At 32.5% G+C, this 134589-nt stretch overlaps 4 protein-coding genes across 5 annotated transcripts; 2 read left to right on the top strand and 2 right to left on the bottom strand.

The window, feature by feature from the left end:
* Positions 1-27589: 27589 nt before the first annotated feature.
* LOC143065338 (4-trimethylaminobutyraldehyde dehydrogenase-like) lies at positions 27590-46296 on the bottom strand. 2 transcript variants are annotated; one of them, XM_076238864.1, is made up of 10 exons: positions 46231-46296; positions 37636-37915; positions 36528-36673; positions 36172-36301; positions 33222-33466; positions 32459-32566; positions 31154-31273; positions 30032-30220; positions 29146-29372; positions 27590-27818 (listed from the first exon to the last, which is right to left on the bottom strand). In XM_076238864.1, exons 2-10 carry the CDS (start codon positions 37907-37909, stop codon positions 27611-27613), a joined length of 1647 nt encoding a protein of 548 aa, XP_076094979.1. In that variant the 5' UTR covers positions 37910-37915; positions 46231-46296; the 3' UTR covers positions 27590-27610. The 2 variants fall into 2 exon arrangements, with proteins under 2 accessions (XP_076094979.1, XP_076094980.1); XM_076238865.1 differs by having other exon boundaries at positions 37636-37804; positions 46231-46284.
* Positions 46297-46512: 216 nt separating this feature from the next.
* LOC143065337 (ATP-binding cassette sub-family F member 2-like) lies at positions 46513-71489 on the top strand. The gene is made up of 14 exons (XM_076238863.1): positions 46513-46634; positions 48375-48551; positions 48898-49104; positions 49473-49661; positions 52155-52422; positions 64507-64609; positions 65932-66027; positions 66345-66464; positions 67002-67091; positions 68071-68181; positions 68674-68736; positions 68970-69098; positions 69392-69595; positions 70530-71489. Exons 2-14 carry the CDS (start codon positions 48392-48394, stop codon positions 70656-70658), a joined length of 1869 nt encoding a protein of 622 aa, XP_076094978.1. The 5' UTR covers positions 46513-46634; positions 48375-48391; the 3' UTR covers positions 70659-71489.
* An 8153-nt stretch (positions 71490-79642) lies between these two features.
* Positions 79643-127238, top strand: LOC143065336 (deleted in lung and esophageal cancer protein 1-like). Its single transcript, XM_076238862.1, has 38 exons — positions 79643-79733; positions 82611-82842; positions 83139-83292; positions 84202-84312; positions 85979-86169; positions 86558-86775; positions 87419-87500; positions 89329-89416; positions 90051-90224; positions 92084-92217; positions 93466-93649; positions 94295-94457; positions 94812-94995; positions 96572-96728; positions 96985-97124; positions 97340-97433; positions 98396-98526; positions 98893-99051; positions 100068-100210; positions 100593-100746; positions 100994-101104; positions 101485-101615; positions 102055-102216; positions 107122-107198; positions 107638-107789; positions 109999-110105; positions 112243-112313; positions 115630-115761; positions 116180-116194; positions 118401-118663; positions 119220-119339; positions 119766-119857; positions 120321-120402; positions 122471-122659; positions 122942-123088; positions 123356-123509; positions 124223-124346; positions 125706-127238. Exons 2-38 carry the CDS (start codon positions 82612-82614, stop codon positions 125827-125829), a joined length of 5145 nt encoding a protein of 1714 aa, XP_076094977.1. The 5' UTR covers positions 79643-79733; position 82611; the 3' UTR covers positions 125830-127238.
* A 3316-nt stretch (positions 127239-130554) lies between these two features.
* On the bottom strand, positions 130555-132433 carry LOC143065335 (uncharacterized). Its single transcript, XM_076238861.1, has 3 exons — positions 132252-132433; positions 131879-132046; positions 130555-131032 (listed from the first exon to the last, which is right to left on the bottom strand). The coding sequence occupies exons 1-3, from the start codon at positions 132343-132345 to the stop codon at positions 130866-130868; spliced, it is 429 nt and encodes a 142-aa protein (XP_076094976.1). The 5' UTR covers positions 132346-132433; the 3' UTR covers positions 130555-130865.
* Between the last annotated feature and the right edge of the window lie 2156 nt (positions 132434-134589).

Raw genomic sequence — 134589 nt, 5'->3', positions numbered from 1 at the left:
CAAGCATAACAAAAAAAAAGTGCGGAAAACTGATTATTTAAGTGAATTGTGTAAGTCCAAGGACCATAACTCTGCACAAAATCATCAGACCGGAACATAATTCAAATCTGATCTGTAACTTGTCATGATAAAACTGTATACCAAATTTTAAATCAATATCTTCAAGCATGAAGAAAAAAAGTGTGGAAAACTGATTTGCCGGACTGACGGATGGACAGACGGACGTACGGACAGGCAGACGGACGGAGTGCAAACCTAAAGTCCCCTTCGACATCGTCGGTAGGGGACTAAAAACAGTCAGAACTCATAGTGAAAACCATACACATATACATAGATATAGGAAGATGTGGTATGAGTGCCAACGAGACAACTCTCCATCCAAGCAACAACTTATAAAAGTAAACCATTATAGGTCAAGGTACGGCCTTCAACACGGATCCTTGGCTCACACCGAACAGCAAGTTATAAAGGGCCTCAAAATTACTAGTGTAAAACCATTCAAACGGGAAAACCAACGGTCTAATCTATATAAAAACGAGAAACGAGAAACACGTATGAACTACATAAACAGACGACATTTACCGTACATCAGATTCCTGACTTAGGACAGGTGCAAACATTTGCAGCGGGATTAAACGTTTTAATGGTACCAAACCTTCTCCTTTTTCTGAAACAATAGTATAAAAATCACAACATAGAAAGACACACTATAAAATATCCATTGGCAGGCTGAACTCAATCAAAAAACGCAAATTAACACACAATGAACGAATAAATTTGATCTGTGATACCTGAATGCAAATACATAGTTAATAAAAATTATAAGGGATAAATAATTAAGATCAAAAGTAAATAAACAGGTTTAAACAAAGTTAAAGTATGATACCAATGTGAAATGTTAAACAATTTTTAGAAAATCATCACTTTTGAAAAAACCTGCGTCATAATATACATGTAGGTAAATGAAAATAATTTTGTTGTTAAGTACACTTCTTCTGTGTGTATAAAATATTCCGTTTAGGAATACCAAGAAATTTCTTTAATAGCAATAAAACTAATCTAACACTTGGTACATATGGGGTGAATATCAACAATAAAACTATACTATTAGTGCTAGATAAAACTTCCTGTACAGGTGCTAGAACAGTATTTAAGGAGAAATGAAATAATTTTGATGTTCATAGTACGGTGAAGTGAAAATTTGTAGTAATTCCAAATAATCAAAGCTGGTATAAAGACAAGATCCATGTTAACATTGAATAACAAAAAAACATTACAAATAGTATCAACAGGTCAAATTAACAAGAAAGTACGATTTGAGAGTACGCGCAGTTACTGGCAGCTAGTTAAAAGCCAAAACAATTAATAATAAAAAATCATGCATCAGAAACTAAAATCAACTAAAACACATCCCAGGGATTTAGTATTTTAACGTCATGAACAGTCAAAGAAGACATGACTTGTGCAATGCCAAAAATAAATGTATCGACAGGTAGTAAGATAGTTAGGAGTGACTTATTTATAGATAAAAATGAACGTGTGTGTGTCTCTATACATCCCGTTTGAAAAGAAAATACAAATTTAGTTATGTTTTAATTTGCTAATGACAAAATCGATATTAGTACCAATGTGAACTATATTCAGAGATCTAATTACAACATTGGTACGATAACCCTTACTAATAAGTTTGTTTAAAGGTTCGATGAGTTAACACGGATCACATAGTGATTTCCACGCTTTAAGTACAATATTACCGTAAAATTTAAGATGTGAAATACCATTTTTAATAAGTTTTCTACAGGTACAGCCAAATTTACTAATCAAATCTTTGTATCTTTGAAAGATAATAATACAGCATAATTATTCTATTTTCATAATTTTACTTAAAACACACAATCCCCTATATAAGATATGAGTGTATATGCACAAACTATTATAAAGGATTATTATTATCCGATGAAACAGTGGTCTCTAAAATCAAGAGCTTCTTCAATATACATACAAATTGATTTTAGTTCCTTTTCAGACATAGGATTTAAAATTTTGATCTAATTTTGTTATATAAAATCAATGATATAAATTCAAATAATTTGAATGAAAATATGATTTTAATTATGTCATTATGAGCATATTTTGATTTAAAATAGTTGGTATCTTGATCTCTAGACACGGCTAGTTTTTGTCGTGCCTGTGACATTTATGTCGCGAAAGCGAGACATAACGATCCTAGATCCCGGCGTCGGCGGCGTCAACATTTAGGTTAAGTCTGTGGTTAAAAGTTTTTTAAGACATCAATAATATAACTTTGTCAAACCTTCATGGATATTTTGAAAATTTGGACAGAAGTTTGATTATGACCAAAATATAGTATCCAGAGCAAAATTTTGAAAATATTTAAATTCATTTTCCGTATTTTTACTTATAAATGGACTTAGGTTTTTTTTTAACATTTAACAATTAGATACAGTCTTGATTAAAGATTGTTACACATCAATTACTTTATAAAATCTTCATAGAATTTTATGAAACTTTGGCAAAAGATTTTTTTTATGATTAAGGGATAATGTCTAAAACAAACTTTTGAAAAGATATTTTTTTTTATTTAAGTATTTTTTCTGATAGATGGACTTATTATTTTTACAGTTAACATTTACAGACAGTCTGGGATTACACTTTTTTGACATGATAAATTTGTAAGGCACTGGCTACGATTACCCGCAAAAAGTAACAATAAGAAATAATTCATTGTTACCTCAGAGACTAATTGACGAAATGTATTAGCGGAGAGGGACCCGATTTCATACGGAAATTGCAGGTAACAATAATATTATTTTTTATTGTTGCCTGCAAAATTTTACAATGCAAATTATGTAGTTTTTGTGAGTAGCCTTAGGATACTTGGAATCTCTTCGTGTCATGTCCCGTATAGGTTGTTTTACATATTTGAACAAATTTATATGAATAGAAAATTATTTATTGAACATAGCAATGATAAATTGAAAGCACATTTATAATAGAAAAACAAAAGATATAGGGTATCCCTCTATGACTCAAAATCAGTACATACACAGCAAAAAACACACAAAAAGCAAAGGAACAGCGCTTGTATTGCTGTTATTCAATATATTTATATATATTTAGAATTCTTTTAGCCATTTATTTGGTGGCACTTTCTGCATATCCAGTATGTGGTACCACTCAAGACAATCATCTGCAGCAGACTATAGATCCATATATATGCACGTCTAAACCGCACACAAAACAGTTCAATTTTGATATGTCTTCTTCAGCGATATCCTGTTTTTTTTTAGCATTTTACTAGACTTATTGGAAAAATACGTTTTGAATCAATTGAGGTTAATGTTCTTGTAGAGTAATTTCGTAGAAATTTCTCAAGTGGAACAAATTGTTCCTCTGAATAAGAATTGAAAGTTGTTTTAAGAGACCCCCTATGTCAAAAGTGAACGTCGGATTGGTCAATACATCTGGAAGTTTCATCATGCTCATGTTTAACATCATAATTTAATTGTTTAAATTTATTTCTCATTGCTCGCAAAGCAAACATTTTTAAATTACCGGCCTGCTTGAATATACTTTGCGAGTACTGACAATAACTGCAGGTAACAATAAAAAATGATATTATTGCTACATGCAATTTCCGTATGAAATTGGGTCCCTGACCGGAAATACATTTTGAAAATTAGTCTCGGAAGTTACAATGATTATTTCTTCTTGTTACTTTTTGCGGGTAATCGTAGCCAGTGCCAATTTGTGAGCCTTCATAGATTGTTATGAAACTTGGACAGAGGCTTAACTTCAAGACAATGAAATAGCATCTAAAGAAAAAGTTTAATTTTTTTAAAACTCTGTATTTTACTGATAAATGGAATCATTTTTAAGTCAACATTACACTTTTACACTAACAGCAGCAATCGCAGGCGAGACACGGGGTTTGGTGGAACCCCTTACAATTTTTTCCAAAGTTCTTTATTGCAAAAGCAGATATAAACTTAAGAAAGTAAATTTGATACATAAGTTTATGAAATCTTTAATATTATTACAATGTTTCTTTATTTCTCATCTTTGTAGTTTAGTCCCACAAGAATTATTGGACTTTAATCTCCAAAACCTATGGAAATTGTAAACATCTTTTTGGAAATGAACGTTCTATTATATATGCTTGGGAATGGAAGGAAATTAACCCATTTGTTTATCAACATGTATAACTTCTTTGTCAAGTTTGGATTAGTTCTTAACATTGTTGAGTCATTGTTCTAGATCAGGTAGAACTATAAGGGACCTACTGATGTTGGCACGTTTAAATAAATGTATCTATTAAAAATACTGCTTATCTTTGTAATTGTGCCATATCAAGTTTTTTTTTGTATATCACCATCATACCTCAAGGAACAACTAAAATATGATTTGAAAGTGTTTCAATCTTTCAAACAGTGATTGATTTATTGTGTATTTTATTTAGGCAACATATGACTGAAAAAAGCAAAGATAGTGCTGTTTAACATTGTTTGTACATCTGGGAGTTTTTCGGAGAAGTAGGGGCTTCGTTGGTGGTGTGGTCTGCTGTTCTGACCAATATTTTAAGTTACTCCTGTTATTGCTTTTTATGTATTATGCAGTTTTCTTTTGTAAGAATCTCAAGTTTTTTTCCATTTTACATGTGATTTTTTATAGAGCTCTAAGAATGTACTTTTTAGGACAAATCAAGTGATACATTCTAGATAGTAAAATGAGTATGTTTGTGTGTGTGTAAACCTGGTTTAACCCCATCACGGTTTGTCCCTGTACCAAGTCAGGCAGATGTCTGGGTCATGTGTTGTTCATTGATGTGTGTCTTTGTTTGTACATCTGTTAGTTCTTTTTGTGTGTCTTTGTTTGTATATCTGTTTGTTATTTTTGTTTTGTTATTAGAAAGAGTCCAGAGTTGGTGGCAGGTGTGGCCTGTTGTTTTGTCCAGTATTTTTGGTGGTGCACTTTTTTACGCCCTTTTGAAAGTACCCCATTTTTAATGATTTTCCCATTTTTCATCAATTTTTACTCATTTTTGGACTATTATCACAGTTTCACAATTAAACTTTTTTTCATACTTTCACTAAAGATGAAGTGGACCAATCTGAATAAATTGAACTTAAAAACACTATAAGTTTGTGTTAATATTAGAAAGTAGTATAACATTTTGTTGCGTTTTCGTGCCAAATTGACCATGCTGTCAATTTTGTAAATTTTTGGAATTTTCTCTTATTTTAAGAACAAAAAAGCATATTATTTCAACTTCTTTGTTATAAATGATTGAACAAATACATATCTAAGAATTTGGAAAAGAAAAAAAATGATATGGGATGTACATATTTTTGGTAAAATCATTTCTTTGTACCCCTCATCCATTTTTTCAACACTTTGGCTGATGACACTGACCGGATTGGTTACAAAATTTAAAAATTGTATTACTTAAAAACTACTTATTGTAAGTACACATTTTTTCAGAGAGTTTGGTTTGATTATAATATTTTTAAATTCATTGATATTTTCCACTTGTATCACATGTTTTGGAAATAATTCCCGAACGAGATTTCAACGAGATTGAAACATCAGAAGAATAACCAATTTTATTTGCTAATTGAAAATTAAGCGGAATAAAATAATTTAAGACAGCAGAGAAGATAATTGTGTTTTAATTGGTTATAACTAACAGAGTGAGCTATTAATACTTTAAATGTATGATGTCTCTAGTCTGGTCAAAGGGTCAGAGTGTCCTGCTTAATTAAACGATAAATTGTTGAAATTAGATAACATGTTTTCACGTGCAAAGAAATTTCACTTATGACCAATGCATGATTGGATTTTATCTTTCTTATTGGTCAATGATCTTGCGGGTCAGCACGAATTCACGTGTAAGTGCATTGTGGTCACTTCCTTTTATCATCAGCATTTGTTGTGTTAACTTGTGATTCTTATCAAACAATTTGTTCAAAATTCCCACCCACATACCTCCCTTAATGTTATCTTTTGAAGTAGATATGTATATATGTTTATTTATGGGCCAGATTTTTCTCCCCACCTTTGCTATTCTTTGTCATTTATTCAATTGATATGATATTGGTTGATTTGATTTCGTATTATGTATTATTATTTCATATTAAATATGAACTTTTCTGTCAAATGTTTTATTTGCAAAATGTATTTTTTGCATTTTATGATTTTGAATAAATGACCTTTTTTCGTCAGTTTAGTTTTTATATCATATAGCAAATCAAGCTCAGACTCTGGTTTGTGTATACATAGTATGTTTATGGTATCTAGCTGTCTGTCTTAAATATCATTAAGTAAAATAAACTAGTAATTTGTTTACGGATGAAATTTGTTAGTAAATAATTTAGTTAGTCAGTTTAACTTACATTTTACTGCTATTAAAACAATATTGTAACTTTCTTCCTTTTTTTCTTGTGATAGTTGAAGGTAAGAAAATAACATCTTTTTATTGTGGGTTTGATTGTAAACTTTCAGTTTATGATTGTTTTTATACTGGAACTACACTAAATAGGAGAGTTGATTCAATGTGGAGTTTGAAAAAGTCGTATCACTTGACATTTTTCTATGCATATGCCTAGTTTTTTTTACACAGGCAAATAAAGCCAACATAATGATTTGTATAGATATCCACTTAAAAAAAGAAAATGATTGGCATATAATATGGAATGCTCCGTAGGAACGAAGTCCTTTTCACCTTTTGTGTCCTAATAATCCGTCTTTGTGGGTCTTCGGAAATGTAAACAAACCCAATTCTTGATCTGACCTAGTATTACAGTTGTATGCTACACAAAACCCCATAGATGCCACGCGTTATTTGAAGAGTGAAGACGTCTTTTTGGTGTAGGGAGAATATTTTACGAAATTTTGTATTTTATCAGGAATTTACATTTGCCACAGCATTTCATGTGACCCATTGAAAGTTTTACAATCATATATAAAGTTGTATTGCGAAATTCCGTGGTTTTGAACAGATAAACTGTTCAAAACTATCAAACCACCATAACCGCATTGTTTAAAAAAAAAATGGCTGCTATTTAAAAAAAAACCTTTTAATGATGAGTCCCTACCACAACCTGCCACCTTCATTGCATTAACATTCATATAGTGTGATAGTATAACGTGTAGTAAAACCATTGCATTGCATATACCATAACCTAGCATTGCCGACTCATACGACGTGCCTGCTTTGTAGACTAACTCTCACCTAGACTAGCATAGAAACTTTTTAGATACACAAACTCAGCATACTCAAACCATATATAATCCATATATAAACATTTGATCATACTAAGAAAACTTTTTACTCTACGTCTACTGTCAACGGTATCTTGCAATGCACTATATCATATTCGCAGATAGCAAAGGGTGCGAAAAATCAAGTCACATCTCCAGTAGATTGACACATCACATGGTAGTGTAAGGGTGGTTGCAAAGTTCAAGACATGTATAGCTGGCTTCAGAATAACTGTTACGGCCAGAAATCGCCTTTAAATTGTAGCCAACAAAAGACACAAATCAATTATAAAATTTAACAAGATTTATTAGACAAATGTTTACAAGAAGTATTACACAAATATTACTGTTAACTTAACTGTCAAAATATGAGTCCAATCTTTTATCTTTATCTGTATCCGAAAATCTTCTCGGAATCCAATCTGAATATTACGTTCACTACTAAGGTCAAAATCCAGTATGATGTTGTTTGTAGAATTAAAGTGTCAATCCAAATGCTGTGAATGCTAATGTTTATCGATGTCTAAGTCTAAGTCCAAGAGTGAGCCTTTAACTTTAGTGTCTGTGTATATATATATATATAGTTGTCATGGAAGATTCTAGAACAGTCTATAATGGAACATCCTAGAAAGTTACAACGGAAGTTTCTAGTAAAATGTAGAAGTTTATATAACGCATCTTTTATTAGGATCATTCTGGAAAGTTCCAATCATTCTGTAATTGTTCCAGAGATTTCTAAACTGCACAGTTCTAAAATTATTCTGTAAACAACTATCAGGCCACACAATACAAATCAGGCCAACATAAATAAATACAATAATTACAATATCATAACACCTCCCCCCTTAAAAGAAGTTTTAGTGTAACAAAAACTTTTCATGAATAAAATGAACAAAAATACATAGTATATACAAAGTGTTCTAATAAGCTCTAGATAAAGCATCTGCTATTACATTATCTTTACCCTTAATATGTTTTACAATTACATCATATTCCTGTAACAATAAACTCCACCTAGTCAACCTCTGATTCTTGTTTCTCATTTTATGTATGAAGGTGAGAGGATTATGATCAGTACAAACAAGAATAGGATATACAGTGGGATTCAAATATACATCAAAATATCGAAGTGCTGACAACATTGCAAAACACTCTTTTTCAATAGTTGAATAATTTTTCTGATGTTTATCTAATTTCTTGGAAAAATATGATATAGGTTTCTCAACATTATCATCTGTCTCTTGATATAAAACAGCTCCAATTCCTACATCGCTTGGATCAACGGCAAGTTTAAATTGTTTTTCAAAGTCTGGAGTAACCAGAACCGGACTCTTAATTAAAAGTGATTTGCTATTTTCAAAAGCGTTTTGACAATTTTCACTCCAGATAAATTTAGAATCTTTTCGTAAAAGATGAGTCAGTGGTTGAACCACAGTATCAAAATTTGAACAAAATTTTCTGTAAAATCCAATCATGCCTACATATCTCATAAGTTGTTTTCTATTTGTAGGAGGAGGAAATTTGGAAATGGCTTCTACTTTAGCCATAATAGGTTTCACTTGATCTTGGCCAACTGTATGCCCTAAATAATCAACAGTGGCCTGACAAAATTCACTTTTACCAAGATTAACAGTCAAATTTGATTGTGACAATCTATCAAAAGTATCATACAAATGTGTTAAATGCTGTTCCCAGCTATCACTACATACAATTAGATCATCAATATAAGCATAACAACAGTTTAAATCTTTTATAACATTATTGATCATTCTTTCAAATGTAGCTGGTGCACTTTTCATGCCAAACGGCATTACAGTATATTGAAATAAGCCATCTGGTGTAACAAAAGCTGATATTTCACGAGCTCTCTGTGTCAGTGGAACTTGCCAATAACCTTTCAACAAATCAAATTTGCTCACAAATTTTGCTTGACCAATGTTGTCAATACAATCGTCTATCCTTGGAATCGGATAGGAATCAGATTTTGAGACTGAATTTACTTTTCTGAAATCAGTCACGAAACGAAAGGTTTTATCTGGTTTTGGCACAAGGAGACAAGGAGAGCTCCATTCACTGTTACTCGGCTCAATAATATCATTGTCAAGCATATATTTAATTTCTTTTCTCATAGCTTCAAGTTTGAGTGGATTGAGCCGGTAAGGATGTTGCTTAATGGGAGAAGCATCTCCTACATCAACATCATGACAAACAGCAGTGGTTTTGTTTGGCACATCTGGGAAAAGATTTTTGAAAGAAAATACCAAAGCTTTTATTTCTTCTCTACGATCAAAAGACAGATGTGCAAGTTTTGAGTCTAAATTTGACAAAATTTCTGAATTTTTCAATCTAACCGTCTCTTCCATAGTTTTAGAACTAAAAGGTGGTTCAATTACCTCTGGTTTGTCATGATTGTTCTCAAATTTAACCATGCCTAAAGTGGCAACTGGTTTACTCTCACATTCATTAGTACGCTCAAAATATGGCTTTACATATTAATATGACACACTCTGTTTTGTTTACGCCGATCTGGAGTTTTTACAATATAATTCAAATCATTGATTTTACTCTGTATTGTATAAGGACCACAATATTTAGCCTGTAAAGGATGTCCAGGGACTGGCAAAAATACAAGTACCTTATCACCAGGCTCAAAAACTCTATCCCTGGCATCTTTATCATACCATATTTGCATCTTGTTCTGTACATTTTTTAAGTTTTTCTGAGCAATTTGACAAGCAGTATACAATTTTGCTTTAAATCTAGATACATAGTCTAAAAGATTCAAGTCAGTATGTTCAGTAAGCCACTTTTCCTTAATCAATTTTAACGGTCCCCTTACAGTATGGCCAAATACCAACTCAAAGGGACTAAATCCAAGGGATTCTTGAACAGCCTCTCGGACTGCAAAAAGTAGAAAGTGAACTCCATCATCCCAGTCTCTGTCAAATTGAAGACAAAAAGTTCTAATCATGTTCTTTAATGTTTGATGAAAACGTTCTAAGGCACCTTCAGATTCTGGATGGTACGCACTTGATCTATACTGAGCAATCCCTAACTGGTACACGACTTGCTGAAATAAACCTGACATGAAATTTGATCCCTGGTCGGACTGTATAGACTTAGGAAGTCCTACTAATGTGAAAAATTTGATAAGTGCTTTGACAATAGTAGGTGTCTTGATATTTCTTAGCGGAATAGCCTCAGGAAAGCGAGTGGATGTACACATGATTGTCAATAAAAGGCATTTCCAGTTTTGGTCTTCGGTAAAGGTCCAACGCAGTCAATTAGAACTCTGCTAAAAGGTTCCTCAAAGGCTGGAATAGGCAGAAGTGGTGCTGGTGGTATTTTCTGGTTAGGCTTACCAACAACCTGGCATATATGACATGATTTGCAGTATTCTGCAACATCATTTCTAAGTCTTGGCCAGTAGAAATGCTGCAAGATCTTAAGGCAAGTCTTCCTCATACCTAAGTGTCCAGCCAAGGGGGTGTCATGGGCAAGACCAATAATTTCTTGCCTATAAACTTTAGGCACCACCACTTGGTATACCACTCTCCATTCCTCCTCTGGGGTAGCATCAGGAGGTCTCCACTTCCTCATTAAAATGCCGTCTTGATGGAAATAGCATTCAGCCACTTTGTCTGCTTCCTCCTGTGGTTGAGCCCTATGGCTGAGCTGAAGAACCTCAGGGTCTTTATTTTGTTCTTCGAATAAATTCTTCCTGTCTAATGAATGACTGTTTACGTCTGGCCATGGCATAATTACATTCTTGTTAACATTAGGTGGTCTTATTATGGCCTTTTCTGAGCTACCAGGACCTTCAATGTCGGCTAGGAAAGTGTCAGAAAGGTCCATGTAATCAAACTGGTTTTCTTGCAAATCCTCATCTTGTTGTTTTCTAGCCATCGCCCTAGTGACAACACAAGCTGGATACAATTCAGCATCATCTTCAGGTAATTTAACATCCACCACCGGTTCACTGGTAACAATTGGTTCAGCAACCACTTTGTTCCTAGCTAGATCATTTCCTAGCAATAATGTAACACCCTCAACAGGGAGATTAGGACGAACACCCACAATAACTGGTCCAGTTATCAAATCTGACTTCAGATAAATACGATGGAGAGGAACATCTATACAACCTAACTCTACACCTTGTAACAAAACGGAGGCACCAACAGAAGTCTTCTCGGACAAAGGCAACACACCTTCTAACAATAAAGACTGAGAAGCTCCAGTGTCCCGTAAAATCTTAATAGGCTGAAGAGTGGTATCATCAACAATAGAAATAAACCCATCAGACATAAAGGGTTTATATTCCTCCATGTAATCACAAAAACTGGACTTAAAAGCCTGACTCGCAGGACATTCCAACGTACTGGTAATATAAGGTGTCGTACAAGCACTGGACTTCGGTTTATTATCTCGTTCATTCTTCTTCTGGAGTCTAAAACAATCAGCCATCAGGTGATCATTCTTCTTACAATAAGCACAAATCAGTGACTTCTTCTCAAAAGTATCAAATTTTGGACTAGACATATTAAAACTGGACTGACTCTTATTCTGTGCAACAGGCTTACTCTCAGTACGCTCAGTGCTTTGATTTTTGTAATTTCCACTTGAATTATTAACATTTTGACCCTTGAAACTTCTTTTATGTGAAAGGGTATAATTATCTGAAATTACAGCTGCATCATGTATTGTCCCAACAGTTTTGTCGTCTAAATGTGTTTTTAAGTCTAAATGAACACATTGTTTGAACTCTTCTAATAACATCAATTGTCTTAGATTATCAAAATTGTTATCTGTTTTCTTTGAAGTAAGCCATTTATCAAATAGATCTTCTTTTTCCCGAGCAAATTCCAAATAGGTTTGCGAATCAAACTTTTTATAAGATCTAAATTTCTGTCTATATGCTTCTGGTACTAGCTCATAAGCTTTCAAAACTTCCTGTTTCACCGTGTCATAATCAGAACTTTTTCTGATGGAAGTGCGGAGTATATTTCAGCGGCCTTGCCCTCCAAAACACTTTGTAGCATTGTAGTCCAATATGGCTTTGGCCAATTCAAATTATGAGCAATTTTCTCAAACTGTGGAAAATATTTATCGACTGTTTTTTCACAAAATCTGGTAACCAAACGTATATTTTTTGCTGCATCAAAATATTCTGATTTCTGCTGGACTTTAGTGTTGCTTTCTTCCTTGACCATTTCAATTTTCATTTTCTCCATCTCTAGCCTTTCCTTCATTTCAAGTTCTTTTAACTTCATTTCAAGTTCTTTTAATTTAAATTCATCTTCTTTTTCTTTTTTATCCATTTCCAACCTTTCCTTCATTTCCAGTTCTGCCTGTTTTAATTTAAGTTCATCTTGTTTTAATTTAAGTTCATCTTCTTTTCTTTTCTCAATCTCCTTCAATTTCAGTTCTTTTAATTTAAATTCATCTTCTTTTCTTATCTCCAGTTCTTTTAATTTGAGTTCATGTTCTAATTCAAGCTGTTTTAATTTAAAGGCGTCAATATTTTCGACCTTAAGTTCAAGAGCCTCTTCACCTAAAATTTCAGCGTCAACTAATTTGTCTATAACCAATTTTTTTAAAATTTGTTTTCTCATAGATACTTTAAAATCTAATTTCAGAAGTTTAGCAAGCAACACTAATTCCTCTTTCTTTAAATTATCAAACCCCTCCAGGTCTGGCGTTTTCAAAAATTTACCGGCATAAAATGCCATTTTGTAGAATTTTGTTGGCTAGTTATAATAAAAATATTGAATAAATTTTGAATAAGATATTTTCGTTATCCCGGACGAGCCCCCAATTTCTGTTACGGCCAGAAATCGCCTTTAAATTGTAGCCAACAAAAGACACAAATCAATTATAAAATTTAACAAGATTTATTATACAAATGTTTACAAGAAGTATTACACAAATATTACTGTTAACTTAACTGTCAAAATATGAGTCCAATCTTTTATCTTTATCTGTATCCGAAAATCTTCTCGGAATCCAATCTGAATATTACGTTCACTACTAAGGTCAAAATCCAGTATGATGTTGTTTGTAGAATTAAAGTGTCAATCCAAATGCTGTGAATGCTAATGTTTATCGATGTCTAAGTCTAAGTCCAAGAGTGAGCCTTTAACTTTAGTGTCTGTATATATATATAGTTGTCATGGAAGATTCTAGAAGTCTATAATGGAACATCCTAGAAAGTTACAACGGAAGTTTCTAGTAAAATGTAGAAGTTTATATAACGCATCTTTTATTAGGATCATTCTGGAAAGTTCCAATCATTCTGTAATTGTTCCAGTGATTTCTAAACTGCACAGTTCTAAAATTATTCTGTAAACAACTATCAGGCCACACAATACAAATCAGGCCAACATAAATAAATACAATAATTACAATATCATAACAATAACCTACATAGTAGAATTACAAATATTGGAAACATCCACACACATATATATATATATATATTCTTTTCACTTTTTGGTCGTTTGGAAAATGTTGTTTGTGCTATATTTAGACCCCTCTACCAAGAAACTTGTTTTACATGCACACGTATAAAAATTGCGGTTTTTATCCAACGCAATCATAGGTTTGAACGTTGTTTTCAATTTAGACTTGTTTATATTTATTTCGTTTGGGCTTGTATTATATTTTCCCTCAGGTTTATATCATCCGTTCATCCTATTTCGACTCTTTAAAATTCAGTCTATCCTAAATTGAGGTAAATTATATGGCCTTCCAAATACTTTTTCGATCCCTAACATCATTGAAGAGACATTAATTGTCTGTCTTCTGTCTGCCGAGCTTGACACTTTCTCCTTTGAGCTACTACTATTAGGACTGTGAAATGTCAAATGTTTATACGGATATAAGCAACGTTAGGGGCGGTAATATAGTGCAACACACATTCATTATTAAAGATGACAATAACGTAGGATATACAATCAATCTTTATACAACCAGATGCTCTTTGTTAGTTAATGGCAAAAGAACAAACCACTTTATCCAGGAAGACCTTGAAAAAATTCATACAATTATGAGAAAAACAAATGTAAATGGAATGGATATAGACAAAGACTACCTTAACAAACTATGAACAGAAAAACTTGAATATATACTATAAAATATAGAGACCAGTAATGCAAACTCCATCGATCACAACCCTGCAAAATGTTTGAAATGCAAACGCAATTGTAAGACAAGAGCAGTACACTGGTTACATTACTTATGCGAAAAATTATCGCCCACAGATATTCAAAATAAAAATAAGGAGATGTGGTATGATTGCAATGCGACAACTATCCACTAAAGTTCAAATAAGTGGATGTAAGCAATTAAAGGCAACCGTACGGCCTTCAACAATGAGAAAAACCCATACCGTATGGTCGGCTATAAAAGGCCCCGACATGAAACATATGAAACAATTCAAATGAGAAAAACTAACGGCCTTTTTATAACAAAACAGTTTACAAAGAACAAATATGACAGACATGAACCAACTACAACCACTGAACTACAGGCTCCTGACTTGGGACAGGCACATACAGAATGTGGCGGGGTTAAACATGTTTGTGAGCGCTCAACCCTCGCCTAACCTGGGACAGTGGTGTAACAGTAAAACATAAGAACAAACTATAAAAATCAGTTGAAAAAGGCTTAATACTCATCAGATGGATACAAAAAGAAATACATCTAACAAAAACACAAAGTGGACGTGGACGCGTTCTTGTACATCCCAAAAACAAAATGACACGAAGTACAGATCTGAGAGTACTCGCAGTTACTGACAGCCAGTTAAAAGCCAATAAAATCTAATGAAAAAAATCATGTATCTAAGACTAAAATATCAATCAGTACACATCCAACATCCAATTGATTTAGTGTAAAGACTTCATTAACAGTCAGAGAAAAACATGACCTTGTGCAATGCCAAACTATAAGTGTCGACAGATTGTAGTACCGTGAAAGTACATATGTGTAATATTTAGTATGTTTTAATTTACTGATAACAAAATCAATATTTACACAAATAAAAACAATATTCAAAGATTTAATTACAGTGTTGAATAGGTAACCTTTCAGAATAAGTTTATTTAAAGGATTGATAAGTTTACCCGGATCGTATCTAAATTTCTGGGCTCGGTTTACAACATCACCGCAAAATTTAGAATGTGCTATTCCGTTTGAAGTAAGTTTTCTACAGGGGCAGCCAAACTTGCAGACCAAATCTTTGTATCTATGAAAGAATTAGTAAAGGTTTTAAGTAACGAAATCCCTAACTTAATAATTTAATAATAGTAATACATAGATTGCGCTCATTAAAATCCAAAACGTCAATACAGACACGAGCATATCGAACGAGTTGAGATATATAAACACCGTAAGACGGTGCCAAAGGAACATCACCGTCCAAAAAGGGAAAATTATCAATAGGGAAAGAAAAATCATCCCTTTTGTCTTTAATTTTTGGTGTAATACTGAAATATCTAAATCTAGGAAAGGACAGTTATTGCTGTTGATATTAGATTTATTTAAAGTAAGTTCCTTTTGGTAAATTGCAGCAGTATAGTTAGAGAATCAGAAGTAAGAATATCTAGCATATTTACCTTTCTCATTAGAGAAAAAAGGCTTTAAATGAGTTGCAGCAAATAAATGTGCAAACTACCGAATATTGACTATATATGTAAAACATGCAGCAAGAAATCTATGCCTGTATGAAATAAAAGCAGCGGAGGAATTATTAAAAAATGATAGACACTGAAAAATGTTTGGCATGTGATGAGACAACGAGTTTATAAAGCATGTCACCAAATCTCTCATAACAAGTGTTTCAGCAATTCGTACGAGCAATGCTACAGCTGCCAAGCGATAGAAAAACAACGAAGTGAGAGTTCTACAACAGTTAAAATTAGTGGAAAGACCAACGAAGTAATCGACCACCAAGTAACTATAATTAATATGGAGACAGAAGTAACTGAAACCAACTCCTGCATTGAGGTAACACAAACTGTGCAAACAACCAGTAACCATATGAATAACACAGTACATAAAGTTGTCCCAGTAAAAGACACCGAGGAGTCTGTAACACTAACTTTACCAGACAAACATGAACAGCAGACCAGACAAAAAGAACTCAAACAACAAGAAGTAAAACTGAAAAAAACGAGAGGAGCAATTTTCTAAAAGAAGCTACTGTGAACGACCAAGCAACAGAGAAAACTAGACTTTTCGACATGAAACATGAACTTGAAGCCAGAAATATTGAGCTTGAAAAGACGGTCAAATCACTTTATCATAAAATAAATAATGACGACAATTTCACAAGGAGAAACGATGAAGTGCGTGAAAGTCTAGACTGGACTCAAATACATCCCAAAATAAAAATGAAAAACTGGATGATGCAATAAAGGAAAAAGTCTCAAGTTATATTCTAAGAAAGGTTGACAGAGAAATAGAACAGCTAATCAGATTGGAAGAGAATACAAACAACAGTCATACTAATACATACAATTATGATTACTATAACTATCCTTCCTTTACAACAAATCATAGTCACCACAATGAATACCAAAGTAACCAACAACATAGTTACCATTATTCCTACTATCAGCATGATAATTTGTAATACTATCATCATTACTATCCTGATTATAGTGACTATCAAGAACCTAGAGATAATTCCAACCCAATAACAGTACAGTTAGAACAGGAAATAGACAAAGTGAATAGAGAAAATTATCAATCAGATCAAGAGAGCAAAAATACAACCAATATCTCGCCATATAGTCACAGTACAAGGAGCGTCCACACAAGAACAAACAAGGTTGGTACTCGATTTGTTGACGGACAGCCTTTTATACCAGAAAAAGCCTCAGACAGCCTCCACTATGATATAGGGTAACACAGAAGTAAACAACAGTGATGTAGATAGCAGAGATTACCTTAATATTTTATCTTTTAACTGTTAAAATGTAAATGCTTGTTGAATACTTTTTAACGATGAAAATAAAATTGCAGACATTTGTTTACTACAAGAAACATCTTATGTTATATGTTAAATGAATTAAATCATGATAATACAGGAACTGGCAAAGCAGTGGACTTTAAAGATACGATTCCACCTACACATATGTCAAGATGCCATGGAGGCGTTGCAATTGTTTGGAAGAAACAACTCGATATTTGCATCACACCACTATCAGATGGAAATAAACGTTTACAGAGCATCAAAATCAGGGGAGCGCAACCACTTTTCGTTATATCCGTATACCTGCCTTGTAAAGGATCGACAGACAGCATAGAGGAATTTCGGGAGTGTATAGATCTTCTTAATGAAATAAACGCTACATATAAAGATACACACAACATACTACTCGGAGGTGATCTAAATGAAAATCCAATACATTTTACCAATAGTAAAAAATCTAAATACCTTCTGGAATTTATAAAGGAACATAATCTAGTAACTAAAGATCTTGGTCCAACCTTCATACACCAAAATGGTTATGACCCAACATGTATTGACTTCTTTCTGTACAGCAAGAAATACAGCAGTAGTATTCTTAAGATCATTAAACTAGAGGATATACCTGGAACATATCCGATCATTACCCATTGTAGCAAGATTGAAATATAACCACCTCATGCACAACATAGATTACAAAAGATTATGTCCGACTTCAAAAACCAACTGGGACAAAGCGGATACTGACCAGTATAAAATACTAGTACAAAGTAGCATCTCAGAATTTAACAAAAACTTCCAATCAATACAGGATATTGAACATGCATATAGAGATCTGAATCTGTTAGTATCTAAAGCTCCAACAACTGCAGGACCAACTAAACAAATGAAGAAAAGGAGACCAAGACTACAAGTTATGACACCGGAAATTAGAAAAGCATTAAATGAAAAGAAAAAAGCATATTATGAATGGAAACTGAATGATTGGCCTAGTAACCCCTACAATCAATGGTTAAAAAAGAAAAAAGAAACATCAATTATTTTAAGAAAGGAGTGCAGGATAACGCTAGCGAAATAGTAATTAGAGAGAATAAGTTAACTTATTAATGCTAAAAGTAACAATTCGACTTATTCGACGTGAAAGAGGGAAATTAGGAAGGTATATTGATGAACTAAATGTAAATAGTCAGAAATACAACTCTGATGGTGGAATCATGAGTGGTTTTAGGGAGCATTTTGCAACTCTTGCTGAACAAAGTGACATAGTCTAATTGACCAAACATATATTGAACAAGTAGACAACGAGTATGTTGAGATTCTAAATATATGCAAACACGACTTTAAACACAATCCAGTCAGAGAGCAAGAAGTCAACAATGCCACCAAAGCCTAAATCGAAACAAATCCCCAGATGCTTAAAGAGTTATGGCCGAAAATCTTATACATGGTGGTGAAGTACTTGCTTCGTACATACAAAAGTTAATAGCTCTTTTGGATAGTTTTATACCGGAAATTTGGGACATTATCAAATTTGGAACGGTAACACCAGTCTTCAATCAAAGAGCTGAATAGCTCTGAGGGGAAAGACGGCCCTTGTTTCTATTTCATTTTTTTTTGGGGGGGGGGGGTTATCTTTTGATAGTCTTCATATAAAGAATGAAAAAAAAAGAACAGCTAGAACATGTGGAAGGTTGACACTATTGGAATCAATTGTTGTTTAATGTAATTTCGTTTCTTTAGTTTAGGATTCAATTTAGACCAATGGAAGAGATCTGCATCTTCTAAATCTGAACATACAATTAAAGTTGATAGTTAATTATCTAAAATCCAACTAGTTGAATTCTGTCATTTAACAACAACTACAATTATTTTTGAAATCTTAATAGTGTACGACTGAACTGCAGGCTAGGGCCATTTTCCATTTTGTGTGACAGTACTCTTAAGATTTTAAATTTTTTTCTTAAGAAAGTTAGGACTGAAAAATCTATTCAGTTTTAAATTTCCATTGATAAAGTTCCCAGTTACATATCTCATCACAGGGATACAGGTACTAATAAAAATAACAATATGATTGATGTAAACTGTGTGAAGCTTGTTTCCAAATCCTACATTTTGAAATATTTGTAAAATTTCATGAATAAAGAGGTTTAAACTACAAAATGCAACATTTGTAATTTTTTTTGTAACTATTACAATGATTATGTTGGTACACAAAATTTAGTTTTAATGGAAGACTACTTATCATATACTAAATGTCACATTTTAAGTATTTATTTTAGTGGATAATTAGCTCATAAATTGAGGTGCTCCTGAATTGGAGGAAGATTCTCAAAACAGAGATTTACAGAAAAAAAAATGGAAAAGATCGTTTTTCTCCCCCATGTCATGTAGCCCCTCGGACTTCCTGTTTACTTTGAAAGTTGTTGACCTACAAATTAAAGTTTTGCATGTTGATGTTTGAATCATCTAAAGCAAACATCATTATGTTTAAATTTAACAAATACTATTTTTTAATAAGTGCACAATCTTTGAGAATGATTTAAATAACCAGTGAAGGATATCCCTGCTTATGCGTAGTGTGGCATTCCAACAATGACGTCACTATAAAATATAATGTAGGTTGGATATATTTAGAATATCTCGTCATACTGATTTTTCCGGATTGTAAAAGAAACGTAAATAGTGTAAAGGAGAGCTCAATATACGATAATTTCCAGAGAAACAGAAGGGAAATGTGTAAAAAAGTGTTTAAAGTCAATTTATTCATTTGTGTCTCCCCATCTCATCATTCTCAGTAAGATTTGTTGGGGTTTTTCCACGCTATAAAAACAAAATGAATGATGTGAGGGAATGTCACTCTGGTCAACCCCATTGGGGATTGACGGCTTGAAGCCGTCTTCCCCAAAAACAAAGGCAACAAGAATGATGCAAAGAATTATAGAGGCATCACAATAACTCCAACCTTATCGAGAAAATTATAGAAACATCACTCAAGTTTCGTATCAATCCAAAAAGTATCTGCTTACAAAATCCACTACAAAGAGGCTTTACCAAAAATGCAGACGCATTATATTGTTCATTAATTATGGAAGAATTTCAAAGAGAAGATAAAGATCTGAAAAGGGAAACAATATTCGTTATGCTGGACGCTAAATCAGCCTTTGATGTAGTAAAACATTCAAGCCTTATACGGAAATTATTTCATATGGGACTCACAACCCAAGAAATATTAATGATTGATGATCTGTATAAAAATGCAAAATAATGTGTCAAATAAAAGAAATTTGTAAAAGAGAATCATACATATTACAACCTACAAAAAGTGTCATATTAATACATACAATTATGATTACTATAACTATCCTTCCTTTACAACAAATCATAGTCACCATAATGAATACCAAAGTAACCAACAACATAGTTACCATGATTCCTACTATCAGCATGATAATTGGTCATACTATCGTCATTACTATCCTGATTATAGTGACTATCAAGAACCTAGAGATAATTCCAACCTAATAACAATAGACAAAGTGAATAGAGAAAATTATCAATCACAGCAAGAGAGCGAAAAATACAATAGGTACCCCCATTAATACAACCAATATCTCGCCATATAGTCACAGTACGTCCACACAAGAACAAACAAGGATGGTACTCGATTTGTTGAAGGACAGCCTATATATTATACAGCTTAACTCAATAAACAAAATCAGACCATTTTTTATACCAAAAAAGCCACAGACAGCCATATTTTGCAAATATAAGCATTTTTAAATAATTCTATCCACATCAGTAGACTAGGATCATGGTTGCAGCTGTTATGTAAGGCTTTGATATTGTACAAACTAGTTTTATCAATTTAGAAAAGGGAAAGGATTTGTCGTTTTATATCAAAAGCTACTGCATAAACTTATTAAATGTAAATCGATTTCCAGACCTAGGCCTGTTCCGACATTGTTTTGGAGGGTGCACATTTTCTTTCGCAAGATGTTTTGGGGTTTACTGAGTGTTTTGGACATAATACATGTATACCACTACTATATCCTAGACGTCTTGTTTATGCATGCATTTGAAAAAAACAGGTTTAATCCACCATTTTCTGCATAAGAAAATGTCTGTACCAAGTCAGGAATATGACAGTTGTTATCCATTCGTTTGATGTGTTTAAGCTTTGATTTTCCATTTGATAACGGACTTTCTGTTTTGAACTTTCCTCGAAGTTCGGTATTTTTGTTATTTTTCTTTTTGCATCATCTTATCTTTCCTTACAAACTTGTTTATTTAATTCTGACGGTCTGTCATGTCTACGTGACAACTTATATGCAGTCCTTTGCCAAACTTACAATTCCAAAAGCCATACATTAAAAACAACCAAACCCACAATTCATATTCTCTGTCATAATAACCATTCTGCGAACCAAACTCCCAATTTCAAACTGTCATAATAACCATTCGGACAGCCAAATCCACAATTTATAATCACTGTCATAATAATCATTCGGACAGCCAAATCCTCTGTCATAATAACCATTCTAATAGCCAATTTCTCAATTTTGCTAAACTAGGTTATAGCAAAATTATATATAACCTTGACCCCACCGAATGGTATCTTACGTTGGTCATAATACTAATCATTCTGACAACATTGTCTTCGTAACCATAACAATACTGTTACAATCCGGATAGCCAAGTCTACATGACCACCAATATATAATTTCTGATCAGCTACATCCATTTTGTCAATGGTTCCATCAAATACAAACTTGTCGCTATTTATAAGGATACCAGTTTGGTTCATCGCAAGGGGGTTACTATCAGAGAAAACACCTGGCACTTGTCCTTCTTTATTTCTAAAGAGTTCAACCTTAAACATCACAAAAAATATATTTCTTACAATATTATGCCAAGTTCGATACTTTTACATGAAAGTGCATGTACAAAACTGATAACCAGAATTCGAATCCGGTGATTCTTTTACTAAAAAATTAGAAATGATTTACTCTCGTTTTTATTCATATAAAAAACGAGACTACCGTCTTCCCAGTATTGAAATCCCGTTTTTAGTGGAAGAAGACGTCAAGTCTTCTGAAGACTTAAAGGGCTGACCATTGGCATTGAGTCTCCGTATGCCGCATTCATTTCGTGTATTACAATTTCAAAACAACTTAGATTCCTGACACCGATTTTTACACATGATTAGGCATCTGAATCATTTAATTTGTAAATTATGATTGTAAAACAATCACTATCGTAAATATGACCCTTTTATTTATGTAAATTATTAGATTTCATCTCATCCACATGAACGTTATTTGTTTACTTGTAACAGGATGTTTTAACTGTAGATATTTGTATTACGCATGCGTGAATTTGGTATCGGGACAACTCGCCCTGTTTACAAGTTCGCCCTTGAAGTTACGAATTTGCAATCCTGCAGACAAGAAGATTTTGTTTTTATATAAATAAAAAGGATATATAAAGTGTTGTCTTTATTCATGGTTTTCCTTTGTCATGTGAATTAGATGCCCTTCGTAACATACATGTGAACCTCCCGTTTAGGAGAAAAAACTCCCGTGTATGAAATTTTTCAGACGCCATATTTGATCATTTCTTACTACTGTACGGGTGTAATTGACACCTGTGTTAAATTTTACCTGAACATCAAAGAAGATGTATAATTATATGGCTTCACTTGACAGCTTGGGTGTCAAACATACTGGTAATCAACGATGTTTACCTCCGGCTAACTGCCGTTGTGTTATCAAAACGATGTGTATTGGGAATATTGAAATACTTTTTTGTTACTTCCCTTTGTTTTTTCCTGTTTTCAGTTATTTTGCTTTTAAAAATGTAAATTGTAAAAAGACTATAAATGATTAATATTTTAATCAAATAATCATAAAAGGATGTTGATTAAATGAATTTAAATGATTTTGGACAAATAAAAAAATTAAAATTTATAAATTATTTTAGCAATCTAGACCTCCTTTCAAGGATTAAATTGAAGTTTATATCATAATTTTGTTTACAACAGAATGTTCTTTTAATTAATTTACGATGTTGCAAATATACATGTGGAGCTTATTTCTTTCTTATTTGTCTATACATTTACAAATGATAAGGAGATGAAGACATGAACAAAAATATATACAGATAAGATATATAAATATAATGATTCATTTGCTAGCAGTGAACAATCATTTGTCAAAAACAAAACAAAACAAGAAACAGATTCTTCTTATTATTTTATTTTATTCAAATAGAGAGGCAATAATGGAACTATAAACATTACAATTTGATGGAAATTTGAAGAAAAAACACAATTTCTACATCATTTGGTTACATTTATGACAAAATTTATGTCGATAAAAAAACATGATGTTTTGACCATTCAGTACTTAACCCTTTCCTCCATAATGACGCTTTTTGAGGCCACCCCCTTTACTCCATAATGACGCCTTTTGACGCCTGTGTAGTACCTCAGTTGAAACACTTTGACTACAAAGTGTCTGCAGTAGACTCAATAAAATTTGTATCCAATATGAAAAGGAATATCATAGGAATATTCTACTTAAATTTATTTAATGAAATATTTGTTTTTTGCAATGCATTTTAATACTTTAAAGCCTATTTTCAGCATTTTATTGAAAAATTCTATTTTGTGTTCATTTTTTACAGTGGGTTGTGATGATCTTCCAGTTAGGTTACCCTCATTTGGAGTGTTGTTCCCAACCTGTTAAAGGTCCATCTTTGTGCATAATTCAAAATTGGAAATTTCAACAAGCATCTAATATTCTTAATCTGGAAAATAAACCCTGGTCTGCTAGCTTCATGTATATTTTTTCTACCGATTTAATATATAACTAGAATCATGCAAACAGACTTAAGGAAAAGGCATGCAAGTTCATCATACAAATATGACACTTTTTCTAGACAATCCAGATCTTGCAAAATACGTCGCTAAAAATTGTAACCTTTAAAATTGTTGTGCAGTAAAAACCCATATGGGAACTTTCAAAAGTTGGCAGGTATGTAACAAGTCTTACTATTTTTATACTCCATTTATGGGCAATATGTTTTCTAGTCTGTCCGTCCGTCCTGCTTCTGGTTATAAAGTTTATGGTCGAGGTAGTTTTTGATGAAGTTGAAATCCAATCAACTTGAAACTTAGTACACATGTGTTCCTCTTGATATGATCTTCTTAATTACTGCCAAATTAAAGATTTTACCTAATTTTCATAGTCAACTGAACATAGAAAATGATTGTACGGATGGGAAATCCATGTACTTATGACCTTTTCTTGTTTGAAGAAAAAAAATACATTTTAAAGATAATGGAACAAAGCAACCTGGGTAAGTGGGGCTGCTTTTATGGTAATTCAAGTTACCTTTTATTCACCTTCTTCCACTTCAGAGCTATCAGCTCTTTGATTATAAGCAACCTATCAGCTGGCCATGCACATGAGGTAAATGTGTCGAGTTCATATGATATTCCAAAGCTTGTGTTTCTATTCTGTATTTTTGTTTGATAGCTACTTACAAAGAGGCTTTTACAACCAAAGGGTTCTTCATTGTAAAATTGAAGTTATTTTTCAAAAGTTTTCTGGACGATATCATGTTTCATAAAGTATGTGTCGCATATGTCGAAGGATACGTTTCATTTATAACACTATTTCGGCACTCTTTTTCGCCTCGTTTATGACTTTTAAAAGAATATGCCTTGTTTTTGGATATCTACTGTTCACGAGGAACACGACTAGCTCCATTAGGTGGTGCAGAAAAAACCTACCATTATGAGGCTAACCTTGATTTTGTGGTGGGGTTGATGGGATTCATGTCGTTCAATCTTTTGCTTTGGTTTTAAGGTCTATAATTGTAAGCCCTTTCGGGTTTTTTTCTATTTCCCAATCTGTTGTCCGTCCCTTTCAAATGATGATTATTGGTATCGCCTTGCTATCTTCTTATTTTTTTAACTCTTATATACAAATCATTTATATCATAAATTTTATATCATAAATAATAATAATAATAAATAATATATGTAAAGCTGCCTGTGTGTATATCACGAGTAGAAATAATTGTGTAGTTGTTTGCATATAAGAAGAAAAATGTTCTATACTTCTACTGTGATTAACTAATTTAACTTTGAAATTAAAAAAAAAAATGAAATTTCAGTCTGTGTTATTTATTTGTGCTCCTATAACAAATATCAGTTTACGTAATTATCAACATTACATGTATATTGTACATCTTATATATTATAAATTTTGACTCTATATAGTAAGATTTTATTTTTACATTTTCAAAAAAGAATTATGATGGGCTTTTTTTCTTGAGAACTTGACTGAATGTTTGCTTACCTGTAGTACATTTATTTATGTTTAAATGTTTTTTATGCCCCACCTACGATAGTAGAGGGGCATTATGTTTTCTGGTCTGTGCGTCGTTCCGTCTGCTCATCCGTCCGTCTGTCCGTCTGTTCGTCCCACTTCAGGTTAAAGTTTTTGGTCAAGGTAGTTTTTGATGAAGCGGAAGTCCAATCAACTTGAAACTTAGTACACATGTTCCTCATGATATGATCTTTCTTATTTTAAAACAAAATTAAACTTTTGACCCCATTTTCATGGTCCACTGAACATAGATATTAAAAGTGCGAGTCTCAGGTTAAAGTTTTTGGTCAAGGTAGTTTTTGATGAAGCTGAAGTCCAATCAACTTGAAACTTAGTACACATATGTTCGCTTTTGGTTGATCTTTTTACTTTTCAGGCCAAATTTGATTTTTTACCCAATTTCACGGTCCATTGAACATGGAAAATGATAATGTGAGTGGGGCATCCGTGTACTTTGGACACATTCTTGTTTTTTATTATATTAAACTACCCACATGACAGGGATCACATTCATTTGAAATTCAATGGATTTAATACTTTTAGAAATGCACTTTCATTTTGTTTTGTTTTATTTGAGATTTTTATTGGAAAGCTTCATCTCATTCACTTTTGGAAATATTGAGGCATTACAGGAGGGATGTTAAGTCATAAAGTAAAGAAGTCCCATCAATTATTTCTGCAGTTAATTTATTTTCAATTGACTTGTCAAGGTGAGGAATATTATATAATTTGTCTTGAAGAGTTGTTGTCCTTTATTGAGCTTGAGTAAATGTCTTCTTCCAAAAACATAAATAAATGGCGGCCAAAATCTTTGTGAACGACAGGCTACTTTTACAAGTATTTTTGCCAGGAAAACATAAACGAAAACTGTTTTTGAAGCTCAATGAGTCAGTGGATCATAGAAATAGCATTTTAAAACACTCGTTTGCTTAAAAATATTGCTGAATGTACAAATGTAAGTCAACATGATATATAGCATGTACAGTGATGCAATGCCAAAATATTTTTCGTACTCAATGAACCTACGTTATCCACACACGTATTAAAGGTAAACTGCTTATTACTCTACGAAAAGTTTATGGACGCTCAACCTGTGTTATTTATCTTCATTTTATCAAAGTTTGACCACATACTTCGCTATTGTTACTGAGATTTCAATGATCAAATCTACGATGTTGTTTTTGCTGTAGCACATGTTAAATTAATTCCATTCAGGCAAACGGCTTGTGCAAATAAAATTTTGTGAAAACAAAAAAGGAGTAGGTTCAGTAAGACCCCTTTTTGGCCCCAAAATATAGCAGTTTTACAAAATTGTTAAAATGTAAACTTTTAGTTATTTATTGGAAAGTATAATGCCTCTGCTACATAAATATGGGCTGTTTTTGGCATTACAATGCACATATATCGGGTACTTGCATCATTAAGTCATGCTAAATTACTGAAATCTTCACAATTTCAGCATTTTAGTTAAATTTTAGACGGTTTCCCTCTTAAATGAAAGTGGCCGCATTCGTGTTCATTCTTGATATTGAAATGTAAGTTGTGTTTGATGATAATACATAACATATGCAAAGGTAGAGGATGAACACTGATGCGGCCACTTTCATTTTTAACAAAAACCATTTGAAAAGTGACAGTTTTTGGCATATTTGATAGATTTTTCATATTTAAGCTAGAATCGGAGCGCTTTTAATGAGTAAATCAGTTAAAATCTTTCACAAAAAATAATTGAATCAATTGAAATAGACACTTAAGTGTTTAAAGGACCTACTCCTTTAGGAGTGAAAGTGTTAAGGGTAGACTTTTATTTTTCAAATCTGAATACAAAATTTGATACTAGACATATTTTCCTAAAAGGCATTTTTTTTTTTTTAAAGATATCTGCAAATTTATGTCATGTAATTTTCGTGGTTGATGAGCACAAGTTATTAAGATGTAATCATTATAAAATCTTTTTATTTCAGAAAGGAGCTTCAACATCTCCCATTTCTACATATACAGATTTGACTTGTGTAAATAAGTCCAAGGCCTCAGGCCCGTTTTCCCGTCCTAGTCCTGATTTCTTGTATCCACCAAAAGGAACACCTACAGGATACACATTGTAGTTATTGACATATAAAGATCCAGCTTCTAGTTCTGATGCTACTCTGTGGGCTCTCTTTAAATCGCTGGAAAATAAAAACCGGAAATGAACAACTAGCCAAGAAATAAGGAAATAATTTCAAATCAGTTTGTATAATGTAGTGTTTTATTAATCTAATTGCTCAAATCCTATTTGGATTTCAAAAGTCCCTTAGCCCAGTTAAAAAAAATCTTCCTTCTGATATGCATTTACTGCTTTTATATTATAACCATTTTGAGTTATTGTCAAATCTTATTTTGCCATCCTGATAATTCTCCCCATTCACAGTTTCTAACTATGTACTAAAGATTCCACAAAAAAACCACAAAAATAATTAAGCATTGTTATTCAAGTGCAGTAACTCCTATAAGGAGTCTACTGATCTTTTCATTCATGTTGAGTGTCTTGACATATTTGTAGATCTTAAGGAGGCTCACGGTCTTTTTCAGATTTTTTTGTAAGATTTTCAGAAAAAAAAAATAGACATTAATTTTTCGTAAAAAATTTTATTTATTAACTTTAGTAGTTGTTACTTTATCATATGGTACAAAAATCATTCCAAAAAACCAATTCATGTTGGCCCCAGGTGACTTTTAAAATGTAGGTATCATTGAAAAAGCTCCAAATTATCTCCCTTTGGTGCAAAAATGCCATGGTTTGGCATTAAAATTGAAATATCTTTTTTAACTCATCGGTGACCTATATTTTTTATTGTTGTTTTCGAATAAGCTGTACATAAACTAAAAAATTGTAAAATTTAAGCGATTTCTGTAATTTAGTTCTTTTTTTAATTTCGATATCACCGCTATTTCTCCTATTAGTTAAATAGAAAAAAAGGACATTAACAAAAATGTATGCTTCTTCTGAAGACAGATTGTGAGTGTAAATGAACTCTCCGAGGCCCCATTCTTTAATTTTATTTTTCTATTAAGTATAAGATAAAGTTCATTTATAGAAAAATATGGAGAAATCCTATATGAAATAAAAAAATTGATTTAGACCCGCGAGCCCCCTTAATGTTCTAATAAATTTTGCTTCAAACAGTTTCTATCCACTTTTGTGTCAACTAAAACTCAAAAAAATAGGTAAAAATAAACTTCATTATTCAGAAGCAGCAACTCCTCCTATAAGGAGTCCCCTGCAGAGTTTGGTGATGTTGATAAATTTTCTGATCTTTTCCTAGAGATCATCTTTTTCCATTTGGTTTTCCTATCTAGCTACAATACTTTTCAAGATAATGAACAGGTTCACAAAAATGGTAAAGTCAATAGATCCAATAAGTAGATGTCTTACAGAATTGGTAGCAATGGACAGTATGCATGTACCATAATAATTTTCCAGATAAAAGTGAATATGTGGATGATTGAACTTACTTTGTAAATACTCCAGCAGCTAATCCAAACTCTGTATCATTGGCTCGACTGATGACTTCCTGCTCTGTGTCAAATCCCAAGACAGACATCACGCTGCCGAATATTTCATCTTTAACAACAGTCATGTGATCTTCACAGTTTACTAGGATACAGGGTGACATATAATATCCACCCGAAAGACTGGCTTCTGGAACTACCCTCTCACCACCACACAAAACACTGGCTCCCTGTAAAATAATATTAATACATACTTATAGTTACTGATATCAAATCTCCAAGAAACATGCAAACTCCTCATATAAGTTTTTTACACACTGATGTTGTAAAATTTCAGCCTAAGACACAACATAATCCGTTTTGGCGAGTGAGCTTAGATTCATATTGTGTCGAGAGGCTGATATTTTACGATATCCATACAAAGAAAACCTGATCTGTTTATTGTTCTATTACTGGTTGTTTTCCCCTCTCCAAGACATAAAGCAAGCTTGATAACGTCTCCTCACACATTGTGACGTCACAGATAACTTCTCCTCAGACATTATGACGTCACTAATAATGCCTTCTCTATTCTCAAAGCCGTGATATTAGAATTACAAACCAACTGAACAGGTTGATATAGATGTAGTCAGTACTCAGCCATTGATTAACACTTCACAGAAATTATGACCCCATTTATGTACATAAGCTATTCAATATTTTTATTCAAATAGGGTGAAAAAGTTAAATTTTGTGATTATGATCAATGCTGGAGTATAAGGCATTATTTTGGTAGGAAACAGAAACACTCCCTAGATGTATCCATATACCTTGTTATAGATAACAAAGTATCTGTAGAAGTTTGGCTATAGCTATGAGAATATATGTGAATTTATAGATAACTTATTACCTCTTTTTTGGCTATATCTACATATGCTAGTACTTTCATTGCTTGTTCTTCGCTGATTGTAGCGCCAACTTTTGTATCTTCATGGTTTGGATTTCCTATTTTCATGTTTTTCGTCCTTTCAACAATTTTTGCTATAAATGGTCCCATTATACTGTTTTGTACAAATACTCTTGTTCCATTGGAGCATACCTAATTAATAAAGATATGGCATGTTATAAACTAATCAGTCCTTGCCACACACTCAGGTGTCTTTTTCTGAGCATTTTTTATGGGCATGTTGCAAAAATACTTTTTTGGTTTAAACATAGTTTACCAAGTATCATTTTTTTTTACAACAGAAACAACAAAAACTTTAGTTAAAGATTAAATTATCAAAAAAATAAATGTTGTTTAAAAGTTTATTTACAATTCTATCGTTTAATGATTACTAAAGAAACAAGAATGTGTCCAAAGTACACGGATGCCCCACTCGCATTATCATTTTCCATGTTCAATGGACCGTGAAATTGGGTAAAAAATCTAATTTGGCCTGAAAAGTAAAAAGATCAACCAAAAGGGAACATGTGTACTAAGTTTCAAGTTGATTGGACTTCAGCTTCATCAAAAACTACCTTGACCAAAAACTTTAACCTGAAACTCGCACTTTTAATTTCTATGTTCAGTGGACCATGAAAATTAGGTCAAAAGTTTAATTTTGTTTTAAAAAAAATAAGAAAGATCATATCATAAGGAACATGTGTACTAAGTTTCAAGGTTGATTGGACTTCAGCTTCATCAAAAACTACCTTGACCAAAAACTTTAACCTGAAGTGGGACGAACGGACGGACAGACGCACAGACGGACGCACAGACGCACAGACCAGAAAACATAATGCCCCTCTACTATCGTAGGTGGGGCATAAAAATCAAGGATTTCTGTATATAACCAATTTAAATAAATGTGCTTTTGTCAATTTCAAGGTATTTTAACAAAAAAAAAACAGGTCTGAAACCCTAGTTTTTATTTAGAAATTCAAAAGTACATTGACCCAGAAGTCTTTCACGGAAGTTAAAGAAAAAACTTTGGTGGATCATTTAGACAATCAAACTACTGTCCAGAATATACTGTATAATGAAACACACCTGTCCCTGTGTGAAGAAGTTAGCCATCATAGCACCAGATACTGCATTATCTAAGTTACTGTCATTGAAAATAATACAAGGAGATTTCCCTCCAAGTTCTAAACCTACATGTTTAATTCCCTGTGAAAATATAGAAAAACATGTAGTAATATATACATGGATTGATAATTTAACCATTTAGGCACAAAAGGTTACCAAACTTTAGGTTATGATAAGCACTGTAGACCACATGGTCCTTTAAGAAGAGAAAATAGTTTTATTTTGAAACTAATTTAAATACCATATTTTATCCTTTATAAATTACCTATTTTTTGCGGTATGGCATAATTCAGTTCGGCACAATTATATACTGCTAAATTTTAGTGACAGTTTAAAAACAGATTTCTTCCAAAAAGGTACAAACTTGCTGCCTATTTTTTTTTTTTACAGCAAAATGCATTGAGTGTGTAGGTTAAATAATATCTTTGGCTAGCATTTTTTGTTAGCTGAACAGTGAAGTCATTATAAGGTCAATTATACTACCCTCCTTTCCAAGTAGTCTAATCCTACAGATAGATTGGTTATATGTCGGACTAGTCTTACTCTACTCTTAAAGGTATACCTAATCTAATAATGACTTCATGGTTCAGCAAGCAATCAAGCTAACCAAAGGTACTACCTTTACCTTCTCACTCAATGCATTTTGCTTTTAAGGGAGCTACCATTTGATTTTTATGGGGGGGCTAGGATGAAAAATTTTGTCCTGCATTTTTTTTAGCGGTAATCTCTGTCTTGCTTTTTTATTTTTCACTCTGTTCGGTCCTGCCTTTTTTTTTTTTAGTTTATCCTGACTTTTTTTTACCTAAATTGTCGTCCTGACTTTTTTTTTTTGCAAGTGTCTCATCCTGCCTTTTTTTTTTACTCAAAACTCCTGTCCTGACTATTTTTTTCAAATTTCATCCTAGCCCCCCCCCCATAAAAATCAAATGGTAGCTCCCTAAGACATTTGATTTTATTTAAGGAAAAAACGCTTTTATATTTTTTATCAGACTGTACTGCAAATTTATCTGTTTCCTAATATAACAAGAAAATCTAATGAGTTTCTTCAATTTAATTTTTGTAGAATTTAAAAAGAGCTATCTTATATATGGCATTTTAGTTCAATGTTTTTTTCTTATAATTGTGTCTTGTCCATCAAGACCATGTATTATCCTATCAAAATATGAGAGTTCTGAACACTATATACCATTAGAATATGTAATCTTTTATCATAATTTCTAAAATAGAATGTGATTTCATATTTGAGCTAGTTTAGTATGAATTTACTTTTGCACATGCTTCCATGACCTTGGTTCCTGTTGGTACACTTCCTGTAAAGGTCATCTTGTTAACATCTGGATGGTTACCTAGTAGTGCGCCTGTTTCACCCTCACCCTACAAAATAATAATGCACATCTTTAGGAACATCACTACAATAAGAAGTCCTTTAATCCCCATCAATGATAAACTAGAAATGATGATTTTTACAGTTGATCTCTCTCTAAGTTTTGTTTGTCTATTTTTTCTTTTGCTTAGTCTTTACTTGTGCTAAGTTAACATTTAAAATGCCTCCGAAAATATATGGACCATAACTAGGCTATCATTTATAACTCAACATGTCTTAGCCTGTAGTTCAGTGGTTGTCATTTATTGCTGTTGTTTTTCATTCAGTTTTTGTACACTTATTAGGTTGTTTTTTTTTTCTCTTTTGAATTTTTTTACATTTGTGAGTTTGGGGCCTTCTATAGCTGATTATACGGTATGGGCTTTGCTCATTGTTGAAGGCTGTATGGTGACATATAGCTGTAAATTTTTGTGTCATTTGGTCTCTTGTGGAGGGTTTTCTCATTGGCAATCATACCACATCTTCTATTTTATATTTCATTCATTGAACAACAAACCACAAAATGTATAATGCATGTTTCTGTGTTGTAGATATATTCCAGAGAGAGTACTCCAGTATCGCTTGATAAAACCAACCAGTGCTTGATTAGTAATTGTTCACCATATTGACTTATTGCAAAGCAATAACAAACCAGTTAAGATATACCTGTATAACATTATAACATCCATCAGGAAGGCCAGCTTCCTTGTAGATTTCACCCAACATCACAGCCGTCAGAGGGGTAAAAGGTGAGGGTTTAAACACAAAGGTGTTACCACATGCCAGGGCAGGACTAGACTTCCAAGTGGCCATCTGAAATGGGTAGTTCCACGCTCCTATTCCACCGACCACACCCAAAGGCTCTCTCATTGTGTAATTAAAATTCCCATTTGATAATTGTAAAAATTCACCTATTGAATAGAAAACATTTAGCTGTTTCAAAGCTGAACACAGAATTTCAATATTGAATAGAAAATTGATTTTGTAAAAAAAAAAATAAAAATATTACAATATTGTTTTGTTTTTATTTGTAATTTATATTTTTGCAGGATTTTAAAATTTGTGATTTTCAAAAGGCAAACTGGTTTACAAGGTTTTATTCTTACTTTGATTACTTTGATGTAATAACAGCCATTCCCTTTCAATATTCAAGTGTATACTTTATACTTTCTCTAATTCCTTGATAGAATTATAATACCTGATATACTAGCAGCCATTCCTCTAATTCCTTGATAGTATTACAATACCTGATATACTAGCAGCCATTCCTCTAATTACTTGGTAGAATTACAATACCTGATATACTAGCAGCCATTCCTCTAATTCCTTGACAGAATTACAATACCTGATATACTAGCAGCCATTCCTCTAATTCCTTGACAGAATTACAATACCTGATATACTAGCAGCCATTCCTCTAATACCTTGGTAGAATTACAATACCTGATATACTAGCAGTCATTCCTCTAATTCCTTGATAGTATTACAATACCTGATATACTAGCAGCAATTCCTCTAATTCCTTGATAGTATTACAATACCTGATATACCAGCAGCCATTCCTCTAATTACTTGATAGTATTACAATACCTGATATACTAGCACCTGATATACTAGCAGCCATTCCTCTAATTCCTTGATAGTATTACAATACCTGATATACTAGCAGCAATTCCTCTAATTCCTTGATAGTATTACAATACCTGATATACCAGCAGCCATTCCTCTAATTACTTGATAGTATTACAATACCTGATATACTAGCAGCCATTCCTCTAATTCCTTGATAGTATTACAATACCTGATATACTAGCAGTCATTCCTCTAATTCCTTGATAGTATTACAATACCTGATATACTAGCAGCCATTCCTCTAATTCCTTGATAGAATTACAATACCTGATATACTAGCAGCCATTCCTCTAATTACTTGATAGAATTACAATACCTGATATACCAGCAGCCATTCCTCTAATTACTTGATAGTATTACAATACCTGATATACCAGCAGCCATTCCTCTAATTCCTTGATAGTATTACAATACCTGATATACTAGCAGCCATTCCTCTAATTACTTGGTAGAATTACAATACCTGATATACCCCAGCAGCCATTCCTCTAATTACTTGATAGTATTACAATACCTGATATACCAGCAGCCATTCCTCTAATTACTTGATAGTATTACAATACCTGATATACTAGCAGCCATTCCTCTAATAACTTGGTAGAATTACAATACCTGATATACTAGCAGGCAATCCTCTAATCACTTGATAGTATTACAATACCTGATATACTAGCAGCCATTCCTCTAATTACTTGGTAGAATTACAATACCTGATATACCAGCAGCCATTCCTCTAATTACTTGATAGTATTACAATACCTGATATACTAGCAGCCATTCCTCTAATTTCTTGGTAGAATTACAATACCTGATATACTAGCAGGCATTCCTCTAATTACTTGATAGTATTACAATACCTGATATACTAGCAGCCATTCCTCTAATTACTTGATAGTATTACAATACCTGATATACCAGCAGCCATTCCTCTAATTCCTTGATAGAATTACAATACCTGATATACCAGCAGCCATTCCTCTAATTACTTGATAGTATTACAATACCTGATATACCAGCAGCCATTCCTCTAATTCCTTGATAGAATTACAATACCTGATATACTAGCAGCCATTCCTCTAATTCCTTGATAGTATTACAATATCTGATATACTAGCAGCCATTCCTCTAATTACTTGATAGTATTACAATACCTGATATACTAGCAGCCATTCCTCTAATTACTTGGTAGAATTACAATACCTGATATACTAGCAGCCATTTCTCTAATTACTTGATAGTATTACAATACCTGATATACTAGCAGCCATTCCTCTAATTCCTTGATAGAATTACAATACCTGATATACTAGCAGCCATTCCTCTAATTACTTGGTAGAATTACAATACCTGATATACTAGCAGCCATTCCTCTAATTACTTGATAGTATTACAATACCTGATATACTAGCAGCCGTTCCTCTAATTACTTGATAGTATTACAATACCTGATATACTAGCAGCCATTCCTCTAATTCCTTGATAGTATTACAATACCTGATATACTAGCAGCCATTCCTCTAATTACTTGGTAGAATTACAATACCTGATATACTAGCAGCCATTCCTCTAATTCCTTGATAGAATTACAATACCTGATATACCAGCAGCCATTCCTCTAATTACTTGATAGTATTACAATACCTGATATACTAGCAGCCATTCCTCTAATTACTTGATAGTATTACAATACCTGATATACTAGCAGCCATTCCTCTAATTCCTTGATAGTATTACAATACCTGATATACTAGCAGCCATTCCTCTTATTCCTTGGTAGAATTACAATACCTGATATACTAGCAGCCATTCCTCTAATTCCTTGATAGAATTACAATACCTGATATACCAGCAGCCATTCCTCTAATTCCTTGATAGTATTACAATACCTGATATACTAGCAGTCATTCCTCTAATTACTTGGTAGAATTACAATACCTGATATACTAGTAGCCATTCCTCTAATTCCTTGGTAGAATTACAATACCTGATATACCAGCAGCCATTCCACCATAATAGTCTACTGTATCAGCACATCCAGCTATATCCATCCTTGCCTCATAGATTGGCTTCCCTGTATCCAAAACTTCTGTTCTAGCCAGCTCTTCAGACCTCATCTATATATACATTTATATCAAAGTTTACTTCCTTTGATATCACTCACGATTAATTTATTAATACTACATTATAAATATGCTTTCAACTTTCCCAGTCATAAACAGTAGATAAGTTTTTGAAGTTATACACTCTTACCCTTTAAAATGATATATTTTTTCATTTAAAAAGAACCATTACAGCGAAATAAAAGATAATATTCCATATCTGAAAATGTATATTAATCACCCTGATAATATTAGCAGCTTTCTTGAGAACATTTCCTCTTTCAAATCCTGAGAATTTCTTCCATGCTTTAAATTCTCTCCTTGCTGATCTGACAGCCATGTCCACATCCTCCTCGTTAGAACTTGCTACAAATCGTAATGACTTCCCTAGGAATACAAAATATCTTTCAATGTCAGATCAACAAACATTATATATCATACAAATATTCCATCAGCACAAATTTGAAGACTTTTGTTATAGAAAATAAACACTGTTTTATAGCCAAAATGTATTACATTTAATTTTGTATGGTATAATTTGTTTCTTTTGCTTCAAAAGTAATTTCTATTTTGTCTTGTTCTTCAGACTGCATTTAATATTCAAAACTGAAATAAATCTTCAATGAATGATGATGATTTGGTGTGTTTGATATCCAGTTTCAAATATCATATGTATAAAAAAAACTAGAACATGCGATATGATAATGAATAGACCCCTTACTGGACCAGATTTTAAACATTACAGTTAACAAGGTTGATGTCATCAGAAAGACATGTCCCACTACTTGAAAACATCATTCAGCCGCCAGTCTTTACTCTCAATCCTAAATGCTGTGTGTGTTGAAGAAGAGAAGCAAATATAAATTTTCAAAATAATAGGCCAAAGACCTTGAATCGGTCAAAACACTTTATTTATAGACATATTACTCCCATAAAGATTTTTCAGAGAAAATGCAAAGTGCCAGATGACCTGATAAAACAACATATATGCCACTCTCTTTTTTCGAATTTGTTTATAATTTGAGAGTTCTGCCTCATTGCTGAAGACTGTAAGATTACCTGCAAATGTTCACTTCGTTCTACCTCTGATCCTATCAAATAGTCCATGATATCATTTATTTTTTGGGTTCTGTCATATTGCTGAAGACTGTAAGATTACCTGCAAATGTTCACTTCATTCTACCTCTGATCCTATCAAATAGTCCATGATATCATTTATTTTTTGGGTTCTGTCATATTGCTGAAGACTGTAAGATTATCTGCAAATGTTCACTTTATTCTACCTCTGATCCTATCAAATAGTCCATGATATCATTTATTCTATATCCATAGGTAATACACATATATACCTGTTGCTGGTTCCCTAAGGTCAAATGTCTGAGTACACTTAGGATCTACCCTCTGTCCATCTAAATAGTTAAGAGGATGACAGACTTGAGAAGATGATCCAGTCACTGTACACATACATCTATGTGGACTTCGTATCAGTGACCGCCACACTAACACATTCATTGTAATCTGTAAATAAAGATTGTTATGACAGACTTGAGAAGATGATCCAGTCACTGTACACATACATCTATGTGGATATCGGATCAGTGACCGCCACACTAACACATTCATTGTAATCTGTAAATAAAGATTGTTATGGCTGACTTGAGAAGATGATCCAGTCACTGTACACATACATCTGTGTGGACATCGGATCAGTGATCTAATGAATTAACCATTAGGGAAAAAATTCATATTATATATTTTTTTCATGGTCATGAGTCTGCAGTGGTACAAGTTCGCAATGATTGCAGTTGTTCTAGTTGATAGTTAACGTTGGTATTAGTTGACTGTTAGTAGTTCAAGTTAACTATAGTACAAGCTTGTTTAAGTATGAATGGACTTGCTTCCCTTGAAAGAAAACTGAGATTGTTTTCTACAGTACAAAATTTGTGAGACCCAAATCAGACAAATTTTTACTACTACCAGACTACAGGGATCAAAGGTGGGGTCTAACTGATGTCCATAGTAAATGTAAATGACCCCACCTTCACCCTAAATCCATGATGTCTAAGTTTTGGAATAAAATGGCAGGTAATCATAAAACAGTTGGTCAAACATTCTTGGGCTTGAAAGATATGATTTCTTAAAAATGAGTCATATCAAAATGAAAATTTTTATAGGACCAGATAGAATTCTAAATATAATTAAGGTAAATTTTTTAAACCTACTCATTTTTTTCCATCAATAAAATTTTATAATAAACAAGAAATAATTGTAATATAATGCTTTTATGTAGTCTCCCAAATAAATCTCCCATAATTATTCATTCCCATGGTACATGTAGCCTGACATTGGGCAAAGTCTAGTACACATTGGTTAAGTCTAGCAAAGTGATATGCATATGTGACGCCTATGAGATTAACCTTGAATGTCATTCAATCTTTTAGAAATGACAAACAGGAATGAATATGGTTTATGGGTTGGTATTTCAATCTTTTACAAGTTCTCAAAACACACACAAGAGGGGTGGGGTGACCCTAGGGACTACCCCTATATTTCATTTTATTTTTTTTTTTCATTGTCCCATACATGAATATATATGGTTTTAGGGGTGGGGATCTCAACCGTTATCAAGTTTTTAAACAGGAGGAGATGGGGTGACTCCAGTAATTTCCCCTATATTTCATTTGATTTGTTATATTGTCAAATACATGAATATATATGCCAGTTGAGGGTGGGGATCTAATCTGTTTCCAATTTATCAAACAGGAGGGGTTAGGTTGACCCTAAGGACTCTCCCTATATTTCATTTGATTAGTTCTTTTGTCCCATACATGAATAATATGGTTTAATTAAAAGGTGGGAATCTCGACTGTTTACAAGTTCACAAACAGGACGGGGGGGTGACCACAGCGACTCCCCTATATTTCATTTGATTTAGAGGTGGGGATCTCAACTGTTTCCAAATTCTCAATCAGGAGAGTTGTAGTGACCACAAGGACTCCCCCATATATAATTTGATTTGTTATAGTCCCATACATGAGTATGTATATATATATATATGGTTTAAGAGTGAGGATCTAGACTGATTCCAAGTTCTCAAACAGTAGGGTGTACAGTGACCCTAGGGACTCCCTTTATAATTCATTTCATTTGTTATATTGTTCAATACATGAATATATATGGTTTATGGTTGGGGGTCTTGACCATTTTCAAATTTTCAAACAGGAAGGGGTTGAGTAGCCCCACGAACTCAGTCTCCACCTATATTTCATATGAGAGGGGGTAGGAGGGGTCCTGATCTCGAAATCCCGGGCTTAAAAACACCAGATCCCAAAATCCCAGGCATAAAAACACGAAATCCGGAGGTCCAGAAATTCGAAAAAAGAATTCCTGAGTGACCCAAAGGACTCCACCTATATACATGTATCATATGATTTGCTTACATTCAGGTATCATATAATCTAGTTGCACTATTTGTGAAAATAAAGTAAGAAACTTCCATGTTGACTTATTTTTAGGTCTTAATTTGCTGTACATTATTGCTGTTTACAGTTTATCTCTCTATATATAGATCTATAATAATATTCAAGATAAAAACAAAAAAACAGCAAAATTTCCTTAAAATTACCAATTTAGGGACAGCAACCTAACAACCGGTAATCTGATTCATCTGAAAATTCCAGGGCAGATAGATCTTCACCTTATCAACAATTTCACTTCCTGTCCGATTTGCTCTAAATGCTTTGGTTTTTGAGTTATAAGCCAAAACTGCATTTTACCCCTATGTTCTATTTTTAGCCATGGTGGCCATCTTGGTTGGTTGGCCAAGTTACCAGACACATTTTTTAAACTAGATACCCCAATGATGAGTGTGGCCAAGTTTGATTTAAACAATAAAATCACAAAAATACTGAACTCCAAGGAAAATTCAAAAAGGAAAGTCCCCAATCAAATGGCAAAATCAAAAGTTCAAACACATCAAATGAATGGATAACAACTGTCATATTCCTGACTTGGTACAGGCATTTTCTAATGTAAAAAATGGTGGATTGAACCCAGTAGTAGCAGAGGAGAAGATTTTTCTAAAAGATTACTAAGATTTACAAAAAAATGGTGAAAAATTGACTATAAAGGGCAATAACTCCTAAAAGGGTCAACTGACCATTTTGATCATGCTCACTTATTTGTAAATCTTACTTTGCTGAATATTATTGCTGTTAACAGTTTAACTCTATAATAATATTCAAGATAATAACCAAAAACAGCAAAATTTCCTTAAAATTACCAATTCAGGGGCAGCAACCTAACATCGGGTTGTCCAATTCATCTGAAAATTTCAGGGCAGATAAATCTTGACCTGATAAAAAATTTTATTCCATGTCAGATTTGCTTTAAATGCTATGGTTTTTGGGTTATAAGCCAAAAACTGCATTTTACCCCTATGTTCTATTTTTAGCCATGGTGGCCATCTTGGTTGGTTGGCCGGGTCACTGGACACATTTTTTAAACTAGATACCCCAATGATGATTGTGGCCAAGTTTGGTTAAATTTGGTCCAGTAGTTTCAGAGGAAAAGATTTTTGTAAAAGTTAATGACGACGGACGACGGACGCCAAGTGCTGAGAAAAGCTCACTTGGCCCTTCGGGCCAGGTGAGCTAAAAATAAAATCTGTACGCAATATTGTATCATTGAATTGTTTACAAATAAAATATAATGGAGAATGGAAACAGGGAATGTGTCAAAGAGACAACAATCTGATAATTTATACTTATTCAGCAAATTTTAGTTATATTTAATACACCAACAAGTTGTTTTTTATGCATAGGTCTGGTCAATTGATGTATATGAGTTCATTCTGAGAGGTTATAAGTACTGTGATGTCTATAGAAATTATGGGAAAAGTGCACACATTTAAAAGTCATCTATATATTACATATATATAGGACATACTATATACACATTTGTAATTACTATTCCATCATACATTTGGAAATAACTGTATTGTATTTGAAGCTCCTAAGGCACCAATTGATGCAATATTGTTATCTCCATTCTAATAAAACTGATAGAAAACAACGTCAAATCATACATTTTCAAAGTGACGTTATCCAATCAAAATGAACTTTATAAATAATGTTGCATTAGAATGAAATACATTAACATTAAAATTATAACACAAATGACCTAACCAAACCTAAAATTCTCTCAATTACAGTTCAACTATCCAACATTTAGCAATTGATGTTACATTTGTAGCCAGGCCATAAAGAATTTGAATCTGTTTGATTTTACATGCAAGCTGGAAGCTATTTTTGTAATTCACCAACTTAAAAATAAAACTGCCAATAATCTCAGGCACTTAATTGTTTCAGGAGAAAAAAAATCCTATAAAATTGTTATATTCCATGTATTCAGTCTCATCATAACAAATGGAGAAAAAAAAAATAGCAATATTTACACCTCAAAAACTACTCGGAGCACAGACTAACCTATGCAGTTAGCATCCACTAGATCAGGAACATATATATAGACTTGCTACAATTCCCTTTCTATTATTTCTCTCTTACTAATTTATATGTTTACTGATAAGTGCCAGTCTACTGATTGCCCTTCCTCCTGAAGATGTCAGTATAATTGTAATCTCCTAGTTATAGCAGTAAAATTATTAAAGGGGCAAAATTAAAAAAAAATCAAAGTGATGGAAATCACTCATGGAAAGATTAGAAGAGTAGTTTGAATTATTTCATAATAAGGTATGGTGGGGAAAAATGAACATTTATAAAGCACTATTGCTGAAAATTGCATTTACAGCAGGTCTTTAGAAGGAAACTTGCTTTTCCAGTACATGCAGTATGAGGATAAAATGAGCTCAAATTAAATAATATGGGTCTCTTAATTTGCACAATTTTATTTAAACTGCAGTTTATATCTTATCGAAAGTATGTTGCCGGTTCTGAACATGTTTCAAAAAAAAAAAAAAATTCTTCTAGTAAATGTTACCAACTATCCTTGTAAGACATAAATCTGGACCAACAGCTTAAAACTTAAAGTGTCAACAAACAAAATTGAAAAATGTTGTTATGGGGCATTTTGTAAGTTGAAACAGAGGTTATAGGGCATTGAAGATTAAAAGTTTTAGAGTGCCTTTTGATCAATTTTTAAAGTATTTTTCAACACAGGGCATTGAAAATGTACTTTTTCAACGTAAACCAATTAAAAAACTTATCTTATTGAAATGTGGATTCTTTCTTGATTGCAAAAATATATATTCACTTCCAATAAAAATTCAAATGACTAAAATAGACATAATGATTGATGGGAAATAAACTAATAAACAATGGTTTGTTATAATTAAAAGTTTTAAACTGTTTCAAGCCAATTCCTGATAAAAAAAAGTGTACTAATTTAATTGTTGATTAATTAGATGATTATTGGAAATTTATCAAGTAAATTACAGGCCTTACTTGAATACCTTTTATTTATTCATATTTATATTCATATTTCATTTTTTTAAAGATCTTGTTAATCCATTAATCATTTATCTTTCAGATATAATTTACAGAATCACTTTATGTAATGTAGATCAAAAGTAATTGGCAATAAATAAATCTATCATCCTTATCAATATCAAACATTTGTGTATTCAATTATGAGGTCAAATACTTGTGTATTAAGAATTATATTGAGTGGTCTGTATAATTATGTAAGACTGAGGTTGATAGGTAATGTGGTCAATTTGATTGGCAGTTCACTTTGTCTCTGAGTGTTTAGTGATAATGACAGTCAGTGGCGTAGCTAGGTCATTATGATGTGTACGCCCTGACCTTGGCAAGGAATCCAAGGATCCTAAAACGGGTCCATGTCAAATAATCGTTGTAGTGGGTTAGAGCTAGGAAGCGAAGCCACCGGAATCTAAAGAATAATCGAGAATGGATACCATTCCTGTCATCAAAGACTCATCAGTATCAACATACTTTAGAATCTAAAGGGATTATTTTGTATGTTAAATTATTCATTTTTGTTAATTTGAAATATAATGGTCATTGGATTTAGAGAAAATGTCAAAACCAGTAACTTTTAAAATAAATTATGTTTAAAAAGAACCGTTGGGGTAAATCACTTAACAAACAAACAACACATATTTTATGTCAAAATTTCGTAAATGAACATGTTATAATTAACTTTCAGAGATGTTCAAGTGCAATATTAGATATGGTAAAGGGTTTTGTAGAACCCTGGTTCTCGTCTGGGATATTCCTTGCAAAAGTGATTCCATTTATCAGTCCATTACAGGATTTAAAAAAAAATCAAACATTTTCTTTAGATATTTTTTTATCTGGAATATTACTTTTGGCCCAAGTTTCATTACTGTATATGCAGGGTTATGCATTTATGAATTTAAAAAGCCATACAGTCTGTCAGTATAATACTAAAAAATCAAACATTTTCTTTAGATATTTTTTATCTGGAATATTACTTTTCATCTTTTGGCCCAAGTTTCATTACTGTATATGCAGGGTTATGCATTTATGAATTTAAAAAGACATACAGTCTGTCAGTATAATACTGAAAAATGAATAAGCAAATTTACTTTCAAATTTGCTTAAAACAAAATTTGTAAAAAATTCTTGGATTCTGCTAAAGTTTCATTTAATTAGATGAAGTTTTGACAAAGAATTTGTTGTGTAAAAAATGTTAACCCCAGCCTATAACTATTAGTACCTGTTAATTTTGTTCGTAAAACACGGTAAACTGAACAGCATATAGTTTCAACATTATGCTGTCATTCGAAAATGAACAAATATACTATCTGATTCCATTGGCTGAAAAGTAAATTTCCGCAATTACAAGCTAATGAAGAAAGAATTATAAAGCTGATGTGCTTCTTACCAGTTCTTTTTATTTTCTTTAGATTAAATTATCATTTCTCAAAATTCAAGTGTACGCCCGTGCGTTTCGACGTAAACGTAGCTACGCACCTGACAGTTGTCAATCATACTAGTTGAATCAATACCCAGTTACCTAATCAAAATGTTTTTTAAAAGCCTGCACATCAACACACCTTAATGACATACATTCTTGAATGAACTGCTCCAATAATATACCCAGTTTTTTTCAGTTTATATGTGTATTATGTGCACATACATCAGAACCATAGGGAACTATATTTCAGTGTGAATACATTTAGTAACAGTAGCTAACCTGTCCTGTTATTAGGGAGGCTGGTGCCTAAGTAAAGATTTAGAACAAGTTCTAATCTTTCCAAAAAGAAAAAAACATAATTAGGAAGGGACATGTAGCAAGTCTAGAACATATACAATCTTTTCTTAGACTAGTTAAAAACAGGTAAATTCCTTTTTTGCTTCAGACAATTACAGAAAGATGAAATCTTTTTTTTTTTTTTTTTTTTGTAGGGCATTTTTTCTGTTCCTGCAGAAGCCGGGAAGGTATAAATAAAACTAATTTGGGTTAAACCTTGTAGATGCTCCTTAACCATGTTAACAGGTAACAACTGTATTGTATTGATTGTCCTTGATCAACAATATAAGGACAATAGATATATGGATATCTACACAACAATAGGCAAGTTAAAGGGTGTTTATCAGAGTTGACAGTATCAAAGGTAAATCAAGTGTTTTTGTTTTTAAGCCAATGAAAAACAATCTAAAATTGATATCATCTTTTTCAACACAATTTTATATTTCTAGTGGATGCCAGGTCTTAAAACTTTTTCAACTGCACTGGTTAGTCTGTACTCAAGAGTAATTTAAAGGTATAAAAATACAGACATTTTGGTCCATTTTTTATGATGAACCTTATGCCAATTTAATACTATAGATGTGAGGGTCGTAATGGGGTTACCTTCATGACGAATAATGGTTAAAATTCTTGCCAAATGAGGTTAACAGTAATTTTTGGTGTAGGACAATGAAATGTACAAGTACGTTCTTTTAGATGATAAAAACATCAACTGATTAAGCTGAATCACATTCATTTTTTTTTCATCAATGATGGTAACGATTATTATTTGAAGCCTCTGACGAATCAAGATAAGGATATTTTGACGAATCACAGTAAAATTCTAACCAATATGACTGTTTGACGCCTGACGTTAAAGGACATACTTTACTATCAGATATACATGTAGCCTTTTGTAGAGTGGGGTGCTCATTTTCGCCGGGGACACAATTTCGCCGTTTAAGGATTTTGAGGTGTAAAAACTTCAAAGGATGGCTGAAATGGAAGAACTGTACCCGTAAATTATATTTTTATAACAAATATAATATTTTTTTTAAACTGAGACAAAATTGCGGCTCCTACCCAAAATGACCGAAAAACGGACAACGATTTTCGGACAATTTCCAGAATAAAAAACACAATTTCAAAGAAGTATTTCTAAGTAAATATTTGACTGAATGCCCTAATTTTGAATTCTTTATACCTTTGAAATGTCTGCTATTCATCTATAATGCAATTGATTTGATAAAAATTGTTAAAAGCTGCGGTTATTTGATTTTAAATAGATGTGTAAAAACGGCGAATATGTGTCCCCCATTGACTAAACATCCGGAAATTTCAAACACCCTTTAATCTAACTTTTCAGATGATTTTCTTAAAACAAACCGGTTTTCAAGCTTAACATGCTTAAGTATATTTTGCATTTGAAGTTATCTGCATATAGAAATATCAATATACTTCAAAAACAATTAGACCTAAACATAAACTGTTGAAAACATGGAAAGATGTGACGAAAATGAGCACCCCACTCTAGGTATTTTTTTTCTGAGACAAGTGCCTGTGTTTGCTTTTCATTAGCAATTCATCTTATTAATTATAATGACAGCTGTAAATAAATAATCAAATGAAACTGTTTTAAATGAATTTGTCTTTAGTTTTATATTCTGTTGGATATTGAAGAAAATATCTGCATAATTCCCCTTTTTTACCTATAAAATTAAGCGATTTAGAATTTGGACCAATAGTCCCCGGAAACCAGTCAAGGGAGGCCACTTAGTTTGCAGACGATGTTAGGGAAAATATCAAAATGGAAAAAACAATAAATAAAAAAAGTTGGAATTTTTAATCTTAATGAAATTATAAGAGTCGAAATAACATTAAAGTAACTCAATTTTTTATAAACCTTCAAGCTTATTAAAATTTCCCGTTTCTTAATTGAACAATAAGTTTCATTTGAAAGCGAGAACGAACAAAATTTGTTCTTTCATTTATTCATAAATTTGCAAATTACCGTTGCGACACTTCCGGAACATGTGTTTTCGCGCTTCCGTCACTCCATTGACGCATGAATCCATGAATTGGTAATTTCCCCAGCACTCCTGTCAACGAACCGGTAAGAAAAACATATGAATGAAACATATACAACGTGTTATAATTTATGAAATACAAATTCATATAGTTAACGACTAAGTTAGTGAGAATGTAACGTATTTCTTAGAAGTTATTCAATTTAAAGCTTTAACTTCGCAGTTCACAGTCGTCAGTACGAGGAACACATTTGAACTCGCATCCATATATTTGAATCATATAATCAATTCTGTCTCATGATTAAAATAATGATATGACAGATGGGACTTTTCTTTCAAATTCACAGCGATGATATCGTTCAGAATTTTTTTCTGAAAAAAAAGGGGGGACCTGACTTCTTAGGTGGGAAATCTGTATCATTTATTCGTGATTAATAAACTTGTAAAACTATAGACATTATACATGTCTGGCAGTAGATAAGTATATTTTGTTTCAGCGATGAAGATTCAATTTACTACTTTAAGGTCTAGGACACAGGCACTTGTTTCTATCCATACGAAGGTCGACTATCCATATAAATAGAAGAAGGTGGCTAACGAAATTTTTTTTAGGTCACGACAGTCTCCGCTTGGGACGCTTTTTCTACCCTTCAACTTAATGCTAAAAATCCCTACCTTATATGAATCGATTCAGTGAATATTTTCCTTTAACACTAAACTAATTTCATAATCCCCACAGTGTTCCTCTTCACGGTAATCTACTCTCAATTCACTAAACCATGTCCAAAAGTTCAACTACCATCTTTCCAATGTATCTACTTCCGGGTGTGGGCAGAATGCTATCTTTTTAAAAACGAAATGATTCTGTAAAATTACCAGTTTATTATTTTCATTATCAATATATTTTTAAAGATGAAATTTCACCGAAATAAGTACATTTATTGTTGTTATTAAAAAAATCAGAAAGTCAGAAACTAATTTGAATGAATTCGATAATACTAGAGAATTCCGAATGTATATGGTAACTCTAAAGAATTTCATCGATCTTTTATTTTGGAGGTAAAAAACGTATCAGAATTAGGGGAAAGAAACTGAGTCAATGAAAACAAAATAAATTTACTGCGATGTCAACCGGAAGTAGATACATTGGAAAGATGGTAGTTGAACTTTTGGACATGGTTTAGTGAATTGAGAGTAGATTACCGTGAAGAGGAACACTGTGGGGATTATGAAATTAGTTTAGTGTTAAAGGAAAATATTCACTGAATCGATTCATATAAGGTAGGGATTTTTAGCATTAAGTTGAAGGGTAGAAAAAGCGTCCCAAGCGGAGACTGTCGTGACCTAAAAAAAATTTCGTTAGCCACCTTCTTCTATTTATATGGATAGTCGACCTTCGTATGGATAGAAACAAGTGCCTGTGGTCTAGGATGAAATTGAAAAGGAAAATATTGTGAACTGGGGGTTTTAACAGATATACCACATGTTGAGAATTTAATGCAAACGTTAACGTTATGTTTCCCGTAGTTATGTCTTTTGTTTATGACTGACTTTGTACCTTCTAATAGACGCCTTCGATACAGATTTTGAGCTTAAAAGTAACACAATGCAAAGTATTAAGTTTTATTTGTTTATTACAATACACCACACATTTAAAGTGTTATTTTCATTTAGAAAGGTTATGATTGGTTGCCCATATGACAGTTGAATTATTACACTTGAACATTTTCCAATATTGATGTTGCTGAAGACTTTTTCAGAATAGTGCTGGTTGATTTAGTTACAGATGTGTATATTTCCAATGAGTCATTTATATATTTTCATAGTTAAATAAATCATAAAGATGCCTTCTGATGCTAAAAAAAAGAGAGATCAAAAGAAAAAAGATGCTGCAAAAGGCAAAAACAAAAAGACCCCTGCAAAAGAAAATGGTGTAGCTGAATTAAATGGAGATGCAGAACAAAACGGACACACAAACGGCGTAACAGCTAATGGAAATGCAGGTATGTCTTGTTTGATTAAATCCTTTATTGATATTTTTATAATAAATTGTTGTTCCTTGAATTTGATGGATGTGGAAGAATCACATTGCATGGCATTAGTTTTAAAAATTTTCCTGTTTTTTGGGAGGTAAAGTAGGCAAAAAGTTGAATCATTGCTTCATCTGTAGTTGTGCATTAAACAATAAATACTATTAAAGTTTTCATCAGGTTCAAGATGAATATTTGATCAAATGACTGCATCTAGATACATATAACTATTATATGTATCTATTATTAGATAGTTATTTTTTATTATTCATTTATTGCTTTGTTGTATGTGAATTTTAATTATTTTTAAATTCAATAGTAAATGAAATGGAAGAGGAACTGGAAGCCATGACATTATTGGCGAAACACAGAGCTTGTACAGGAGTGTTGGCTTCCCATCCCGACAGTCGTGATGTCCACATACATAACTTATCCATTACTTTCCATGGTGTTGTATTGCTGGATGATACCAAACTTGAGTTAAACGTAGGAAGAAGATATGGTCTTATAGGTCTTAATGGTTGTGGTATGTAATTATATTTCAAGATATTATATTGACCGTATGGTCTTGTACATGTGGGTCTTAATCTTTTGTTAACATCAAGATTAAATAATGTTAGATAATTTGGCAGAAAAAATGTATGAACAAAAGCTGATCTCTAATAAGGACAATACTTCCATTTTCATCCATGGCACAAATACATTCAGATATTGGAAACTGTTAAACCTGTATTAAGAAAAGTAAAATATTTTTTTATCTCCTGACTATGATGGAAGGTATTCAGGTTAAAGACTTAATAATTTATTATGTTGCTTAAAATCTGTAAAACTAACAAATGAAAATTTGAAATAACTTAAATTGTGCTTGGTAATGAATATATTTAATCATTATAGGTAAATCATCCTTGCTGTCAGCCATAGAAAATCGTGAAATACCTATACCAGAGCATGTTGATATCTTTCACCTGCGTAGAGAGATGGCACCTAGTGAAAAAACAGCATTACAAGCTGTATGTGATGTAGATAAAGAGAGAATACGTTTAGAACATGAAAGCGAAGTTCTAGCAACTAAAGATGATCAAGGTAAGGCCAAAATAAATTAATAGTGTGTTTTGGTTTCCCGACCCTACCTCCATTTTGACGCCGACCATAAACATTTTATTGACAAAAAAAATTTAAATATGGAAAATACAGATTTTTCCATCTGTCGGGATCTGACTTTTCGTTTAGAAAAATGCAGATCTTCAAAATGTTTGAAAGCAATCACCAATATTACCAGGTAAAGCGTTTTAAGAACCAAGATTTTAAATAAACAAGCATGGCTTTTCGACAACCGTGCAGCGTATAAGCTGTCAAATATGCGAAATTCGATCACAGGACATTAATTCGGGATAATTACGATATGTTGAATCTTTTTGAAGAACACCATGTTGGACCTATAGACGAAAAAAATACAAAGTTGACGCATATTGCTCAACTTCTTTGCACAGGTACAGGACGAGATTTTTTAAATAATGTATTCAATATATATACATATATTAACAAAATCTCGTTTTTTACCTGTGCTTCTTTGGGCCAAAAGTCAGAATTGTTTCAGGATGGACAGACTGTATCTAATTCTGTCGGTTAATTGACAAATATTTTAAAAGTAAAATGAGATCAATTTAATTCTAAAATCAAATTCCATTTTTTTTTAAGTAAAAAGTGCTCTTATGAATGTTGTAAAAAATTGTTCTCAGGACTCAAATTAAACGACTGTTAATGCTTTTGAGCATTTGACAGTTTGAGGTAATGATGGCAAGTGGGCAGACAATATGTAATGAGAAATAGAAAGCTTTCCCCAGTAGGCAGACATGGTGTATGATGTTCATTTATAAATGAATCTGCCCTGGCACCATGTCTACTTTTATTATATAATATTTCTCTGGCTAGTCCCACAACAGTTTATATTAGAGAAGAAAAAAATTCATGTCCTATTAATATCACACATTTTTTTTTTCCAAAGATTTTTAAAATCATGAAATAAGGCAAATATTTCGCACTCTCACTCTTCTCAAAACCTGGAATTTTAATATTGTCAGAACACCACTCGACAAGATTTAATTCTGTCAAACATCAAAACACATTTATACATTAAATACAGAGGTGCAAGAGTATTACCCCTCGAAAAATCATAATAAGCTGCTGCTTAGCATCAATTTGCAATGTGTTTCACTACTGAAAAAAAAGATAGGAATCTGTTCCCACATGTTTACCCTGTGTGTCATTTACATTGTTAGGTTCAACGAAGCCAAACATAATAATACTATGCCAGATTTTTCACTGCCATTTTTGCTTCAATATAATTAATCAGCAAGAATACATTTCTATTACGACCCACGAAATGCATAAAATTTGCATTAGTTAATTTTCATATTTCTTACACAGAACTAAAACAGAAAATTAAAAAAAGCTGAAGATTAAAGTACTATTCTACATATAAAAAAAACATGCAGGCAAATGATTTCATTTGAAACCTTTTTTCTGCTGTCATCGATAGAAAAAAATAAAATGTTTTACCTACCTACCCTACCTAATTTTTTTCAGGGTGAAATAGGAAACACATTTTATTTATTTTGGCCGAAATATCACATTGCTCTGTCAATGGTGTAAAAGAGCTGTAATTTTCACATCATCATATTTAACTACAGAACTATCTGAACTTACTGTAACACATTATATTTTTTTTCTCTAAAATTTCCTACACTAGTCAGCAGTGGTTGAAAATGTATTTAGCCCTCTGCCTAGGACTAATGTTTTGTACAAACAGACTGCTAATTTTGTGTTATGATTGTGAATAGCATGACAGTAAGTGTTTCATGCTAACAGACTGCTAATTTGTGATGTGAATAGTTACACTACTGTTTCAATTTACCAGGGTTGGGTTTAATATCGTAACAGCTACATAGGGCTACATAGATTTTTTACAACTGAACATGTAGGTAACTTAGCTGGTAAATAGATCTAGATAGCAGTTAGGTTAGCTACATGTTCAGTAGTAAAAAATCTACGTAGCTCTGTGTAATTTTGTGTTATGAATAGCCAGTCAAGCAAGAACAAAGAAAGATTTGTTCAGTCATTTTCACCATAGGAAATTCCTTATGCTAATGAATGAATCTTTTTTACACAAAGCAACCAATCAGAATGGTATTCAATTGCTGGATAACATCTCATTTTGAAAAGAAACTCATTATTTGGACTTTTGGAGTATTTGATAACTGGATTTCAATGAATCAAATGATGTTTATTTATTTTAGAATCCCATGACCGATAACTGGATTTCAATTAATCAAATAATGTTTATTTATTTTAGAATCCCATGACCGATAACTGGATATCAACGAATCAAATGATGTTTATTTATTTTAGAATCCCATGACCGATAACTGGATATCAATGAATCAAATGATGTTTATTTATTTTAGAATCCCATGACCGATAACTGGATATCAATGAATCAAATGATGTTTATTTATTTTAGAATCCCATGACCGATAACTGGATATCAATGAATCAAATGATGTTTATTTATTTTAGAATCCCATGACCGATTACTGGATATCTATGAGAGATTAGATGATATGGATGCTGACAAAGCTGCTGTGGCTGCAGCTTTCATTCTTCATGGTCTTGGTTTCACTAAAGAGATGCAGCAGAAGAAAGTGAAGGACTTCTCTGGAGGATGGAGAATGAGGATCAGTTTAGCAAGGGCATTGTTTATCAGACCATCACTGTTACTGTTGGATGAACCTACAAATCATTTAGATCTTAATGCTTGTGTATGGTTGGAAAATGAACTCAGCAAGTAAGATACATAGCTCAGTACTAGAGTCCATTATTAAACTGGTTTATAATGTGGTAACATAAACTGACTAATTATGCTGTTTAAAGAAGTATTGCTAGATTTAATATTTTCTTTTTTTGTTTTAAAACTTAAAAGTGAAGTTTATATTGAATAATAACATGACAAAAATTAAAGTACAAGAGTCACCCCAACAGTATATTAACACTGCAACAGTGATAAGCCAGTATCAGTTATCAGGCTGTGCCCCAACAGTATATTTACACTGCAACAGTGATAAGCCAGTATCAGTTATCAGGCTGTGCCCCAGAGCATTTTTATACTGCAACAGTGATAAGCCAGTATCAGTTATCAGGCTGTGCCCCAGAGCATTTTTATACTGCAACAGTGATAAGCCAGTATCAGTTATCAGGCTGTGCCCCAACAGTATATTTACACTGCAACAGTGATAAGCCAGTATAAGTTATCAGGCTGTGCCCCAGAGCGTTACACTGTAACAGTGATAAGCCAGTATCAGTTATCAGGCTGTGCCCCAGAGCATTACACTGTAACAGTGATAAGCCAGTATCAGTTATCAGGCTGTGCCCCAGAGCGTTACACTGTAATAGTGATAAGCCAGAATCAGATATCAGGCTGTGCCCCAGAGCGTTACACTGTAACAGTGATAAGCCAGTATCAGTTATCAGGCTGTGCCCCAGAGCGTTACACTGTAACAGTGATAAGCCAGTATCAGTTATCAGGCTGTGCCCCAGAGCATTACACTGTAACAGTGATAAGCCAATATCAGTTATCAGGTTGTGCCCCAGAGCGTTACACTGTAACAGTGATAGGCCAGTATCAGTTATCAGGCTGTGCCCCAGAGCGTTACACTGTAACAGTGATAGGCCAGTATCAGTTATCAGGCTGTGCCCCAGAGCATTACAATGTAACAGTGATAAGCCAGTATCAGTTATCAGGCTGTGCCCCAGAGCGTTACACTGTAACAGTGATAAGCCAGTATCAGTTATCAGGCTGTGCCCCAGAGCGTTACACTGTAACAGTGATAAGCCCGTATCAGTTATCAGGCTATTTGGTGATTGACAGACTCCCTCATAAGAAGGTATGCGTTGACAATACTGATGTCCACAAGAAAGTTAAAGAGGTATTTCCACCATTTCAAGCACTTTCTGGAGATGTTGTAGGTAGACCTCAACTGCAGGCCTGGGGTAATGGTAATTTGTAATTGTAATGCACTGTAATATTACATTTTTTGGATGTAATGCAAAGTAATTTGTAATGCACATTTTCTGCATTACAATTACATGTAATGTAATGATTACTTTAGTTGAAAATTGATGTAATGCCTCCATTACAGTACATTACTTTTCATTACAAATTGGTAAAATACATAAAATTGAAGAATATTGTATTATTAAAATAAAATATTAACAAAAACAAAAGAAAGTATGGAATAAAATTTTTGTCACAGTTAATTACTGTATTAAATAAATTACATCAATCTTTAAAACACACATTAAGGTAATAAATATAAAATGGTAAAAATTATCAAGTCTTGATTTTGGTTTCTGATATTTGTTTAAAATGATATTAGGAATATTTTGGTGTTTGGTGGTTTGGTGTTCAATGAAAAATCTTATAAAAATTTATCAAACAAAACTATTTAGATGAATGGAAAAAATATGAAGATGAAATTTTCATAATTCTATACACACCTTACATGTATTTCAGTGGAAAGATTGAATATGTCAAACAACATTTTTAAACCAAACTGTGGTTTGGGTCCTGTCTGTGTTGTTATTTCACCTAATTAATATCAAAATGTTTTTATTGCAATCAAATCTTCTCAACTAATGTTTGTCCTCACAGAGCCCTTAAGCATTTCAAAAGATAATCCTTTAATGACACATTTTTATATTCCTTTGAAATCCCTTAATGATGTCTTAATGATGAAGTGATCAATGTAAGAAACAAATTTATATGATAATTTGTGTTTTTTTTTTTACCACCACCTAAGAATCTTAAAAGTGACTTTTCCAGTTTCATGCCTCCTACTACTCCATCAAAGAGTATAGACACAGGTATGGTGCAGTACATGATGTTGACATCTATTTGTCTGAGCCATGTGAAGAAATTTCAATCAATGCACTGGAATGATGGAAGTCAAATTCAGTGTGCCTTTCTTCTTTGGCTAATACAGCTATCAAGTATTTAGCCATTTCACAAACATCAGCTGCTGTAGAAAGGCTTTTTAGTATTGCCAGAAAGGTGTACAGAACTGATCGCTGTTCTCTTAATGACATCACTTTTGAACCTCTTATGATAATAAAGTTCAATGAACATATTGATTAACCAGTATTTGAAGTCTATGTCACTAACACTGTATATATATCTTCATATACCCCTGTATTATTTATCAATTTTTTATAAAAATCTGTTTTTTGAAATGTTTTTAGTTTTTATATTGAAAAAGTAATGTGTAATGTAATGCATTACATAGGCAAAGTAATTGTAATGTAATGTATTACATGTGAGAAAAAATGTAATTGTAATTGTAATTGTAATGGAATAATCACAAAGTAATTGTAATGTAATGCATTACATTGCAATGTAATGGCCCCAGGCCTGCTCAACTGATATGCATGGTCTACCCTATTCATGAACATGTTATAATGTTTGACTGACAGAGGACAAATTACTTCTTTGATGGTACCATCTTTTTGATTACAATTGACTTTGTCAGGTTCACCAAAACAGTTTGTTGATAATAAGTTAATGTTTTTCTTGTCCCTCCAAACTGTGACTCGCATATAATTTTTGTTGAGCCTGCAACTTTTGTTGCAGAAAGCTCGACATAGGGATAGTGATTCGGCGGCAGCGGTGTTAGCTCACTTCTTAAAAGCTTTATATTTTAGAAGGTAGAAGACCTGGATACTTCATACTTTGTATATAGATGCTTCATGTTATGAAGTTTCCGTCAGTCACATGTCCAATGTCCTTGACCTCATTTTCATGGTTCAGTGACCACTTGAAAAAAAAGTTCAAATTTTTTGTAATGTTGAATTCTCTCTTATTATAAGTAATAGGATACTGTGGATTCATTTACTTTCGTGGGTATCAATTTTCGTGGATAGAGAAAAAAAGACGTTTCGTGGTATACGTAAATTCGTGGATCGCTGATTAGGGAGCTACCATTTGATATTTTTGGGGGGCTAGGATGAAAAGTTTTATCCTGCATTTTTTTTAGCTGTAATCTCTGTCCTGCCTTTTTATTTTTCACTCTAATCGGTCCTGCCTTTTTTTTTTTTAGTTTATCCTGACTTTTTTTTACCTAAATTGTCGTCCTGACTTTTTTTTTTGCAAGTGTCACATCCTGCCTTTTTTTTTTTACTCAAAACTCCTGTCCTGCCTATTTTTTTCAAATTTCATCCTATCCCTCCCATAAAAATCAAATAGTAGCTCCCTTACAACAACATAAAGTTAGATACGTAACTCCTGGATTTCTTTTTGAGTTAGGAAATCAGATAACATCCTTGGTTCGATTAATAATATAAAAAAAACAAAAAAGAAGGAATTCATTGAAAAAGTTTTGAATTGTCAAAATCCTCGCTTAATTGGTCATTCTAGGTTAAAGTGTTCATTGATAACTTCGATTACAATAATGGGCAGAGACAACTAATTATTTGTTTGTTTTACAATTTATATAAATTCTTGTCTGAATTCTATAATGCCCGCGTCACACTGTCCCGATTTTTATATACGATGGACAACCGAATGCGAAAATTGTAAGTTCGTACGAAGTTGGTCCCGATCTCGTTAAAATACAAAAAAGTGACCGAAGCAAGTACGATGAATAACGAAGTCTATACGATGGTGCCGAAATTATATACGATAGCAAAAGATGGACATACGAAGGTTAACCGAAGACGGGTATTTAAGCTTCATATCTCAGTCGAAGCCTACACGATGGATCACGAAGGCTACACGATGGGTTACGAAGGCTACACGATGGATTACGATGTCTAAAAGACGTCGTGTACAGCTTACGATGCATTTAAATTATATGCCGAAGTCATCACGCGTTTTAAATTGTTTGATCAATATTGAATATATATTATATTGTACATTTAATTTCTGGTTTAATCATAAGACGGAAGATCGTGGGCTTGAAGGGTAAAACAGAATTTCGACAACATATCGTTTCTGTACAAGTCTGCCATGCATGGCGGGAAATCGATCTTTTTGTCTAATTCTTATAAAACTTCGTTTATTATCCTCTCGCCTACTACATGTAAGTTGCGTGTAGATAAAATTGTTATGGACACTCTAGAACCAAAATGCTCAAAACTTGGTATGGTGCTACTCGTTAATAATGTTTTAAGTGCTATTGACTTTAAAGTTCAAAGGTCAAGGTCACAGTGGCAGTTGTAATACAAGGCAATATCACTCTTGTGGACACTCTAAAACCAATATGCTTCAAAAGATTTTAACCACATTTGGTATATTGTTCCTCCTTGTAATGATCTGACCTTTTTTACGTTCAAGGCCAAAGGTCAAGGTCATGCAGATGGACTTGTTTTTTCTCCTTGAAATAGCATAATACACAGGAAATTGGTTGCTCATTTTTTTACCTGCTTGTTCTAAAGACAATATTAAAGGTATTTCCAGTTACTGAATGTTTTTGTTGATTTCTAAAAAAATAGTTTATGTATCAAATATGCATATTCAATTTACCATTTTCTGCATGTGTCATATACAAATATAGTGTCCATATTTGTCCCCAATATGTTACATACGAGGGGATGCCACGCTCGGCATTGCCTTGTTTGAACTGTAAAATGTGTGCACTAGTCTGAATAATCACCCATAATTATGCCCATATTTACTGATCTATCTTAAAGGTAAGGTAATGGGTTCGTTGATCCCTTTTATTCAAAAAGAGCTCTTTCCAGGAGAATATCATAATAATATAGACAAAAGGAAGGATGTTGGGGAAAGCAACAAATGCGGCAAAATATGACATATAGAAAACAAAACGGTTATGGAGTAAACATTCGTGTGACGACAACTCAGACGATACATAAAAAAATCAGAATAATGAAGAAAAAGTTGGTTTCCCTATATACGTGTACCTGTAGTGTTGGTGTACGAGGCGCGTTTATGATTTTCATTATGTTACTTGATATGAAAAATTGACAAAAAATAATATTTTACTTGTAAAAGTAAATCCTGAGCCTGTAATAGCTGCTCTTTTTGTTCCATTTGAATAAATAGAAACAACGCTGTCGCCTTTCTTATTCTCATAGAATCATATGATATGAGCTCCATGTTTTGTGAACGTCTTTCTTAACTGTCGTATTAGACTGACCAGTGCATATCGCGCATGGCACTTTAAATGTATTTTAGTGCGAAAATTAACTTACATTTAGCTGAATTCATTGCCGTCGTAGTTCCATCTTGTCGCCTTCGTACTTTTATTCGATGGCAACACGACGGGATTACGAGGTCTTTACGAAGTCGTGTTGCCATTGTAAGACCTTCGGGTAGCTTCGTGATTCATTCGTGTAGACATCGTAATGTCAAAACTGCCCGATGGAAACGATGGAAACACGAATGCAATAAGATGTTCAAAGATGCATTCCCGGTGACATTACGATGATGAGGATGGTGATACGAACTGAATACGAACCCTCAACATCGGACGCACTTTCGGGAATTTTTTAACATGTTAAAAAATTTAGAACCCTTCCCGAAGTTGTCCCCGAAGGCTAGAAAAAGTGGCCGATGGTTCTACGATGGTTAAAGATGGCACTACGAATAGCCCGATCTGGATACGATCAGTCCCGATTTTGAAAATTTCCATAATCGTGTTGCCATCGGCGTAAAAATCGGGACAGTGTGACGCGGGCATAAGGCATTCAAAACTTTATGATTGAAAGCTAATTTCCCCTATCACGATATAATAAACAGCGATATAAGTATAAGGTGTGAAAATAAATGTTCCTGTCATAAACAATATTACCTACGGGCAATATCCCCGTACTTAATCATTTTTAATCACAGGTAAACCAAACTATGACACGGTAATTAACAACTTGCAGTTATTTTCCATGAACAGTTTTAATCAATTTTAAAAAGTAAATTATAACTGATATTCGATATATTTATTATAGATTTAATAAAAAAACTTGTATCTTCTTTCAATAAAAATCACGTGTTATGTTGCAATGTTTATCGCTAGTCAACACTATACTAGAACTGCATAACATAACCGGAAATAAACATCCAACTCCATACACATTTCTCGGGATTATTCTTCGTTGAATTCTTAAATTCGTGGTTCGCTGTGACCCACGAAACACACGAAAATTGGTATACCACGAATAAAAATGAATTCACAGTAACTATATTTGATATGTGCGTACCTTACAAGGTCCTCATGTCTGTCAGACAGTTTTCACTTGACCTCGACCTCATTTCATGGATCAGTGAACAAGGTTAAGTTTTGGTGGTCAAGTCCATATCTCAGATACTATAAGCAATAGGGCTAGTATATTTGGTGTATGGAAGGACTGTAAGGTGTACATGTCCAACTGGCAGGTGTCATCTGACCTTGACCTCATTTTCATGGTTCAGTGGTTATAGTTAAATTTTTGTGTTTTGGTCTGTTTTTCTCATACTATATGCAATAGGTCTACAATATTTGTTGTATGGAATGATTGTAAGGTGTACATATCTAGTGGGCAGATGTCATGTGACCCTGACCTCATTTTCATGGTTCAGTGGTCAAAGTTAAGTTTTTGAGTTTTGGGCTTTTTATCTAAAACTATGTGTCATAGGTCAACTATATTTGGTGTATGGAAATATTTTATGATCTTTATGTCAGTCATGGTTCATTGCACAGTGTTAAGTTTTTTTGTTTTGGTCTATTTTTCTTAAACTATAAGTAATGGGTCAACTATATATGTTGTATAGAAGCATTGTTAGCTGTACATGACTGCCTGGCATGTTTCATCTGACCTTGACCTCATTTTCAAGGTTCATTGGTCTTTGTTTAGTTATCCTGGTTAATGTTAAGTTTATGTGACAGTTGTAATAAAGCTTAGCTTTATACCTAGGACTATCAACATATAATATCAATGATTAATATAGAAGGCGAGACATTTCAGCGTGTGCACTCTTGTTCAGGGATGGGGTCGATTACTTTAAAATGTAATCGATTAAATTACAATTACTTTGCTAATAAAATGTAATCGATTACATGGCAATTACACTGTATTTCATATGTAATCGATTACATTAGATTACTTTTCTTTATTGTAATCATGATTACTTTAGATTACTTATGATTACATTGTATATTGCTATATCAAAGTTTTTTTATAACTTTTTATCCGCTTATTTTGGTGATTTTTTTTAAAAGCCTTAATTTGTTCATCTTTTAAAAGAATTTATAGACAAGACAGTTACAGTTACAGTGTAACATGTGTAATTTGATAAAATAGCTATAGACAAGTGTCCTTTCTCTATGTAAAAGATGTAAATTTATTTTTAACTATAAATTGTAACCAACTGCCTAATTAACAAAAAACCAAAAAATAAGGAAAAATTAATTAATTAGTTTTATTGTCTGTTGGGACATAATTGACACATCCATTAATGTTTTTACAGGTGTTGATCACTACTTCCATTTTTTTAAACAAACAATGGGTGGGCTTGGGTATTAAAATTTTATTGTCTTAATAACGATATAAATAAAGTTAAAAGTGGTTGATTATCATTATTTGTTTGAAAATTTTGAATACTTGATCTAATTGAAATTAATAGAATTATTGTCAGGTGAAAACACAAAACAGTTTTGTAACTTAGGAAAGATTATACATTTCTCTTCATATTAAGCAACAGTTTATTGTATTGATGAAACTTCTGACGTCACCTATTGTTTACTATGCATATTGTTTGCAATATTTATGCCATATGTATACACTGTACATGTACAAAATGTGCTTGTTTATACTGGTGAGCCTTAAGGCTAATAAAGTTAATAAAGAATAAAAATAAGAAAGCACATATAATACACGAATTTATGGAAAATAAAATTCATTCAATTTTGTCAATAAATGAAACCTGGTTTTAACTTCCATTTTGAATAAAGTGGGCTTATATATTTATGCCTACCATCAAAGTCAAATAGGAACTAAATGTTTTCTGCATTTGAATTTCAATGTATTTATGTAAAAATATTGGGTAAACTGAAATGAAATTGGAGATAATATCAGAAGTTTTCAATCAAGGAAAACAAATGCTTTCAAGGCATATTCTTGTATCATAAGAGCTCAATTTCACAAAGAAATATTGGACAGTAATTTTTTTATTGTAAACTGTTAAAACAAAATAAAACACTTGGTTATACACATTTGTTATATAGATGATCACATTAAACAAGGTCTCATCATTGTGATTACTAGTTTCATGATTTTTCATTCAAGCTTTACATTTTCTTATTTTCATCTTGTCTATCAAAAACTATTTTCATATTTATACAAGATTTGTAATCATCAAGTAATCTTATGAATGTAATCTTAAAGTAATCTAAAAGTAATCATGATTACACCTGTTTTTTGCCATGTAATCAGAAATGGCATGATTACTGATTACATAGGATTACACTGCAAAATGTAATCGATTACAGCTGATTACGATTACTGATTACGATTACCCCATGCCTGCTCTTGTTACAAACTGGCCTTGTTCTTTGAGTTTGATACAGTCTAAACCAGCAGGTAATCCTTTACGGTTACCGTGCCACGTGCATAAGTTCCATGCTCCCATAAACTTGTAAATAAATCTGGTAAAGTGAAGAAGCTATCACAATAAAGATGATGAACCAACCAAACACAGGGGTCATAAGATCAAGAACAACTCTTTTGCCAAGGTTTTGTTCTGGGTTATTGGCTGTCTTTCCAGTATGAACTTGAAAGTCATTTATATACCCATTACTTGGATCTGCTCAAACCCAACCTTTGATCCCTCTTTGTGTAGGCTTCAAGGGAACATACTGTTTGAACCCCAACCTGCCATTAAAGCCAATCATTGCTTCGTCAATAGATACTTCCATATGTGGTTTGTATTCTTGAAAGGATTTATCACGAACTATTTCGAGTACTGGTCTTACATGGGCCAGTTTATCAGTCCGGGTTGAAGTCGGGGTGGATTTTGTGTGGTGTTTGCCACATGTAAATCAGGCATTTGGTAATCGTATTCAGCTGTAATCGATTACATTTTGCAGTGTAATCCTATGTAATCAGTAATCATGCCATCTCTGATTGCAAGTAGTCAAAAAATTGGCAAAAAACAGGTGTAATCATGATTACTTTTACATAACTTTAAGATTACATTCATATGATTACTTGCTGATTACAAATCTTGTATATAATTGGAAATAGTTTTTGATAGACAAGATGAAAATAACAAAATGTAAAGCATGAATGAAAAATCGTGAAACTAGTAATCACATAGTGATGGGACCTTGTTTAATGTGATCATCTATATAACAAATATGTATAAACAAGGGTTTTATTTTGTTAACAGTTTACAAAAGGAAATTTACTCTCCAATATTTCTTTGTGAGATTGAGCTCTTATGATACAAGAATATGCCTTGAAAGCATTTGTTTTCCTTGATTGAAAACTTCTGATGTTATCTCCAATTTCATTTCAGTTTACCCAATATTTTTACATAAATACATTGAAATTCAAATGCAGAAAACATTTAGTTCCTATTTGACTTTGATGGTCGGCATAAATATATAAGCCCACTTAATTCAAAATGGAAGTTAAAACCAGGTTTCATTTATTGACAAAATTGAATAAATTTTATTTTCCTTAAATTCGTGTCTTATATGTGCTTTCTTATTTTTATTCTTTATTAACTTTAAACCTTAAGGCTCACCAGTATAAACAAGTACATGTACAGTGTATACATATGGCATAATATTGCAAACAATATGCATAGTAAACAAAAGGTGACGTCAGAAGTTTCATCAATACAATAAACTGTTTCTCATATGGATATATGTTAAAAATCAATGTCGGATAACCAAATCTTGCAGCCGTTCAACCCCCCCCCCCCCCCACCCGAAACTATTTGAATTAAGTTCATAGCTCACCTGGGCCAAGTGAGCTTTTCCCATCACTTTGCGTCCCTGGTCCGTCGTCGTTAACTTTTACAAAAATCTTCTCTGAAACTGCTGGGCCAAATTAAACCAAACTTGACCACAATTATCATTGGGGTATCTAGTTTAAAAAATGTGTCCGGTGACCCGGCCAACCAACCAAGATGGCCACCATGGCTAAAAATAGAACATAGGGGTAAAATGCAGTTTTTGGCTTTTAACTCAAAAACCAAAGCATTTAGAGCAAATCTGACGGGGTAAAACTGTTTATCAGGTGAAGATCTATCAGCCCTGAAATTTTCAGATGAATTGGACAACCGGTTGTTGGGTTGCTGCCCCTGAATCGGTAATTTTATGGAAATTTTGCTGTTTTTTGGTTATTATCTTGAATATTATTATAGATAGAGATAAACTGTAAACAGCAATAATGTGCACTAAAGCAAGATTTACAGATAAGTCAACATGACCGAAATGGTCAATTGACCCCTAAGGAGTAATTGTCCTTTATAGTCAATTTTTAACAATTTTCATAAAATTGGTTAATTTTTATTAACATTTTCCACTGAAACTACTGGGCCAAGTTCATTATAGATAGAGATAATTGTAAGCAGCACAAATGTTTAGTAAAGTAAGATGTACAAACACATCACCATCACCAAAACACAATTTTGTCATGATTCCATCTGCTTCCTTTGTTTAATATTCACATAGACCAAGGTGAGCAACACAGGCTCTTTAGAGCCTCTAGTTTTATCTTACATTGATCTTTTGATTTTATCCCTTATATCACTTAATTCAAAGCCATCAAACTCACTTTCACTCTCGCTACTATCAAAACTTTCAGCCATTGTTTCAACATTTTTATTGAAAACCGTGCGTACACACGTGTAACAAGAATGTCTAAATACAGCGTAACCTTTGCACTTAGAATAAATAAATTTCACACAATGAAATGTTAAACCCTTTTCTATTGGACAGTATTCTTTAAATTCTGGAAATCTCTGAAGAAATAACCAATCCGAGCGGTTCTTTCAGGGTAGTGTTGACCACGAGTATAGACGGGATCGGCCATTGAACTAAGTAAACAAACCACGACTGTAGTCGTTGCCGGCCTGTGAGTGGTATATTTTAATCACGACTACAGGTGGCATTGGGGGGGAATGAGTTCAACAACAATGTCATGAAACAATGCAATCAACTTTCTACCTCATGAATCATGTCCTGAATTCTTGAAAGTTACAATTTAACAAGCTATAATCATATCCAATACTGCAGTGCTGTTCCTGAATCGATAATATTTATCAATAAAGACATCATGTGAGGTTGTCTGTTGATGTACGGTACATGAATATTAAGTTCAATGGGATAATAAAGAAATATAGGAAATACAAGCTTAGAAAAATGATGACATAAAAGGCCGAGTTAGAGTGCTTGAGTTCTCTGTTCGCAGGTTGAATTCAGCATGATGTTCAAAACTCATGAAGCGTATTATGTTTCTGATTTCTGCCCAATATTTTTTCCATACCTTTTTTAGTCTGAGGGTTGTTTAAAACCTCTATGAAAGATGTGTTATTTTAAAATTTAGCAACACTTCAAAGTATGGATCCAGAATAATACTGAACCATTTAGATGTTTTTCCAATCCTATTGACTACCTGTTTTACATTTGTAACATTCAAGCCAGTCATTAAAATTACAAATATACTGGAAGTCCAAGCATAAGACATTGCGACACCAGCAATTAATTCAAACATGGATACAGTTTGATTTAACTTGCAATGTTCTTTTGATGTGTAGAACATAAGTAAACTGAAATTTGTGAACCATGTAATACCATTTTATGCTAATATTGAATATCTTGTACAGTCAACATATTGAAACACGCATATACATATATGATCTTTGCATTTTTTTTAGTTACAAAAGAATACTAGTAATGGTGTCGCATTCTCAAGATTTCCTGAATGGAGTTTGTACAAACATCATACACATGCAGAATAACAAACTAAGATATTTTGGTGTAAGTTTGTATAAATATTATACACATGCAGAATAACAAACTTAGATAATTTGGCGTACCTTTGTTCAAACAACACTTTCTTGCAGAATCACAAACTCAGATATTTTGGTGTACATATGTATACTATACATTTGCAGAATAACAAACTTAGATAATTTGGTGTACCTTTGTTCAAACAACACTTGCAGAATCACAACCTCAGATATTTTGGTGCACATATGTATACTATACATTTGCAGGATAACAAACTTCAGATAATTTGGCGCACCTTTGTTCAAACAAAACTTTCTTGTAGAATCACAAACTCAGATATTTTGGTGTACATATGTATAATTATACATTTGTAGAATAACATACTTAGAGTTAGATAATTTGGCGTACCTTTGTTTTTATGATGAGTTTATTTGCAGAATAACAAACTTAGATAATTTGGCGTACCTTTGTTCAAACAACACTTTCTTGCAAAATCACAAACTAAGATATTTTGATGTACATATGTATACTATACATTTGCAGAATAACAAACTTGGATAATTTGGCGTACCTTTGTTCAAACAACACTTTCTTGCAGAATAACAAACTCAGATATTTTGGTGCACATATGTATACTATACATTTGCAGAATAACAAACTTGGATAATTTGGCGTACCTTTGTTCAAACAACACTTTCTTGCAGAATCACAAACTCAGATATTTTGGTGTACATATATAGATATAGGAAGGTGTGGTATGGGTGCCAATGAGACAACTCTCCATTTAAGTAACAATTTATAAAAGTAAACCATAATAGGTCAAGGTACGGCCTTCAACACAGAGCCTTGGCTCACACCGAACAGCCAGCTATTAAGGGCCCGAAAAATAAGTACCGGTAGTGTTAAACCTTTCCAACAGGAGAGTCAGTGATCTAATCTATATAAAAACCAGAAACGCTTATGATCTACATAAACAGACGACCACTACTGTACATCAGATTCCTGACTTAGGACAGGTGCAAACATTTGCAGCGGGATGAAATGTTTTAATGGTACCAACCTTCTCCCTTTTCTGAAACAATAGTTCATGTATAACATCACAACATAGACTAATACACTATAAAATATCAATTGGAAGGCATAACTTGATCATAAAACGCATATTAACACACAATGATGTATATTATACACATGCAGAATCTTAAACTTGAAAATGTTGGTGTACCTTTGTTCAAATATTACACACTTGTAGAATGAGAAGAAGAGGACGATACAAATATTTAAAAAAAAATATGTGATTTCTGATGCAATTATGAAATTTAAACCTTGAAATGTTTGTTTGTTTTCAGGGTAACTATGACACCTTTATGCAAACAAGAATGGAATTAGAAGAAAATCAAATGAAAAAATATAAATGGGAACAGGATCAAATATCACATATGAAGGTAAAGAATGAAGCTGTTTAATCATGTAGATAATAAATGGGCAATGATATAAACTCCTAGGTGAAATTCTCATGTCAGCCCATGCATACTTAAGTTCAGAATTTCATCCCACTTGGCATTGGTTGACAATCATTGAACTATAACTATCTTTGTCTCGTTTAGTTTAAAAGCTACTGTTTGTCGTACTATGATGATGATGTATTTAAGTATTCATAATTAACTTTATACGGTTAAGATTATTGTAGATCATTTATGGCTATATGAACTTACCAGTCAAATGTCTACACAGAAATTAGAATGAACTATTTCTATTTTAGAACTATATAGCAAGATTTGGACATGGTAGTGCAAAGTTAGCCAGACAAGCCCAGAGTAAAGAAAAAACCCTGAAGAAAATGGTTGATAGTGGACTGACAGAGAAAGTTACTCAAGATAAAGTAAGACAACATTTGTAGCTATTGTAACTACTGTATCTTTATCATTCTTCAGCTTTAGTGGCCTCAGCTGTCTAGTGGTAGCCTGCTCATTTGAGTTTGGGGAGCAGTAGGTTCTATCTTTGGCCTGGTCACACCAAATACTTGAAAATTAGTATTTGCTGTTTCCTTCACATAAAAATATAGTCTTTTTAACTTGAGTCTGAATAATGTTTCAGTTTAGGGTACCATGTCTGCAGCAGACTCTTACTAGGAACTTGCATGTTAAAAAGCGGAGTTAGTATGTGGGTCTGTTGAAGATCAGTTTCACTCTCACATCTCATTAACATGTTCTCTTCCTGATTTGCATTTGAAATTTGCCACGGGGCAATTAACACCATTCCATCATCATTTAAAATTAAGGCTTCTGGTTCCTTGTGAGCAAAGGCTATTTAATCAGATTCAAACCTGTCCACATGATTGTAAATACCTGACACATGATACATTTGTTATTGATGAGTTTGTTAGTAGTATCATGTTAACAAAGTATTTTCTTTACAGGTGTTAAGTTTTTCATTTCCTCCATGTGGTAAAATACCTCCTCCAGTGATAATGATACAACATGTCAGCTTCAAGTACGAAGATGATAAGGTAAATTTATCTTTTAAAACACCTTAAATATTAAAAGAGATGATGTTTTGCATGGTTCACAATTCCTACTTGGTCCTGCTATTTTGTTTGCAGAAAAATCCTGTGGCAGTCTTTTAATGTCAATCAATTATTAGGTTCATACAAATAAAAGAAAGATGTGGTATGAATGTCAATGAGACAACTCTCCACAAGAGACCAAATCTCACAAAATTAACAACTATAGGTCACCATACTGCCTTCAACAATGAGCAAAGCCCATACATGCTACAATATCCATTTTTTCTCAAATATTGCACAGAATAAATTAAAACATGACGCACTTGCTAGCCATTATACAAAGATGTTAATATCTAAGCCAAGGTAGACCTCAGATATTAAGTGCCATAACTGTATGCAACTTGTTGTACGAATGCATTTGGCACACTTTTAAAAAGTCTCTCACTCCAACCTATATTTTATTCTTCTCCACTTGCATTAATTTTAATTCTTCAAGTCAGATCCATGTTTCTAACCTTCTAGACTGTATATTTATAAGTAGGACTGCATTTATGGAGTACAGGAGCCTTCCCAAAAAAAAAATCACTTTATTATTTTAGCTTGATTGTATTTATCCAAGGCCTTACACAAATATCCTATTTTGTTAATTATTTACATGAATCATAGCTCATGTATCTAACTTGTCACAGATAGATATATTTTGTTTTCAGCACACACAAAACTTTGATTATATGTCATTGATTATTATTTCAATAAGAAGAAAACTGTTGTAGAATTGATTAAATTAGTGGTTAGCTAATTTGCAATATTTATGTTGAGAAAAGAACAAAGTAATAATGTTACTTTTCCGGTATTTACGTTCACATGTTTGTGACGTTACTTTCACTTTGTATGGGCTTCGCCATTGTAAATATTGTACACAAAGTACATACACGACTTACTTAGTTTATTCCACACATTTTATACCTGATGTTTTTTGCAGCCTCATATATATAAGGACCTTGACTTTGGCTTTGATTTAGATACAAGAGTGGCTTTAGTAGGACCCAATGGTGCTGGCAAGTCTACACTCCTGAAACTTGTTGTTGGAGAGGTAAGGACTCTTCTCATTTAAATTCGGTACACCCCTTGTTATGGTTAAAAGAAGATAATATCAATATAATGCCATCAAGATAAACAAAAAAGAAATTTTTATACATCAAGATCACCCTAGAAAAATATTTAGAAACGTCAAGATCATCATAAACAGATATCTAGTAACCTCATGATTACGGAAAATCTGAATAATTCAATACTGTGAGGCTTGTTTTTTGACATGCTTGCAAAGTAAATGTCTATTTCTTTTCTTGTATCTGTATGCAGCAAGCTAATCACAAGAAAAAAAAACACACATTTCAACACTTTGTCCAAATTGATACATTTTTAGCAGTCAAATATTTGAAATAAATTTGAGAATTCAGAAGAGAAATGTCAGTGTGAGATTGACAAAAAATATATTCATTAATTTTAGAAAACGGGTTAAATTAATGCATGTAGATATTGCTGTAATTAAATATTTTAAAATTGGATTATTTATTTATTTTAGTTGGTACCCACAGAAGGAATTATCAGAAGAAATTCACATTTAAAGATAGGCAGATATCATCAGGTAAAATATGTTCTTGCAGACTATAGATAAATTAACAAGTACTATTGTAGTTATGTTTATGGTTAAAGTGTTAAAACAATGATTTCATATAATTTTAAAGAATGGAAATTAAGCATAAGTGAAAACAACATAACATATTAACTTTCCTAATCTGTTCAAAAGTAATTATCATTGCTAATCTGTTTTAAAGTAAATCTTAGTATTTCATATGAATTAACTGTTTTATATTCTAGCACTTGGCTGAGGCCTTAGATCTAGAACAGTCTGCTTTAGAATGGATGACAAGATGCTTCCCAGATGTCAAAGAAAAAGAAGAGATGAGACGTATTATTGGACGATTTGGATTAACAGGACCACAACAGGTATACAATATTGTATGAAATAAAAGTTCACCACTTTACTATGTTAGTAAAAAATACTGCTGAAATTTGCCAATCCTTTTCGAAACACCAGTTGATAAACAAAAAAAAACTGCTGAAATTTGTTGTGCCTTTATGAAAAAATGATAACGATCAATGAGTAAGTTTGTTTTCTGGATCTTGTGCATTTCAAAAGTTTTCATTCTGCTACTTGATTTTAAAGCCAAATGTATAATGTTTGTTTCAATTAAGGTCTCTGTTGCATAATATTTAAACACCTTGTATTTTTTCTTCAGATTTGTCCAATTAAAAATTTATCTGATGGACAGCGGTGTCGTGTCATATTTGCTTGGTTGGCATGGCAAAACCCACATATACTGTTACTTGACGAACCTACAAATCATTTAGATCTTGAGACAATAGATGCATTAGCTGATGCTATCAATGATTTTGAAGGAGGATTAATTCTTGTTAGCCACGACTTCAGACTTATATCTCAGGTAATTTAATTTGTCAGTCACAACTTCAGACTTATATATATCAGGTAGTTTAAATTGTCAGTCACGAACGACTTGACTTATCTCGGGTAACTCAAAAAGTCAGTCACGACTTGACTTATATCGGGTAACTTAAAAAGTCACATGACTTCAGACTTATATCGGTTAACTTTAAAAGTCAGGTTTAACTTCAGACTTGTATCTTGGGGAACTTAAAAAGTCAGTCTAGACTTCAGATTTATATATCCTGTAATTTAAAAAGTTGGTCACAACTTCAAACTTATCTGTGGGACCTTACAAAGTCGGCAAGGACTATAGCTCGGGTATCTTGGGATGTAAGAAATAAGTCACAATTTTAAACTTTTATCTCAAGTAATAAAAAGTTCTCCAAAAAGATCAATTTCTCAGTACTTCAAAAAGTAAGTTGTAAACTCAGACTAATATTGGAAGTTTATGACTAAAGGCTTTCACTTACAGAAAATTATCTTATAAAGAGTTCATTATAGTTACATTCTTATCTCAGACAGTTATAAAAGTTAATCAGGACTACAAACATGCATCTCAAGTAATTTACATCTACTGATAAGATAAAATCTTGTGTAAGGGGTTGAGATATTTCTGTTATCTCACTGGAATGCTTACACATATACACCTCTTGTCTGTCTTTTGTAACGAAATGTACATCAGCAATGTGTCAGATGAGTATGAAAATCTGCCAATCAACTATTTTTAAAGGAGTACCCCCTTGGAATTATCTATCTATCCAGTCATAAAAACACTCACACACTTGCAATTCTTTATGAAATTTATATCTATGGTTTCAATCAACAATTCTTGTATTAAAAAAAAAAGGTTGAATTGCCCCAAAGATTATATTATAGTTATTGCCTGTTGACAGATACAGAATAACTTATTTATATTGTAATGTTCATTTCAGGTGGTGGAAGAAATCTGGATTTGTGAGAAACAAACTGTTACTAAGTGGGAAGGAGATATCTTTACTTACAAAGAAGCATTGACTAAAAAGGTCAAGAAAGATAATGCAAAAATGTTAAAAAATATATGAGTATGAAATTTAGGGAAAACATTTTGTGATATTTATTTATAAACAATTTTTACTGCAATTTAAAACCTGATGGCAATATGTTTTCATCAGCAGGGCTTGTACATCACCCTAATATGTGATTTTATTTGACAAACTGTTCCTTATAAAATAGACGAATCTCGTGGTGATATTTGTTTAGTGACACTGTAATCAATGCTACTGAATATTAATATACATAATAGGGAATATTATATACAATTGGTGTCAACTGCCATAAAACCTATCTGAAGACCTACAGCAACATCATACAAGGCATCAATAAGTTATATAATTGTACCAAATTTTCTTTATAGCTGAAAATTTATTTTTATGTGTTTTAGCATGAAAGAAGATACATGTTATTAGTATTGTCAATGCATTTATATATTTAATTAAACTTCTGTAAAATTTGACAATTTTCTTTCTAGCTTGACAGATTAAAAAAACGTAATTTGCAATTTATCAAAAATGAAATGCCATTAAAGGCTCAATATAGTGTAAAATAGGTTCTTAAATCCGTGTGATATTTTGTTGTATTTTTCTTCTCACATTGGTGCGTACAAACTATATACTTGGTGTCATACCAGTCTTATAAATTATTTCAGTAAAATGCTGTCACTTCTTTTATAGAATTGTATTTAATTATGAACAAAGGACATTTTTCCTTTACTTGTATTTTATTTATTGTAATGTTTGATAGGTGACAGATTTTATTGGTTTCAGTAATGTTTTTATTTTCCTGATTTCTGTTACATATTTTACTCTTGATTTCAGCAATAAGATTTCATAAAATATTACAATACTTGTTAACAATATTACTATTTAATATGCTATCTCCACTGCAGTATGTCATAAATGATAATTAATGGTTTCAAATGTTAAAAAAAATAAAACTAAACAAAAAAATCAGTATTTCTAAAAGATACAATGATTCAAATGTTCACACAAGAGTTCATGTATAATTTGATATTAAGATCTTTAGATTTCTTTTTTTGAGAAGAACGTGATGAAAGTCTTGTTGTATATCTATGTAAAAGAACAAATTAAATTATACAATATGCAGTTGTACTGTTCATATGAACCAGTGATTTTGTTGGCTTTTTTTAAAACTACCTCTACCCTTTTTTATTGGGAAAATATGCGTCATTTTTATCATATTGGGAAATTCATAATACACCATGAATTTGGCTGGAACTTCAATTTTTGCAGACCCCCTTTGAAGAGGTAAACCCTCATTTAAAATATGACCCCTTATTGTCAGTGATGATACATAAAGAAACCCTCAAATCTGCACATATAGTGATTTTAGGCATGAAAAATGTATAAATGAATGTTTTTCAGTTTGTATTCATGCACAATTACTACTGAGACTGCACTGTTTTGGGAAAAAAGTTGTCTTTTGGGGAATAATTTTAAGCCATTTTTTTTTCAAATTGGGATTCTTCTCCAGGGGAAAAAGCCTTTATTCTCCAGTAACTTAGGCAAACAATATCACTGTGAACTTAAGTAATATTATTTTGACATTAAACTTTGAATTTTTATAACTTGAATGTTATTTGGCCCTCACATGTACTTGCCAGTACAAACCCAAATATTAATGTTATTTTAGTATAAATCATAGCTTACATGTTCTCCAGATTAATTTGCATTAATTCCACATTATACCCTCATCAACCAGTTACAAGGATGGAAATAGTAAAGAGATACACAAGTTAAAACACACAATTGAAAAACCAAAAGAAAAAAAGAAAGATAAGTATTTATTGTTGTCCAAATAAAATGTGTTTTGTCTCTTTCTTTTGGAAGCCTTCAACACAGAGCAAAAATTTGCACCTCACTGCCAGCATCATCTTGCCCTGTTAGCGAAAGTTTGTTCATAATTCTGAAGAAGTGGATCATTCTATGTCTCTGCATTGAAGTACACTCATCTTGAGTTGTATGTTGTAAACCTATTGCTGACTAAAATAGGCCAAAAAATCTGATGACTATATTGAATTAATCAGTTAACAAGTTCTTCGTTCTTATTCATGGGTTCAAGCATCAAATAGGGATGTAAGCTGAACAACTGATGGCAAGTTTACAACGGTCTTAACCTAAATAAAGTCTAAATTAAGATTGTATTGGTTGTAAAATTACTGGTAAAGAGTAAATCATATTGGTAAAACTGTTTCTGCACAATGAATAAAACAAATAAAATTATTGGAAAAGGGTTGACATGGATGCATCAGAACCAAGCATAAAATGACAATAGACATATTGCATAGTATGTCCAGTTCCTGACAGCTGTTTCAAATTCCAACTCTGTTTTGTAAGATTTTTATCACTGGCAAATATATTGCACGCATTGATGAACTTGCATCCATATGTAGGTAATTTCTCAAAAAAGTGGAGATAGAGATACAAGAAGTTGTGGTACGAGTGCCAATGAGACAAGTCTTAATTTGTAAAAGTAAACCATTATAGGTAAGTCTAGTTACCTCTACAAAGCAGATGAGACAAGCATTAACTCCTCTAAACTGTCTAGATCATTAAAAAAAAAGACTCGAGGGTATTCTTTGAGCACTATTTTCAAAGAAGTTTGACGGACATAAATTTTGAAAAAGACACAGGACAACCAAATAAGGTTGGACATACCTGTCCAAATGATAAAAAATTTGATTAGTTGAGCTTTGGTCCACAGCACTTTGAACATTTTATTCAAGATCTCTTCTTTCTATTACATTACATCAAATGAGACCTACTAGTCCTGAGAGTTGTAAGTCATAGACAGAGCAAATTTAACATCACCAAACTAAGTATGAGTTCTGTTGTTTCTTGAAATGTAAACAGTTTCAATGCAAATCTTGTGCATGACAAGTAAAAATCCAATATAAAATCGTTTATGTAGTATCTTAAAGAGAACAGTATTATGGCTATGTAAAAAACATTTCCAATGCTAGAAGGCTTACCAAATTATAATGGTGCCTGATGATTCATTCAATATAGGTTGCTTGGTGTCCAGTGGCAAATATTTCATGCATGTTCATTACGAGAAAATATGACCATATAATTGGAAGGTTACTTGACCAAATGTTACCAAATGATTAACCTAGGAAAAACAATATTCATCAACAAACATGACCACTGTGTTAAAATTCGAGTTTTTAGTTACAGCCGATTCCATTGAGTATGTAGGCAAAGGTAATATCTTTGGTTAGCTTGCTTGTTAGCTAAACCGTGAAGTCATTGTTAGGTAAGGTATACTACCCTCCTTTCGAAGTAGCCTGGTCCTACAGACAGAAAGATGTGTCATTTGTCGGACTAGTCTACTCTTAAAGTAGAGTAGTTTACATAACCTAACAATGACTTTTCTGTTCAGTAAGCAAGATAACCAAAGATATTCCCTTTGTCTACACACTCATTGAAATCGGCTTTAATATTGCAAAAGTTCAAGTAATTAGGGCAAAACTTACCGAGTAAAAAAAATCAAAAGGCTGATGTCTATCTACCTTGCACATTTCAGAAAATTCAGATCAGATAACGAAACTGGGTCCAGCAACATTTATAAGCAATTTAAGATTTTGACCCCACAGTTTCCATTCACCACAAATATTCTCGTTACAACGAATCATTTTAAATAAAAAAAATACCAGTTACCAAATGCTAAGCATAGATCTAGAAAGCGACAGATAATCATACTCTCTCTTCTTTTCGACTTTTTTCGAACAAATTGACACATAAAATGAATTATATAGTATTGTGGAATTTTTAACTTGTGTTCAATTCATTGGTTACATCTTTTACTAGGATAACAATCATGTCAAGTATGAGCTGGGTAAAATATTTCAGAAAAGAAGATGGAAATGTGAAAGTTTCCGTGCGTCAGGTGCAACAGTATATGAACAGTTAACATGCCTCGTCAGGGTGGAAGCTAAAAAGTCCACGAAAATTTGATTTAAAATCTTTATTCGTTCCAACAAAGTTATTGAGATTTTGTTAAGGATTTAACCATCTACGACAACAAGAATTTTTTTTTTTTTGGATTTACAGCTCTTCTATAAATATATGCATAGCAAACTATTGATCAAATTGCTTGCTATGATTGTTTTGGATGTTTGTGAACGACAGGTAAGTAGTCTGTTTACTGTATACTAGAATTTGTTTGGACAATAACAATTAACTTCAATTCCTGTCAGTTTGTATTTGTCCAATCAAATCCCAGTATGTATTGAAACTCCGCCTACCTATTGTTTGAAAACATCCATAGCAAGCAAGTCAATCAAAGTTTTTCTTTGCATGCTTTTATAGAAGAGCTGTACTATATAATGCAAATTTCGTCCTATGTAAACTTTCGTACCATTTCCTTCCATTCATGATCATTAAATTGAACTGTAAAATATTTCTTGGTACCTTCTTAATTCCTTTATAAGTCTTATGTAAATATAATTATGACAATAACTGTTGTGAGCACAAGATTCACTGCACACTTATAAAGTTCTGCTTCATCAAACATTAAAATGTGAACTTAAGTTTTGAGACTTTTTTTAATCGACACGATTGGGATTTTTATATATGAGAACATGGTTTATCTATTAGTTGAAAATGCGGCTTTGAACTAGCTTTCAGTACCTGCGAGCATTCGTTGTTCTATAATGTGTGTCTTTGTGTTATTATTTTATGTGATAAATTGTTGTGTTGGTACACCACTGTAACAATGAAGGAGGAAATGAGGAGGGTTGGTTGGGTGGAAGTGGGGAGGGGTATGCGGAGCGCTAACAAACATGTCTATGCGGCATGGGCTTTGATCATTGTTGAAGCATCAATGTAAGGGGCATTTAATATCTTAATAAAACTATTCTCATTTTAGATACTATATATTGTTATCTTATATTGGACGAAAGATGTTGCCCTTTTTTTGTAATTATGTAATACAAGTTACGATCATTTGAAAACACATATTAAACAACCAAATGGATGCACAAGAGCTAAAATAGGAGTCATAGATCCTACTGACAACAATTATCTGCCCAATTTTATTGATTTTGTAACATTTGTTTCAAATATGACCAACTTCTTATCCAAAATCACCAGCACCGTATCAGGACCCACCAGCACAATGACAGGACCCACCAGCACAATATCAGGACATAAATAAATTGAGAAAATGCTAAATTTTAATAAATTGCAATGTTTTTTCACAAAATAGTTTTGTCGTGTGGATTGCGGTATAGAAAGCGGACTCTATGAGCATTTTTGTTTTATTTTTTCAGTTCTAGATTTTCTGAAAATGAGCATTTTTGTGTTACGCTTACTGAAACAGTTTAGAGGGTCAACTTTTTAATGGTTTATATATGAACCCATAAGAAACAAAATTGAAAAATCTCAACTGTTTTCTTCCATTTTTTATGAGTGAAAACGTCAAAAATCATCATTTTCGTCTTTGTTTACATTTTTTCATTGATCACCAGCACCCGTCAGGACCGAATCACCAGCACAGAACATTCTCTCGCAGGACAACCAAACGACCGTGCACTTGAAGGGCATTTTCTTTTTACAAAAAAAGAAAATTCCTTTTTTAATCATAAGCTGAGAAACAAATTCTTACATAGTTAGGGAGCTACCATTTGATTTTTATGGGGGGGGGGGGGAGGAGGCTAGGATGAAAAATTTTGTCCTGCATTTTTTTTAGCTGTAATCTCTGTCCTGCCTTTTTATTTTTCCCTCTGTTCGGTCCTGCTTTTTTTTTTTTAGTTTATCCTGACTTTTTATTACCTAAATTGTAGTCCTGACTTTTTTTTTTGCAAGTGTCTCATCCTGCCTTTTTTTTTTTACTCAAGACTCCTGTCCTGCCTATTTTTTTCAAATTTCATCCTAGCCCCCATAAAAATCAAATGGTAGCTCCCTTACTCGTGGATTTCTGTATTTGATATTTTTGGCAATTTTTTCTGTCTATTTATTTTGACCATTATTCTCCATTATTAATATGTTTGCCATTATTGTTGACTTTTTGAATATTTCTCCTTCTTGGACAAATGGTTCAAAACACTTCTTGGAAGTTCTATAGGGAATTTGTTTTAAGAATTTAAGGCAATATTGGTGGATCAATTCCATGCGGCATGAAATTGATCCACAAATAAATATAGCCCATATAGAGTTATAGTGTCTGAAATATTAATGTTTTACATATTCCCTAAAAGTTTGTAGACCAGAAGGAAAATTAAGATACTTAAAATGACCAGAACAATAATATCTACAAAAAAGTTTACATAAAAGATATTTTCAATTGATTGCTTATAAAAGTTATTTTCTTTGTTTGATATCATTTATCCATTTATGAAGGACATAAGTTTTAAAAAGCTAGAACCTATAAATATTAAACAAATGATCAGCAAAATAAGACCAACAAATAAGTCAACATGGCCAAATTTTCATTTGACGCCTTATAAGAGTTATTCTTTTGAAACAGTCGCATGTACTTCCATTATATTGATAACGAAGTTTGAATTAAACAAACAAATAATTAGGTAAAAATGGCAAAAATAGGGGTACAGCAGTCAACATTGTGTTATTATCTTAATCACTACAAAAACAGATATATAGATATAAAAAAAAGAAGATGACAGTATCAAAATGAGAGAAAATATTTATTGAACCCTCAAAAAAGTTCATATAATAGACCTAGAGAATCTGTAAAAAAATAAAAAAATAAATCATACATAACCGTACGTTATTGGTAATCCTTTATTAGTTGGTTATTAGACTTATTGCCAATGGATGGAACTCTTCTGTTTAGAGTCTTTAAAGGGTTACACTAAAGACCTGAAAGTGGACCTGAAAAGACCTGAAAATATACGACTAAAATTATTCAAATTGCAATAACTTTTTTATTATTGGATCAAATTTCTTCAAGTTGGAATTTTATTAATTGTAAATATTCATATTTCATTAAAATTTAAATGTTTTAAATCAAAAACAAGTTTTTGATGTAAAAAGTTGGACCTGAACGGAGAAATGAAAAGACCTGAAGGGACTTGAAAATCTATGGTCGGACTAATTCTAACTTTAATAACTTTTATAAAATTCAGTGGATATCTTTCAACTTTAGATTTTGTGAAACAAAAAAATCAATATAATGATAATATAAATAAAAAAATACATGAAAAATATCGCTGGGATGTTAAAACTCGGACCTGAACGGAAAATTAAAAATCTGAATGAGCCTAAAATTCCGCTAATATTTTTTTTTAACGAAAATTAATTTTTTTTAAACGAAAATTATTTTTTTTATAAAGGACTTGATCCAAATATGGTCTTCATTTGTTTTTGTTGTTGTTAGATGTCACAAACTGTAAAGTTTATATGGCAATAAAACTTTGAATTAAATTGAATTGATAATCCAATTAAAAGATTAAAGTGAACTGTTTATTTAGATCCAATTATCACCTAATATCAATACAAGGTGTGAATTACAACCGGCACACGTTCATGTAATAGTTAAACTCCAATCGACGAACACGCGTCTTTAAATCACATACGGTTTACGGAGAAGCAATACTATTATTTTCATTTTTAAGTTTAAGACCTGCTTTAATATATATTAATGCAGTTTAAGTAATTTGAATTAGTTTGAATAATTTCAACGGAAAATCTCGTTTTTTTCATTATCAACAAGGTATTTTGTATTCAAATATGTTCCTGTATAAATATAAAGTCATTCGTTCTCTTCAACAGACTACTGACTGAAATAAAAACAAATAGAAAAAACAATTTTGTGCGAGTTTAAATACATTTTCCCTATGATCCATTCATGTGTTTTATTTTCCCGACAATTATGATCCGAATTTTGTAACTCAACATAGCCAGAAATTAGTAGTGGTTTTGCTAATTAATATTCATAATATGTAAATGAGAATTTTAGTGAATTTATCGTGCCTTCGTGAGTTTATTCTTCTTGAAATAGTGACATTTTAATTTTACGTGGGAACCTAGAGTTCAACGACTACACATACAAGGTTTGGACTTGCTTATTCTTTGGAAATTCAAGTTTCATATTTCACCCCGGCAACCTGTTTTTGTAATGACCTTGTAAGCCAATTTTCAACACGAAGTTTGCAAAATTGGCGTTTCAGCCATTTTAGCCTGTATTTTAAACTGCAATGTTAAAAGCCTCTCGCTTCGATTTTTAAAATAGCTCGATCAGGAACCTGTATTTTTGCAACAACAGTCATTATGTTTCGTTTAAATGGTGTATATTGTTGTGTATATTAATTTTCTGCCCCGGCAACCTGTCTATCACTTAAATTAAAATTAAAACAGACATTTTTTCAAAATTCCCTATCATTTTAAAGTAATTTCCGTGACCTGTATCCGATTTCTTTAGTATAATATTCAAATAAGCAAAGTGGCGTTGATTTCTGGATATGACCCTTATATTTTCGATAAAATTCTTTATCATTTTAATGATAAATTATACATTTCCTATAACAAAATTCATATTTCAAGGAGATTGACTGAAAATAGTTAAAGAACTTAAATAAATCTGACCGCAGTCTTTTCAAGCTAATTTATGTTATTTAATTATCCGTTCAGGTCCGAGTTTTCACACCCCAACAATATTTTTCATATTATTATTTTTTATTTTATCATGAAACTGAACTTGTAGTTTCAAAAAATCTAAAGTTGAAAGATAACCATTGAATATTAAAAAAGTTATTGAAGTTAGAATTAGTCCGACCATAGATTTTCAGGTCCCTTCAGGTCTTTTCATTTCTCCGTTCAGGTCCAACTTTTAGCATCTAAAATTTGTTTTTAATTTAAAACATTTAAATTTTACTGAAATATGAATATTTACAATTAATAAAATTCCAACTTGAAGAAATTCCATTCAATAATAAAAAAGTTATTGCAATTTGAATAATTTTAGTCGTATACTTTCAGGTCTTTTCAGGTCTTTTCAGGTCCACTTTCAGGTCTTTAGTGTAACCCGTCTTTAAACAATCTTGACAACGATGGCGAAAACAAAGATTTGAATATTTATTGTTTCAGACAGTTGTTTTAATTCTCCAAAATAAACAAGAGGTATCTACTTGCGAAGGTTTTCTTTCCTATCTTGCTCAACCCTAAGCTTCTTTCGCCTCGATTTAAGCACTAAACTGACGAATGAAACACAATACAGGCATACTGCAAACAGGTGCCTGTTGAGGCTGTTCGATAAAATGCATCAATTTTAAGATATTATTTCAGATGTTTTTGAAACTTTCCATTCCATTGTGTATGTTGATTAATGGTCTAGTGTTTAAGACCAATGACTATAGTACCAGTCTGCACCAAAAACTTTTTCATCTACTAGTCCGGACACTAATTATCAAAACTTGTCCCTATATGACTATAGAAAATTTATAAAATTTTCACAAATTTTCACCAGTCCGAATTAATATTTACAAGTCTGGGGCATCGGACTAGTGGCTAACGGTGCAGACTGTAGTACAGTTTGCCGATCTTGAAAATTTTAGTTATTATTCACCTTTCTAACACACATAGCTGGTAGGTACCAGGGGTCAAAATTAGTGCTGGTCCGTTGGTCTGAGACCAGTATAATTATAATTTTAATAAACTTAAACTGGACACCAGGACATGCCAACATAAAAGGAAATGACGAGGCAGACTCCTTGGCAAAAGAAGCTGCTAAAGAAGCAGAAACCCTAGCCGTTGATGACATAGTGTTTACAAAACAAGATGTAAAAAAAGCAGCTAGAAATTCTGTTACAAAAAAATGGCAACGCAGATGGGAAAATAGTGATACTGGACGTCACTATTTCAGATTTCATCCTGAAGTTAAAGATAAAGTTAAAAAAGACTTCCCGTCAAAAAAAATGTACAACATAATCAACAGTTTACGAACAGGTTATTCTAAATTAAATGCATACCAATTTATAATAAACCAGCACATCAACTCGGAAACCTGTCATCACTGCAAACAAAAAGAAAATGTACAACACTACCTTTTTGAATGTGACCTGTATTCAGATGCCAGAGACACATTATTTCATCAAATATACTTCATAACAGGACAAATTCCAACAGATCTAGACAATTTATTAACAATCAATTTGCCAAATGCAGAAAATATCAATCAACTATTAGCGGAGTACATAGAGGAAACAAACCGTTTTAGTGGAAAATTTGATACAAATTTCTTTAAATTTTTTATATTTTTAATTTTTCATGCCATTTCAATAACCTAATAAACCATTTTTTAAATTTATTTCACTTCATACAATAATTCTATAATATTTTTAAAGCGCCACCTACAATACAATATATAAGTACAAAGGAGAAACTACATTTGTGATAATTATTTTACAAGAGAGGATAATTTACAAGAGGGATTACTCTGTCATCACGACAAAGATTGAAGATTGAAGATTAGGGTTTGACCAGTAGATTTTGTTAGCTGGTGGACCAGTAGGAATTTGTTGATAAAAATCTCTGATTGCAGCGCAAGTTTAACTGCGAAATCAATTACATGGTACTCGGGAGTGATACTAAATGTTTCAATTGATCTCCAGTGAGCGTCCCTCACAACAACCACAAATTTTTTTAGAAGGAGATAAACTGCCAGACAAAAAAAAAAGAATCAAAATCAAAAAGATCGGAATAAAGTTTATGAAATTGACAAAGGGAAATATAAATATGAAAAAATCCTAGGAAAAAGATAATTTTCGCAGGACCAGTAGATTAAGAGCGAGATCAGTAGATTTTAGTCCACTGGTCCAGCTGAACAGCGCACAAATAAACTGAAATTCGACCCTTGGCTGGTACCCATATCAGAGATTAAACTAGAGTGGCTACTTTTAGGGGCTCTTATGTTGATTATGCCAATGTCCTTCTGTCCAAAGTTGATCCTGCCCCAATATACATTACTACAATCATATTATGCAGCAACCATTTGATTTTCTGGGGGGGGCTATGGTTTTTTTTTCTGGACAAATTTTTTTATCGCCTGCGGCGAAAAACAATCTATTTTTCTCACGACATGTCGAAAACAATTTTTTTCTTTCAATTTTAGCATTACATATAGTGGCAGCTGAGAGTGAAACAAACAATTTTTTTTTCTCAGAATCAAAAACAAATTATTTTTTTCTCCAAAAACTGGAAACAAACTTTTTTTTCCAAAAAAAACCATAGCCCCCCCCCCCCCCCCCAGAAAATCAAATGGTTGCTGCCTTATGTTGTAAATTCACATGTACTACAATTTGATGACACAGGTGTCAGTACCCTGCTGGCGCTTTCGCCTGTTGTAAAGAGGCAGTTTCCCAAAAATATACATGTGAAAAATATTTATAAGGATAAAAGATAAAAATAAGTATAAATTCCATGTAATTCATTAATGTTCAAGAATTTTTAATAATATAAAAGAGGGTGTTAGATAAAGAGTTATTTTCGTGCAAAGTTTTCAGCCTTTATATTTCACGTGTTTGTGTTCTGACGTTTTACTTCTTGTTTTTGTGTTCGGTCGATGTGTGTGCTTCATTATTACCCTTATTTATTTTCAATGTTTCGTGTGGGTATTGTATATAACTCGTGCTTTTCCTGCATTTGATTCAAATGTAAACCAGACTAATTCATTGTTATTCAAAGTCTGCCAGGATATTGTATGTGTATGGTATGCAATAAAGTCCATGAGATTACAATATGCATAGAAAAAAATAATTCTAATCAGATGCAACTTAAACAAATGCTATAAGGTGACCACAGATTCTTCATTTCTATTAGTAATGACTGCATCATCTTCCAGAACCACTAACGGCTGAGTAATAACATGATAGAATGTTCAATTTCCTACTATAATACAAACCTTTTAAGTTAAAACTTGACCTTAACTGTGAATTATAATATTCGTTATTACAGTATAGATTTGAATAAATTATTCTCATTTTATCTGTATTTCAACAGAATGGCAAGCATGAAAGTTCAAGGGAATATAACTGCTAGAGGAGAGGAGCCTCCCATGTTTCTACAGAGGCCCTCTACAGGAAAGTCACAAGATGTTCGTCACATTTTGACCAGGACATTTAGAGACTTATATACCAGGGATGCCATAGGGCCAGAAACTGTTCGCAATCTGAATGTGTCTAAAGGTGGTGATGATCCTTATCATGAGAGATATGTAGAGTCACTACAGAAGGTATTGTGTAAAAATTGTCACTATTTTCATTTATATGTATTAGCATATGCAGTAAATCAGATTTTTCAGTCACATTGAATATCCTTTATGGAACTTATTATATTTTTAAAGAAAATGTTTCTTTTTTTAAAACAGAAAAATTTGAATTGACATAGATAAGGGTATAGGAAAGGAGTACCCACAACATTTGTTACAGCAATGTTTATAATGATAAATATCATATTACAGGCATCAAATCAATCAGTTATTAAAATCCAGAAGAAATTTTTTAATGTATTTTGAATTTTATTCCATAGGTGTTTGAAGAAAGACAAAGAAGGTTAGATGAAGCAGCAAAGCTGGAAAAACATATCATGCAGGCCCAGGCTAGAGCAATGTCTGCTGACGAAAAGGAACTAAACAGAGTTTCTAAAAGTTGTGAAAATTATAATGAATTAGGACTTCCTCCAGGTAATTTTGTATGTTTGTGGTATAAGAATATCAATAGAGCATATGGCTGACTCACAAATACATGTACCAACATTTTATCACATACTTTAATGAAATATTTATGTAATAAGTTAAAGTTTAATGGAATTGTGTTTACCAAATTCAATTTAAGTTTACTTTCATAAAAAAATAGAGAATGGAAGCAAGAAATTGTCACAAGTACATTATTCTGTAAATTCAGAAATTATTACCTGGACTTATATGCATTCAAGAGGGCCTTACAATGAAAGGTTTTATTTCTGCTGTCTGTTGATATATTCAGTTTTATTTAGAGGTTATTTTTAGTTGCAGGTTAAAGTTGTTCACCTTTCTTTATCCCCAGATGCTTTGTTTTATTTGATTGATAATTGACTTACAATTATTTTTTTGATTGTCAGAATACAAGATAATACACATTTTAATTTATTTTGGATGTTTTATTTTTAAGTTTATTGGAACTATTTCTAAGTAATACATAATAGTATGTGTACTGTATCTACAGATGAAATCAGTATATATGTTAATATTTACTTGTATTTAGTATAATAATATTTTCATGCATTAGACTTATAACTCTAATCACTTTGAATCTAGATAGTGCGTAAATCAGTTCAACTGAGCTTTTTTTATTTTGGAGAAAATTTTGTGACCCTGTTGAAAATATAAATTTTGAAGTTTTATTACACATAATCTGATGTGGTCTGTAATACTCTTTTTATATAGAATTTAGAATATTAAATTACTAAATTACTAAATTTTGTTTTAACTATGAATGAATTGAAGGTCATAATGAAACCATTGATTACAATTGCTCTCAGAATAGTTGTTTGACTATTGTTTTCTATTGAAAAAGATAAAATAATAATAATGATTTTACTTTTTTTTTTACAGGTAGATCACATTTCAGGTCATGTATTGATACTGATCTATTGAGGAAGAACAAGTTACTGACACCTGAAGACTATGCCACAGATGAGCCATCAGCAGTGCCACCACCACCATGTAAGTGTGCCACAAACCAACTTACTGGTGCTTGATTAAGTGGAAATTATTTCATTCAATTGTATTCAAAACAAGAACATATTACAATCAGTAGTACACCCACTTACATATAAGTAAAATTTTTTACTAGGTTTATATTGGCATCAGCAGTATATTGGCACATCCTTCATTGTCTTGTTCATATGATTATACAAAATTTCTAATTTCTCTATAATAAATGACAAACTAATATATGAAGGATTGAGATGGCACACAAACCAGTTTTGATAAAGTAATATATGACAATAAATTTCGATAGAGTCCAAAACAACTTTTTCAATGAACAGTAAGTAACATGCATCTACAAAATAAAAGACAAACGATAAATTGGTATCATGTTAATATCAGATAAATTGGTATCATGTTAATATCAGATAAATTGGTACTGTGGATTCATTTTTATTCGTGGTATACCAATTTTCGTGGGTTTCGTGGGTCACAGCGAACCACGAATTTAAGAATTCAACGAAGAATAATCCCGAGAAATGTGTATGGAGTCGGATGTTTATTTCCGGTTAAGCTATGCAGTTCTAGTATAGTGTTGATTAGCGATAAACATTGTAACATAACACATGTTTTTTTATTGAAAGAAGATACAAGTATTTTGATTAAATCTATAATAAATATATCGAATATCAGTGATAATTTACTTTTTGAAATTGATTAAAACTGTTCATGGAAAATAACTGCAAGTTGTTAATTACCGTGTCATAGTTTGGTTTACCAGTGATTAAAAATCAATAGGATTAAGTACGGGGATATTGCCCGTAGGTAATATTGTTTATGACAGGAACATTTATTTTCACACCTTATACTTATATCACTTTTATTATATCGTGATTAGGGAAATGAGCTTTCAATCATAAAGTTTTGAATGCCTTATAGAATTCAGACAAGAATTTATTAATTGTAAAACAAACAAATAATTAGTTGTCTCTGTCCATTATTGTAATCGAAGTTATCAATGAACACTTTAAACTAGAATGACCAAGCGAGAATTTTGACAATTCAAAACTTTTTCAATGAATTCCTTCTTTTTTGTTTTGTTTTATCATTGATCAAACCAAGGAGGTTATATGATCTCATAAATCAAAAAGAAATTGACGAATTACGTATCTAATTTTTTGTTGTTGTAATCAGCGATCCACGAATTTACGTATACAACGAAATGCCTTTTTTTCTCTATCCACGAAAATTGATACCCACGAAAATAAATGAATCCACAGTATCATGTTAATATCAGATAAATTGGTATCATGTTAATATCAGATAAATTGGTATCATGTTAATATCAGATAAATTGGTATCATGTTAATATCAGATAAATTGGTATCATGTTAATATCAGATAAATTGGTATCATGTTAATATCAGATAAATTGGTATCATGTTGCTACATGCAAATTGTTTCAATAATATACCTGTCCAACTGGTTATTCAGTGTGAATTTATCTTGATAAATGAAAAAGGCGAGAGAACAACCTTTTATAGTTGAGTAGACCAATTTACTTACAAAAAAAGAATAAGCAAATACATACGCTAAAGATTCAAAATGAAATAAATATGACAACATGATTAAAGGTTTAACTGTTCAGTGTTAAGTACCATTTCATATATATATACTACAGCTCCAAAGATTCCTAGTTATGCACGAGTAACTGTATCCTCACAACAACATACCAGGATGTCTGAGATGAGGGATCATTCACCGTTTCCCCCACAGAGAACCGACTTGGAAGACCTAGAAGGACCAACCTTCCTTTCTGAAGATTTCCAGGAGGGAGGACCGGAATCATCCAGACCAGACATGGAAGAAGTTGTGAGTGAATAAATGTTTGAATTATTAAAAATGTGCACTAAGGAATTTATATCAGCTGTGACATTATGGAGTATAAATATACATATATATATATATATCAGTTAATGACTTTATTACAAAGATATACCCCAGACTTTCTCTGTGTCAATTGTTTATTAGTAATCATGTCAAAAATATTTTCTTTTCTATTAAAAATCTATTGTATCATTTTGATTGTAAATTTTGAAGTGGTCATATAAATGTTATAACTATACATAAAAGAGACAAGTGGTTAGATAGAATGCAGATGTCAAATATTCAATCCATATTTTGCAAATTGTGCAGTTTTTTATTTGTAAAACTAAAATGATATACCTTTGAAATAAAAGTAAAATGATATTTCATTCAGACAAGGACAAAAAGAGAGCATGGATGGAAGATATATATGTCAGAGGAGCAAAGGGAACAGGACAGACAGGATCTGGCTACGTTACAGTCTAAAGTCAATTATAAAAGAAATCCTCGCTTTGTACCTCCATCAGCAACACTTGGTGGTAGAACTTTAATCAAGGGCTATAACCCTGTCTCTAAACAAGTTGGCATTAAACCAGATCTTGGGGATGAAAAGTAAGTTATGAAACCCAGAATCTCTTTCCTGCTGTCAAAAGAAAAGAAGGATATGTAACACTGTCCTGCTGTCTCTAGACTCTACTTACTGAACATTAAATACTATTTCTGCACTGTAGGATCATTATTTTTGTGGGTAACAATTATCGCAGATAAAGGAAAATTGTACTTTCTTGGATATTTGATTTTGGGATTTTGTCATAGTCTACATGCATACAAGCCTATAGAAAATTTTAATCTTTTATAAATTTGTGTTTTACCTTTACCCTCAGAATCCATAAAAATGTGTATCCCTCAAATAATAATGAATCTCACAACACGTTTACTCATTTTGTACATATTAATCATTAGCTTTGTCGTATATAATCAGCAGTTTTTTATCACTTGTTTTAATTTCCATAAAAATTTGTAAATTAGACTGCTATTTATTAGCCCTTGACAGGATAGTGGACAAATGTTAGTAGCTTAGCAAAAGTTTCAAATCAAGTCATTCATACAGTGTGTGTCAGTAATTATTTAAATACAATTGGATCATGAAAAACAAAAACAAATAATTGAGGTATTTTATTTTATTTCTTAAATTTGAAAATTTATATGAATTCATAAGTTTGAAGAAGTATAACAATATTTGAAAATATTTTAGGAAAAAGGAGCCATCCCTGATCTTCTTGTTGTCACCACCTATTGTAAAGTTTACGAACTACAAGTCTGGACAGGTGTATGAAGTAAGTCTTAACATTAATATTAAAATTAATCATTCATGTATATGTAAAAAAAAAAACACGGGGGGGGGGGGGATGTCTATTGAAATTGATATTAGATCACTGATCGATTTTTCATTATAAACAAATTGGTAATGATAAGTAAAAGGAATTGGCTTATAAGGTTGGCTTTGTATTTGTAACATCATAAATGTAGGTGAATTTCATTAAAACCTAATTTTTTCCCATAATTTGGAAATTGGATTTCTGAAAAATTAACTGGCGCCACCTTCCACCCACAAATATTTTTGTTGAAATAGTCTCTGAATACCATTTTATTTTTTTGTCGAGCCTGCAACTTTTGTTGCAGAAAGCTCGACATAGGGATAGTGATCTGGCGGCGGCTACGGCGGCGGCGTTAGCTCACTTCTTAAAAGCTTTATATTTTAGAAGGTGGAAGACCTGGATGCTTCATACTTTGTATATAGATGCTTCATGTTACGAAGTTTCCGTCAGTCACATGTCCAATGTCCTTGACCTCATTTTCATGGTTCAGTGACCACTTGAAAAAAAAGTTCAAATTTTTTGTAATGTTGAATTCTCTCTTATTATAAGTAATAGGATAACTATATTTGATATGTGCGTACCTTGCAAGGTCCTCGTGTCTGTCAGACAGTTTTCACTTGACCTCGACCTCATTTCATGGATCAGTGAACAAGGTTAAGTTTTGGTGGTCAAGTCCATATCTCAGATACTATAAGCAATAGGGCTAGTATATTTGGTGTATGGAAGGACTGTAAGGTGTACATGTCCAACTGGCAGGTGTCATCTGACCTTGACCTCATTTTCATGGTTCAGTGGTTATAGTTAAATTTTTGTGTTTTGGTCTGTTTTTCTCATACCATATGCAATAGGTCTACTATATTTGTTGTATGGAATGTTTGTTAAGTATACATTTCTAGCGGGCAGATGTCATGTGACCTTGACCTCATTTTCATGGTTCAGTGGTCAAAGTTAAGTTTTTGAGTTTTGGTCTTTTTATCTAATGCTATATGCCATAGGTCAACTATATTTGGTGTATGGAAATATTTTATGATCTTTATGTCAGTCGAGCAGGTTTTATTTAACCGTGACCTCATTTTCACGGTTCATTGCACAGTGTTAAGTTTTTGTGTTTTGGTCTATTTTTCTTAAGCTATAAGTAATGTGTCAACTATATATGTTGTATAGAAGCATTGTTAGCTGTACCTGTCTGCCTGGCATGGTTCATCTGACCTGGACCTCTTTTTCAAGGTTCATTGGTCTTTGTTTAGTTATCTTGGTTAATGTTAAGTTTATGTGACAGTTGTAATAAAGATTAGCTTTATACTTAGGACTATCAACATAATATCAATGATTAGTATAGAAGGCGAGACATTTCAGCGTGTGCACTCTTGTATTTTTTAACAAAGATTTCAGCGGGAGATAGTTGGCTTTACATATGAAATCATGAACAAAGGCAGAAAAAGGTAAAACATTTCTAGAGAAATAGACTAACATAAAATCTATCCCTTTTTCAGGCTGATGACAGTGATGTAGTTATAAGTAAGAAGCCCATATGGAACTGTTCTTATACTTTCAAATATAATACATTTAGCAATACATGCACAAAGGATTCACTTATAATTGGGATTATTGTCTCTGCTCCTGAATAGGTGATCTTTGGGAATATTCTAACAATTTTGTTTTCCTACCAATAGAGGATGTTTCTATCTGAAAAAAAAAAAATGTTAAAAGTAATAATTTTTCACTTTTTCAATGTCAAATGTGTAAGGTCACAACAAAGTTCTTATATGACATGTTATATTTACAGTTGACCTTGGAACTTAAGAATGTATCAGCTGTGTTAAGACAGTGTAGAGCATTGCCACCAACAACTTCTTACTTCTCTGTCGGACTTGGTAAGTCATAGTTAACCTGTATAAAGTCTGTTTTACAAGTGATTATTAAGTTCAATGTGTTTGTTCTTATTTTGAGGTACCTGTAATAGAAGGTATGCAAATTGAATTGTTTTGACCATTCAATTGAAACCAAGCAAGGATTTTTATTGGTTATACCAGGTCTTGCTGCAATATTATTTTTACACTAGGATGAAATTCATACACGTTATCTATAAATTTAAAAGAACACCATAAATTTTCTTCACTTTTCCAAATACCTCTTGTTGCCTCATTATGGAATTAATTTTCCCTTTTCATTGAACAAACTACTTCATAATTATTTTTAATAAATCTAAATCAGAGAAAAGATAGAATAATCCAAAAATGTTAAAGATGACAGATATAATATCAGTATATTAATCATATTTATACAAACTTGTTGTAAGTAGTCGGTCTGTATAATTGTCTTATATTGTAATTTTCCTGTTGTCTCTTATCTTTTCTGAGTTATATTCATTTAAAGATGACAGATATAATATCAGTATATTAATTATATTAAATACAATAATCAAGAATTCCCACATCTTCACATTTTTTGGTATATTATATCACATGTATAAGTGTCTAAGAGATTTTGTTACTTGTATGTTTACAGGTCAGTTTCCAGGAGAGCATGGTTTGGTAGCCCCTGGAATGAGTTGTCACTACGCTATAAGGTTTGCCCCAGACTCGTTAAAGGACTATGATGATGTGATCAGAATCCAAACCCAATCCTCAGCACCAATTTTAGTCCCACTTCAAGGAAGAAGAGAACCTCCAAAGCTTACATGTATGTACATCAACTATAAGTCACAATGTAAACTAAAAGACATTTACACAGTATGTAGATCCTTACCTTTTAATCAGCAACGTTTCTTAACATAACCGACTGTTTACAACAAACTCAAAACATTTGTAAGATTTACTAGTTTTAAAGTTGTTTCTTGTATGGTATGTATATGTGAAATAGACTGCTATTCCAGAAAATCATCTAAAGTTGCTGAATTCATCAAACGTTGTAAAATAATGGAAAATTCATCAAACGTAATATAATGCTGAATTCATCAAACGTAATATAATGGTAAATTCATCAAATGTTGTTAATATAATGGTGAATTTATCAAACGTTATAATATAATGCTGAATTCATCAAATATTGTAATATAATGGTGACTTCATCAAATATTGTAATATAATGGTGAATTCATCAAACATTGTAATATAATGGTGAATTCATCAAACGTTGTAATATAATGGTAAATTCATCAAATGTTGTTATATAATGGTGAATTTATCAAACGTTATAATATAATGCTGAATTCATCAAATATTGTAATATAATGGTGACTTCATCAAATATTGTAATATAATGGTGAATTCATCAAACATTGTAATATAATGGTGAATTCATCAAACGTTTTAATATAATGGTGAATTCATCAAACATTTTTAATATAATAGTGAATTCATCAAACATTGTAATTTAATGGTGAATTCATCAAACGTTTTAATATAATGGTGAATTCATCAAACGTTGTAATATAATGATGAATTCATCAAACGTTGTAAAATAATAGTAAAACACTTCTAGATCTGTGAACTTAAGGTGTTGCAGTTATAGAACTTAATATGTCTGTCTACAGTTGAAGTCACAGTTGTATAAGATGTAACAGTTATAGAACTTATGTCTGTCTACAGTTGTATAAGATGTAACAGTTATAGAACTTATGTCTGTCTACAGTTGTATAAGATGTTACAGTTATAGAACTTATGTCTGTCTACAGTTGTATAAGATGTAACAGTTATAGAACTTATGTCTGTCTACAGTTGTATAAGATGTTACAGTTATAGAACTTATGTCTGTCTACAGTTGTATAAGATGTTATAGTTATAGAACTTATGTCTGTCTACAGTTGTATGAGATGTTACAGTTATAGAACTTATGTCTGTCTACAGTTGTATATGAATATGAATACTTGATTAAATCCAATAGACAACTTTTCGAGTTCAATGCATTTACATCAAATACTTTGATTTTAGTGAACATCATTCACGTGTTTAGGAGCATCGTCACTTCTGTTCCCATGTTGAGAGAGTGGTTGGAAAACTATGATGCTATATTGCACGAATTATTCTGCAAGTTGAATTATCATAATTGACAATCAGCACTGCTATCATTAGGGAATTGTGATTGAGAACCTACAGAACAAACATTATTTCTAGTTGATCCTACACAATGACTATCACTAAGACCCTTGATGAACATTAATAGTGCAGGGATACAGGCAATCCCCTCTATCTGGTAAATGACATCAGAAAGGCGTGCATAATTGACTAGTTTTTTTCCAGTGAAGGAAGAACTCGAAAGTGGTCTATTAAAAGGGCTTGTTTCCGACCATACACATATATATATCTAGTATCAATTATACAGTAATTTTTAAGATATATTACATTGAAAATACTTGAATAAATAACTATCCTAAATACAAAATAGTGTTTAAAAATGAATTATAAAAATGTATATATATGTTGAACTTACTGTTATGCTTAGGTAAAGGGGCTATTTTAAAGATCAGAGGGTTACAGCCAAAACATACGTGTCTTTTAGTTCCTATCATAATAGATTCAATTGATTTATTTGTTTTATAGTACCGAAGGTGTTAGATGTTGGTTACTGTCTAGTGGGTGGCTACCATGTGGCACAGTTTATTGTTAAGAACCATGGTGGTAATGGAAGATTTTGTGTATTGAACAGAAACTCCTGGCCGGCACATAACTTCAAGGTTAGTTCATCATTTTTGTATTAGTCCAGATATAATGAACAGTTGAGGAGATAAGTAGATTACACAGAATTAAGCATTATACATTTTCTTAGTTGTACTTTTAAAGTTAAATGTATACATATATAATTTAAGTCATTTATATCTATTTTCAGGTACATTTTAAAGAATTCATTGTAAAAGTATTTTGGTTATAATTCAAATGGATGATTCCTTGATCATTCAATTTATTTTTTGTTTTGTTTTTTGATTTTGAATTTTTATTCATACATCTGTAATCATATGAAAAATTCAGGTTTGATGGGAATTTATATACATCATCAAAAGTTTCAATGTCCAAATGGTACCATTTGTTTTATTGATATAATCTTGAGAATTTATATAGATATTTGAGGTAGAATTCTTTACCACTTTTGCTGTTCTATTCTATGATTATCCGTTTAATGACTTGATCGTTTTGTAGCAAATAAATTCATGGGTTTTTGGTCATAAGAAGTTTGGTAGCTCTAAATCAGTAAGTGAATGTCGTGATTAGAGGAAACCATCACATAGTATGGTGGGCTACAGTAAAAGCATGCTTTGTCTTGCCATTATCACATAGTATGGTGGGCTACAGTAAAAACAAGCTTGCCACACTGGAATGATAGGAAACTATCACATAGTATGGTGGGTTACAGTAAAAACATGCTTGCCACACTGGAATGATTTTACCTGCTGCACTTACCTTGCATGATGTGCTGGTAGTTTTAAGTTTGAAGAATTGTAAATGCATGTTTACCCAAGGGTGTCACCATACACTATTATTTATGTGGAAAGGGAAAACCCCACTTTTCCTCAAACTATATATGTATATGCACTAACACCATGTAATTATTTTGTTAGATTCACATGTGAAACTGGACTTTTATATGCTCTAAATATGTCTTTTTGGTGGACATGAAAATATCATTTAAAATGTAATCAACAAAACTAAATTCAACTAACTAACCTGTATTTTAACTGATAATTAGTCCTTTGATCTTTTACTGCATTTACTAGTTTAACCAATAACACCTTCCTCCAATCAAGGTGTTTGGACTGACTGCGGAGAGAAATAAATATAATTTGTTGAAACACCAGGCATGGTATGTTATTGGTCATTATAAGCTTGTATTTTATTTAAACTAAACTTAAAAATTTTTATAGAAAAAATGTGGGAAATTGTGTTTATTTGTAACAAATGTATTATATATTTATGAATGTGTTTTACAGTCTGTTGTAACAAATGGTGCAGTAGCTATGCCACCATTTAATGTCAGACCATCGGTTGTAGAGTTAATGAAGGGAGAGAGTGGGGTAATTGAGGTTATCTTCAGTCCTAAGTCTGTCAGAAGCTTCACACAAGAAATGACTTTAGTCTGTGACAACTGCAATGTTAGCCATTTTATGCTACAAGGTTTGTGTTCCTTTACAATAGATATGTTCATAAATCAAATAAAAACATGAGGGGAAAATGTAATACGAAGGACATAAAATAAAAAACATTTTGTTTCAATTTGATTTTAATGCATACCTCCCCTTCTTTTATGAATGATTTTTTATTCATGATAAGCTTTAGAATAATGTAAAATGTTCTAATAATCATCTAGGATGAATAAAACAGGGGGGTTCAATTTTCCATGCAGGGGGGGTTCAATTTACCATAGCGGTATTTTGACCCTGGGGTCAATTTACCATGGGGTTCAAAATACCATATGACACCGGTTTTATCTCATACCATACAGTCAAATAATGTGGGGAAATGTTGTAGAATACCAATTATCACAAGTTACTGACATATATCACTTGTTATTTAGGACATGAATTTGGCATGTGTTGAGTATTTCTCAAACAAGTGATGCCATATTCAGTTAAAATAATGGTGCTGTATATACTGAAAGATGAATTGCTTATTGCCATTTGTTTGATTTGTTTGATATTTTATTTTACCATTTGATTTACAGACTTTCTAATTTGAATTTAATTGGAGTTTGGTAAAAAAAAATATTTTCCTTTTTTTTCAGATTTATTGGTAATTTGTGTAATTTATACCTTTTTACAGGAGAGTCCCAGAAAGCTGGTGTTGAGTTGGTATCAGTAGAAAGAGGAACGTCAGATCCAGTACCAGGAGAGTTAACAGATAATACTGCCCAACATCTGATTAGATTTGATGATCTCAATCCATTTACATACACTGATAGGGCCATCATTGTTAAAAATCCCACGTAAGTTTTTCACTACACAGAATGAAATTTTATTTACATATACTGACGGAGGCAATGATTCAAAATCCTTGATATCAATTTTATGTTATGTCACCGCTTACTGAAATACATTCAAAGTTAATGATAACATAACCAAATATGCTAGTTTTCAGTGTTGTTTTTGTTAACAACTTATTGGTGCTTCAGGCAGAATAAAAATGCTGAGAAGTTATAACAAACCTAACGAAATTCAAATTATGGATCAAACATATTCTTTATGACAAACAACTTTTGATTTTATCAGCTTTTGATCGATTCAGATTGTTAGAAGTGTTTCAGCATATTTTTTAAATGAAGCAAAACTGTTTTTTTCAGAAATGTGTCATTACCATTCCAATGGAATATTTATAAACCTGATATGTCTGAGCCAGAGGAGATGGAGGGTAGGAAGATAGACAGGGTACCAGATGTAGATTCTGTCTTTAGTGTACATCCTCCTAATGGTACCCTACCTCCAGCAGGACAGATAGAATTCAAAATCACATTTGCTCCACCCATAGTAAGTATTGGACAGATCAAATTCAAAATCACATTTGCTCCACCCATAGTAAGTATTGGACAGATAGAATTCAAAATCACATTTGCTCCACCCATAGTAAGTATTGGACAGATAGAATTCAAAATCACATTTGCTCCACCCATAGTAAATATTGGACAGATAGAATTCAAATTCACATTTGCTCCACCCATAGTAAGTATTGGACAAATAGAATTCAAATTCACATTTGCTCCACCCATAGTAAATATTGGACAAATAGAATTCAAAATCACATTTGCTCCACCCATAGTAAATATTGGACAGATAGAATTCAAATTCACATTTGCTCCACCCATAGTAAGCATTGGACAAATAGAATTCAAATTCACATTTGCTCCACCCATAGTAAGTATTGGACAGACAGAATTCAAATTCACATTTTCTCCACCCATAGTAAGTATTGGACAAATAGAATTCAAATTCACATTTGCTCCACCCATAGTAAGTACTAGACAAATCGAATTCAAAATCACATTTGCTCCACCCATAGTAAGTATTGGACAAATCGAATTCAAAATCACATTTGCTCCACCCATAGTAAGTATTGGACAAATAGAATTCAAAATCACATTTGCCCCACCCATAGTAAGTATTGGACAAATAGAATTCAAAATCACATTTGCTCCACCCATAGTAAGTACTAGACAAATCGAATTCAAAATCACATTTGCTCCACCCATAGTAAGTACTAGACAAATCGAATTCAAAATCACATTTGCTCCACCCATAGTAAGTATTGGTCAGATAGAATTCAAATTCACATTTGCTCCACCCATAGTAAGTATTGGACAAATAGAATTCAAAATCACATTTGCTCCACCCATAGTAAGTATTGGACAAATAGAATTCAAATTCACATTTGCTCCACCCATAGTAAGTATTGGACAAATAGAATTCAAATTCACATTTGCTCCACCCATAGTAAGTATAAGACAGATCGAATTCAAAATCACATTTGCTCCACCCATAGTAAGTATTAGACAGATCGAATTCAAATTCACATTTGCTCCACCCATAGTAAGTATTGGACAAATCGAATTCAAAATCACATTTGCTCCACCCATAGTAAGTATTGGACAAATAGAATTCAAAATCACATTTGCCCCACCCATAGTAAGTATTGGACAAATAGAATTCAAATTCACACTTGCTCCACCCATAGTAAGTATTGGACAAATAGAATTCAAATTCACATTTGCTCCACCCATAGTAAATATTGGACAGATCGAATTCAAAATCACATTTGCTCCACCCATAGTAAGTAAACTGAACATTAAAACTGAGAAACATGACAATACATAGTATTAGATTGAGGAAACATGCATACACTTCGTAATAAATGGCATTACGTTGACCTCCAAATGTATGGAGCACCATTGGCGCCAAATGACAGTGTTTTGGGTACAGTCGTAATAGTACAGCCCATCCATGGTAAGGGTTAAAAATCTGTGAATGGGTTAATTGTTTAAGATTATTTTTTTTTGTGTACTAGATTAAAGATTTTTTAAAATGTATCATAACTTCCATAATTTTGCAGGTGAATGAGTTCCACAGCGTATTACACATGCAGTTACAACAAGTTCCTCCCTTCAGTGAAGGTGGATCTGCTAAATCATCAAAGGCTGGTAGCTCTGAACATGGGGAGGAGGAAAACTTAGATGACAGTGTTTCAGAAATAATCTTGAATACAGATGGTAAGATACAGACTTTAACTTTCTCTTTTGTTTTCCTCTTTTTTATGGAGTGTGATAAAATTTCATTCTTTAGCCTGTAGAATTAAATATTAAATGTAAGCTTTTAAAATAATTGACTCCATGCAAACAAATATTTAAGGTTTGTATGTCAAGAGACCCTGTCATACAAATACACATGTATTTAATTTAACGTCCAGAGGTAGAATATTGAATGTTTGTATTGAAAATATTAATGTGATTGTTTATGTGATTTCAGTGAAAGAGAGTAGAGATTACACAGCATTAGAAATAGAAGTGAAGGGGAGCAGTATTCCACTGAACGTTGTTCTTCATCCCTATGCTATTTATATACCAGGTCAAAACTTGGTCGGAACTACGGTCAAAAAACTATTTGCTGTAAGTTTATCAGTATAAAAAGTTATCTCAATATACTTTAAAAACAAATAGATGAAGATAGATGAAGGTTTTTGATTCTTTATTTAGTAGTGTTCATAATGGATGATTTATAAGGGAAAAATCTGTTTATTACCATACAGTCGAACACATCCATGCAGGTAATATTTCTGAGTTATTAATTTTAACATTTTATAAAGATGAATTTTGTTCTACAGATGGCCAATCATAGCAGATCAACTGTAACTTTTACATGGCAGCCGTGTAATGAAAAACATATACTAGAAGTAGAGCCACCTTTTGGCGAACTTGGTAAGAACTTAAATCTATTTATCTTATTTTATACATTCTTAGAAACAATGTCATTACAAATGTTTGAATAATGTTTTGATATTTTCTTAATCTTATTATCCTTATTAAAAGCTGTTTGTAAATGTTCTGTTTCATAGAATAATTAAGTACTATCTGTATTAAAAATGTTAACTAAGTATGTCTGTCACAGTAAGAGGATTTTTGACATATTGATAACTTGAGCTCACCTTTTATATTTTAAAGTTTTTAAAATACTTCTGGAAATACTTCTGTTACATGAAGATTAGAATAAAATATAGATTATATTAAAAGAAACAAGAGTTCAGTTTTGATATGCTTGATCTTTTTTATGCCCCATTTATGGGTAATATGTTTTCTGGTGTGTGCGTCTGTTCATCCATTTGATTCATTTGTCCGTCTGTCCTGGTTTTGGTAAAAGTTTTTGGTTGAGGTAGTTTTTGATGAAGTTGAAGTCCAATCTTGAAACTTAGTACACATGTTCCCTATAGCTATGATATGATATTTCTAATTCTAATGCCAAATTTCAGTTTTTACACCATTTTTACAGTTCACTGCACATAGAGAATGATAGTGCAGATGGGGCATCTGTGTACTTTGGACACATTCTTGTTTTTTAAGGGTTGGAGGGGGAGGGGAAAGATTGAATATGGTGTTTACACTCTTGCCAAAAAATTTTTTTAATAAAACTCGACAAGAGTAAAGGCAAAAAAAAACAGTGCTTTATTGCTGTTCTTCACATGAAAGGTAGATTTTGGTTTGCAATAGGAAGCAAAAGCTCTAAACTTTCTAAAAAATTAAAACACCTATTTGAGAAAAAATCTATGCTAGATACCACACCTGTACAGTGAAAAATTTAGGTAAACGTAAAATCAGAACATTGAAAAGTCATTAGAGAGTAATAAACCAATTAATGTACTTGATCTATGATTTTTTTCATACAGATCCTGGAATGGCTATGGATATGGAGATCAGTATAACAGGTGCTGAGCCGGGGAAAGTCATTGACAATCTCTACTGTTATGTCATGAATCTGGACGAACCATTACACCTTCATGTAGAGGCTGATTTCAAGGTTATAACAATATAGTCAAATAAGTGATAGGCTGTATTCTTAAAGTTGACATGATAGTGTTAACTGGAGCAGTTATACATGATCATTTAAATATCAGTAATACATGATAACAAAGAATTTTTGAAATTGATAAAAATCAAAGGAATATTTATTTAAAATAACATTTTTATAACAGCCAGTTTGTCTTTTGAATAGCAGTAAAAACTCCTATTACACTGCAATTAAATATTAAAGCTGAAAAGGGAATTATTGTTTTGTTCGTAACTGTAATTTTTAAAAGAGTTTAATTTTTCTGGTCTCAAAATTCATTAAACTATAACAATGTATACTCTTTTATGATGCAACTAATTTGTATGTAATTTTCAGGGACCAGAACTGCAAATTGAAGAGCCTGATATTAATTTTGGACTGATCCGACTTGGCCAGAGTATTACTAAGGAAATAACACTGATGAATAAATCACAAATAATTACCAAATGGAGCATACAAGATAGTCCTGTGTTCTCATCATCTGACGATCCAATGGTAAGTTCATTAAAGATTGCCTGTAATAATTCACATGGGATTCTTGTTTTAAGAGTTGATGGTGGGTTTTAGGTTAAAATAAATGGTAAGCTATTTAATTAAAACTTTTTACAAAAGGCAACACTTTTTAGAATAGAGAGGTGCGTACCAATTTAAAAAAATTATTTAAACCTATGCATGCTTAGTAAATCTTCAAGTAATGTAAATTTTTATGAATGATAATATTAATATGAAGTATGAATCAATAATATATAATTTTAAGACCTAAAATAGGGAAATTCATTTTGTTGTATATCATATTTATGTTTTCATTACCTTACTCCCTTAAGGGGGCTCACGGGTAAAAATCCATATTTTTTTTAAATATAGGATTTCTCTATTTTTTTCCATAAATGAACTTTATCTTATACTTAATAGAAAAATGAAATAAAAACATGGGGTCACTGTTCATTTTAGCTTACAATCTGCCTTTGAAAGAAACATGCATTTTTGTTCTGTTGAACTAATGGGAGAAATATAGGTTATATCAAAATAAAAAAAGAAATTAATCACAGAAATCACTTAAATTTTAGAATTGTTTAGTTTCAGTACAGGTTATTTAAAAAATATAATAAAAAATATAGGTCACCAATGAGTTAAAAAAGATATTTTAACTTTAATGCCAAAAAATTACATTTTTGTCCAAAGGGAGATAATTTGGAACTTTTTCAACGATATTAATATTTTAAAAGACATTTGGGAACAGAACAAATTGATTTTCATGGTTGATTTTTGTACCATATCATGAGGTAACAAGTAATAGTGTAATAGATAAAATTTGTTATAAAAACACTTTTTTTTTAAATTTTGCTGACATTTTTGTACCCTCGAGCCTCCTTAACTTCATACAACAATTTAAAAAAAATGATTTTTTTTTCGTTCTTGAATAGTTACAAGTTACCTATTTAAAATGATACAAAAAGTCATATAAGGAAGCTGTTTCTATTTTAACAAATTGTGTATTTGTCTGTTTTAAGGCTGTAAGTGAGTTTACATTTACACCATCAAGTGGAGAAGTTCAACCATTGGCTAAGACGAAAGTGTCTATCAAATTCACTCCAACAACTATCAAGTCAGTCAAGAGAGTTTTTGAAGTCACTGTTGAGGATGGAAATGAATGGTAAGCTATTTAATTTTAACTTATATGTGGTATACTAAAGGCAACACATAGTTTTGTTAAAATCTAGAGTAGATGATCTGCAGAAATTTAAATACTTAAAATGCTGAAATCAGATGGTTTTAGAAAAGCTTACCTTCTATATGTACACAGAACACATTGAATAACAACTTTGAAACTTTCAATCATGTTAAAATAATATATACATTGTCAAGCATCTGTTGTAACATTAAACTACATATTTGAATTTTCATGTTATTTAAAGTTTTATGAATGATAATATTAATATGAAGTATGAATCATCAGAAATAAATTTATATATATATAAAATGAGTGTGTAGAGATTTCTGTTTTTTTTTTACTTCATTTATGCTTTGATATTTAGTAATATATCTGCCATTGGAGAAGTACAGTCCCCTCTGGTATGTTTGTCATCTTGTGAGATTTGTATGGAGGATGTTTATAAACAGGTACCAGTTAGGTACCAGGCTGTACTTGTTAATCAAACACTTCTTGCTACAGAGTTTAAATGGGGTCAGGTGAGTACACCTAAAACATGTAGCTTTTACATTTATGTCTTTGGCTGTGGAAGAAAACGTAAAAATAAATTTTAGAATTATTGTAAAGGTTCTTTACTTTTTATTTTTTTTATAAATGTCAAGTCAATCCCTTTACTATTGAATTCAGTTTAAACAGATTTGGTTTGACTTTAGTTAAATATTTTATAAACTGATGTCTGTTTTCTATAAGAATCTTTAGTAGTTAATAATGGTATACTTATTTAAGGTTGAAGGAGAACATGCCAAAGACTGTGAGATTGAGCTTGACCCAATGACTGGTTGTATAAATCCAAGGGAAGAGAAAGCCATCACTGTAAACTTTAGAGCTAATAGGAGTGTAAGTATCAAAACTTCAGTCAAGTGTGATCCATAGTTTTTTTTACACAAATTCAAGTTGGCATACAGCAGCCAGACAAAACAGAATTCAGAAATATAAGAATATAATGATTTCACCAGTTTTGCTTACATTTTTAGCCATGTTTTCTTGACAAAGAAGACAGCTCTCATTACCTTACCAATCTTCAATTGTGTTAATCATGTACATTAGGGATATTATCACACAATTTAAATTAAAAAGAAAAATCAAGCATTGACTGAAAATATGAAGATTTTAAGCTTCAATTCAAATTTCTTGTTTTCAAAAGAACTGTCTTGTGTGTTTATTTTGCATAAAAAGTCTTAGAAAGTATTGTGCAATGTTAGTTCTTCATATTTTAGGGAGAGTTTTCAGACCTTAGAATACCATGCTTTGTTGAAGGAATAGAATCTCCACTATACCTAGGACTGTTTGCTGATGTTAAAGGACTATCAGCTTCATACAGAATGTCCACAGATGGAACTAACACTCAGTAAGCTACTTAATAACATACCTCCTTCCACTATATTTAGGTTTGTACAGAATGTCCACAGAGTCAAAGTTATTAAGGTTAATCTCCATTTGAGCAGTCAAAATGCAATGATATTTAATGTGTTACACAGTTATTGACCATATTTTTCATTTAGCTGCACATACTGCCATGTCATGTGACATGTTGATCGCCATTGATCTATAAAATAAATGTACCCACTGTAAATAGGGAGCAACATAAACTCATTTCTTTTACAGTTTTTGAGCAAACATATTTTTCTTCTTTGTATTTAATTTGTTGATAGAAATGTATTAATGATTCCTTCTTTGTTGATATTTTAGTCATATAATCAGCCCAATTGAATCACCATTATGGAATAACTTTTACAAACAATACAATGATAGAGCCCATCATTGATTGTTTAACATATTTTTTGCAGATCTGCAGAGAAGCTAGACTTTGGTGAAGTGTTGATTGGTACAACACCTAAATTATACCTCCATATAAGTAATGAGTCGGCTATCTCGGCTCATTATAGTATTAGTGCAGACTACTTCATTGCCAAGCCCCCAACACCTCCTCAGGACAAAGCTAATAGAAGGTTAGTAACCCCCCTAAGTTATATCTCCATATCAGTAATGAGTCTGCTATCTCTGCTCATTATAGTATTAGTGCAGACTACTTCATTGCCAAACCCCCGACACCTCCTCAGGACAAAGCTAATAGAAGGTTAGTAACCCCCCTAAGTTATATCTCCATATCAGTAATGAGTCTGCTATCTCTGCTCATTATAGTATTAGTGCAGACTACTTCATTGCCAAGCCCCCAACACCTCCTCAGGACAAAGCTAATAGAAGGTTAGTAACCCCCCTAAGTTATATCTCCATATCAGTAATGAGTCTGCTATCTCTGCTCATTATAGTATTAGTGCAGACTACTTCATTGCCAAACCCCCCACACCTCCTCAGGACAAAGCTAATAGAAGGTTAGTAACCCCCCATAGTTATATCTCCATATCAGTAATGAGTTGGCTATCTCTGCTCATTATAGTATTAGTGCAGACTACTTCATTGCCAAGCCCCCAACACCTCCTCAGGACAAAGCTAATAGAAGGTTAGTAACCCCCCTAAGTTATATCTCCATATCAGTAATGAGTCTGCTATCTCTGCTCATTATAGTATTAGTGCAGACTACTTCATTGCCAAGCCCCCAACACCTCCTCAGGACAAAGCTAATAGAAGGTAAGTAACCCCCCTAAGTTATATCTCCATATCAGTAATGAGTCTGCTATCTCGGCTCATTATAGTATTAGTGCAGAATACTTCATTGCCAAACCCCCGATACCTCCTCAGGACAAAGCTAATAGAAGGTAAGTAACCCCCCTAAGTTATATCTCCATATCAGTAATGAGTCTGCTATCTCAGCTCATTATAGTATTAGTGCAGACTACTTCATTGCCAAACCCCCGACACCTCCTCAGGACAAAGCTAATAGAAGGTTAGTAACCCCCCTAAGTTATATCTCCATATCAGTAATGAGTCTGCTATCTCTGCTCATTATAGTATTAGGGCTCATTATAGTATTAGTGCAGACTACTTCATTGCCAAACCCCCGACACCTCCTCAGGACAAAGCTAATAGAAGGTTAGTAACCCCCCTAAGTTATATCTCCATATCAGTAATGAGTCTGCTATCTCTGCTCATTATAGTATTAGTGCAGACTACTTCATTGCCAAACCCCCACACCTCCTCAGGACAAAGCTAATAGAAGGTTAGTAACCCCCCATAGTTATATCTCCATATCAGTAATGAGTTGGCTATCTCTGCTCATTATAGTATTAGTGCAGACTACTTCATTGCCAAGCCCCCAACACCTCCTCAGGACAAAGCTAATAGAAGGTAAGTAACCCCCCTAAGTTATATCTCCATATCAGTAATGAGTCTGCTATCTCGGCTCATTATAGTATTAGTGCAGAATACTTCATTGCCAAACCCCCGATACCTCCTCAGGACAAAGCTAATAGAAGGTAAGTAACCCCCCTAAGTAATATCTCCATATCAGTAATGAGTCTGCTATCTCTGCTCATTAAAGTATTAGTGCAGACTACTTCATTGCCAAGCCCCAACACCTCCTCAGGACAAAGCTAATAGAAGGTAAGTAACCCCCCTAAGTTATATCTCCATATCAGTAATGAGTCTGCTATCTCTGCTCATTATAGTATTAGTGCAGACTACTTCATTGCCAAACCCCCGACACCTCCTCAGGACAAAGCTAATAGTAACCCCCCTAAGTTATATCTCCATATCAGTAATGAGTCTGCTATCTCGGCTCATTATAGTATTAGTGCAGACTACTTCATTGCCAAACCCCCGACACCTCCTCAGGACAAAGCTAATAGAAGGTTAGTAACCCCCCTAAGTTATATCTCCATATCAGTAATGAGTCTGCTATCTCTGCTCATTATAGTATTAGGGCTCATTATAGTATTAGTGCAGACTACTTCATTGCCAAACCCCCGACACCTCCTCAGGACAAAGCTAATAGAAGGTTAGTAACCCCCCTAAGTTATATCTCCATATCAGTAATGAGTCTGCTATCTCTGCTCATTATTGTATTAGTGCAGACTACTTCATTGCCAAACCCCCCACACCTCCTCAGGACAAAGCTAATAGAAGGTTAGTAACCCCCCATAGTTATATCTCCATATCAGTAATGAGTTGGCTATCTCTGCTCATTATAGTATTAGTGCAGACTACTTCATTGCCAAGCCCCCAACACCTCCTCAGGACAAAGCTAATAGAAGGTTAGTAACCCCCCTAAGTTATATCTCCATATCAGTAATGAGTCTGCTATCTCGGCTCATTATAGTATTAGTGCAGAATACTTCATTGCCAAACCCCCGATACCTCCTCAGGACAAAGCTAATAGAAGGTAAGTAACCCCCCTAAGTTATATCTCCATATCAGTAATGAGTCTGCTATCTCTGCTCATTATAGTATTAGTGCAGACTACTTCATTGCCAAACCCCCGACACCTCCTCAGGACAAAGCTAATAGAAGGTTAGTAACCCCCCTAAGTTATATCTCCATATCAGTAATGAGTCAGCTATCTCTTCTCATTATAGTATTAGTGCAGACTACTTCATTGCCAAGCCCCCAACACCTCCTCAGGACAAAGCTAATAGAAGGTTAGTAACCCCCCTAAGTTATATCTCCATATCAGTAATGAGTCTGCTATCTCTGCTCATAATAGTATTAGTGCAGACTACTTCATTGCCAAGCCCCCAACACCTCCTCAGGACAAAGCTAATAGAAGGTAAGTAACCCCCCTAAGTTATATCTCCATATCAGTAATGAGTCTGCTATCTCGGCTCATTATAGTATTAGTGCAGACTACTTCATTGCCAAACCCCCAACACCTCCTCAGGACAAAGCTAATAGAAGGTTAGTAACCCCCCTAAGTTATATCTCCATATCAGTAATGAGTCTGCTATCTCTGCTCATAATAGTATTAGTGCAGACTACTTCATTGCCAAGCCCCCAACACCTCCTCAGGACAAAGCTAATAGAAGGTAAGTAACCCCCCTAAGTTATATCTCCATATCAGTAATGAGTCTGCTATCTCTGCTCATTATAGTATTAGTGCAGACTACTTCATTGCCAAACCCCCGACACCTCCTCAGGACAAAGCTAATAGTAACCCCCCTAAGTTATATCTCCATATCAGTAATGAGTCGGCTATCTCTGCTCATTATAGTATTAGTGCAGACTACTTCATTGCCAAACCCCTGATACCTCCTCAGGACAAAGCTAATAGAAGGTAAGTAACCCCCCTAAGTTATATCTCCATATCAGTAATGAGTCTGCTATCTCTGCTCATTAAAGTATTAGTGCAGACTACTTCATTGCCAAACCCCCGACACCTCCTCAGGACAAAGCTAATAGAAGGTTAGTAACCCCCCATAATTATATCTCCATATCAGTAATGAGTCTGCTATCTCTGCTTATTATAGTATAAGGGCAGACTACTTCATTGCCAAGCCCCCAACACCTCCTCAGGACAAAGCTAATAGAAGGTAAGTAACCCCCCATAGTTATATCTCCATATCAGTAATGAGTCTGCTATCTCGGCTCATTATAGTATTAGTGCAGACTACTTCATTGCCAAGCCCCCAACACCTCCTCAGGACAAAGCTAATAGAAGGTTAGTAACCCCCCTAAGTTATATCTCCATATCAGTAATGAGTCTGCTATCTCTGCTCATTATAGTATTAGTGCAGACTACTTCATTGCCAAGCCCCCAACACCTCCTCAGGACAAAGCTAATAGAAGGTAAGTAACCCCCCTAAGTTATATCTCCATATCAGTAATGAGTCTGCTATCTCTGCTCATTATAGTATTAGTGCAGACTACTTCATAGCCAAACCCCCGACACCTCCTCAGGACAAAGCTAATAGAAGGTAAGTAACCCCCCTAAGTTATATCTCCATATCAGTAATGAGTCTGCTATCTCGGCTCATTATAGTATTAGTGCAGACTACTTCATAGCCAAGCCCCCAACACCTCCTCAGGACAAAGCTAATAGAAGGTTAGTAACCCCCCTAAGTTATATCTCCATATCAGTAATGAGTCTGCTATCTCTGCTCATTATAGTATTAGTGCAGACTACTTCATTGCCAAGCCCCCAACACCTCCTCAGGACAAAGCTAATAGAAGGTAAGTAACCCCCCTAAGTTATATCTCCATATCAGTAATGAGTCTGCTATCTCTGCTCATTATAGTATTAGTGCAGACTACTTCATTGCCAAACCCCCGACACCTCCTCAGGACAAAGCTAATAGAAGGTAAGTAACCCCCCTAAGTTATATCTCCATATCAGTAATGAGTCGGCTATCTCTGCTCATTATAGTATTAGTGCAGACTACGTACTTCATTGCCAAACCCTGACACCTCCTCAGGACAAAGCTAATAGAAGGTAATTTGCTACTTATATGATTTGTTTTACTAGAATACTAGCTATCTTATTTTCAATGTGCACTGGAACATCTTTTTAACCTCAGTAATTGTTATGCAAGCCAATCATGATAAGTTGAAATATTATGGACAGAACAGAGCTATTTGGCGTATCTGAGGCAGCAAGTTACATGGCGTTTCAATATTGTATCTTTGGAGGTCGACCAGGTATGTTAGAAATTAAAGGAGTCTATATCCAGACCCTTCACATCCATAATTTTTAGATTAAAGCATGAAAAAAATACAGTGTATAGAAAGATGCTCTCTGATGAAGTCTTCATCTTTTCACAATATTTTTATAAATTATTACACTTGTTGAAATGAAATACTATGATTTTCCAAGTGAAACAAATGTCAATAATGTCAAAAATTTTGAATTACTATATCAATTCAGAGCATGGCAGTGTTAAATACTGCATATACATATTATGTAAACATTAGCCCTGGCCTTCACTGTTATATTATCTTTAAATAAAATTTCTTTTTTCTTACAGTACAAGAAAGTCATTGCTAAACAAAACACCAAATCTTGCAGACCCCCTTGCCAAGACATCAGCAAAGGCTAGGGCAGGTTAGTTAGGGTGGAATTATCATATTTTAAGTTTCTTATTTATGCCAGGAAAGATTTTGAAATGTATAAGAAAACAAAAATTCTGTTTGATAAAATCCAATTTGTTGGTAGAACTTTGTCCACAGTCACCATTGTTCTCTTATATGTTTTAAAAGATAATTTGGATCACATTTGGCTCTGCCTATGAACTACAAGATTTCTGACTAATATCTAACAATGGTAATATACTAGATCAAAGCATTATCTGTGGGGGAACTTTTATACATCTGAATTTCAAATTTATGCCAGGCTATGTTAGTACAAGGACTTGGGGCATCATTTGTGTCTCTGTATATAAACTATAATGTATCTGTATTTTAGATTTATGCCAGGCCATGTTAGTACAAGGATTTGGAGCATCGTTTATGTCTCTGTCTGTTTATTATACATCTCATTTTAGATTTATGCCAGGCCATGTTAGTACAAGGTCTCGGAGCATCATTTGTTGCACTACCAGCATCAGGCAAACTTCAGCCATATAGTAAGGAGTTGATTGAAATAACAGCTTATAGTGATATGTGGGGATTATACACTGACACAATCAACGTCAAGGTAATTACAAATATAACACTAAATGTAATATAGTTCATTGGTTGAATTTTAAAACTTTTTGTATTATCAAAATAATATTGCTTCAATGATTGATATTACAGGTTTTTTGCTCATTATTGAAGGGTCCTGCAGTAACCTGTTCTTGTTAACATGAATGTCCTTTGATCTACGATAGTTGCAGAAGGTTGTAATTATCTCATTGTTTATTACGCCACATCTTCCTAAAGGAGTAGGTCCGGTAAGGTTTGATTTTGGCCTCAAATTTCAGGTTCATCTGACGAAAGATTTTGGACACTCTTTAAACATTTATGTGTCTATTTCAGTTGATTGAATTAGTTTCAGTGAAAGATTTTAACTGATTTAGTCATTAAAAACGCTCCCATTCAAGCTTAACTAGGAAAAAATCTATCAAATATGCCAAAAAATGTCACTTTTCTGTGTCAAAAATGAAAGTGGCCGCATCCATGTTCATGGAGAACACTAAAGTGTAACCTTTTTGACCTCTTATATTATTGTTCTGATCCTACCTCTAAGGATTGAACAATTTTAACTGATATTTAGAAATTATATATTATATACATGTGGATGTCCTTTTCTAGATATATGTAACTGTTGAATGTGATTCTATGACAGTGAAAAGGAAAACCTCATCTAAAGCAAATTAAAGGATGCTAGAGCAAGCTATATTTAGAAATAACAGCATTTTATTATTTTTAAGTATCTGGTGAACAAAAATATTTTATTATGATTTAATAGCAAGAAAAGATTTTATGAATTTATTACTTTTGACAGTATTACCACAGTTATCAATTACATAAGGTAATGTATAGGGTAGTACTATGACATGGATTGTAATCAGAGGTACTAAACTCATCCATACTAATTCTCTGCAGGAATAACACATGTTCTATGATCCCAAGATTTATTGAACAAAAATCAATGTCTATGTATGTGGGGGCTACTCTTGAGGGATCTTAGAATATTTCAAACTACTGTGGAATTCATTAATTTTTTTGGGAATCAATTTTCGTGTATTGAGGATAACTTACATTTTTCGATGATATTTGATTTTGTGGTTTTGCCTACTTCTGTGTACAAAGCCTATAGAGAATTTGTTATTTGTTGAACATTTGAATTCGTGGTTTACCTGTACCCACAAAATTCATGAAAAGTGGTATCCAACAAATAATAATAAATCCATAGTTCTGATACTGTCAAACTTTACATGGTAAAAGGTGTAACATTTTGTTTAGTGTGGATGAGTTCAGTACTTTTGATGTATTTAGGCTAATGGAGTCAAAGTTTGGGAAATGGTGTCTGATACAATTACCTGTGAATACAATTGGGTAATGGATATAATTACAATGGGAGTCTGATACAATTACCTGTGAATACAATTGGGTAATGGATATAATTACAATGGGAGTCTGATACAATTACCTGTGAATACAATTGGGTAATGGATATAATTACTATGGGAGTCTGATACAATTACCTGTGAATACAATTGGGTAATGGATATAATTACTATGGGAGTCTGATACAATTACCTGTGAATACAATTGGGTAATGGATATAATTACTATGGGAGTCTGCACAAGTTTGATTTTATTGAAATAATAATAAGATTTTATGAGGTAATGGTGAAAACTGATTTTGCTGCTAGTATGTTAGATTGAAAACCCAAAGTATTTTTAGCTGATGAAGCTATTTTATTATATATCAGCTTTTTTTAATGATTTTATTACAAAAATAGGCATGTTAAATTTTTGCTAGTTGGTAACACATGAAAAAAACAACACTGTACTATATAAAAAATGCGCAAAAACTTAAACATCAACTTCATTGATTCACTGAGAATCAATAACTTATTAATAGAGTATTAGAAAAATTTAAGGGCAGTAAATTAAATTATTTATGGCTTGTTAAAAATTGATAGGTTTGAAATTTTTTATGATAGTGTAACAAAACATTAATAACAATATGTTTATGCAAATATCTGTGTAAGGGAGTTTTTTGTTTTTTAACATTACATGCCAATTGTTTATGTTATGATCAGTTATAAACATGTCACTGATTATAAATAGATATAATTATTATTTGATGTAATAAAAAGTAAGCTGAATTAAAATGACACACAAAATTTGGTATTAGGATTGAATATGTGGTACATTAAAGGGAAAGTCTATATTATATAATATGTTTCTAGGTTGGAGATTTGGACACTAATTGTATACCGGTCAGTATGAATGTCATAGGATGTCCACTGAACTTCCAAATGACCGCTGCCAAACATGAACAGAAACCCGTTGTCAGGTAATCATTAATAGAGCCTAATAACTTCAATAGAATTTGAAATATTTCTAAAAGGGGGGAGTTGAGAACCACAAGTTATTTTCAATCAAATCATTCTTTTTGTGCCCCTACTACAATAGTAGAGGGGCATAATGTTTTCTGGTCTGTGCATTCGTCCATCTGTCCATCTGTCTGTCCTGCTTCAGGTTAAGGTTTTTGGTCAAGGTAGTTTTTAATGAAGTTGAAGTCCATTCAACTTGAAATTTAGTACACATGTTTCCTATGTTATGATCTTTTTAATTTAAATGTCAAATTATATATTTAACCCCAATTACATGGTCCTCTGAACATAGAAAATGATAGTGCGAGTTTCAGGTTAAAGTTTTTGGTTAAAGTTTTTTGTCAAGGTACTTTTTGATTAAATTGATTTCCTATCAACTTGCAACTTAGTGCACATGTTCCTTATGATTTGTCTTTTTAATTTAAATGCCAAATTAGATTTTTGACCTGAATTTCACAGTCCACTGAACATAGAAAATGATAGCGCGAGTAGGGCACCTGTGTAATATGGTCTCACAGTCCACTGAACATAGAAAATGATAGTGCGAGTAGGGCACCTGTGTAATATGGTCTCACAGTCCACTGAACATGGAAAATGATAGTGCAAGTAGGGCACCTGTGTAATATGGTCTCACAGTCCACTGAACATAGAAAATGATAGTGCAAGTAGGGCACCTGTGTAATTTGATCTCACAGTCCACTGAACATAGAAAATGATAATGCAAGTAGGGCACCTGTGTAATATGGTCTCACAGTCCACTGAACATAGAAAATGATAATGCAAGTATAGGGCACCTGTGTAATATGGTCTCACAGTCCACTGAACATAGAAAATGATAATGCAAGTAGGGCACCTGTGTAATATGGTCTCACAGTCCACTGAACATAGAAAATGGTAATGCAAGTAGGGCACCTGTGTAATATGGTCACATTCTTGTTATTAACTATGATGAAAGGTTAGTTGTTAAACATTGATCAATTAAAGAGCTACAAATCATATCGATGTTTCCTATAACCCTTACATCTGGGAAGCATCACTGAAAAGGTGACTGTGGAATACAAACATAATCCTTTTGGTCTATGAAACCCTTGTCAATGTTGGGAATACATTTGCCTATGTAGGATGTATAAGTAAACAGCTATATTAAATCTGATGCCTTGTGAAGAGAGTGCTATGCTCACTGTTCCATAAAAAAACCTTGCTGTAATTACAGTTTTAGAACTCCAATCCATAGATGACCTGTTGTAAGGCATAATTTCCTATCCAATATACACTCATTTTCTCAATCTTCATCCAAGAAGGCCTCTATTTTAGGACCTACCTATTGTATTTATTGTTAATTTTGATTCATGTCCTGGACATGCATTAAATGTTTGCCACTGGACATAAAGCAACTAACAATCGATCATCCTTCTGGAGTTTTCAAATATAAAGCCATATTTCAGTAAATTTATAGGATGAAATACCACTCTTACATAAATATATGATTGTTAAATATTTTTCAACAGATATTTTACTAGGTAAGATGTAGTTGTGAATTAATTGTATTTGTTTTAAAATTTGTTGTTTTTATTTACAACTTTGTAGATTTTATCAGTTCATGTCTTTTTCTAAACAAAATGAATTGTAATACATGTAGTATTTCAATAATGTCTACTTTGATACTGTCTTTTAACATATAGAAACTGACATAAAAAGAGGACTTAAAGTTCATACCATTACTTGCATAAGGATATTAGGACATCTAATAAACTAGTATAACCTTGTCATATAGAAATTTATGAAATGTAACAGCACGAAAAGTGAACTTGCATGAAAATTAATTCTACACTAATAGTTGTACAAAACATATATATCATAATAATACTGCATGCAACATTTTTTTAGAGTAATTGTTTATAATTTTTTTTTTTAAAGAAGCCAAGTTATTTATTTTATCCTCTTCATTAATTTGTCTAAGGTAAAGTTACAAACCCTATGACTCTTTGCATCATAAAACTGAAAATATCCTGGAAATAGCATTAAATCAGCATTTATTAATGCTTGTATCGTCTTGACTAATTGAATTATTGCACCTATTCCTATTGTATATTACAGATTTGGTACCCATGTGTCAGGGGTAGCACCTATAAATAGATCTATGAGAATTAACAATATCAGCCCTTTTGGTAAGTTCATGTAAAAATCATTCATTTCTCATAAAACATATACATTTGTTCACAAACTACACTGGCAAAAATGCCACACATGTGCATGCAGTGAATTAAACACTTTAATAGTAGTGTTTTTTTTTTTAAATGAATATATGTATCCATTGTCTCCATTTGTAAGTGCTGAAAACTAGAGTATGTGTTAGAACACATCATTAAGGTGAATGCTATTACAGACAATACTCAGAAATCTTGAAGTTTTACAGATATTCAAGTATAATCTTGAGTCTAGCTTGTTGCTTTATAACTTTTATTGACATCCAAATTGATCATGAGAGTTGATACATTGTGCTAAAGTTCTTACATTGAACAGTTACTCAGTAAGCTGTACTTGGGTTATCAGTGCTGTATATCTAACTTCATAAATGTTAGGGTTAAAATGCTTGGAGACATCTAAAAATTACAAATTATTGTTATCAGTCTTGAAAACAAACAATAGTTTATTCATTTTTGTCGAGCCTGCCACTTTTGTTGCAGAAAGCTCGACATAGGGATAGTGATCCGGTGGCGGCTACGGCGGCGGCGTTAGCTAACTAGCTTTATATTTTAGAAGGTGGAAGACCTGGATGCTTCATACTTTGTATATGGATGCCTCATGTTATGAAGTTTCTGTCAGTCACGTGTCCAATGTCCTTCACCTCATTTTCATGGTTCAGTGACTATTTGAAAAAAAAGTTAAGATTTTTTGTAATGTTAAATTCTCTCTTACTATAAGTTATAGGATAACTTTATTTGATATGTGCGTACCTTGCAAGGTCCTCATGGCCATCAGACAGTTTTCACTTGACCTCAACCTCATTTCATGGATCAGTGAACAAGGTTAAGTTTTGGTGGTCAAGTCCATATCTCAGATACTATAAGCAATAGATCTTGTATATTCGGTGTATGGAAGGACTGTAAGGTGTACATGGCCAACTGGCAGGTGTCATCTGACCTTGACCTCATTTTTAATGGTTCAGTGGTTATAGTTAAGTTTTTGTGTTTTGGTCTTTTTTTTTTCTAATACTAAATGCAATAGGTCAACTTTATTTGGTGTATGGAAATATTTTATGATCTATATGTCAATCGCAAAGGTTTTATTTGATCTTGACCTCATTTTCATGGTTCATTGCTCAGTGTTTTTGTCTGTTTTTCCTAAACTATAAGCAATAGGTCCACTATATTTGTTGTATGGAAGAATTGTTAGCTGTACATGCCTGCCTGGCATGGTTCATCTGACCTTGACCTCATTTTCATGGTTCATTGGTCAATGTTTAGTTTTCTTGGTTAATGTTAAGTTTATGTGACAGTTGTAATAAAGCTTTATATTTAGGACTATCAACATGATATCAATGATTAGGGAAGTAGGTGAGACATTTCAGCTTGTGCACTCTTGTTTTACAATAAAAGTATAACTGGAAACACATGTCTTGATATTTTCTTTAATAGACATGTGATTAGGCTGTGAGTCATACAATGTGTATATATACCATGGGAACTTGTGTCTTGATGTGAACCACAGTGTTTATATTTAATTTTGCATATATTTGAGTACACTGGGAGACATACAGTGTTTTATATTTAATTTTGTAGATATCCGAGTAGACTGGGAGACATACAATGTTTTATATTTAATTTTGTAGATATCCGAGTAGACTGGGAGACATACAATGTTTTATATTTAATTTTGTAGATATCTGAGTAGAATGGGAGGCATACAGTGTTTTATATTTAATTTTGTAGATATCCGAGTAGACTGGGAGACATACAATGTTTTATATTTAATTTTGTAGATATCCGAGTAGAATGGGAGACATACAATGTTTTATATTTAATTTTGTAGATATCTGAGTAGAATGGGAGGCATACAGTGTTTATATTTAATTTTGTAGATATCCGAGTAGAATGGGAGGCATACAGTGTTTTATATTTAATTTTGTAGATATCCGAGTAGACTGGGAGACATACAATGTTTTATATTTAATTTTGTAGATATCTGAGTAGAATGGGAGGCATACAGTGTTTTATATTTAATTTTGTAGATATCCGAGTAGAATGGGAGACATACAATGTTTTATATTTAATTTTGTAGATATCCGAGTAGAATGGGAGGCATACAATGTTTTATATTTAATTTTGTAGATATCTGAGTAGAATGGGAGGCATACAGTGTTTTATATTTAATTTTGTAGATATCCGAGTAGACTGGTAGACATACAGTGTTTTATATTTAATTTTGTAGATATCCGAGTAGACTGGGAGACATACAGTGTTTTATATTTAATTTTGTAGATATCTGAGTAGACTGGGAAACATATTACACCAGGGTTTTCGATATCACAAACTAGTCAAAACATTTACTAAATTTTATCATCGGTATAAAGACATCATTCGTAAATATAGCTCAACATGCAGACTTCTAATACGTTCAGGTATTTCACATCCAATTTTTTATGGTAATATTCTTTATAAAGCACAAAGGTGTCAGTATTCACCTCAGAAACTTACAAAACCTTTGAATAGACTTATTAAGAAGGGATATAATTACGATACTGTTGTCAAGTCATTAAAGATTGCATATTTTGGCGTTAATATTGAGTCACTGATAAGGTCTTTGCATCGGAACTAAACACATTATTTTTTTAAAAACAGTTGTTGGCATGACACGGGTTATGTTCTTCTCATATATGTTATGATGGTATGATACTAAACCCCTAACGGGAAGGATTGTGCCTGATGTTCATATGATGAAATCATAATCTTTCAGTCAGTTTAATTGAAGTCTGGAGCTGGCATGTCAGTTAACTGCTAGTAGTCTGTTGTTATTTATGTATTATTGTCATTTTGTTTATTTTCTTTGGTTACATCTTCTGAAATCAGACTCGGATTTCTCTTGAACTGAATTTTAATGTGCGTATTGTTATGCGTTTACTTTACTACATTGGTTAGAGGTATAGGGGGAGGGTTGAGATCTCACAAACATGTTTAACCCCGCCGCATTTTTGCGCCTGTCCCAAGTCAGGAGCCTCTGGCCTTTGTTAGTCTTGTATTATTTTAATTTTAGTTTCTTGTGTACAATTTGGAAATTAGTATGGCGTTCATTATCACTGGACTAGTATATATTTGTTTAGGGGCCAGCTGAAGGACGCCTCCGGGTGCGGGAATTTCTCGCTACATTGGAGACCTGTTGGTGACCCTTTGCTGTTGTTTTTTATTTGGTCGGGTTGTTGTCTCTTTGACACATTCCCCATTTCCATTCTCAATTTTATACAGTGTTTTATATTTAATTTTGTAGATATCCGAGTAGACTGGGAGACCTACAATATTGTTGATGAAGACAACAAGATATTGGATGTAATGGTTGCCTTTGGTAATGCTTTCCCACCCAGAGATACCAAGGGAACAGAAATTATACCACCATGGCAAAGTAGGTTGAAAGAAAAATCACTATTCGAATTTAATTGTAGAACAATTTCAATATGATATAACACTAGAACATTCACCCCAAAACAATGCAAAATATATTTCAATATAAGTTAAATTTGTATTAAACTTTAGCAAAACAATTAGCACCATGTTTCAGAAGAATGTATTAATTATGGTAATCAAGAGTTATCAGTAATATTTCTTTTATTTGATATGCACTCCCATAAACATTTACCTGTGCACATTCTCAGCCTAAAAAACTTGCTTCATTTATAATGTAGAACTTTGATTTAGATTTGAAGTCACCTTTACCATTTCTGAAGGTTAAAAGATAGATGAAGTGTTTCCTGCACAAATCCTTCGTAGTTTAGTTTATTTTTGTTATTACTGCATATTTACATTACAATAATCTATAACAGGTGAAGAGGAAACGGGTAAGACCATTATTGCCAAAGAAATCATTTCATCTTTTGCATGCCTCCACAAGCTTTACCTGGAATCATTACACAATCTGGTTCCCTGTTGGATATCATGATAGGTTTTTTAAAGTCTGGAACTGAAAAGAAATTTTAACAAATAGAAAATATAAATAGCAGTATATTTGCATATTGGTAACCTCAGCTCAGGGGTGACTTGTTACATAGTTCTCCTTTAATTTGTGTCTCATATGATAAATTTGATTCTCACATTTACAAAAGTACTGAAAATGATTGAGAAAGTACTGTATCACCTTATAGTTTTGGGATTATATTTAGTGTTAGATCAGACTATCCAGTAAGGGAACCAAGGTGTTTTCATTATTCACTTTTATGCATGATATCAGATTTGGCTCACTGTGTGAGATGTTTTCAGCACGTTCAAGAGATGCTTTAATTTTCACATTTGAGATATAAATCACTATAACATTTTAGGATAATTATTTGTGAGATTTTCTGTAACAAGAGTAAATAAGCCTCAGATGTCAGTGGCAGACATTAAGCCTCAGATGTCAGTTGCAGACATGAAACCTCAGATGGCAGACATTAAGCCTCAGATGTCAGTGGCAGACATCAAGCCTCAGATGGCAGACATTAAGCCTCAGATGGCAGACATTAAGCCTCAGATGTCAGTGTCAGTCTTTAGCCCCAGATTTTAGTGGCAAACATTAAGCCTCAGAAGTTAGTGGCAGTCTTTAGCCTCAGATGTTAGTGGCAGACATTTAGTCATGCATGTCTGAAGCAGATAAAAGCCTGTAGTTCAGGATTCCATCATTTTCATTCCTTATTCTTTTGAAATTCTATATAAGCCTCTTTGTTAGTGTAAATTTCATTTAGAATTTCAACAAGATAAATATTCTTTTTATATAATCTAAATTCTCTTCTTTACGTCTCACGTCAAGATTATACATTATACAAGATCAATTCTATTATAAAATGGCTTTCATGTTATTATCTAAATACATTTTACCAGCTACAAGAAAATAAAAATAAATGCTGTTAATTTCTTTCAGCTAGATTTGCTTAAATACAGAGCTCTATTTTGAAAGTTTGTGAATATTTTATTTGCATATTTCATAAAAAAGAATTCAGAAATTTGGTTTTAAAACTGCCACATGAGAATTTTTTTTTCTGCATCTGTGAACTTTGATGATTGTATATTTAAGCTTTTAAAAGGAAATCCATGAAGATAACTAATAATGAAATACAAAATGATTACCTTGATAACTTAATAAAGTTGAACCTCTTATTTCAAAGTTTTAATGTACTATATATTAAGAAAGTTGCCCGATTTGAAAATTTTAATGTTTTTAGGACTTAATAAAAAAAAATAAAATTGCAAAGATTGTTGATTGTGTTTATCTATTCATTACCAACATATAATTATCTATGAAGATGATATAAAAAGAATCTTATGTCATAATAAATCTCCATTATTTATAAAGTATGGTACATGTTTATAAAGGAGGAGAGAAGTGGAGTATATTTAAATGAGGCAAAAACTCGAAATGAAAAATCTGGTAGAAGATATTAGCTTACTTCAGGGGATTTAAACCATATAGTACCCTGAACCCCATAACAACTTTTTAGTTATACCATATCGTTAACCAAACTTTAAATCTAACCATAGATCTACCATTATGCCCTTCTTAAACCTCAACATAACTAATCTAATACATGTTCTTAATTGTATGAAAAATAAAGGGTTCTTCATAGTCCGCAAATGTTTTAAAATAAAATATTAGAGAACTACATATGGCCCAACAATGTGCAGAGGCTTATATTCACAGTAAGCCTTAAGTAATTACAATTATAATTCTGTATTTTGATGCATTTTGGGAAATTCCTGGTTCCTGGGTAAATGCATGGTTGATGCTATTCGATGAAATACTTGTACCTGGTTCTAGAAGTAGATTATTCCATTCAACAATGACTTTAGAATCAAGTACCAATTACTTATAATTTAAAAACAAATGAGAGTGAAATATTTTATAACACATAACAATGTAGAAGAATTGATTAGGGAGTGGGGTTGGTTATTTTCAGTATATTCTAATTTATTCATGGCTTTTCAATTTTAGCATATTTTTAGTATAAATAAATCGTTAATCTGACTTGAGTTTCCAATCAATGACAATATGAGTTTTATGTTGTGTGTTTGTAGCTCCTGAACCTATCAAGAGAATGCCAACAGATATGATTCCAGACACTGCCGATTCTTCACCATTAGTCAGCAGAGGTCACTCCAAATACTCACTACGTTCTCAACCATACATTGAACTTGAAGAAGACTCAGACTCGGAAGAGGAAGAGGTAGAGCTAGAGGTCAAGGAGGAAGAAAACAGACTTAAAGTAGTGTCCCTGTTCTACAGAGCTCACGAAGGGGTACCAGCTCAAGAACCTTACAACATAAAAGCTAAACAACTGGTAGGTTCACATTTATTAGTGTATTGTCCCTTCAGTTGAAGGCAGAAAAGCAATGTTCTAACTAAAGGATAGTTTCATGCACATACAATGTAGTCTGTCTGGACTACAGATATCAATATCTCAGATATAAATGTTCAATTACTCATAAACTGTTCAGGAAATAGTTTGAAGTTATTGACTGTTACAACAATCTTTGAAAATTAATATAAAAATAAAAATATCTCAAGAAGACCTTTGTAAATAGAAACCAATTTATTGTGATAAATTGTTGATAATTTTAAACTGAATTTAATTGCAAATAAGATTATATGATAAATGCTGTATGATTTGAATTTAGTAAAGATAATGCACATTTATGAAGAAGCCATTATGGCAGTATGGGTATATGTTAATGATGACAACATGATGTTACAAAAAACTCTGACATATTTAGGTCAACACAATCTTAAACAATTGACAAGTGTCTAAATAGTTTGTCTATTTCTAAATTGCTTAAGGTCTCAGTGATTTTCACCAGATATGAAGATTAATTTATTATTGTAATTTTATACTACAGGTTATCCCAGCTAGAGGATTCTCCAATGTTAACATCACGTTTACACCACTACCAACAGAAGTAGTCACACAGGAGATGGACTGTGAAGGATATGCCATTGCCCATATGAGTTTAGATAAGGTATGAAGGATTCTAAATTATCTATTAAGATGACGTACATATAGAAATCATAACATAGAGTATCTCCTATCTTTACTGTAGACATAGATATGATACACTTCATACTATCTTATGAAGCCAACCAAACAATGGATATAATCAGCATCTTTGGAAGTAGAAAATAAATAAATTTGAAATTAGATCGTATTAAGTGTGAGGCTAATTATTAACATTCAAGAAAAATACTGGATTCAAAATTTTAAACAACGGAACATTTTTAATTTGAAGTATACTTTTAACAATCCTACATATCCTTTTATAAATTACCTATATAATTTCTTTTGTATTCAGATTGTTTGAAATGAATGTTTTGTGTTTTGTATAGGAGTGCTTACCTACTCCTAATTATTTTAATTTATCAGTTTTAATATTGGTATATATTTGTAGAATCCTGATGTTGAAAATAAAGTAACAAGAAAACAGGGATATGAAGTTAATCCTCTCCATCTTGATATGGCTGCTCATCTTAAACCTGCATTGTGAGTCAAATGTTTTATACAATAAACCAACTAACTTTCACAGATACATATTATAGTGTCTAACTCTTTCTTGTCCACTTTCCAGCGATTATCTAACATTGTTGGGTTGATGTTTAGACGAGTTGTATATACATTATGTACATTTCTAGGTAAATAAGGAATAAAAATATAGTTGACAGTACAACCTAATGAAAATGAGTTACCTCCCTTTATAAAGCAAATTCAGAACAAAAAATATTTCTACATTTAAAATTTAAATAATGATATAAATATTTTAACCATATGATATTTCTATAAATAAGTTTCAAAAGATAAAAGAAATATTGAAGTCATTATTTGAATAAAAAAATTGTGATAAAAAGTAGTATGATAAAAGTACTGGGAACTATGCTATTGTAAAATAGCTTATGTCATATGGAATTAATTGTTGATTGGCAGTAAAAGTTTGGATTGTTTATTTCAGATTAAGTATGGAATGCATGGATGAGGAGGGTATGAGATACAGATCTGCTATGAGTGATTTAATGTTGGACAGTCAAGGAAATGTAAGTTTGTTTTTATAAGCATCATAACATTTTTCTAAAGATCCATTCTGGATTCCCTTTGTATATTATTTCAGCCAAAAACTGAAGTTCATTTCCCTCTTTTTGTCTTTTTTATGGCCCTGCAACGAAGTTGTCAGTGCCATATAGTTTTACCATTGTCCGTAATTCTATCATTCCGTCATTCAGCAACAAACCATTATACGGTGTTTTTTTTATTTTGGTATGTGAGTTAACCATGATGAGTTACTGATCAAGTTTAAGTTTCGTTCCTCTCCGCTAATTTTAGATGAAATTACTGGCTTTGGACTTTGCTAAATTGTTGAAAATCACAGTTATACAGAGTTTTTTTGTAAACGTCTTCAGATATTGGGCTGATATTTGGTATGTGACTTAACCATGATGGGTTACAGATCAAGTTTTAGTTTTATTCTGCACCTCTTATTTTTGTCGAAAAACTGGGCTTTGGACTTGGCAAAATTGTTAAAAATCACAGTTATTTGGAGTTTTTTTCAAAAAGCCTTCAGATATTGGGCTGATATTTGGTATGTGAGTTAACCATGATGAGTTACAAATCACATTTAAGTTTTGTTCTGCTCTGCTAATTTTGGTAGAAATTACTGGCTTTGGACTTTGCTAAATTGTTGAAAATCACAGTTATACAGATTTTTTTTTTAAAACACCTTCAGATATTGAACTGATATTTGGTATGTGAGTTAACCATGATGGGTTACAGATCAAGTTTAAGTTTTGTTCCTTTTCTGCTAATTTTTGCCAAAATTACAGGCTTTGGACTTTGCTAAATTGTTGAAAATCACAGTTATACAGAGTTTTTTTCAAAACACCTTCAGATATTGAACTGATATTTGGTATGTGAGTTAACCATGATGGGGTACAGATCAAGTTTAAGTTTTGTTCCTTTTCTGCTAATTTTTGCCAAAATTACAGGCTTTGGACTTGGCTAAATTGTTGAAAATCACAGTTATGTACACTTTTTTCTAAACGCCTTCAGATATTGGGCTGATATTTGGTATGTGACTTAACCATGATGGGTTACAGATCAAGTTTTAGTTTTGTTCTGCACCTCTTATTTTTGTCGAAAAACTGGGCTTTGGACTTGGCAAAATTGTTAAAAATCACAGTTATTTGGAGTTTTTTTCAAAAAGCCTTCAGATATTGGGCTGATATTTGGTATGTGAGTTAACCATGATGAGTTACAAATCACATTTAAGTTTTGTTCTGCTCTGCTAATTTTGGTAGAAATTACTGGCTTTGGACTTTGCTAAATTGTTGAAAATCACAGTTATACAGATTTTTTTTTTAAAACACCTTCAGATATTGAACTGATATTTGGTATGTGAGTTAACCATGATGGGTTACAGATCAAGTTTAAGTTTTGTTCCTTTTCTGCTAATTTTTGCCAAAATTACAGGCTTTGGACTTTGCTAAATTGTTGAAAATCACAGTTATACAGAGTTTTTTTCAAAACACCTTCAGATATTGAACTGATATTTGGTATGTGAGTTAACCATGATGGGGTACAGATCAAGTTTAAGTTTTGTTCCTTTTCTGCTAATTTTTGCCAAAATTACAGGCTTTGGACTTGGCTAAATTGTTGAAAATCACAGTTATGTACACTTTTTTCTAAACGCCTTCAGATATTGGGCTGATTATTGGGATGTGAGTTAACCATGATGAGTTATAGATCAAGTTTTAGGAAAGTTCCGACCTGCTAATTTTTGTCAAAATTAAGGGTTTACGACTTTGAAAATAGTTGAAAATCACAATTATACAGCTTTTTTTTCTATACACCTTCAAATTTTGAGTTGATTTTTGATATGTGAGACTACCATCATGTTTATGTCATCATGTGTTGTTGATATTGCAGTATTTCAATTTTTTAAGACGGGGCCATTCGTGTCGTTTTGACACATCTGGTTTCTTTTAAGTAATTGAATTAATAGATTATTTTCATAACCATCAATATCAAGGTCTCTCATCTTTTATGTGTATTTATTTTTAGACATTTACCTCAAATGTATAAGTTGATTGGCAAACATTCTATTTGTAGACACATTCTGAGAGTTTCCGAGTAATGGGAGCAATCTTGTCTAACCATACAGAGAGTCCCCTTGCCTTTAGACTGATATCAAAACCTCCATTCTTATTAGTGGATTTAGATCCATCAACAAACAGAGAAGAATTAACAAAAGCTTATGTTACAGAGTTCCAGACGTTAAAACCACAACATAATCTTCCAGTAAGTAGTTAATGGTACAGAATTCTTTAGAAAAATATAACGAAAAGAATTAGCAATCTTAGATTAATATATTAATATGATTATCTGAACTTTAACTGTTTACACATACATTTTATATAACAAGGAGAGAGTAGTTTACACATACATTTTATATTACAAGGAGAGAGTAGTTTGTATTCTGTTACACTCTATAATTGTATTATTTTATTTATCAAAGTTTAGATGCACCAAATTTATATCTGTAAAATATTGTTATTTATTTCTAAAAAATAATTATTGTAGGTAAAGATAGCATTTCAAACAACCACAGACTTACTTAAATACCTAAATGACTCGGACTATGATAACATAACCTTGAGAGAACAGGATGGTAAAAAGATTGACATTAAAGATGACCTTGTTGTAGAGTTCAACAATGGAACCACACAGGTAACTTATCTTATTGACAGACCTATTTCCATGTCTGGACACTTTTTTGTGTACATCTTGATTGTGGCATCCGTGTACTATGGACACATTCTTGTTTTTTCTATGTATGATTTACTGCTGGATTTTTAACATAAAACAATCTGGATGAGTTTGAAGGGCTTGGAAATAATTAAAAAAATTCTGAAACCAATTACTATAGTTTATATCTTTATTGTTTCATTTTATGTTTGATTAATTGCTTCAAATTGAAATGTTGTTTTTCTTTAGAAACTACCACTGTATGCTACCCTATCAGTACCTCAGATGGAGTTATCTAAAGAATCCCTGGACTTTGGTGTCTGTTTAGTAGGACAGAGACGGGAGCTACAACTGACCATATCTAACAAGACAGCTTCTCATTGTCACTGGAGAGTTTATCAAGGTATACTATGTCTTTATTATTTGTTTTATGTTTTGGTTCGTTTAACTCTGAGTTTATAGTTGACAATCTTAGTTCATTATGAACAGTTCATATAGTGTTTCACTTAATTCAATACTATGGATTCATTATTATTCGGTGGATACCAATTTTCGTGGATTTCAGGGGTATAGGCGAACCACAAAATTAAATGTTCAACGAATAATAAATTTTCTATAGGCTTGTATGCAGACTTAGGCGAAACCACGAATTTAAATATCCATGAACATGTTAGTTTTCCTTAATCCATGAAATTTGGTACCCACAAAAATAAATGAATCCACAGTAAACATTTTTATGCCCCACCTACGATAGTAGAGGGGCATTATGTTTTCTGGTCTGTGGCTCCGTTCGTTCGTTCGTTCGTTCGTCCGTCCGTCCGTCCGTCCGTCCGTTCGTTCGTCCCACTTCAGGTTAAAGTTTTTGGTCGAGGTAGTTTTTGATGAAGTTGAAGTCCAATCAACTTGAAACTTAGTATATATGTTCCTTATTATATGATCTTTCTAATTTTAATGTCAAATTAGAGTTCTGACCCCAATTTCACGGTCCACTGAACATAGAAAATGATAGTGCGAGTGGGGCATCCGTGTACTGGGGACACATTCTTGTTGAACAATGATTTTATTATATATAGCAATGGAAACTTTTCCAATCGTTTTTTTTTTTTTTTTTTACAGAGAGCACATACGACAGCAGCACTATTGATAGGTTCTCCATTGAACCAACAGAAGGATATTTAGAGGCTCACATTACCCATGTCTCAGACAGTAAATCTCTGCTAAAAGTCTACTTCACTGCAAAGTTAGTATATATATTTGTTGTCAGAATGTATTTGTTTTTACGTTTTTTTGTTGTTTTTAGTAAGTAAGAACGATTATCCAGCAAATGTTGTTTTAAGAAATTGTCAAAAACTTTTCATTCAGTTACTGTTAGCAAATGACGTTCATTTACACCTAGACAAACATTCATGTGATAGGAATACCAATAGAAGAAAAAAATCCTTCATATGAAAAATTGCAGACCCTGTTCCTTATCAAATTTTTCAATCTTATCATATTTCTTTTTTGAGACTGTTGAAGATTGTTAAAAATTTAAAACAGTTGATGCTTAATATGTACAAAATAGAAAGTTTCATCTCAGTCCATGAAACTTTTAAAACAGGCATTAAGTTATGATATTGTTATCACACATTTTGAACATGGACACTTATAGATCTAGAATAAGAGTTTAATCATTGTTTTGAAGTATTTATTCTCAGTCTAACACATTACACAAGATTTCATTAGGAACCTTTGGTTTGATATAGGTATATAAATTGTTTATAATTAAAGCAGGCATTGCAGGATTACTTTGACTTGAATGTAACTTTTTGTTCTCCACTTTTTGCAGTTTTGACTTAAATGCAATTTGCTTTATCAAACAAAATTGTTCATCTGATTCAGAAATGTTTTGCCATGTTAAAATAACAACAATCAATTTTGTTTGTCTGGTCATCAATCTTAACCAACTGCTGTAGAAAACCACAATCAAGTCATTAAAGTGAAAGGTTATAATATAAAGCATACCTTCAATTCTATGATTTTTAATTTCACCTCATTGCTGATATGAAAACGTTGCTTCAAATTTCTATTCATATTTTTATTGTAAAGAGATATTCAAAGGGTGTTGAATTGTTTTTGTTTGAAATTATGTTTTCAAATTATTTCATCTAAAATGGTGTTTTTTATGCATACTTCAAAGCTTTCTTTAAAATTAATATTTAAAATACTTCGTTAAATATACTATAAACGTCAATATGTTCTCACAAGGTAATGTAAAAGGAGATAAGATCAATATTTCAAAATCAATCATTTTAGATTATCTCCCGTGGTATTGTATTCTCACATATTTAACTGAATATCACATTTAATCCAAATGAATGCTTAATTCTTTCTAATGTAGAAGATTTTAAATAGTATGAAAGCTTAGTTGAGACATTTCTTCCTAAATAAATTTGCTATCACTCACCTTTTGAATGACTCTTTACAAAGAAGTGAATTGAAAACTTTTCTTTATCACATTTTAGAAAATGATTCTATAGGTAATCTAGATTTAACCCAGAATATGATGAAATTAAGCTGTTGAATAATTGTTTCTTTATTATGATTTATTTTTTTCCAGGCATTCTGAGCATTATGAATCTGTATTTGTTTTCCGTGGAAACCTTGGTGAAGAATCACGTAAATTGTTTATCAGAGGCACTGGATCTTATGATGAGAAACATGAAGCCATTTTGAATGTGTGAACATTGACTGTCATGTGACTAAATTCTAGAAATGGTATATGTGTATCTGTACTTATATGATACATTATTTTTTATGGAGGGATTCTCACAAACCTAATTATATTTGTTCATGTTAACAGTGCTTATGCAAAAGTTTAAATGTCTTTTTTCATACTAGCAACATTAAAGGTCAAAGCTTGCATGAGCAAGATAGTATATTTTTAACTTTTGATGAACAGTTTATATTCTCAAATTTTAAAACAGTATTTGTCTGAAATTCAATGATAAAATTTTGAATTTTGATAATATAGTTGGGAAATACAGCTCTTACAAAAATCAAGAAGATAATGAAGTTCATCTATTTTTGTAAATTCTATTTGGCAATAACTCTCTGGTGACTACTTTCACTTATCCTAAGAACTAAGAACTGATCATAAGTGATCTGTTCAAAATTATTCTCCAGACAGGAAATTTTCTAACAAATCGTTTGATTTCTAACATTTTTTTAAAATAATTTGCTGAAAAAAGTTTGAAATAATCTATATTATTTAACTCTGAAGGAGTGAAATGTACATAATTACAGTGCGTTTTTAACCACTGCGAAGTATGCTATAATACTTGTTGTTTCATATTTGTTATTATATAATACATTCCGTCCTTTTATTTTATATTTTGTCATGTTTCTCTTGGAAACTTTTGTATTTTCGGAACATGTTTTATTGTAATTTCTAGCAGTCAACAGGGATGAGGAACTTGCCTTCCCTTTTGTATCTTTGTTTCTATCTAGACTCTAAAGACTAGGTTTAATCCCTGTTGTAATAACTTGGAGTCGATTTCACCAAAAACCTTATTAATAAGATTGATCATAATTATACTGAATTGTTCATGATCGATCAATCTTATTCTTAAGTATTTTTGTGAAACCCACTCTTGGTTACTAGTGTATAAATAAGTGTTATATGATTGCTGTATTTAAATTATATATAATTTGATGAATTACACTGAAGAGCGATAAAACTTAATTTATGTAAAATTAAGTTAATCTAATTTTTAATTTAAGTTTGTTATTGTGTTAAAATGGTCAAAATTCTGGACAAGTAGCCAAGAAAAGTCACATTACTTAGTTTTAAAGTAATACTTGCTGTATTAATGTTAAAAAAAGTAGTACAAAATAAATGTGAAGTCAGTATATGGTAGCATCACAAGTAAGCAAGCATTTATCTTTGAGATATCATCAAGTTTGTCAAAGTCTCATCACTTCCCTCTAGTATCAGGCTTTATGTGTACATTATTGGAATGTGATATCCAATCCTAAATTTTAAATATTTCTATATTTACATGTTAAAACAAAAGTTACCAGTTTTATGTGATGATAAGAATTAAAACCATATTTATAATTGAGAACTGTGATATTAAAAATTATTGCATCATTGAGTTGTTTTGTCTTTTTTAACAAATATTCCTTTTTAAATGCTGCTGAAAACTCCATAGTTTTCTGTTTTTAAATGTATTTTTTTTTTTTAGTACACATGTATATGTACTTTAACTATTTGAATGATTTGTGCTGAAAGAGCTATTGTCAAAGTTTCATTCAGAAATTTGAGCCTCTAAGAGACTTGAATTTTAAAGAGTTGAAATAGGATGAACGGATTATATAAACCGGAGTGAAAATATAATACAAGCCCAAACAGAATAAATATAAATAAGTCTAAATTGAAAACAACATTCAAACCTATGATTGCGTTGGATAATTTAAAAACAGCAATTTTTATAAGTGTGACTGTAAAACAAATTCGTTGTAGAGGGGTCTACATACAGCAAAACAAAAATATATATATAGAAGATCAAAACTGCCGGGTAGTATCTTCTGCAACACCAGGTTGTTGATTATAGATTAAAAACTAAATGAGTCAAAGTGAGTCCAAAAATTTGAAAAATCTGCAATTTCAATAATACATGAGGACACAAACGTGATGGTAGTCTCACATATCAGAAATCAGCTCAAATTCTGGAGGCGTATAGAAAAAAAGTCTCTAACTGTGATTTACAATAATTTTGAAAGTTGTAAACCCTTCATTTTGTCAAAAATTGGCGGAGCCGAACGAAACTTTAACTTGATCTGTAACTCATCATGAATAATTCACAAACCAAATATCAGCCCAATATTTGAAAGCATTTAGAAAAAAAATTCTGTTTAACTGTGATTTTAAACAATTTATCAAAGTCTATAGCCCGTAATTTCAGTAAAAATTAGCAGAGCAGAGCGAAACTTAAACTTGATCTGTTACTCATGATGGTTAACTAACATACCAAAAATCAGCCCAATATCTGAAGGAGTTTAGACAAAAAGTCCGTATAACTGTGATTTTCAACAATTTATCAAAGTCCAAAGCCTGTAATTTCGGTAAAAATTAGCAGAGCTAACCAAAACTTAAATTTTATCTGTAACTCATCATGGTTAACTCACATACCAAAAATCAGCCCAATATCTGAAGGCGTTTAGAAAAAAACTCTGTATAATGGTTTGTTGTGGAATGACGGAATTACCGACAAGGGTAAAACTATATGGCACCGACAACTTCGTTGCATGGCCATAAAAAGATTTTATACATATTAATCGGTTAAAAATTTCTCCTTTACATTTTTTGTATAGCTGGTCATGTTCATTTGATATTGTCCAAAATGTTCTACTGTTCTAACTGATATATTTGTTTTGAGATAGAAGAGAAGTCTCGTTGTTGAAACAGTCAGCTGGTTGCATCACCAAATCAATAAACAGAATGATACGGATTTAATGTGCTCAACACACAATTCGAGAATCAAATTCATTTGTCAACTTGGACAACTTTTTACACAGAAAACATTCTCGAATATAAAAACCAAAATTATTTTTATCTTTTTCGCAGCATGAATAATTGTTTGGTTTGTAAGAAGGACAGTTTAGTTATGTGGTGCATTGATTACAAGAAACTCAATGAGTTGACTATTAAGGATGAATATCTAATACCAAATATATCTATGTGCTTAGATTGTCTAGCCGGCGCTAGCATATTCCCTGTCATGGACCGTCAGTCGGGTTGTTGGCAATTGGAAAATGACGCAGAAAGATCTACACAAAAATGCATATATTACGAAATATGGTCATTTTAGTACACTGAGATGCCTTGCAGAATATGTAATGTTTCTTCAACTTTTCCAAGATGTATGGAGTCATTTTTCGTGGATTTATTTAGATGATATTATAATTTACATGTCAAATCTGTACTGCTTTATGGCTCAGAATGTTGGAGAATTATACAAACTGACTTCAACAAACTGGCTGCATTCCACAATACCTGCTTGAGAAGTATATGTAAAATCTTTTGGTCCAACAAAATAACCAATCAGGAACTATTCAAACTGACAGCACAAAGAGACATAAGATATGATATAAAAACAAGAAGATGGAAATGGATAGGCCATGTGTTAAGGAAGGAACCAACAAACATCGCTAATATGTTCCTGAGATGGACTTCAACTGGCAAGAGGAAAAGGGGAAGACCAAAAGAAACATTGAGAAGAACAGTGGAAAGCGAGACGAAGGAGGTTGGGATATCATCGCACGAAGTAGAGAAAAAAGGATAAGACAGAGTGTCATTACCAATCGATTCAATTCAATCCATTAGTCACGTCTCAGTCCTTACAGTTGAAAGGACGTGCTGTATCAGTTTCTGATTACCTGTTGGCTACAACATCTTACGCTGCTCAGATGGCCCAAAGACAAACTGGTAGGCTTGAGATACCCCTTACAGTAGACCCGCGTCAGCGACACTCTGAAACCCATTGTGGATGGGTGAGTGTCATATGCTGTCCAGAGTAGACGTCCGAGGGCTATTGTATCGTAGTTTTGCAATTCACGTAAACTGTGCAATTTGCGGTCATCTACTACAGGTCAATGATTCATCTACGAACAACACATCGTCGTGGTTGACGGGCTGCCCAGCTGATCAACATGGCCCTGAAAGTAGCCGTTGTGGAGTATGACTAAAGAAACATCAAAATAGTAAACAAATCAAAAACAACTGAGCAAAACCAAGATGGCCGCTCATCAAAATGGCGCCTTTAACCTGTTATTGACCACCAACTGCAGAAAATATTTAAATCTCACCAATCGCCCACTGGCACCGAGCCGACCGTGCAAGGGATGTATATCCAGTCAAGGTCGTTTGACACTTCCATCATCAGACAGAGTGTTATGGAGAGAGCTAGTGTCGGCCTTATGTGCTTCAAAGCACGAAGAGGGTTAATATACATAAATTATAGTTCAAATTTAGAAGACCATTTTAATAAATTCAATGAAGTTCTAGGTAGATTACAAAAATGTTGGTTTGCAACTTATACCTTTTAAGTGTGAGTTCATCACGTCATACTGTCAGTAAAAATGGCATTAGTCCGAATTAAAAAATTGTTAAATCAATTAGTAAATGGCAGGTTCCAAATTCAGACAAGGAAGTTCAGCAATTTTGGATCTTTGTAATTACTATCGACAATTTGTTCACAAGTTTAGTGAACTAGCATCTCCTTTGATTAGAATAACTAGAAATTGAATGTGCGTACTTTTTTCCATTGCAGCAGACGTACGTAGAATGAATAACTGGGATTTGAACTTCTCATACAGTGAAGTATTCAATAATAGGCGTGTGTGTGTGTGCTCTGTTTTATAACAAAATTAATTTAAATTATAATGAAATTGAGAAAAAGACACAATAAATGTTGTAACATTTTATTATAAAAACTATTCGGCCATTATCAACCTTCGTTTGAAAAATGAAATAGAAACAAATTTGACATATTTACAAAAATATGAAACATGATGTCAAAATGTAAAATGTAAAAGACTGCTAGCGGACAGTCAGTTGGACAAACTAGACATGAATGATACAAATATTTGTAGAATTCACATACTATGTGCTGTTTGAGCATGGTTTGATTATTTACAATGTACAGTGAAAAATATCAAGGCAAAACGGGTGTTGTTATTTCATTTCAATGGATCATTGGTGTTGATTGAAAAAAAGCTATCCTGTTGGTTGCACGCCATCTAAACAGCATCCCATAGCTTTGGCGAGTCCGTGTTTTGAGTCTTCAATTTCACCTTTCACATCAAATTTCAAGTCATCAGTATTAACACCATCTATCATAGCAGGGGATTCAGTGGTAACTTCTTCAAATGTTAAATGTTCATCTGAAAGGTTTAAAATGTCATATTATCTTTGTAAACAGCAAGTACGAGTGAAAATGTGTTGTGCAACAAGTGACTTTCCACAACTTAAAAGAGAAGAAACATCATTCAAAATGATTAAAGTAATATCGCTTAAGTCATCCAAAATCAGGCTTCAATTTTTATATGATGAGACAGTTTAAAACATTGGACTCTTAGTATGCACGTACATGGAAAAAACTTATCTAGTTAACTGAAGGTAATTAGACGGCAGGGTAACTTGAAAATACATGTGAGAAGAAGAAGAAGATATCTTAATGGGATCACAAGGAGCATAATACAATATAAGACAATAACAAAAGGCAACAACTATAGTCTATAGATAAAACTGAATGGTCAGATGGCTAGATGAAGTCCGGAGCCTTTAATTCAGTGGCTATCATTTGTTTTCGTATATTCTTATATATTATTTAGTATTTATATTTCGTTCATTTTTTGTACATAAATCAGGCTGTTAGTTTTCTCGTTAGAATTGTTTTGCATTTGTCATTTCTGGGCCTTTTATAACTGACTCTACGGTATTGGTTTTGCTCATTGACTAAGACCGTACGGTGACCTATAGTTGTTAGCATCTATGTCGATTGGTCTCTTGTAGAGAGTTGTCTCATGGGCAATCGTACATATTATTTGTTTCATTAAAACAATATAAATATCTTTTGTTTACTGTAATAATTACCAAATGATAGGACAGGTGACGAAAAGATTACTGAAAAATCTGATTGACCATTTTGTTTCTACATTGTACATGTTAATAAGCTAAAAATTTATACACTCTAACAAATTAGCTGTATTTATCTGGTATTTTCTTACCTCGGACACAGAACTTATCCCTCCTCCTAACTTCTCCCCAAGGTACTTTTGTTAATGTGATGTGGTAACCATTCAAAAGACATGTTCTTTGACTGAAGTCACTGGATAATTTCCTCAAACATCCCTTTCCTGTTAAATGATTGCCATACGTCCAAGCGGAACCACAGTCTGCAACATAAGTATTTCATTGTCATATAACCCATAGTATGTTTTCGAAAACTATAAAACAGAACTTCAGAAACAAAAACACAATGCCTAATTAAGGTTACGAAATAATTACATTTTGTATATGGATATTTAATGTAAGTATAACTATTGAAACGCGATTACTCGTCAAACTGTACTTTAAAAAGGTCTTAAATGAAAAACTTACTGATTACTGGTGATGCTATGGAGCAGGAAAATAAGAAAAATCCAAGAAAAATATTTGTAGCTGTTATTTTTATGTCTTCTAATGAACACATCATAGTGTTAGAACTTTATAAACTGTAATGATCCTGTCAGCTAAGATGCTGCTATTCATACCAGTATTACGACCTTGGTCATTTAGTTTGTATCAGGAACCAATACAGACGTCACATAAAGCCGTTCAGTTTTGACGTAGAAAGGGTTAATGGGTGATCACAATAACGTGTTTATAAGTGCGAATAGATTAATTGTTTCTTGACATTCAATAAATCCGTATTTATTTGCTAAAATCGTTTGAAATTGTTTCCATATTTAGATCAATCAATCAATTATATTAATTTCTACGATCACCTGTCAACATGCCTTTGTATCCTGATGCTAATTAGACCAGGAATAAAGGAAACGTCAATGGGATTATACCATCAAGTGGGCAGTTAAGTTGTTACTTATAACAGTCAACACTTACTCTAGTACAGAAGCTATCATTTATCTGGTTAACCATATAGCAATTAGTCATTTTGTTTTGATGAAAACATCATACGAAGATGTGTTGGTTCTTTTTTTTTTTTTTTTCCTTTTCCGAAAAATTCTCTTAAAATACAGGTTCATCCGTGGACTTTTACTATAAAAAAAAAAAAAAACAACCCTTATTTAATGGTCCAAAGTTCATCAAAATGAAGCAATCATTTTCTCACTTTAGTCTCACTACAACAGATACTCTAAATGTTTAATAGTCAAATTAATTCTTGAGGATTGCAGTATGATGACAGCATCCGAAAATGACGTCGATACAGTCGATTAAAAAAGGTGGACAAAACTTCTGAGAGTGAAAAGCAATTAAAAAAAAAGCCTAAAAAGCAAATACAAAACAACAACAAAAAGTCCCTTCCAAAGTCTAATAGTTTAGTAGTAAGTCGTTGACCTCTTTCATTTACTGTATTTTTCTATCTGCATTTTGGAATAAATTGTTTGTTTCCTAGTTCACAGGTCACAGTTACCTCAAAGGTTTGGTTGGTATTCCTTATTGGATTTACCAGATCAATGAATGCGATTTGTTGGAAATTAGCTTAATCTAAGATCATTTTAGAAGTACAAGGGTTATAATTATTAGGTCAAATAGAACGACAATCACAGTGATATGTTAAAAAAATATTCATGAAACTTCCCAATTGAATGATCCTTAATAAACTCAAAGGAGTTAACTAATACAACATAAAGAAATTTAACATATATCAACTCCGTCTTCAAACAATGAGAAGAAAACAGTTGTTTTGTCCTTAGATATAAGATGTGTTATTACTGCCAATGAGGCATCTCTCCACCAAGGTAAACATACGGCCTTCACCAATTAACAATATCCATGCCCAAAATGACAAAAATAAAACCATTCAAACGAAAAACTAACAGCCTGATGAATTTTCCAAAAGATAAACAAATATGAAACACAGCAACAAAAGACAACAACTGAATTAGACTGGATTGTTAAACACATATGTACTTTCATATTTATACAATCTGTCAATACCTATTTCTTGGCATTGCACATGAATATATTCTTCTCTGACTGTTTATGATGTCTTTACTCATAATCCATTGGATGAAATATGTGTACTGATTGATAATTTAGTCTTAGATATATAAATTTTTTTATTACTAGTAGTTGTTATTGACTTTGAACTAGCTGTCAGTAACTGCGAGTACTCTTAGATCTGTGCTGAGTGTTTTTTTTTTGTACCTAGCCACTTCCACTCTGTGTTTTTGTTAAATGTATTTGTGTTATTTAACTGATACGAACAAATGGTGGGTCTAAAACTTTACATTCTTTGTATGTTCATTTGACTATCCCAATCCATTAGCCTCATCAGTATTTGGGTTGGTCCATGTTGATGCATATATATATATACCAAGTCATGAGCTTCATCATTCTTTGTGTTGCCCCGTGTGATGAATATTTCTCAAGCCAGAAGCCTCATCAGTGTTTGTGTTGCCCCTTGTTGATACATCTATCCCAAGACAGATGCTTCATCGGTGTTTGTGTTGCCCCTTGTTGATACATCTTTCCCAAGACAGAAGCCTCGTTATTGTTTGTGTTGCCCCATGTTGATACTTCTTTCCAAAGACAGAAGCATCATCAGTGTTTGTGTTGCCCCTTGTTGATACATCTTCCCAAAGACAGAAGCCTCATTGTTGTTTGTGTTGCCCCTTGTTGATGCATGTTTCCCAAGACAGAAGCCTCGTTTTTGTTTGTGTTTCTCCTTGTTGATACATCTTTCCCAAGACAGATGCTTCATCGATGTTTGTGT

This window comes from Mytilus galloprovincialis, chromosome 2 (assembly GCF_965363235.1).
Source record: "Mytilus galloprovincialis chromosome 2, xbMytGall1.hap1.1, whole genome shotgun sequence".
Classification (NCBI taxonomy): domain Eukaryota; kingdom Metazoa; phylum Mollusca; class Bivalvia; order Mytilida; family Mytilidae; genus Mytilus; species Mytilus galloprovincialis.
Note: the sequence above shows the minus strand (reverse complement) of the source record. Positions and strands in the feature narration are given on the sequence as shown.

Bases quoted from the DNA above. Each gene is read 5' to 3' on its own strand.
- LOC143065336 (XM_076238862.1), top strand. From the start codon at position 82,612: ATGGCAAGCATGAAAGTTCAAGGGAATATAACTGCTAGAGGAGAGGAG. The intron at 101,105-101,484 runs GTAAGTATCAAA...TTCATATTTTAG, and splicing joins ACTTTAGAGCTAATAGGAGT to GGAGAGTTTTCAGACCTTAG. The intron at 120,403-122,470 runs GTAAGTTTGTTT...TTCTATTTGTAG, and splicing joins TGTTGGACAGTCAAGGAAAT to ACACATTCTGAGAGTTTCCG.
- LOC143065335 (XM_076238861.1), bottom strand. From the start codon at position 132,345: ATGATGTGTTCATTAGAAGACATAAAAATAACAGCTACAAATATTTTT. The intron at 132,047-132,251 runs GTAAGTTTTTCA...CTTATGTTGCAG, and splicing joins CATAGCATCACCAGTAATCA to ACTGTGGTTCCGCTTGGACG. The intron at 131,033-131,878 runs GTAAGAAAATAC...TAAACCTTTCAG, and splicing joins GGATAAGTTCTGTGTCCGAG to ATGAACATTTAACATTTGAA.
- LOC143065338 (XM_076238864.1), bottom strand. From the start codon at position 37,909: ATGAATGTGTTAGTGTGGCGGTCACTGATCCGATATCCACATAGATGT. The intron at 31,274-32,458 runs GTAAATTCATAC...ATATTTTCACAG, and splicing joins TCATGGAAGCATGTGCAAAA to GGAATTAAACATGTAGGTTT. The intron at 29,373-30,031 runs GTAATAAGTTAT...ATTATTTTACAG, and splicing joins TAGATATAGCCAAAAAAGAG to GGAGCCAGTGTTTTGTGTGG.
- LOC143065337 (XM_076238863.1), top strand. From the start codon at position 48,392: ATGCCTTCTGATGCTAAAAAAAAGAGAGATCAAAAGAAAAAAGATGCT. The intron at 67,092-68,070 runs GTAAATTTATCT...TGTTTTTTGCAG, and splicing joins TCAAGTACGAAGATGATAAG to CCTCATATATATAAGGACCT. The intron at 69,099-69,391 runs GTATACAATATT...TTTTTTCTTCAG, and splicing joins GATTAACAGGACCACAACAG to ATTTGTCCAATTAAAAATTT.